The sequence below is a fragment of the Schistocerca cancellata genome, chromosome 1, assembly GCF_023864275.1.
Source record: "Schistocerca cancellata isolate TAMUIC-IGC-003103 chromosome 1, iqSchCanc2.1, whole genome shotgun sequence".
Classification (NCBI taxonomy): Eukaryota; Metazoa; Arthropoda; class Insecta; order Orthoptera; family Acrididae; genus Schistocerca; species Schistocerca cancellata.
Genome location: NC_064626.1, coordinates 238,798,914 through 238,943,092, shown reverse-complemented (window position 1 = coordinate 238,943,092; position 144,179 = coordinate 238,798,914).

Below are 144,179 nucleotides of genomic sequence, written 5' to 3'. Positions count from 1 at the left end.
GCTACCTCACTCCCGATTCAGTGTATTTTATTTACAGCGCATTTGCTCCCTGCACAGAGCGTTCCAACGTAATTACATGCATGAAATACATTTTTCTTCGTATTCCTCTGAAGCAGCGTCACAATAGCCGCAATTATATTTACGCATCAATGAGTTTGTGCCTGCTTTAAAAATATCCCCCGGTTCCTAGCGATACGAGGTCGATTTCGGAATCCAATTACTATCATTACATCTGCAGCGTAATGAACATTTAATTAAATAATTTATAGAAGAAGAATAACAAATTTGAAGCATGTGGAACAATTAGTTGCGAGCTCGTGTGATCAACGACGCGTGTACCGTTTTAATTATGTTGTGAAAATTAATAAATGTCCACTGAAATATTAATTATCCTGGTTTACGTTGTTTAATATATTTAAACATTTTGTTCAAGTCACGCTTGGTTACGTACACATCTAATTGCCGCCGCGCGAGGGCGCAGTCATCTGGCTCATACAACAGCGAGATTCAACTCTTATTTTATTTTATTTTTTTCATATGGCGGGGAAATCTATTTCAGGGTCCTCTGTCATTGCTGCACCACACAGACGGCGGATCTTCTGGGAACGTAGTGTGCCATGTCATGTCAAGCGCAAATTAAATACATAAACAAAATGCTCAGCTCAGTGTTACCTTAGCGTAAACGGCACTTCAAATGTTATTATGATGTCTACGCGAATTGGAAGGAAGGAGCGAAGTTTAGAGTTTAACTTCCCGTCGACAACGTGGTCGTTAGAGACGGAGCGCAAAATCGTATTAGGGAAAGATGGGGAAGAAAATTGGCCGTACACTAATCAGAGGAACCAGCCCAGTATTTTCCGTAAGAGATTTGGGAAAATCATGGATAGCCTGACTCTGAAGGACCGGACAGAGATTTGAGCTATCGTCCTTCTGAATGAGAGTCCCGTGTGCTAACCACCGTGTCACCTCGCACCATATGCGAATTGGAGGTTGCGAAGATCGAACGAAATACTTTCCGTTTCCCTTTCTTTATCGTGAAAAGAAAGCAGAAACTAGATTTGCTGCAAATCAGTAGGTATGCTATTGACAGTTGTTTGTCACCCAACTTGTAAGTACGACTTTTTGTGCGCAAAAGAAAAGCCTACCAGCCCAACATAGGGTCCCAATCATGCAGCAGATGAAAAAAAAATGACCCGTCAGCATGTGCACCTGAGGACTGAGCGAGATGAATAAGAACATGGCTATTTTCGATGCGGTGTATTAACTCATTAATTTTAGTGGAAACGATGCCCAGATTATAAAGAGTGATGGACCAGGTTGTCCGATATAACAATGCAAAAAAATAAACTTCAGTGCAGAGAACCTACAGCTCCCATTGCGCCTTCATCAGTCGGACTCTGGAACGCAGTAGCCTCTTCTCGATTATAAGACATTCTTGTCGTTGCTCCCGGTTATTGAAAACGCGTGTCTCAGCAACTTCGAAGGTGATATTGTTACAGATCAGCATGGTTCTGATGAGTACTGTAACATTATTATTAATCCATATCTAAGTGCAAATATACAGTATTCTTGTGGAAAGCATTACAACAACCATCTCCGTATATGTTATCAATTTTATTTTATTTACATATAGCAAACAGTAGGTCTATACAACACAAAAAAGTCTCAGAACACAGGAAATACCAGCAGATAAATTCAACACATTAGGCGTCTGTGATATTCAGAACTCCTCAGACGTTTAAAAGTAACAGCTCCCATGCTACAGTAGTTGATCATTTGACAGCCTATAACAATCACCCAGCTAAAACAGAAACAGATTTAAAAATACTAAAATCTAGCCAAAGGCTGTACTATAAACTAACAACAGATTAGTTTTGAGATTTCACAGTTCTTCTTTTTGGCTCAGATTAAGTGATTACAGCCTGGTAATAGGCGAAGAGAAACATAGCTGCATACCCAATGGAGATACCGAGTCCCATTTCTATATATGAAACGATAAGACTGGTGACAGGTAGCAGTCATGTCTAACAACTGTACTGGCTACTAGCCTTTACCCCATGGCTTCACGTGCATTTCAGTTCATTGCACATATTGCACACATCTCCTCCTTCTCGTCCTCCTCTGTTTGTCCATTTCCTCTAGCCCAGTCTCTATTTCCATCTCTTTCCTTCCTCATCTCGCAGACCATCACCCCTCTCCATCTTCCTCCCCCCACTGTCTCTGGCCATCACCTCCTCTCCTGCTGTCTCTGAGCTTCTTCTACCTCCTCCACCCACTGTATACATCTCTTCTTCCCCCTCTCCATATCTGTCCCCTTTCCCTCCCCCCCTCTGTATGACCATTTCATCCTCCTCCCTCTCTGCACATCTAATCATCTCTCCCTATCCCCTTCTCCTCCTGCACCTCTCAGCCTCTGTCTCTCCCTACCTCTATGCATCTCCCCTACCATCTTCTCACTCCACATTTCATCCTCTCACTCCCTATATCTATCCTCTCTCCTCTGTGTCATCCCTTCCTCACCATTTCTCTCCCCATTTATTTGCCCTCTCTCAACTGATTTCATTTTTGACACCCTCTCTCTGTTCATTACCTCCCCTGTCCCCCTGTATGCCCATCATATATGTCCACCTCTCTCTCTCTCTCTCTCTCTCTCTCTCTCTCGCTCGCTCGCTCGCTCCTTTGCTAGCCTCCTCTCCACATTTCAGTCCCCTCCTGCTCCCTCTCCCATCGCTATCTATCTCCTCCTGTATCCATGTTAACCTTCCCTCAGTTGTACACATGAAAGTGAGTAAGTGCAGCCCCTGCAGTAAAGGTCAATAAAGTAGACTGATACTAGCCAAAACAACATACCAGTTGTGCAGGGCAGCCTACACATCAGGGGCTTCAGACTCTTTCTTCCACCAGCTATGTAGGCTGCAAATCAGGTTGATAAAACATGCCAGTACTGTTCCTATAAAACATAACTCTCATGCTGTTCAGCTTATATGATAGGGATTGAAAAAACATGTTTTTCCCCTACCTCACAGCTGATGCATGTGTAGTTCATTGTGTGTGTGTGCCTCATTTGAATGAGATCGACCAAGAGGATATCCCAGACATACAAACACACATGCTACATTTCCCCACAGCACTGTTTGCAAATGTGTATGTATGTCACATATAATGCGCACTTCTCTTAGCCCATCTCCTCTCTTTTCTCCTCACCACCCTATTTATCAGTCTCAGCCTCCTACCTCCCTCTGTTCATCACCTCCCCTCTTTCTATCCATCTCATCCTCTACAGTGTCTTTCTGTTGTCTGCTCCTTCCCCTCTCTCTGTCACACCTCTCCTTCCCTCCTCTCCATTTGTGAATCCCCTCCTACTCCCTCCCCCCCCCTCTCTCTCTCTCTCTCTCTGTCCATCTGATCCTCAATCCATCTTAAGCTCCTCCCAGCCATGCCCATCTGCATTTGTAACTCCTGCAAAGCAGGTCGGTAAAGCAGGCCAATAGTACACCAAAACAACACACCAGTTGTGCAAGGGAGCCTACATGTCAAAAGCTTGCAAACCGCTTTTAGCTGATAATATATAGCCCAGCTTGCTAAGAAAGACAATAAGGCAGCAAAATACTATTCCAACACAACATGCCTGTTCTGCAAGGTGGTCATTTCTTCCCCATGACATGTAGGCTGCACTGCAAAGAAGATCAATGAGACAGGTCGATATTACTCCTACACAACACATCTATCATTCAGACAGCGTGTACAGCAGGGATTTAAAAAGACATATGTCTATATTTCTATAAATTTTAGAGCTATGGTGTTGTAAACATCACTATGTTGGTCATCTTGGGGCAAGCTGTTTGTGTGTGAGAGTTCAACCACTTCAGTCGGCAGGGATTCTTACACATACATATAAACATACATACACTCAGCCATGTGTGTGTAATGTAGATAAATATAGATTAAAGAATTTGTCGCTGTGTCATTCGTCTGCCTTGGAAAATGGCGGTATACTTGTAAAATCTTTTAATAATTTGCACAAGATTCTCTGGAAATCTCTTACTTTTGAATATTTATGTAACATTATTTTCTGAATTTTGCCGCAAATATTTTTATTAAATCACTTCGTCTGACGTATTTTGCATGATGGCCATGTGTGAACGACTGTTCAATAACATTAACAAAGTACGCGGGAACAAATATGTTGTAGCTGTTAACATGGTGGAAACAAGAAAACTGTGATACGAATGTGACAATAGTTGCTGCATCGTATTTTGCTTTTACGCACTATATATCAGGCATTTCTCGAAGCCTATTTCGTTTCACCTTGTAGAATGCCTTGTTATAGTTGATTAAGGCAACGTGTGACTCAAGATTTAATTAGCAGCTTTGTTCTGCTTGCTGCTGTTTGGCAAACACTGTATCAATGCATGAGCAACATTTATAGAAGCTCTATTGCTTTTGTTCTAAGAAATGCTCTGGCAATTTTGGATCTCTTGTAATTGTAATAGTTGCATATATTTAACATCAGCATTCAGCAAGCAAACACCTTTGTCGTTGTCTATAATGGATCGTCTCCTTTCTGGAAGAAGGGTGCAGATATCATGTCGCCACACTACTGAAAGATTGTCGTTGTGTGGCAGAGGATACTTTTTGGTAGCACTGTCCTGCCCCCTCTTCCCAGTTCTCTTCACTAATGTGCGTGCGAAAGACGACTGTCGAGAATATTCCATAAGGGCTTCAAATTTCTGATTTTCTTATCGGGGTTATTGGGTGAGACGTGTGTGGGAAGAATTAATACGTTCCTCCTGGAACGTACGCTCTAGATATTTCAATAGCAACCCTCTGTCTGGCGCACGACATCTCTCGGGACTTTGTGAGCATGTCTGTAACGCTCTCGCATCGGCTAAAAGATCCCATGATGAAACACGTCGCTCTTCTCCATCTCTTTTATTAATTCAACTTGGTTAGGGTTACAGGCAGATAAAAGCTTCTCAAAAATGCACCGAATAGTCCAGTGAAAACCCTTCTACGTTTCCTTGCAACGATACAGAAGGGATTCTTCTCTACAGACATCTATTTAGTCATCGAAGAATATGAGAGTGCGACTGACAACGTTATTTTGAGAACATTAACGGTATTCTTAAATTCCCTTCGAGCACATCCCAAGTTGCCTTGATTTCTGTGCGTACCCTAAACAGTCCAGAACAAAATTCACAGTGAAAGGCACTCGTTTCAGTATGTCCCAAAAAACACGAGGTGAATCCCGAGTCACATGCCTAATAGAGAGTACTAAGCTTCAGCACGAATTATTCGTGTTGCGTAGGTAAATGGCTCTCGTCTAGTCGATGGCAGAAATCTTCAACTACAAATATTGGTCTGCAAGGCGTGGAGAGGCGGCAGCGTAAGATAAGTCATCAGAAAAGTGAGCTTGTTTGACCTACGTTGAACTCAAAAGCTTTCCATCATATCTTGTATGGTGTTAACACGAACTTCTAAGGCAAAATTTCACACTCTTTTCACAATTATTTCTTGAGTATAATGCATAAGAAGTTCGTAATCTAGGGTGGTTCATCACAGTGTAATGATATAGTTAAAATTTATTCTATTTGTTACCCCAACTGTCACTATTTCAGTGAAATTACTTTCACATCAGTGAAAAAGCTTAGAGCAAAATGTACAAAACGAAGCACGGAGTAATGCAAGAACCCTCAGGTGCGAAACTACTGGGAAATGGTTCCTGTCGCTGCGAGAACAGCTTAGCATGACCTTGTTTTGAGCTCTTCCATTGCCTTCAGCGAACCTACGCATGGGGTAACATCGATCTACTCATCATCATTAAGCCTGTCCATACGGCTGTGCATCATTTTTAGAGCACAACCAACAACGGTAGATGTATGCTTGAGGGCGAGGAGTAAAATAGGCATTACTGTTGACAACAACAAGTACCGTGAGTGAACGGATAAGTTCGTTCCCAAAGAGGACACACAGCAGATATCGTTGACATCTGGGATGCTGTGTAGATATTTTCAGTGAAGTACAGATACAAAGATAAATGTGTGTAAAAATCAGACGAAGTGAAGTTATTCTGTGCTGAGCCACCGGAGAGCACGCGATTCCTGTACCAGAAAACTCTGAAAATATCCCTGACTAACTTTTAATGTAGTCATCCTTTATTGACATAGCGTCGTATATTGTTAGGATAAGCATGGCGTAAGGTCAAGCGTCTGTCATATGAGAATGTTTAACTTGACGGCATTTTAGTGCTTTTCAGGAAGATCAGGCCACGTAGGGGCAACAGATTCCATCGCCACTCTTCGTTTTCTTCCACAGATTCGTAGATAAAAACCAAGTGACGACACCGTTATTCACTATATTCTCGCCGCAAAGTAACAGTTCTGACAAGTCAACAAGGAGGAGTAATGAATAATAACGAAACCTCTTATTTGCGCTCATTTAACTAGAACAGTAGGAGTTAATGGTATCGAAGTCAGAATGTATTGTCGAAATATTCGCCCGCATCTCGTGGTCGCGCGGTAGCGTTCTCGCTTCCCACGCCCGGGTTCCCGGGTTCGATTCCCGGCGGGGTCAGGGATTTTCTCTGCCTCGTGATGGCTGGGTGTTGTGTGCTGTCCTTAGGTTAGTTAGGTTTAAGTAGTTCTAAGTTCTAGGGGACTGATGACCATAGCTGTTAAGTCCCACAGTGCTCAGAGCCATTTTGTCGAGATATTCAAAACTCTTCTTATAACTGCACGTATTGACAAAATATTCACTGTAGTAATAGATGCAACTCGTTAGTAGGAATGAGCTGAAACTACAGTTCAAAAACACTCTTACGACAGCATGTTTCATAACGAGAAGGGTTTTACTCTTGGGCTCTTCTTGAAGAGATGAACTAAGTTGAAAATTTTCTCTCATAACGACGTATTTTTAAATAAAAGCGTGCATATTCAATGCAATACGATATTTCGTTTTAATATAGATCGATCAATAAAGATTTAGCTGGGTAGGGGACGGAATCGTTTTTCCAAAGTGCCTTGACGTTCGCTTCAAAGGCCGGATCAGTTGAGAAAATAAGTGAAATGGCAAAAATTTTTGTCACAACTGTGTTAACTTGAAGATAACGTAAGGCAATAATGCTGTGAGTCGAATTCGTGTTAAACCCATTACCACACATAATATTTTCCTACTGGTGTTTACATTTAACTGTCAACGTACCAGGAATAAATAAAGGAAGAAAAAGGCAGAATGTTTGCCAGTAATATCCCTGTCTGCAGTTGTCATACCAGAAATAAGCCTCATTTGCTGAAGAATGTATTGCAGGCGGTGAAGTTCTTTTTCCAGCATTCGTAGAACAAGGACTGAAAAACAAATTCAGTGTAACGATAATTAGAGGCCTAAACAGCAGACGTGTTTTTGCCTCCCAATGGAAGAATACAGTGGCGGAGCTTACAGGGAGCCTCACGGAAAACAGTATGACGAAGTGTTCTGAGCAGTGCAAACAGCGAATGCAGCAGTCTCATTTCTTTTGTGTCACACCTCGTATGCGCCATTTTCTGATGGAGAGCAAGACAACACGTTTGTAGTAAAATGTGCATATGATGAGTCAGAGTTGAGTGATTTTGAAGAAACTTGTCACATCGCAGCAATAAAACTCAAGGTATCACATCAATTGCTCAGTCATACGCTAAGACAAGTAGCAACCGAGGAGTATTTATTTACTCCGTAAAAGACGGCACCATGTGGGCAGCGACTGATAATAATGGAATGTAATGTAGTGAATGGCAGCGTACATTCTAAGACAAATAACTTGGTAAGTGCCTCTAGCACTCACGCACTGAGAGTTCCTTTCATCCTGGGAATCGACAATCTCAAATATTTTCGCCTGTTTTCGATATAGAAACTGGCAAGATATCGATTGCGGGGATTCCCAGGCCATATTAAAGCTTCCAGAGTAGTTATGTGCTATCCCGGAAATAAGAAAATAAGCGTGCGAGGAATTTAGTTTATAGATGTACTGAGCTAGAAAATTCGATAAAATATTTTTATTTAGTTGCTAAAACATAACTAAACTTACGTTTTATGTTTCCAAAAACGATAATCCAAAATTAAAATGAAGCGGATGTTACAGAACCTATAGAAATAAAATAGACCAAGACCGTATGGAAGAATCAAAGCTGCAAACTAACAACGTACTTAGACAGTTTCAGTATGTCGACCTGATGAGGGAGAACTGCCTTACCGTGCCACAAGCGATGGCAGGCAGAGCAGTACTGACCGTTGCGCGACGCGGAAAATGTTTACAGGTGGCGTCAGAGATGGCATAAATAAAATCGTCACTGTAGAAAGCGTGAAGTGTGAGGCGCGACTGAACATGTCCTAAAAAACTTAAAAATATGTAACAGTGTAGAATAGACAGACTCCCATTTATAAAACTGAAAATGAACAGTTAAAATGCAAAATATTAGTGACGCCTGAATGATTATAATAATAATGGTGGAAAATTAGGAGATAGGGAGACTGCAGTTACGAGTAACTATAAGTCACCAGGGATATACAGTGTCACTTGTGGTGATTCAAATGCCAAATATATAGCTCAGAAGGGAAGAAACTTCGGAACGCGCTCTAGTGAGCGCATTAACGGTTATAACTCAAAGAGTCGGTACTAAGCACACATTTGTGCGAAACCTGATAACCAGCATCCGAAAGAACATGCAGGTACTACGTTTCGAAATCAAAAGGCGATATCACAAAGTTTTGCATAGGTTGAGCTTTATCGTATTCTAAAAATATTCCCTGATTTCACTCTGAATGCGCGAACAGATCTTCCACACAAGGATGTTCTAGCGAATTTTCACTGTTTAAGCAGAAAGGCATTAATCCTGTAGCCACTACTTTATTATCACACTCTTTAGCTTCCCATACTAGCCTGTTGCGCTTTTCCACGAATACAGTGTTACATTTATGAAAGAAGGAATTTCTATTACCACTCAGGGTTTATTAACATTTGACACTTTAACTGTCCACTTTCAGTTTTATAAATGGGACTCAGTCTGTTCTATTCTGCTCTATATTTTTAAGTAGTTTAAACATGTTCAGCTGCCCCCCATCTTTCACGCTTTCTACAGCGACGGTTTTATTTCCGATGCCTCTAGCGCCGCCGGTAAACATCATTCAGTCACAGAACCTTCAGTACTGTCTTGCCTGCTACCTCTCAACCTCGTTCCTGCTCGTGGAACGCTAAGGATTTTTTCGTTTACCGGGTTCACCACTGAATTTGTCTATGTGTGTTATAGCTCACAGCTTTGTTTGTTCCACACTCGATCGCAGTGTTATTCCTACAGGTTGTATGCCGTCCCCTTCATTTTGACTATGGACTAGTGCTTTTACCGAGCTTGTTTTTATAACTGTTTGTGAATGATGGGGAGTGGCTCTAAGGCAGTTACCATTCCGATATAACTTGTTAAGTAGAATTCCCGTGGGTACACTTCAAGTATTGCTATATGATACTATTTTTCAGTAACCCTTTATTTCTCAGATCATTGTTGAGGATTACTTGTAAAAAAAATCTGTATCTCTTTTGTACATATTACCTGAGGATGCATCTTCAGATTATGCGAAACAAGTCGTGACTTCCATCAAAAGTTTTTTTCATAGGCAGTGCGGATTGCATCATACAAAATCTTTCGGGAGACTTTGTATTGGGACTTTATTTCAGATCTTGGTAGTCAGGACTTGGTCTGCGCTGGCTCTTCGTACTGATTCGATTCTGTGATGACTTCAGTCTACTCCATGTTGTTCTCATTCCCATGTCAGTCTTTGCTGGATTTGATTCCAGTCCAGTGCTTATGGTAACGAGCATTCGACTTTGTTTTCTTTTCTGAAGCCAGTCTTCCGACTCTCGCCTGAAGCTGCATTTTCAGTCTAATTCCATTACTGATCCGAGTTCTGACTGTGCTACCAATGAGTTAATCTCACGATCACTATCTTCTGCTTGAAATTCGCTGTATGCAGCATTTCTGCCTGGTCCGTGAGCTGACCCGTCGTAACGCGACTGCCCGAACGGCGAACGTGTTGGCCGTTTGACCCTCTCCTTTGGACCATGACACTTATCCTCTCTGCCTACGCAAAGGAACCTGGCAATTCAACCGCCGACAGCTGTTAATCATTCGCCATGCACTGCCCTCTCACAGAGATGAAGGGCAAGACAAAAGCTCAAAGCAGAAACCGTCGCAGATAGATGACTGCTGGCAGGCTGCTTTGCACTGCTGACAGCCATTTCAAAACTTTGCTGAAGTCTAACTGATTAAGCCAGCCGCTCAGAGAACCCGTCCATACCACGTCTACCCTGTCCAAGCACGCTCAGACTCTGAATTTAACGATCGTTAGTTAAAAGTAAATTCTTTTCATATCTTTATTTAAGTCTGAGACATTCCCATCTTCTGCTCACACCGAGTGAAGGCAACACTTTTGGTGTGATTAATAATGATCAAGCCAAGGAGTTCAGCAAACAAGAAATGAATTGATTTAATCTTACATTCCCGCAAAAATATCACATCACCATATTGTAGTGCTTAACGTGGGCTAGATATTACATGAGTTACTGCAGTAAGTAAAACAGTTTCCTTTGTCAGTCACTTGTTTAACGTTCCACTACATTTTTTGATCGTTGCACTATCATGTTCATGTGGACAATAAAGTAGTCACGTTGTTATAGGAGTTGCGTCGTGCGAGAAAGAAAACGATTATATAGACATGTAAAATAAAATGGGTGAAACAGACTTGTCGTACCAGAAAATTAATGTCTACAATAAATTTAAGTGTCAGAAAATTCTTAACATTTAAATTAATAAAACTAAAGCTATTTAACTCTTACTAATTCTGAAGCCAGCAAAATAAAACACGTAGCGAAAGATTATGTACAGCCTGTACAGATGCCATACTGAAGTTGTAAATTAATATAAATTTAAGTGTCAGAAAATTGTTAACAGTTAAATTTGTATTATATGTTATTAAAATTTCCTTTTTCAGAAGTGCTTTATTTTCTGTTGACAGTCTGCATTTTGTATTTTCCACATTTTCGCAATTGCCCAAAAAGCAAAACTCATCTACTGCTTTTCTTCTATCATTTCCTAACCCAGTTGAGTCACTCAGCATTAGCTTTGTTTTATTGTGCTTGATATATATATATATATATATATATATATATATATATATATATATATATATATATATATATATATATATATAACTTTTTAGACAATGGAAACAAGAAGTTGCCATAGGAACAAAATTAATTCCTATTTGCTGAAAACCAAATAATTTTACGAAAACGGAAGATGATGTATAATTTGTTCTACATCGCTTGGACTTATTACAGAAACTGTGTAACTTGTAAATACGGGAAAATAAAACCAAAGCCACGAGTTTTAAACTAAAACACCCAGAACACCCAGTATGTCCTAAAATAATGTCAAATGGATAATCACTTTTGGCTATTGGGATGTGATACAAGTTATGAGTATGATAAGGAGACCCATCGATAACTTAAACTTTTTCGGGATGGTATGTGGAATCATACATAGGACATTAGCCACTAGATGGCTCTGAGCACTACGGGACTTAACTTCTGAGGTCATCAGTCCCCCAGAACTTAGAACTACTTAAACCTAACTAACCTAAGGACATCACACACATCGATGCCCGAGGCAGGATTCGAACCTGCGACCATAGCGGTCACGCGGTTCCAGACTGTAGCACCTAGAACCGCTCGGTCACCCCGGCCGGCATTAGCCGATAAAATCAGAAAGTGTAGTAGCAACTGAAATGCTCAGATATGAAGGGGAGCCCTGGACAATAACTAAGAAAAAGCTAAAGTAGGTTACAGTCAATTGAAACGAAATTTGTAACGAAAGCAAAAGTATGTACTTGCGAGAAGGAGGTGTAACGGGAGGTGTATAGGGGGAGTGAAAGGCTTGACTGTAGAAAGCAGGTTAAAATAAATATGGGTTGCAGTAGTTTTCGGAGATGAAAAGCCTTGCACATGACAGATTAGGGTGGAGGGCTGCATCAGTCCAGTTTTCGGACTGACGACCACAACAGCACCACCACATAAGCTTGTTTTATTTTCTTATCATTGTCATTACGCAACATTCTAGTAATTAGAGTGAGAGAATTGCTGTTGGTGAAGAAAGCGGCACCTCTGGTATGTCAGTAGACATTTCTTTTGCAGAGTTGAGTGACGAAATCCCACGTGTTCTGCCGTCCCTCAGCGCCTGTGGTGAAGTCTGCGCCGGGATGTAAGTTATGCGTAGGAAGTGAGGAAGCGGAAGGAGAACGGCTACACAGCGGTGTCGTTCCCAGGGGACGCTGGCCAGGTGACGTTCGGACAGCTGGCGCTCCGTCCTTTGTTCTCGACTATCCAGGGCCGCCTTGTACCGCTTCTCTGGCTGCCGCTCTCCCGGCAGAAGCTGCTGCCAAGTACCTGTTTGGTGAGCCCACACGGCTGTGATTAAAGAAACTCTCGAATGTTCTTGATTTAATTTTGCCTGGAAGAGTAACATCCTTCGACCATAGATACTAGTAGACTCGCCTTGCTGTGCAGAAGCTATACGGCTGGTGTGGCTCCAACATAAACCACGTGACTGTTGGCAAAACGTGGCGGGATTTCAAATCAGCGGTCTGCCATCCTATGTTTGTATCGGATTTTCCCCACATTTCTCAATTGACTGCCAAACGCTTCCAACAAAAACTACTTTCTTATTTGCGAAAAATTATGCCAGAACTACATTTGACCTGGATTTGTTCAAAGTACCATTTATAAAATCTAGCAAATACATCGCACGCCACTCTGGTGGGCAGTCGGACGAAATTACTATAAATTTTATCAATCATAGTAAAATGTCGTTAAAATTCTTTTAAACAGTAAGAGTGGGCTCGTGTCAAAACTTTAAACATTGTATTCGCCACGTTTCGAGCTTTAGTCACTTATAAAAGAAAATGGGCTATGGGAATTATGTCAATTATAGGTGTCAAAATTGTTTACTTTAGGAGCAGGTCCATTTTACAGTATCAATTTTAGGTGCACTTCAAAAGTTCAGTTCCCACTATTTTTACAAAAGTTTAAACTATTACTTTAAAAAAAATGATATTTTAGATGAAAGGTGAGACTTTGCAGTTTCAGAAAATAATTTTGGAGCCTAGGTTTAAAAATGACAGACACTGTAAATACAAATTATAGATATACATTGTAAATAATAACTAACCTATCAAAACACTTCTCCTCGAAGTGCTTCGAGCAAAGGCGCGTATCTGCAAACGGCTTAAGGTTTTTCCGTTTCAAGGCCTGTATCCAAAGCTGCCTTCGGTTTTCATCCTTACAGAACCTATGAGTAGGAACGAGAAACACTTATACTTACTTCTGTAACCGAATCATCACAGATACTTTCCAAAATGTAATATGAGTCTGAGTTTACAGGCATCACTTTCAACTCTTTAATTTACGTGATACTCTATTTCAAGTGTAAAAAACGTATAAAAGTCACTACAGCAGATTTCAATAAACGCGTCTGCACTATCTTAGACACACTTACACGTGAAATGTAATGCCATTTCCCCGACAAAACGCTGAGTACAGCCATAAGCGCAACACGAAACAACCATGTTTTGCCAACATTCACGTGACTTCAGCCCAGAGATGTTGGAGCCACGAAAATGACGTCAGGGCCAGTCTATTATATTTATGGTCGAAGGTAACATCTGACCTGTAAAATGCTTTGCCATTGTAAGTATTAAAAGACGAAGGCAAACGTAGGAAAAATATTTTCTTTTAAGAAAAGCCTAGCGCTACTTTCACTACTAATTACTAATTACTACAGTCAACACGAGCCGTCCGGTTTGGCCGTGCGGTTCTAGGCTATTCAGTCTGGAACCGCGCGACTGCTACGGTCGCAGGTTCGAATCCTGCCTCGGGCATGGATGTGTGCGATGTCCTTAGGTTAGTTAGGTTTAAGTAGTTCTGAGTTCTAGGGGACTGATGACCACAGATGTTAAATCCCATAGTGCTCAGAGCCATTTGAGCCATTTGAGCCAACACGATACGGCAATGCCTGTGTCATTCCGAATTACGATGCATTGTTCAAGCAGACATCGTAATTCGGAATAACACAGTCCCTGCAATATCCTATTTATCTGCCGACACCGGGCAAAATACTTTCAAATAAAATGTCTGCACTCTACGGGAATATACATAATGGATGTACGAGAACAGGCTGTAGACACATGGTTGATGATATATGGAAGTTTGGTTCCGACCGTTTAGTCGTGCTCGGATAGCCGTATTGTAAGACTACCGCTCGCGACATCCGGGAAATCCGGGCTCGATTTCCGGCCCGGCACAAATTTTCATTGTAGTCATTATATTATACGGCTGATGGTTGTCCACATTCGCAACTGCGAACACACATCATGTACGATAGCCAACACTCATATTAGATAGTTTTACATATTCTAGTTTCCATTGGCCCCTGCTACTTGTTCTTCCTGCCACACCGAGCGGCAAGTTAAGTAATTCTGGATGCCACAGAAGATTTCCTACTAACCTGCTCCTTCTTTTGGTTAGTGTTTTCCGCAGACTGTTTTCCCGGTCTTCTGAAAGGCATTCTATACAGTTCTGCACTGTCGTCCAATGAACAAAACACGAGCTAATCGAGTGTCGTACCAGATTTGCGACTGGGTTTTGTTAGCAGTTGAAAACTAACGCCTTATGTTTAGTGGGACGAAATTGATTAGTTTTAGAAAGTCCCTAATGGGACCGTTACAGTTCACAGAATAGGTAAACGATCTAGTGGGAAACCTCCGTGTGGCTGTTCGTAGAAGATGCTTTTGTCTACACGCAGGCTGCAACGCTTGAACATCGTAGTTTATGCAGTAAGACCTCCAAAGTATCGATGACTGATGCTGGAACTGACAATTGATCCTATCGTAAACACACGTAACGTATTGATGTAAATAGACGAAGAGACGCCGAACGGCCCAGTTACTCTAATGGCGATGTATCACTGGAAGCACTAACTACCGTAAAAAAATGTTCAAATGCGTGTGAGTTCTTAAGGGACCAAACTGCAAATGTTATAGGTCCCTAGATTTACACACTATTGAAGCTAACTTAAACTATCCTATGCTAAGAACAACACACACACCCGTGCCCGAAGAGGACCCCAACCTCCGGCGGGAGTGGCCGCGCAGTCAGTGACATGGCGCCTCTAACTACCATAAAATACCTGTAACAGAAAGTCCATTGCCCTGTAAACTACTCGTAGAATTGTCATACGAAACAAACTGAGGGGAAATCAGATGCCACACTGAGAGTCATTTGAAAAATGTTAAGGAAGTCTGAAAGACGTACACATCGCCGGCGATGGGCGAGGCATGACAGAATCTCTGACCAGAGAGTAGTTTATAGTTAGCTGTTGCTAGTCTGCGCTTGACCGCGCGAGTCGACAGTAGTAGTAGCGAATGAGTAGTAGTCGTCAGTCCGTGCTAGTCCGGGTTAGTCCGTGCTAGTCGGCGGGAGTCGGTATGCGTCGGTTGTGTGCTCTGGTCGCGACTCTGGTCAGGACTCTGGTGGATGAGTATTGTTGTAGAAGGTAAAGAAGCAGCCTTGCGCTTATTTAATAATATATGTTAATTTTAATTTAATTTGTTGAGAAGAAATGCCCCAATAATAATTTTATAATATAAAGCAACTCTTTTAAAGAAAAGCATTCATTTCAATTTAAAGAATTTCTAATGCATTATCATTACATCCAAAAATAAAAAATAAAATATATGCCAGCATTGCACGAAGCTGTGTCGAAAAATGAGTAATTAAGAGCGGATATAATTGCAGTTTTATTGAGGTAAGAATTTTTGCTTTTTTTATTCAGAACACAGGGCCGAAGGTCAGCGCTGCTGTCCTCATAAAATTTATCAGGTTACAGAACTTTTTTTTTTTATAATTTTTGGTGTTTAGCAATTTTTCTATTTCGAACTTGACATTAAATGAGAAAAGAATTTTGTGGGAATATTAAGTGTGAATGCATTCTTTGCATAGAGACTATAAGTCGGAGCCAATTTTGTTCAGAGGTTACATTAAGATCAGTTTTGTTCAGAGGTTACAATATATATAAAAATTCATTTAATTTAATAATTGTATTGGGAGGTTACACTTGGCTCATTGTTATGGCTCATTTTCATTAACTTTCTTTTTTTTGTGGGGAGGTTACAAGTCTTATTAATCAGCGAAAAAAGTTGTTTAAGAAAACTTTGTTCGACCGATTCTTGAGTAGAGCTCGTCAGTCTGGGAACCCAGTCTGGGAACGTTAGCAGGTAGAATTAATAGAAGGCAGAGCGTTACGAAAATGCTCAATCAACTCCGGTGGTAGAGGCGCTGCAATTCACGCACAGGTTTACTGTTAAAATCCCAACAACGTAAGTTTCAAAAACAGTAAGGCAACATTTTAGTTCCACATAGGTGCCGCGATATAACCATAACGGGCAATGTTTCTTCCCACGCATCATATTGGTATGAAAAAGTAAAAGACCACAGACTTCTGTGGCTATTTCGAGGAGTCTTTATGAGGAGGAAAGCACTTATGTGTATATCTAGGGTGGCGAGCGAGGTGTCTGCACTGAGGGGTTACTCTATCGTCGTCAGATGTAGGGGACATGTTACACTCCGCTACAGAATATGCCTTGACACTGTCCTTGACCGTCGCCACATAAGCCTCGGATGGCGTTAATGACGACTTACATGACTGTCGTTTCGACCGAATGAGATACCTCGTATATCTTGTGAAATAGCGTAAAAGTTAACTTCCTTGGTTCAGTGACTTAACTGTAAAGCCCATGTTCCGTTTCCTATTTTCTATTTAGAGACCTCACCTCACCCCTCCCCCACCCCCGTATTGCATAAAATAGTGTGTCAAGTGTCTGAGATTATTCTTCATTTTCAAAGCGATCAGTTAACGTAATAAGGAACAAAGAGAAGTCTCTGAACTGTGTCGAGTGCTGAGTAAGATGGGGCATCCTTTAATGATTTTCAGAACTAATACTTGTGGGTGTGGATTATTATTAGAATATACTGCTCAATTAAACGACAGTAGACGTTTATTCATCGTCGTGCTTTCTGACATCGCTGAGCTTTTCTTAGTGAGTTACAACATTTTATTTCAGTTTCGGCGGGCTGACTTGTGGGCCTGTAGACTGAAGACTAGAAACAATACGTTGTCGATAGCTTTCTGGCAGTTCACACAAATAGTTTTAAAGCTCTTGTGAGAAGCTGTGGTATCCAATAATCGCACAAGACTACAAAGCATTTCATATTATAAAACAAACTAAAACTAAGAATCTAAATTTTTTACCCACCGCCCCACGCGGCGAAAAACAAGACATGATACAAATTGGAAATTTTAGACATATATGTACAATGCGTTTCGAACTTTTGGATTAGGGATGGTAGATCACTTCATAGGCAACACATTTGTCAGCGATAAAATGTCCACCGACGCTTCCCGGCGAAGGTAGCCGTCTTTTATCATTGGCTGTGTCCTTAGAGAGGCAGCAGGTCGTGGGCATGATCCAGTCATTTCCTGCGCGTAAAAGGGAACAATGTCCCTAACTCTTTTCTAAACTACTGTTCTCTGTTTACAGACACTTTTTATTAAGGTTTTCTTGTCGAAAATCACCCTACCAATTTAAAACGATAAGTAGTATGCAACTGCAGAACACATCGTCAATAGGCTGCCAGTTCGGTGAAGACTCGTTGTCCCAGAGCCGGTGAATTCGATAAAAAGACGCTTAGCATTACCAGGAAGCGACAACGAACATTTTGTCTTTAACAAAAGTTGATCTCCACTGCACAATATACCACATTTAGACATTTGGAGGGTTCAAATGTTCAAATGTGTGTGAATTCCTAAGGGACCAAACGGCTGAGGTCATCCATCGGTCTCTACACTTACATACTATTTTAACCTATGCTAAGAACAACACACATACCCATGCCCGAGGGAGTATTCGAATGTCCGGTGGGAGTTCAAGCGATATAGATAGAAGATGTAATAACTCAGTGCCGATGACTGATTACTACGCAAGACAGTGCTAGTGTCCCGAACGTTAAGGTCGGGTTTAGAAACGAGAATAGCTACCTACGCTTCAAGGAAATTCTCGGCTGAGTCGACCCTTTCCATACATTCTCTTGCCGCTTCCACTACTGAACCCAGTTATGTTGCGCGTTGGTTACAGTTGTGTTGCTATGATGACGTAGTAAATGGTAAGGTTACCGGCAGAATTAGTCGGAAAGAAAAGTGAATATATGAGAGAGAAAATAGGACCTGACGAATTCGCTTTGTTTCTTGTTTGCTTGTTTGCTTGTTTTGCACATAATTAGCGCACCGCATCGTTCAGCGTTAGTCCGTTGTGTATTTCATATTGTTATAAAATTTGAATTGCATTTCATATGTAATAAAAATTAGATGATCGCGTAACTTCTGCGGTCTCATGTAACCAAAGCACTTTTGACACAAATACGATTTACATTCACAAACGCAAAAACTATGTAATTATTGTTACTGCTTAGTACTCAATAGAACGTTCTTCATCATGATCAAAAGCAGGAGTTTCTCGTTATTTGTTGATAAGTGCGGAAATTTGTCTATAAATAACAGAAACGCGATTTATATAAGCCCGATGAACTATGGAAGCGGTGTGTAATTTGTTTTTCTTTTGTTTTTTTATTTTATTTATCATTTCTAGCGTTATGTGATAAATCTGTATTTTTTAAATACTTCCTGCAGCGTCCCTCTGTTTCACGTTACAAATCATACAATTTTTTGGATAAAATCTGAATTAAAGACTGACAATTTCAGTTTTGCTACAAATACAATTTATTTTGAAGTAACAGACAAGGGGATAAACTACTTTGAGCAAAAATGTTCTGTATGTTACGCCTTTATACATCCTCACTGTAGACAGTTCATCACTTCCAGTTCGTAGGGATATCTAGTAAGACACTAATCGCATAGGTAAAAAGAGCAATCGAAAATCTTGTAACGCCCGATAGGTATGCAACACACCTTACGTACAAGTACCGCGGTTACACGCTTAATTGACCAAAGGTGCAAGGAAAAGTACCATAGTCTATGCTTACTTAGGATAATCTACCATAGCGTACATTGGTTTCACAACTGTTTCGGTCTACATCTACATCTACATTTATATTCCGAAAGCCACCCAACAGTGTGTGGCGGAGGGAACTTTCCGTGCCACTGTCATTACCTCCCTTTCCTGTTCCAGCCGCGTATGGTTCGCAGAAAGAACGACTGCCGGAAAGCCTCCGTGCGCGCTCTAATCTATCTAATTTTACATTCGTGATCTCCTCGGGAGGTATAAGTAGGGGGAATCAATATATTCGATACCTCATCCAGAAACGCACCCTCTCGAAACCTGGACAGCAAGCTACACCGCGATGCAGAGCGCCTCTCTTGCAGAGTCTGCCACTTGAGTTTGCTAAACATCTCCGTAACGCTATCACGCTTATCAAATAACCCTGCGACGAAACGCGTCGCTCTTCTTTGGATCTTCTCTATCTCCTCTGTCAACCCGACCTGGTACGGATCCCGCACTGATGAGCAATACTCAAGTATAGGTCGAACGAGTGTTTTGTAAGCCACCTCCTTTGTTGGTGGACTACGTTTTCTAAGGACTCTCCCAATGAATCTGTACAGCGGGCAGCCGCTGCGCTACCCTGCTCTCTCCTCTGAGGAGAGAGCCTTACCAGCAATTAATTTTATATGATCATTCCACTTCAAATCGTTCCGTACACATACTCCCAGATATTTTACAGAAGTAACTGCTACCAGTGTTTGTTCCGCGATGGTAGACAAGCCGACCACTCAGCCACGGAGGCTGACTGTGGTGGGAACACGGTGGCGGAAACCGAAAGAGGAACAAAGTGAATCACACTGGCAGAACCCCACAGCGCGGCAGCTGGACGGGTGCTGCGGATGGACGGTCACATCGGGACGTGGGCGGACACCTCGGGGGGCGACGAAGCGCTGTACAAAGATTGATGGCTGGCGCGGCGCGAGAACAAGAGGCGGCGGCATTAGTCATCGTTTAGCGCGGCCGCGGCCGGCCACCGCTGCTCCTCAGAGGAGAGAGCAGGGTAGCGCAGCGGCTGCCCGCTGTACAGCGCCGCGGCGGAGTCCCGTGCCTCGTCAGGCGCCAGCGAGCATCCATCAGCGGCAGCCGGCGCGTGAACGTCTGCCACCGGTCGCCGCTGCAGCAGCTCCCAGACACCTACACGCCACCTTGTTAGGTTCACTAACGTGTGCTGCTCTCAGTTCCCACTGGCAGGTAGGAGACGACGCGCCGGGAACACCTCTTCGTGGACGCTATATGTAATTTTCCCACAGTGAGGTTAGTCTGGCACTGGCCTATTTAACATCTGCATCTACACGGATACTCTGCAAATCACATTTAAGTGCCTAGCAGAGGGTTCATCGAACTACCTTCACAATTCACTATTATACCAATCTCGTATAGCGCGCGGAAAGAATGAACCCCTGTATCTTACCGTACGAGCTCTGATTTACCTTACTTGATTGTGGTGATCGTTCTTCCCTATGTGAGTCGGTGTCAACAAAGTATTTTCGTATTCGGAGGAGAAAGTTGGTGATTGGAATTTCGTGAGAAAACGTGCTGCCTTTTTCTGAACTTCGACCGGCCGGGGTGGCCGAGCGGTTCTAGGCGCTACAGTCTCGAACCGCGCGACCGCAACGGTCGCAGGTTCGAATCCTGCCTCGGGCATGGATGTGTGTGATGTCCTTACGTTAGTTAGGTTTAAGTAGTTCTAGGTTCTAGGGGACTGATGACCTCAGACGTTAAGTCTCATAGTGCTCAGAGACATTTGAACCATTTTTTTTTCTTTGAACTTCTTCGATGTACTCAGTCAGTCTTATCTCGTAAGAATCCCACACCGCGCAACAGTATTCTAAAAGAGGACGGACAAGCGTAGTGTAGTCAGTCTCCTTAGTAGGTCTGTTACATTTTCTAAGTTTCCTGCCAATGAAACGCAGTCTTTGGTTAGCCTTCCCCACAACATTTTCTATGTGTTCCTTCCAATTTAAATTGTTCGTAATTCTAATACCTAGATATTTAGTTGAATTTACGGCTTTTAGATTAGACTGATTTATCGCGTAACCGAAGTTTAACGCGTTCATTTTAGAACTCATGTGGATGACCTCACACTTTTCGTTATTTAAGGTCAACTGCCACTTTTCGCACCATTCCCATATTTCTTCTAAATCGTTTTGCAGTTTGTTTTGATCTTCTGACGACTTTATTAGTCGATAAACGACAGCGTCATCTGCAAACAACCGAAGACGGCTGCTAAATTGTCTCCCAAATCGTTTATATAGATAAGGAACAGCATAGGGCCTATAACACTACTTTGGGGAACGCCAGAAATCACTTCTGTTTTACTCGATGACAATGAACTGTGACCTCTTTGACAGGAAATCACAGAGCCAGTCACATAATAAGGGCATAATCTCCTTCGAGTATAAATCAGCAATAACTGGCTACCCTTGAAAATAATCACAGAACACCACACAGCTACATCGAGGCGACAAACACACTGGTACAGGCATGCATATTCAAATACGGAGATACGTAAAGAGGCAAATTACGGCTCTGCGGTCGGCAGCTCTTACACAAGACAACAAGCGTTGCAATTGCACGTTATCAAGATTTAAGTGAGTTTGAACGTGATATTACAGTCGGCGCACGAGCGATGAGACATAGCATCTCCGAGACAGCAATGAAGTGGAGATTTTCTCGTACGACCATGTCTCGAGTGTACCGTGAATATCAGGAATCCGGTAAAACATCAGAAATCCCACATCATTGCGGCCGGAAAAAGATCCTACAAGAACGGCTCCAACAACGACTGATGAGAATCGTTCAACGTGACAGCAGTGCAACCCTTCCGCAAACTGCTGATCATTTCTATGCTGGGCCATCAACGAGTGTCATCGTGAGAACCATTCAAATGTTCAAATTTGTGTGAATTCCTAAGGGTCCAAACTGTTTAGGTCATCGGTCCCTAGTCTTACACGCGACTTAAACTACCTTAAACTAACTTATGCTAACAACAACACACACACCCATGCCCGAGAGAGGACTCGAACGTCCGGCAGGAGATGCCGCGCAGTCTATGACGTGACGCCTCAAACCGCGCGGCCACTTCGCGCCGCGCGAACCATTCACGTAACATTATCGATATGAGTTTTCAGAGCCGAAAGCCCACTCGTGTGCCTTTGATGACTGCACGACACAAAACTTTACGCCTCGGCTGGCCCCGTGAACACCGACATTGGACCGTTGATAAATGAAAACATGTTGCATGGTCGGACGAGTGTAGTTTCAAATCGTATCTAGCGGATGGACACGTATGGGTATGGAGACAACCTCATGATTTCATGGACCCTGCATGTCAGCAGGGAACTGTTCAAGCTGGTGGAGGCGCGTGCACTTGATATGGGACCCCTGGTAAGTCCAGTCACGACTCTGACAGGCGGCACGTACGTAAGCATCCTGTCTGATCACCGGCGTCCATTCACGTCCATTGTGAATTCCGACGGACTTGGGCATTTCCAGCAGGACAGTGCGACATCACACACGCCAATAATTTCTACAGAGCGGCTCCAGAAACACTCTTCTGAGCTTAAACACTTCCGTTGGCCACCAAACTCCTCGGCCATGAACATAATTGAGCATATCTGGGATGCCTTGCAACGAGCTGTTCAGAAGAGATCTCCACCCCCTCCTACTCTTACGGAGTTATGGACAGTCTTGCAGGGTTCATGGTATCAGTTACCTCCAGCACTAGTTCAGACAATAGTTGAGTCCATGCCACGTCGTGTTGCGGCCCTTTTGCGTGCTATGGGGTCCTACACGATATTAGGCAACTGTGCCTGTTTCTTTGGCTCTTCAGTGTATATTAGAGTCCATTGATCCATTGTGGATTTGGTACAGCGACTGGCAAAATACAGTATTTAAAAAAGAAATTCGCCGAACAGTCGTCCTAACTGAGAAGTTATTTTACTTGATTATCGCTATCAGTTTCGGCATTTCAGTATGCCATCTTCAAGTCCCTGCATAATAAAAAGAGTATACATGTAGTTTATATCAAGGTGTACCGCAGTAAGCCTTACAGAAAGTGACGGGTAATAATAAAATTACTTAAAAACTACAGAATGCCAGTAGCAACATTGAGGTAAATCCCTGAGTCCAAACAGCACAATAAAATAGAATATGTGTACATACTGGTTAGCAGTGAAACTACGTATTTTAGCATCACAGAGTTATAAGAGAACACGCCAAAATTAAAAAGACCAATAATAAACAACATAAAATCAGAAACTCAACCGAACAAGGCTTATCAGATTTCTTTTAGTATTAAAAACCTACATAATTTTCATAGATGAGAAAAACCTTATTTCATATGAGAACTTAACCTCATTCAAAGTAAAATGTCACACTGTAATCTGTTAAGTATATAATAGTGTGCATATATACAGCCTAAATACTGGTGATATAATTAGGTGTCATAGCATTGTCAGGTTGCATTTTTGATGCTGTGACAACGAATTTGTTACATCACCTGTGGTGATATGTGCACTATTATGTACTTCATTGATTAAGTGTTACATTTTAGTCTGAATAAGGATAGGTCCTCATATGAACTAAAGTTTTTCTCATCTATAAGAATTATGTAGGTTTTTTTATATTTAAAAAAATTAAAAAAAACTGGGATGCTTTGTTCGGTTGAGCTTCTGATTTCATAGTGTCAATTTTTGGCCTTTTTAGTTTTTGCGTGTTCTCTTACAATCTTGTGGAAATGGAGATGAGCGTTTGGCGTCATTGTCCGGGAGGGCCATTACGGGCAGGTCCGGCTGCCTTGGTGCAGGTCGTATTACATTCGACGCCACATTGGGCCACCTGGGCGGAGAAAATCCCCGACACAGCCGGGGATCGAACCTGGGCCCGTAGGACGGCAATCCGTCACGCTGACCACTCAGCGGACTTATAATCCTGTGATATTAAAATAGTATCTATGCTAACCAGTTTGTACACATATTCTGTTCTGTTGTGCAGTATGTACAAGGGGTTTTGTCTTAACGTAGCTACTTGCATCGTGTAATTTTTAAGTACTTTTGTTATTACCATTCATTTTCTGTAAAGCTAGCTGCGATGCACGTTTTTCTTATGCAAGGCCCTGAAGATAGCACATTTAACTGCCGAAAGTGGTAACGATAATCAGGTAAAATAACTTCAAATGGTTCAAATGGCTCTGAGCACTATGGGACTTAACATCTATGGTCATCAGTCCCCTAGAACTTAGAACTACTTAATCCTAACTAACCTATGGACATCACACACATCCATGCCCGAGGGAGGATTCGAACCTGCGACCGTAGCGCCGAACGGAGTGGCCGTGTGGTTCTGGGCGCTGCAGACTGGAGCCGAGCGACTGCTACGGTCGCAGGTTCGAATCCTGCCTCGGGCATGGATGTGTGTGATGTCCTTAGGTTAGTTAGGTTTAAGTAGTTCTAAGTTCTAGGGGACTGATGACCTCAGCAGTTAAGTTCCATAGTGCTCAGAGCCTTTTGAATGTCGCTTTGTTAGTGATCTATAGATATGCCCACTGGACTTTTAAATTAGGAAAAGGGGAGCCTATACTGGTCAAAGAAGGCCAATAAAATGGAAGTACAAAGGATGCTTGGAACTGATTCCAACAGGAAAGAGTTTGTCCTGTTTGCTCTGTTTGTATTTATTTTCTATCTTTTAAATTGCATTGTCACCACAGTGTCAAAGACGCCATCTGCTGTGTGTTTGTGCCTCAATACAGATGTTTAAAACGTGTTGAGATTTCACAATGGTGAGTTAAGGTCTGATGACGAACCTGTAAACCGAAAACCGGTTAACGCAGTAATCCCGTGAAACATAAACATTATAGCGCTTTTCACTTATTGAAAATACTAAGTCTGCCTTTGATAATGCTACATAATATTCATTGAAGCAAAGACATCAAAGTTAACGTAACTACCACCGATGTAGCGCAACGTAATCAAATCCTGAAAGGGTGTATTCTCCCTTACAGTGGCGACTGTATGAATTATTCTCAGTCGTCGTCGGTCGTTCCTCTTTCGAGGAGTTCGATTACGTGAGAGGCGGATGTGTAAGAGGAAAAGTCGGGCGACCTCACCTTTTACCGAGCAACCCCATTCCCGCGTCGGGAGACAATCTACCCGACAAACAAACATATTATGCGAGCTCACGGAACTTCTCGAGCCGCGGCGCGGAAGCATTCAAACAAGGCCGGGAAGCGGACAGAGCGTCACCGCCCGGGATAGAGCCGGGAAATAGAGCTCTCGTAAAGTGGGCGCATAACGCCTCGCCGGGCAATCGGGCGCACCGTTAAGCAAAGTGTTATGGCGGCGGCGCCAAAGGGCCCGCGCGGCAATTAGGGCGAAAAACGGAGCAATAGCCGCCGCGCCGCGCCGCACCACGCTGCAAAACACTGCCACTGCCCGCCGCGCCCTCGCGACGCCACCCTTTGGCCTCAGAGGTCCCGCCGGGACGGCCGCCGCCGGTACTGACACTCTGCTCCGTCTCTGGCCTTGCCCCGAGACCCGAAACTCCTGCTATGGCTGTTGTAAAGTTGAGTACTTAGCGTCTTCCTCCGTGGGGAGACATCGTCCAAAGCGTCAAGTCATCCTCACACGGGACAGGTCCCTCATCGCGAAGCAACCCAGCCGGGTTGTCCGTCGTAGTCGCTGCACGCTCTGAAAAGACCTGTTATATCTCACGGGAGGTGCTCCTCAATGTAATTTGTCACCGCAGCGCTTTCCAATACACCTGGGGCGCAAATAACTGTTTCTTTGCGAAAATGGACTCACGCACAATACATTATGTGGACAATAGTATCCGGACACCTGGTTGAAAATGGTTTACAAGTTTGTGGCGCTCTCCATCCGTAATTCTGGGATTCGATATGGTGTTGGCCCGCCTTTAGCCTTGGTGACAGCTTCCACTCTCGCAGGCATACTTTCAATCAGGTGCTGGAGAGTTTCTTGGGGAATGCTGCACTGAGGAGAGGTGTCGATGTCGGTCGATGAGGCCTGGCACGAAGTCGGCGTTCCAAAACATCCCGAAGGTGCTCTATAAGATTCAGGTCAGGACTCAGTGCAGACTGGTCCATTACAGGGATGTTATTGTCGTGTAACCACTCCGCCACAGGCCGTGCATTATGAGCAGGTGCTCGATCGTGTTGAAAGGTGCAGTCGCCTTCCCCGAATTGCTCTCCAACGGTGAGAAGCAAAACATGAATGTAGGCCTCCGCTGTGGCAGTGCCACGCAAAAGAACAATGGGTGCAAGCCCCCTCCGTAAAAAACACGACCACACCATAACACCCCCGCCTCCGAATTTTACTGTTGGCACTATATACGCTGGCAGATGACGTTCACCTGGCATTCGCCACACCAACATCCTGCCACATTGTGTACCGTGATTCGTCACCCCACACAACGTTTTTCCATTATTCAATAGTCCAATAGTTACGCTCATTACACCAAGCGAGGCATCGTTTGACATTTACCGGCATGATTTGTGGGTTATATGCAGCCACTCGATCATGAAATAGAAGTTTCTCAACTCCCGCCTAACTGTCATAGTACTGACAGTGGATTCTGATGCAGGATGGAATTCCTGTGTGATGGTCTGGATAGATGTCTGTCTCTTGCACGTTACGACCCTCTTCAACTGTCGGCGGTCTCTGTCACGCAACAGACGAGGTAGGACTGTACGCTTTTGTGCTGTACGAGTCCCTTCCCGTTTCCACACGCGTACAGACATGTGACACGAGAGACACTCAAATCACCTGCCACCGTTCGAAGGCCGTAAGTTCCACGGAGCTCCCAGTTCTGCTCTCTCACGACGTCTAATGATTACTGAGGTCGCTGATACGGAGTACCTGGCAGTAGGTGGCAGCACAATGCACCTAATATGAAAAACGTATGTTTTGGGGGTGTTCGGATACTTTTGATCACATAGTGTACCTGCTTTAACTCTGTTAGCGATTGTCGAAGAAGAGCGGAGGAAATCGTGAAGAAGTTTTCTGGATTCGTCGGTGGCTTGAATAGTGAATTTCTGGTAGAGGAACAGTACATAACGCTGCACACGGTCTATTCACACTAATGTGATCACCGACCATGTTCTACGTCATCGTGCAATAACCACTCAGAGACGGAAGATGGTAACAACAGCAGTGCAGGGTATATGAAGTCAGTCAGGGGGACGTGCAAAACAAAGCAGTCGTTTTCGTAATGCGAAAACGGAGCTATTTATCTGACGTCCAAAAGCGCTTGGTCATTGGCTTGCGGGTCAGGTGTGGAAGCATTTCCAAAACGGCTAAGTTATTAAACTACTCGCCTGCTGCCGTTATCAACACACACCGTACACACCAAAATGGAGCTTTCAAAAATTGATGCCAAGCCGATTGTGGTTCACCACGAACCATAGATAACAGGGGTAGACGTCGGCTGCAGAGATGTGTATGGGTGAATAGACGTCTAAGTGCCTAGCGCCTGACGCCCAGATGAACCAAGGGGCTACCAGCAGGGTCTCCAACGACCTTTGAGCGAACTCTGCTGTGCATGAACCACCGCAGCTGGCGCCTGGTTCATGCACCCATGCTGACTGCTGTTCATCGGCTATGAAGTCTGAAATCTGCACGCCAGTACCGCAAGTGACGTCTACTGAGTGACTACAGGTGTCCTTTCAAAAATGGTTCAAATGGCTCTGAGCACTATGGGACTTAACTGCTGAGGTCATCAGTCCCCTAGACTTAGAACTACTTAAACCTAACTAACCTAAGGACATCACACACATCCATGCTCGATGCAGGTTTCGAACCTGCGACCGTAGCGGTCTCGCGGTTCCAGACTGTAGCGCCTAGAACCGCTCGGCCACTCCAGCCGGCCGGTGTCCTTTTAGCTGACAGATGGCCGTTACCGGGCACTGCGTGAAACGTTGTAAGTAGGCTGTTTAGGTTTTTTATATTGGTAACGCCACGTAGCGCTCTGTATGAAAATCACTGGCTGTGCTGTGTGAAGTCTGTGGCTGGTTTGCATTGTTGGAATTTGCTATTGTAGTGTTGGGCAGTTGGCTGTTAACAGCGCGTAGCATTGCGCAGTTGCAGGTGAGCCGCCAGCAGTGGTGGATGTGGGGAGAGAGACGGCAGAGTTTTGAGAGCGGATGATCTGGACGTGTGTCCATCAGAGACACTAAATTTGTAAGACTGGATGTCATGAATTGATATATATATTATGACTTTAGAACACTATTAAGGTAAACACATTGTTTGTTCTCTATCAAAATCTTTCATCTGCTAACTACGCCTATCAGTAGTTAGTGCCTTCAGTAGTTAGAATCTTTTATTGAACTGGCAGTATTGGCGCTCGCTGTATTGCAGTAGTTTGAGTAACGAAGATTTTTATGAGGTAAGTGATTCATGAAAGGTATAGGTTATTGTTAGTCAGGGCCATTCTTTTGTAGGGATTTTTGAAAGTCAGACTGCGTTGCGCTAAAAATATTGTGTGTCAGTTTAGTTCTGCTCGGCTGCTTAAAAATCAAATAATGTAAGAGGTTTATCAGTACAGTCATTCATAAATTTTTGTAAGGGAACGTACCAACGTCTGAAAGCAATGAGTAGGTAAGTTCCAGGCCAGAGGAAGGAGCGTTATAGTCTGGGGACTGTTTTCGTAGCATTGCGGGGATGATCTCGCCATTCTGGAAGACCCAATGGGTCAATACAAGTATGCATTTGTCGCCGAGGCTATGTCCACTCCTACCTGCCGGCTGTTTGTTCATCCTCCTCACCATCTACTAGCAGGACAATACAACGTGTCAGACAGCTCGCAGTGTATGTGCATGGGTGGAAGAGCACCGTACTCCACCACCAATCTTCCGGATTAAAACTCATTCGAGAATCTGTTGGACAGCCTCGATCGGGCTGTTCGCGCTAAACCGAGAAATTTAGTGTGTCTGTCCCTGGCACTGGAGTCTGGAAGACTCCACATAGCTATCGGTACCTTCTAGAGCCTCGCTAACTCTCTTCCTTCGCATCTTGAGCGGTCCGGTTTTAGACTTTTGACAGGTGGTAACATCGACGTGACTGGACAGTTAAGTAGAAGTTATTCGTTATCTCTGTTGAAAATCCGTCTCATTTTGGGTTTTACATTGAACACAGTTCAAGTATAGTCAAATGTTCAAATGAGTGTGAATTCCTAAGTGACCAAACTGCTGAGGTCATCGGTCCCTAGATTTGCACATTACGTAAACTAACTTATGCTAAGAACAACGAACACACCTGTGCCCGAGCGAGGACTCGAACCTCCGGCGGGAGGGGCCGCACAATCCGTGACATGGCGCCTCTAACCGCACGGCCACTCCTCGTGGCTTCAAGTACAAACATCAGTTTACTCACGCATAATATCCATATTGGCGATGTTTTATTGGCTACCATCACTTTGGAGTAACTTACTTCACACAGATTTCATGACTGGGACTCCTTTACTAATTACATTCGATGCTGCTCTCCGTAACTGAAAAAAGATATTTACGTGCAAGGTAAAAGAATGAAGAGACAGGTGTGTATAGTAAAATCTCGTTTCGCGGGACGGAGCGGATCAGGTTGTGGAAAGGGGCCAAGGTGAATTACTGTTAGTTACACAAGAACACACACAACTTTATTCCTTAAACCAATGCACAGTTTTCTCTTTAAAAAAAAAAAAAAAAAAAAAAAATCAATTCACGAATGAGGGCCCAAGTAACTTCTCCAGAATAAGTTTAGTTGATTGCTTTTAGAAGACCAGGATTTAGACTAACGGCTGAAGGCCTTACTTAAGTAAAATTACAATATCCTCCGGTTAAAGGCGATATTTAGGAAAATTCAAGTTAATTCTTCGGCTGAAAGCCCAATTAAAAATTTTCTTTACATAATAAAAGAGAGACTTACATAGTACAATAGAAAAACAGTTTTAAGAAAACTCTAAGTATCTTGTCGGCTGAAGGCCCAAGCAATAACTCAAGAATAATTGAAAACAACCTTAAGATAAACATTTTTAGAACACGGCTGAAGGCCGTTTCAAGAATTCAAAATAATTAAAGAGAAACCTTACAGACAAGGATTTACATATTGAAGCCACAGATTCTGAAACAAATTCGGCTGAAGGCCTAAATACAGAGCATCAAGAATTGTAAATGAATCACGGCTGAAGGCCTAATCCTAAAATTGTTATGAAGTTTGGCTGAAGGCCATATACTAAACATAAAACAGACAATGTTAATACGTGGCTGAAGGCCTGGCAAAGTACCTGCAACCAAATAAAATGACAATCACAAACAACAAACAGCGGTGCTCAGAAATGATCCAAGGGGTGGCCTGGGGGGAAACATTGCTGAACTTTCATATGGGGGTTCCTCGCACAACTTTTATCGAGCAACAGAAAGGCACAAGGCCAGTAACCAGCACTGTATGAACATTGATGCAGCTCTCCTGTCCAACACCCGTGCCCTGCCCCCACGATAACCGTCTCTTCACCTACTGCCCGTCGTTAATTGCATCTTATTTTACTAGCTGTCGAAGACAAGCAAGACCTATTAACGCTAGTTGAAAATACATTAGCTTCTAATAGACTCCAAAGAACACGTTGTAGCCGAGCGGTTTGAGGCGCCATTCACATATTACATGGCCCCTCCCATCAGACATTCGAGTCCTCCCTCGGGTATTGGTGTGTGTATTGTTCTTAGCATATGTTAGTTTAAGTTAGTTCACGTAGTGTGTGAGCCTAGCGACCGATGACCTCAGCAGTTTGGTCGCTTAGGAATTCATACAAATTTTAACATTTGAACACGTCGTAGTATAGAATTGTCCATCTACATTACATATATGAAGCCAAATACATCAGTCAGACAAAGGAACTATCATTTCCTAAGGTAAAAGAGAGAAGAAAAAAATGAAATTTAATGACTGAATACTTTTGTCCTCTCCAGGAGTCGGTATCTACTCGAACTACACTCCTGGAAATGGAAAAAAGAACACATTGACACCGGTGTGTCAGACCCACCATACTTGCTCCGGACACTGCGAGAGGGCTGTACAAGCAATGATCACACGCACGGCACAGCGGACACACCAGGAACCGCGGTGTTGGCCGTCGAATGGCGCTAGCTGCGCAGCATTTGTGCACCGCCGCCGTCAGTGTCAGCCAGTTTGCCGTGGCAGACGGAGCTCCATCGCAGTCTTTAACACTGGTAGCATGCCGCGACAGCGTGGACGTGAACCGTATGTGCAGTTGACGGACTTTGAGCGAGGGCGTATAGTGGGCATGCGGGAGGCCGGGTGGACGTACCGCCGAATTGCTCAACACGTGGGGCGTGAGGTCTCCACAGTACATCGATGTTGTCGCCAGTGGTCGGCGGAAGGTGCACGTGCCCGTCGACCTGGGACCGGACCGCAGCGACGCACGGATGCACGCCAAAACCGTAGGATCCTACGCAGTGCCGTAGGGTACCGCACCGCCACTTTCCAGCAAATTAGGGACACTGTTGCTCCTGGGGTATCGGCGAGGACCATTCGCAACCGTCTCCATGAAGCTGGGCTACGGTCCCGCACACCGTTAGGCCGTCTTCCACTCACGCCCCAACATCGTGCAGCCCGCCTCCAGTGGTGTCGCGACAGGCGTGAATGGAGGGACGAATGGAGACGTGTCGTCTCCAGCGATGAGAGTCGCTTCTGCCTTGGTGCCAATGATGGTCGTATGCGTGTTTGGCGCCGTGCAGGTGAGCGCCACAATCAGGACTGCATACGACCGAGGCACACAGGGCCAACACCCGGCATCATGGTGTGGGGAGCGATCTCCTACACTGGCCGTACACCACTGGTGATCGTCGAGGGGACACTGAATAGTGCACGGTACATCCAAACCGTCATCGAACCCATCGTTCTACCATTACTAGACCGGCAAGGGAACTTGCTGTTCCAACAGGACAATGCACGTCCGCATGTATCCCGTGCCACCCAACGTGCTCCAGAAGGTGTAAGTCAACTACCCTGGCCAGCAAGATCTCCGGACCTGTCCCCCATTGAGCATGTTTGGGACTGGATGAAGCGTCGTCTCACGCGGTCTGCACGTCCAGCACGAACGCTGGTCCAACTGAGGCGCCAGGTGGAAATGGCATGGCAAGCCGTTCCACAGGACTACATCCAGCATCTCTACGATCGTCTCCATGGGAGAATAGCAGCCTGCATTGCTGCGAAAGGTGGATATACACTGTACTAGTGCCGACATTGTGCATGCTCTGTTGCCTGTGTCTATGTGCCTGTGGTTCTGTCAGTGTGATCATGTGATGTATCTGACCCCAGGAATGTGTCAATAAAGTTTCCCCTTCCTGGGACAATGAATTCACGGTGTCCTTATTTCAATTTCCAGGAGTGTATATGGAACGCAACACAGTGCAACATCTAGTCATAGAGTTACAGATGAAGTTCTAAGTCCATAGCTTCCTTATAACTGGTCAAAATGGATGAATGAGAATCATCTTCAGTCATTCCTTCGATGATAAAAATCACTTTTGTGGACCAATTTGAGGGATGTTTTTGAGTTTTCTAAAATCGTCTTGTCGAAATGCCGTCCCTGAATTATAGTTTACCCACATAAATGTAGAATTCAGAGCACACGATATTCAATTTTTGTTATTTGCTTCACCGAATCAGTTTTCATTATACTGAAAACATTAAAAACTTGAAGCTATGAAACAACTATTAACACGATAGTTTGAGAAGTTCTTTTAGAAAAGGAGATGGTACAGATGCCATCAGTATTGAATTAGAGCTTTTAGCTTACTTCTTATTTCTAAACTTTGTGGAATATTGTTGGCGATGTTTTTTGCTATTTGTCGTTGTTTATATTCATTGGGATTTACTTATTTGAGCTAACTTTCTTTCACTATCTGATTTTGAGTGTAAACCTGATATTTTTTGTAAGTGAATGAAAGTATTTTTTGTGAATAAATGATTGGTTATCCAAAACTAAATGATACAACAATGAGATTGCATGTTGTTAAATCAAAAAGATGAAATCCATATTCATTGACACTAACATTTTAATGAAAAATACTCACGTTTTAGGTATCAAAATAATCAACTTCCGGTTTATTTAGAGGATAACTACTGAATGTGCGAGACACAGTAAATGTTCTATATTTCCTGATATCTTGCCAGAAACAGTAGTAATGGAATCTAGCTGTGTTTCCAAACAATCTGCAGACGGCTTACTCACCTTCAGCAATAAGAGCAGATTCTGCAAACAGCTTGAAACATGTACGGTTGCAGACCAAGCTTATCCATTATGACCATTAAAGCCCTGTGACTGTAACATGAAATATAGATATACATTGCTGGGGCAAATAATTTGTGAAATATTTCTCCATTTCAATTAACTACTTTCTGAAATTTTTCCGTCTCGTGTTCAGATGAAACGATGCTGCATATGTACATTAATATGTGACTTGAACATGGCTCAGTCTCCCAAAAAACTCTCCAATACGTATTAACATTACAATTGTTGGTGTGATCTGATTTACTTGACAATTGGTCTCGTCAGAAACCGAGTTAGAACTCTCGAGGACATTCAAAGTTCGAATTTAATAAATTTCCTTGAGACAGAAAAGCCTGTTAGTTTTAGTCGTTGTTTGTAATGTTTCGCCCGTCACTGTATTACTTTCATAATAATAAAGGACATCGTGATTTTATTAGAATGCACGGTGCATTTCCAGACCTGGGGGATCATCTTCAGGTGCTTTGACAGTCAACATCAACTTCACATTTCGTTTAATTCTCGGTCTGGTATGATCACATTGTTACATTAGAGAATGTCACATTATGTGATATAAGTTTATAAAACTATGATAAATCGGAAAGTAACTTAGTGTTTCTAGTGGTAGGAGTATGTTTCTGGAGAATATTTATGCACAAATACACATTTTCTATTAAACATCCCATATCCAGGAACTTTTTGACCAATTCGAATAAAATTAAAAACAAGTCAAAAAATGTCAACCAGGAAGATGCTCTATTTTACAAAATACACAGATATTATTTACAAGGTGTTGCATTGCTATTTTACATAGATGCCCTTAATAAGGCAAATATTTGTGAATGTGGTAAATGTGCCTATATGTTATGAGATGGTTGCAGATTAAATACTTGTTTCTGTAGGAAAAATTAAATTTTTAGAATTACTGAAAATATTGTGACTGCTAAACTCTGTTTGTTCATGAAAGCGTTTTCTTTATGTAATATTTTTTCTATTTGCTCTTGCAGATCAGGTTTTTAGTATCGTTGTCTATGTGGGATACAGTTATGCTGTTATAGATGTCATTTAGTCTGTGTCTATTAAGGTACATGTGGTTAGCTATTGCAGATTTGTCAAAGTGTTTAGATGTAAAGTCATCACTGCTTTCTTTGTAATGTGTATGGGAAGTTCTACTTCTTTTGTCTATGTAAATTACAGGGCAACTGTTACACTGTAATGGGTAAATTCTACTTTGTTCTGTTATTGGTATGCTTATGTTTACTGTGTGAGGTAAGTGATGTCCCAGTTTGTTGTTTGTGGAGAAAGAAATTTTAATTTTAGTGCTTGTAAATAAGTTAGCAATTTTTTGTCATGCTATGCCTAAATAGGGAACGCTTGTGAATACGTGCAGTGTCAGATGTTTTTCCTGTAGTGCTTCTACTACTAATGTTGGCCTTTATTTTTTTTTGACAGTTTGTCAATCATTTTTTCAGAATATCCATTATTTCTTGCAGTTATTTTGATATTAGCAATTTATTGTGTTATTCCTTTGGGTTTCGACGGTAATGTGAGTGCCCTGTTCAGCATAGCTCTAAATGCAGGATACTTATGTATGTTTGGAAGGTATGACGATTCATGTACTGTGACATCAGTGTAAGTTGGTTTTCTGTAAATGTAAAAATTGTTTTCTTGCTGTTCATTAACAGTTGTGAGGTCTTAGAAATTTATGGAATGGTCAATTTCACATTCAGTTGTAAACTTCATTTTATTGTGGAGAGATTTCAACAATTGAGAAGTTCATCAAGTTCATGTTTCGTTCCATAAAATTGGAGTATCACCCACATATTTTTTGTAATAAACAATTTTTTTCAGCATGATTAATTTTCTCTTCAGAGAATTTGTTTTCAAAGTGGTTGATGAATATGTCAGCCAGGAGACTTGTCACGTTGTTACCCAGACTTAAGCCTTCTTCCTGCTGATATATTTTATCAATTAAAAGAATTAACTGTGGGACAGTACTAAGTCAAGTAGATCCATCAATTCTGAAATTTCTGATATGATCAGTTTTTTTGTTTGGTAAGGTTTTTTCTTATAATTTCAGTTGTATCTTTGACAGGTATATTAGTAAACAGATTCACAATGTCAGATTAGGCATATTTAGTATCTCTGGGGATTTTTAGACCTGTGATAAGCATTGTTAACTAGTGAGTATTTTTTACTGAATAAGTGGTTTCAGAACTGTGAAATTCTCTGACAATATTAGTTAAGAGATGGAAAACTTTGTATGCTGGAGTATTCTTAAAGCTGACAATGGATCTCAGTGGAGAACCAGGCTTGTGGACCTTTGGCTGTGCTGTAAGTAGGGTAGTAGGGTTCATTACAGTACAACTTTTAATTTGTTTAGCAAGTAGTAGGAAGTTACCTTGGAAAAGCAATTTCTTTAATTTTTTCTGGAAATTGGTGATTGGATCATGGTGCAATGCAGCAGTGCTATTTTCTGAGAAAAAATTAAGAGTTTTAACAGTAATCATTTTTGTAAAGGACAACAGAGGAGTTGCCTTTATTGGCCTTAACAACAATAGCATCATGTTCACTGAGTTTATGTTTCAACTGTGTCGGCACTTTGACACTGCACATATGTTCATAATCATACCCTATTTAGGCACAGCATCACAAAAGTATTACTATCTGATTTAGAAGTACGAATATTAAAATTTCTTTCCTCACAAACAACAAACTGGAACACCACTTACCTCACATGGTAAAAAAGAACACTCCAATAACAGAAAAAAGTGGAGTTTATAAATTACAGTGAAACAGCTGCCCTGCATTTTACATAGGCAAAACAGGGAGAGCTATCCATACACGTTACAAAGAACACAATGATGCCATTAGACTTGACTACTTTGACAAATCTGCAATAGCTAACCACATGTACCTTAAAAGACACAGACTAAGCGACATCCGTAACAGCTTAGCTGTGCTCTACACAGACGTCAATTGTAAAAAACTTAATCTGCTGGAGCAAAGAGAAAAAATGTAACATAAAGAGAAATATTCTGAAAACGTGGCTAATGAACAAAGCGAATCAAGTAGTCACAATTTTTTCAGTAAATTTAAAAGTTTATTTTTTCCTACAGAAACAAGTACTTCATAATGTAACCATTCATAAAATGTAGGCACATTTGCCACAGTCTAAAATATTTGTATTATTAGGGAAATCTATGTAAATAACAATGTAATACCTTGTTAATAATAACGGTGAATTTGTAAGAATGCAGTATCTTTATGGACGAAATTCATTGACTTGTTTTAAATTGTGTTCAAAAATGCGCTGTGTCAAAATGGTTCTACAGATGCGCTGTTTAACAGAAAATGTGTATTTGTACATAAACTGTTCTCAAGAATCATATATCTACTATTAGAAACAGTAAGCTATTTTTCGCTTTATCATAGATTTATAAACTTACATTTCATAATGTGGCATCTTGTAATATAACAATGTGATCCGTCTAGGCCCAGAATCAAACGAAATGTGAAGTTGATGTAGAATATCAAAGCACCTGAAGATGAGCCGCCAGGGCTCGAAATACATAGTGTATTTTTTATTGTTAGGAAATCTTCTGTCCACAAATCAGCACGGATTAGAAAGCAATCGTCGTGTGGAAGTCAGCTTGCCCTTTTCTAACATGATTTCCTGCGAACTGTGGATGAATAGTAACGGGCAGATTATACATTTCTAAATTTCCGGAAAGTTTTGAAACAGTACCCCACTGCAGAAGGTCCGAGCACATGGATTAGGTTCTCAGAAATGTCAGTGGCTCGAAGACTTCTTAAGTAATAGAAGCGTGTTCTATGTTCTTGATGGCACATCTTCAGAGCGAAGAGTATCGACAGGAATTTCCCAATATGATAGCTCTTGTTTACCATATACATACGTGATCTCAATGATAGGATGGGCAACAATTTGCTACTGTTTGCTGATGTCGCTGTACTTCATCGGGAAGTATAGTCGTTGAGTGACTGCAGGTGGATACAGAAGGTTAGACAGAATTTCTATGTGGTGTCATAAATGACAGATTCCAAGACAGTGTAAGGTAATTCAGATGAGTAGTATAAACAAGCCCGTACTGTTCGAATACAGTATTTTTAGTGTGCTGCTTGATACAGTTGCGTCGATTAAATATCTAGGCCTCTGAAATGGAACAATTACGTAAGGACGGTAGTACGGAAGGCGACTAATCGATTGTGGTTTGTTGCTAGAATTTTAGGAAAGTGTTGATCACCTATGAAGGAGAGTGCGAATACAACATTAGTGCAACCCATTCTTGAGTACTGCTCGAGTGTTTCGCATCCACACCAGGTCGGAATAAAGGTGGCGTGCTGGTGAATTTGTTGACGGTATGTTCGGTTAACACTATAGTATTACGGAGATGCTTTCTGAACTCAATGTGAAACTCCGGGATGGACAACGACATTACTTTCGCGAAATACTTTTGAGAAAAATTAGAGAACAAGTATTTTAAGATTTATGCAGAACGATTTTTCTGCCATCGTGCAAGGACCGCGAAGACAAATTAACAGAAATCAGAGTTCGTACGGAAACATAATGATAGAGGTTTTCTGCCATTCCATTTACGCGTGGAACAGGAGATGGATAGTGATACAAGGAACCCTCTCCCATTCACCATACTGCGGCTTGAGAAGTGTGTATGTAGGTGTAGACGTAGAATGGACGAAGCATCGGATATTTCGCCGCATTGATTTGCACTTCAACGCACACAGCCATTCTATTCAGGTCCCCAATACACTAAAACATCTAGGATTAGCCTTCTATTACAGGCTAACACAGAAGTTAATTGTTAAATATTAAACAGAAAACTTACAAAATTACTAACGTGCCTGATTTGAGAATTACGTCTACTGATCGTCATTTACACATACAAAGATCTTATACTATCTACATTCTGCTACAAGCTATCTGAATTGAGTTCTCCTTCCTGATCGAGAAGTCCAGCTATAGCTTTAGGCTTCGTCCCTACCTTCACTGCCTCATTGTTGACCCATCAATTCTCGTATATGTGCACGCACATCTTAAACGCCGGCCGGAGTAGCCGAGCGGTTAAAGGCTCTACAGTCTGGAACCGCACGACCGCTACGGTCGCAGGTTCGAATCCTGCCTCGGACATGGATGTGTGTGATGTCCTTAGGTTAGTTAGGTTTAAGTAGTTCTAAGTTCTAGGGGACTTATGACCACAGCAGTTGAGTCCCATAGTGCTCAGAGCCATTTGAACCATTTGAACATCTTAAACTCTCATAGAAGACTCTCATCCGCTCTTGCTGCCGTCCTACTCAGTTGTCCTTCCTGCGTAATCATCTGTCCTTGTCTTGAGCTGCTCGGCTCTCATCAGCATTACGTAGGTCCATTTCATTGAAGGTCCCGGAGTACACTAAATAGTCATACTTTTTAATTGGTCAATCGAATATAGCTTCTTTCACTATCGTAAATAATAATTTTATACGGGGGTAGAACTAGGGGATGCTGATGACAGTTCACCGCCCTGTGGGGAAACTAAATTACCAATAAAGAATAATCTACTTTGGTTTCATAGTCATTACAGCGGTTACTTCCCTTTCTCAGTGTACCAAAAGTGTGCTTGGAGTGGCTATCACAGCACGGATAATATCCATTAAATTATTTGTGCGGAAAATCTTTCAGAATAGTTATCATAAATGATATTACGGTAAAAGTAGGAAACCAATTAATTAATATTCTCGTGATGTGTGAGCCAGCGTATTCTCTGCAGTCTGTGATCGTTAAACAGCGTCCGTGAAGTTTTTGCTCCGTTCCGCTCTCGGGAAACCAGTTAGGCAAGATGAATACCTGCCAATTTTATAGCATCGCCGTTTTACGCTGCCGTATATAATTAGGACATAACAGCATACGTACTTTTCCCGCGCAACTCTACCAGTTACTTATTTTGCATAATTGCAAAATCCACGTATTTGGCGTCACAAAGTGTGTCATTCGGCGCTGTGGTGGCGCTGTGCGCGTCTCGTGTTTTATTTAAATTCAATCATTGGCCACGATGTGATTTTTAATCAGGACGGACGTGGTCAAACAATTCTCCCTTCTACACGGACAGCCAATCGCCAATGGCGCGGCCCCGTTACGGGCTTAACTGTTCCGGAACAAATTACTGGTTTGTATAATTACTCTTCAATAAAGATGAGTAGGCACAGCCGGCCAGTTAATTCCGTTGTCCTCGTCCACTGTAACTGACACCTTTCGCAACAAAGGCTCGCCTCGTAAAACGCGCCAGCTCTGGGATGGGAATGTGGAGCGTCCACTGGCGTGATTTTCAGTTGCGCGCTTCTAATTATGATATGTAATTGTTAATTACCGGAGCGCACGGAAATAAAAGTGTACGTCATTTGGAGAAGCGCTTATCATAAGTTGGCACGGTTTCTGCAGCAGTTTGAAGCTGTACCACTGCAAAATTAATGTAAGCAAATGCCATCTCGAGTAAGTTGGTGGCCTATCCACTTGAACAGAGCAGTGTGACAATGAAGTTTACTGTTGGTTGTTTCAGTTCTAAGATAGCCTAACACCAGCTGTCAGTGGGAACGCCAAATTTTAACTCGCTCATTCAAGTTACTAATTTGTTTAGCTACCCCCTTCAGCTAAACTGATGATGAGGCAGCAATGGAGTTGGAATGGGAGCATATCCTTGTGAGATATTTTCTTATGACCGTAAGGTGAAACTGAATGTAGATGTTATCATCCGTATGAAATTCTCGTTGATCCAGTGATCCTTATACTAATTGATCGACTTTTGCCTGTCACTCAATTAGTGGCAATAGAGTGCAGCACCTATTTTCACATTGCTCCTATTATTCTTTTCACTTGCTCCTATAACTGCCCACGTCGTGTTGTGTGCCGAATCCACTGTAGCTTGAATGGATTTTTAAGTTTGTTTTATATGCCTGACTTCTAATTTCATCACACAAGTCTCCAGGGTTGAGCAGTTATTGCCCGATGACGACACGCAATACAATTTGTTAAAGCGGAGTTCGCCGTTATTAATTATGTTTTTAGATTTAATTTTACTACTCATACAGAGACTCAACGTTCCTTTGTTTAACAGCGCGTCGTCAAAATAAGTATTAAATGCTAATGTCTTTGCAATAAATAATGTCGACTATTGAGTTAAAGTTCGTACCTATTTTGCCATTTTATAGAAGAGAAACCTTAAGTGCTTCTGCTTCTATAGTCTCAGTATCAAATGTTCACTAATTTCAATTTACTTCCTATCTCAGTTCAGTATTTAACACAAATTATATATCAATGTCATTTCAGAGATATTACGTCGGTTCCACACTAACGGAATAACACGTAATTGTCATTTAACATCATTTTCATTAATAATCCTTTTTCTTATGACGTAAATGTTAATGAATGATCACTATCTAGGAGGAAAGAGGGATTGATCCTAATCATGAGATAATAGCTTTTAATGAGCTCGCAATCGTTAATTAAATAAAAAGTCACGTTCAAGGATGATATACGAATAACTTTTGTTACGTCCGTTTTCACGTATCTGTCAAAACTAATCCTGTCGCCCACAATTCAAATTAACACTGACGTTAACCCCTTTTGTCGAAACATCGAATTGTAACTATTATGTGAAAGTTTATTCTCGTCCCCGAATTAATTCCTTTCAGATACCCGCACGACCGAACAGCAGAACGAAATACAAACGACTTGTTTTAACAACCGAACAACGCAATGACGTTACATTACGACAATGTCCTCCCAATGAATATCTCTTTGACTTTATCTTTTCTACTCTGCTTAATTAAATTATTCCTAATTACAATTTATTCAGCTATTTAACGAAAACGTCTAACAAAAAATAAAATAAATTTATCCCAACGTAAAAGATCCGTTATACTCCTCATCCAGGTATTAACGTATCGTTTAGAGATAATCTACACTTAGAAACTCTTTCCATCAATTTTTATTAATTTTTCATTAGCATACAGGTAATCATATTCCATTATGCGTTTGTTTCACACAGTTGCTATTTCTAATTGTCCCGGGTTCGATTCCCGGCGGGGTCAGGGATTTTCACCTGCCTCGAGATGACTGGGTGTTTGTATTGTCCTCATCATTTCATCATCATCCAGGAAAGTGGCGAAATTGGACTGAGCAAAGATTGGGTAATTGTACGGGCGCTGATAACCACGCAGTTGAGCGCCCCACAAACCAAACATCATCATCATCATCATCTATTTCTAATTGTCTGTGTTCGGTATGTAATTTTAACCTTCATTTCCATATTCGTGGTCTCTTTGCAATTGTTCAGGCAGAATGGCAACGTAAGTGCTCTAATTTGATTTTTATACCTTTTTATGTTGACCTGTGATTTACTCGTTATGTATATTTGAGCATGTGCGTCTGATACTGGGGCCATAGCCTCGAAATTGGATTGGGTTGTTTTGGGGGAAGAGACCAAATTGCAAATTCATCGGTCTCATCGGAGTAGGGAAGGACGGGGAAGGAAGTCGGCCGTGCCCTTTCAAAGGAACCATCCCGGCATTTGCCTGAAGCGATTTAGGGAAATCACGGAAAACCTAAATCAGGATGGCCGGAAGCGGGATTGAACCGTTGTCCTCCCGAATGCGAGTCCAGTGTGGCCTCGAAATTGATTATGGCAAAATGGACAAAGACGTCAGTAGTAGATGTGTAAGATACGTTCCCTGAAACATTATCAGGTACGGATCCACAGTGGTTATCCTTGCAAGAATGGAAAAAACCTTGACGATAACCTTCGTTTCCTGTATTTTATCCTCGATTACTTCGTAATTTCAAAGAGTGTGTTCCAGCGGACATTACCAAAAGCTTTCTCTTAAATTTACAAATACTACAAATGTGCTTTATTATTTTTCGATACACTTCGTATGATAATTCGTACGGTCAGCACTATCTCGCAAGTTCCTGCATTCCTCCTAAAACCAAAATTGATCTTCCATTTCGGCTTCTACCACTCACTCAGTTCTCCTCGTGTAAACAAGGGGTACCTCTAATTAAACTTTTGCTATGTGAGGCAGTGTGAACAGAAAACTGTTTACCGCATGGCTACCTGACTTTACAGGGATTATGTACAAACTGTGCGCTGTAGGATTTGCGTTTTTGATAGTGTTAGTGTCATGACTTGCCACTGGGCGCCCGTACTGGTAGGCGACGTAAGGCTGAAACACAATCCTCAGTGTGCACCACAATTGCAGACAGTCAACATTAGGCTGGACAAGGAGAGCAAGGCCTTATTCGTATAGCTGTTTTATCAAACAATTTCAGTAGTGCTGTTGATCTTCGTGGGTATCGACGCATTAAAGGAACGCGGAGAGGTCCTTTTTCTGCAGTGGGTTTGAAGAACATGATTCGGAAGTTCGAATTAACTGGTGATTTGGGAACTGCTCCTGGGAGAGGTCTGTTATTCAACACCTTGTATAATAATGTAATAATTGAATACCACGTCATATAAAATTATAGCTATATCACTTGAAGTTAAATGGCAGTTTTCAAAGCTGCAAAACTCTTACTTGCAAATATAAGTTCACAAGTTTCTCTATCTTAATAAATATATATTATAAAACTGCTTCGTCTGATTCCTAAAATTGTGTATTTTATGGTAAATTTCTTTTGTAGAGGTGCTATAAACTGTAGGCATTTCAGCCAACAAACTTTGCTTCTTATGTCAGTTATTGTAGTCCTGCAACTATACATTCCAAACGCTGACCTTTCTTCCTAACAAATAATTAAACGCACAGCTTTGTCCTGAGTCCACTTCCTGGCAGCTTTCTTCATTACTTTTTATACCCCGACACATCGATGAGTGCGTATCCATCGCGACAGTAGTCTCAACTGCCCCACCAATACCAGTAGACATTTATAGAGAGACTTGCTGCAGTAATGAAGCGGTGCATCGGATATTGCGTTAGTCTCTCCTTCAGAGTATCATATCAATATGGGGTCGAGTTTCTCCAGTGACAATTTTATTTTCGTTTGTTAATTCTATATAATGTTCCTATGATTTTTATGTATGTTATTTGCTGCACGGCATTGTTTTAAGTCTAGAACTTTCGAAATTAGCTAACTGTTCGTGGTGTTTGTTTATCAGGTAAAGCGGATGATTTCTTCGCTAGGAAACATGCCAAGGCTGCCGGGGTTAAAGTGAGCTACTCACAGAGATCCAGTGTGTGCTGTATTCACTGTATGGCGGCGAAACTTGGTAGAGATTTTGATGCGTTGGTGCGGAACCAGTTCACGCTGAAAAAGCAAATTACTTCCAATTTTTGACACCAGATAGAAATCTGGTCCTGTGAATGCAACAAAGATGTACATAAATGTTTCCAAAAAATGGTTCAAATGGCTCTGAGCATTATGGGAGTTAACATCTGAGGTCATCAGTCCCCTAGAACATAGAACTACTCAAACCTAAGTAACCTAAGGACATCACACACACCCATGCCCGAGGCAGGCTTCGAACCTGCGACGGTAGCGTTCGCGCGGTTCCAGACTGAAGCGCCTAGAACCGCTCGGTCACAACGACCGGCTAAATGTTTCCATGTCTAATGTATCAGGAGTGGGACATGGGTATAAAAGGTCACTAGTAAGACAGACATTATGTTGAGTTCATTATTCTACACCAACATCGTACTCCGCAAGTTACATAATGGTGTGTGGCGGAGGGTGCTTTCGGTACCACTATCTGATCCTGCCAGCACCGTTCCACTCACGAGTAGTGCGTGGGAAGAATGATTGTCGGTAAGCGTCTGTATTGGTTCTAATTTATCGAATTTTCTCCTCGTGGTCACTACGCGAGATATATGTGGGGGGAAATTGTCTGACTCCTCCTGAGGAGTGCTATTCCGAAATTTCAATAGTAAAGCTCTCCGTGATGCACGAAGCCTCTCTTGTAACGTCTGACATGGAGTTTGTTTTGCTTCTCCGTAACCCTCTCTCGCCAGCTAAGCCATCCCGTGACGAAACGCGCCGCTCTTCGTTGGAACTTCTGTATCTCCTCTATCAGTCCTACATGATAGGGATCCCAGGTAGATGAACAATACTCAAGAATCAGGCGAACAAGCACCTTGTAAGTCACTTCTTTCGTGGATGAGTTACATATCCTTAAGATTCTTCCGATGGATCTGAGTCTGCTGTCTTCTTTTCCTACTATCTGTTCTATATGGTCATTCCACTTAAGGCCGCTCTGGATAGTTACCCCTAGATATTTTACGGCACACGCAGTCCCCAGCCGTTTGTCATCAATAGTGTAACTGTACAGTAGTCGATTTTTTTCCTATGTACTTGCAGTATGTTACATTTATTTACGTTATTAAACGTCGCTTGCACAATTTGTTCAATATGAGTACGGAAACGTCGACGATATGCTGTACAGCACCAGATTTGCAGCTATTGGTCAAAACTGGAGCTAATTTTCTTCAAGCGTAATCAGTTCCGAATGAACGGATTAATATATATACTAAGTTCTGCTGTCTTGCGATTATTGCAACCGACGCTGGACCTCCTTATTAGTTGCACTTTAATTAAATCCACCTAATATACGCCACTAGAGCAGGGACAGACTGGCTGTTTCCAAGTCTTTGCCTTGCAGCCACGCAATACCCCGTTGGTCAAATTCCTTATGTGACGTTGACCGGCCACATAAGGATGGTGCAGACTATCCTAGTTGCATACCCCACTGATTACTGTCTACTATTTCGCTATCACAGTATCTATCACCAGTACTATTGGCATTACCTTGGCTGTTGTGTTTTGGATGGTCTCAGGTTTTAAATGTCCACCCTCTGTTGGGATTTGCACGTTAGGACCCAGTCTAATTCAAGACTTTGTGTGTGTACTGCACTTTATAATAATTAGTAGCATCTGGCCTTCCTTCTACATTAACTGTAATTGAAATAGCTAATAGTAAAACATCTCCGTTTGTAATTACATAATTAACACAGTTGTATGATCAGAGTGTCTCAACTGAGCATTATACAGTATGTGATCAAAGAATCAGAACACCTGTTAGCGCATATTAATATATTATCGCATTGCTTCTGCCACTACCTTTTCTCCTATCTTCCAAACTTTACAGTTTTCCTGCGATCATTGCAGGACTAGCACGCCTGGTATAAAGGATCTTTTCTTCTCCTGTTTTACCTGTTGTTTTATCCCATATGCTCACGGTGTCGACATGGTAATTTAAGGATATGGCAATGTTAGCGGCAGAGGATGACCGGATGCCCTCACTATCGCCACCCCTCTCCCTCCTGTGCACCCAAAATGTCTGCGTCTAGTATTTGCATATTGTGTAACTGAAGAGGGGCATAGGTACCAGCCATATATTCACCTTTTCGGACGTAGGAAACAAACTAAAAATCATTTCCAGACTGGCTGACACAGCGGCCTTCACCATTAATTCCTTAGTCAGTTCGATCCGCAGTCGATGCGCCTTTCCGAATCCTAAATCGCACCGCTTATCGAGCGCCTCTCGTGCGGTAAAGGAAGAAATGGCTAGCCGCAGCCTATGGGATTATTTCTTCTTTTATACTCCTTTTGTCTGTACAATTTTTATCTGAAGCCACTTTTAAGTACACTCATTCAACCAGCTTTGAAAATACAATAGTTCGTCAGTTCATGTATCAGTTATTGATCGGAATTAGACTCTAAACAGACTCAATTAGATTTTTGTAACAGACGTACTTCAAAATGGCTTAAGAGCACAGTTACACAGTTACGCTAATAATAAACAAAACAGACAGTTGCAGGCCAAAACTGTACCTCAAATGGCTCTGAGCACTATGGGACTTAACATCTGAAGTCATCAATCCACTAGACTTAGAACTATTTAAACCTAACTAACCTAAGGGCATCACACACATCCATACCCGAGGCAGGATTCGAACCCGTGACCGTAGCAGCAGCGCGGTTTCGGATTGAAGCGCCTAGAACCGCTCGGCCACCTCGTTTTGAGTTATCTACTGTTGAGTATTCTGTATGGTACCTTCCAGATGTTTATCAGCTATTCGTTTCAGAGCTGGTGTCCACTATAGTGAAACTTCTGCACTACATTACGGAAGCATTTTAAACAGAAGCAACACACTGACAGGAGGCTCTGAAGTACTGATCGGAACTGTCAACTGAGCAGTGTTCTTGGCCTATACAGATGGAATCATTTCACAGAATGAAATTCATTGCTTTATTCACGCAGTATCAGTGCTCAAGACCGTACGGGCTAAAATCGTGAAGATCTGTAAATTTTAGAACACATTGTTGGGTAGGAGCAAAACGTTTTATCAAGGCACAAAGCAGAAGACGCATCAAGTCACAAAAAGAGCAGAAGTAAAGTATCATCAATGGAAACTGCAGGTAGGAATATCAACAATGTAGGAAAAGACAGATTGCTACTTACCACAAAGAAGACGCGTCAAGTTTCAAACAGGCACAATTAAATGACGCTCACGTAAAGCTTTCGGCCACAGCCTTCGTCAGTAAAAGAAACACACACACCTTTCACCATTCATCATTCATCATTCACACACACACACACACACACACACACACACACACACACACACACAAGCAAGCACAACTCACACACACACACACACAAACACACAACCGCCAACTCCAGCATCTCGGATTTTAAAAGGCACTCATATAAAGTATCTAACAGAAGTGGCTGTTACAGAAATTGCAGGTTATACCATTTCACTCGACTACAAATTCATTGTAGATCCCTCTACATCCCGTGTACGGCTAGTACAACAGTAATCTTTTTTCGCGCCAAGACTGGCACTCCCCAGCCCCTTGTTTAAGCTTCGGGAAGGAGGAGGTAAGAACAGTACGGAATGGGAACTAGCTGCAGTCTTGTTAAAGGAACCAATCTGAAATTCACTTGGGACAGCCTGGGGAAGCAACGAGGAGTCTGAAACAGTAATTCTCGTGCAGGCGTTGAACACTACCTGGGTGCCACTGGCAGAGGCAATACTGGAAATAAATTTTGCGTAGATGTCCTAAATTATGCCTTTTTCATGTGGCTATTAAAAGAATTTCTGGCAGAGTATCTTAGTGTGTTAATTGTTTCGTTCTGCAAAGATAAAATTGTATAATAGCACACAATATTTGTACAGTCATTGTTGCTTTTATTTCGATGTTCATCTTGAAAAATAAGAATGGCACGAATCGCCTTCTATCTGCTACCGTTATGCTTCTGCTTTCCAGAGTGAAAGCATCTCGTGTTATTTGTTCGTACTATATTTAAAATAATAATTGGAGATTCTGAGGTGGTTTATGTGATACTACTTCCTTTCACTAAAGACATTTGGTGTTTTGTTACATTTTGGTGTTAATTACGTTGAAAGGAGCTCACTTTGTTGACGTGTCTATTTGGGTGCCATCAGCTCGCAATTACTTGCAGATTTCGACTATATAGAAAAAGTCGAACCTTGCAGCCTAAATTTCTTTATCGAATTCTGATTGATGTTTCCTAGTGTGACGCAAATTATTTTGTTGCATTATACTTCACAAGATCACGTTCTGTTGTCAGAAGATCTGACCCTAGCGACTATTAACTCAGGTAATCAAATTAACTTAAATTGACAATCCGCATTAGAGATAATTCAGCACTAATATTATTACTTTCAGTTATGCTTTCCATATTCTATTCCTGCGTTGGTCATTGTGATGTGTCAATTAGACTACGCAAGAATACAATATCAGCATTTCAGTCATAATTTCAAAATCTTTCCTTGCTGATAGGGATACATTACACCATCTGTAGTAACAGATTCTAAGTTGCCACAACGGATAGCAATTGCTATTCTCCATAGATATGTTCGTAACATAGCGGTACGATAATGCACCAATCCGTATGATCTGATTTTCTATGCCTTAATTTCTCGAACATGAACTGAAACTGTACAAGTAAGACGTCGCTGGATGAAAATAACCAACAGGCGTAACAACAATGAATCAATGCTATCATACCTGGAAATTAAAAGATGAAGAAAATTTTCATTGCCTCGTTTCAGAGGAAGTACGAGACTAAGACCGGAAAACCAATAAGAAAATATAGCCTTATCGAGTATCCTATTAGTCTTCCCACTTTCCAAACCTGCATATCCATCACAGTGGGGAAGAAGAATAGTCTGATTGGTCATTTCCCACTGCGGTCCGTTAATTACGGAGAAACGCCACATCATTAAAGCAATAAATAAAAAGACAGAAATATATTTGAAATCCCTGTACTAACAGGACAGAGCGAGTAAGGTTATATTTGTGGAAAGGGGCCAAAATAAATTGCTGTCAGTTACACTCAACATATAAATTTTATTAGTTGAAACACAATAACAGAAGCAAGAATTAAAAACTCTCAAGGTTTTAACGAAAGAGCTCCTTTGATTTGATTTCAATCGGCTGAAAGTCACATGCGAAAATCCAGGGCCCAAGGCCTAAGAAAGGAATTGATGTACAGGAGTTATTCTGGAAGTGTCACTTCTTTCAAAAAAAAATTTCACTTCAATAAAAATAGGCTGAAGGCCACACATTAATCAAGAACAGTGTTGCGGCTTATGACCAAAACAAAGATTTTGAATGTTAATTCTAGATAGGCTGAAACCCGGTTGATGGCCGCATATTAACCAAACAATTTAACGGCCTAAATCCTAGAAAGAAGGGCTTTCAATTTAACAGGCTGAAGGCCTTAGCTTAAAACATTTCATGCAAACTCGGCTGAAGGTCACATACTAAAGAATAACAATCTTATGACTTAAGGGCTAGACTAAAATTTTGAATTTTTAATTTAAGAGAGATTAAGCTCGACTGAAGGCCACATACTAAAGAAGACAAATCTTATGACCTAGGGGCAAGACAAAAATTGTGAAATTTTAATTTAAGGGAGATTAAAATTTGACTGAGGGCCACACAGAGTGCTTAAGGCTAAAAGGAAACCACTATGAAAAACACAAGGAGCGCGCTGAGAAGTTTCCAAGAGTCGGCCTGCGAAGTAACACTAACGCACGTTTAGGTGAGACAGGCAGGCAGACAGACAACCTCTCAGTTGGAAGGTAACCCAACCGATGGCCAGTCGACAAACCAACTAACAAAATCAGTTCTGCTCCGCCCGACAAGCAAAACGACGACAACACGTCAATAGCCCAACGTTCTGGATATTGGTGCCCAATCCAGCGCCGGCCGCTGTGACCGAGCGGTTCTAGGCGCTTCAGTCCGGAACCGCGCTGTTTCGAAGGTTCTAATCCTGACTTGGGCATGGATGTGTGTGATGTCATTAGGTTAGTTAGGTTTAAGTAGCTCTAGGGGACGGATGATCTCAGTTGTTAAGTCCCATAATGCTTAGAGCCACTTGAGGTACAGTTTTGAAATGACTCCACGATGGCTTGCAACTGTCCGTTATGTTAATTATTAGCGTAACTGTATAATTGTGCTCTTACGCCTTTTTGAAGTGCGTCTGTTACAAAAATCTAATTGAATCTGCTTAGATTCTAATTCCGATTAATAACTCATACATGAACTGACGAACTATAGTATTTTCGAAGCTGGTTGAACGAGTGTACTTAAAAGTGGCTTCAGGCCAAATTTGTACAGACAGATTGAGAATAAAAGGAGAAATAATCCCCTAGGCTGTGGCTAGCCATTTCTTATTTTATTGCACGAGAGGTGCTCGACAAGCCGTGCCATGCTGGACACCAACAAAACAATGAGGAAAATACACTGCCAAAAACGACGTCGACACCCAGGGAAGGTAGCCGGAACGTTAAGGCCACAAAGCAGAAGATACCGCTGGTGCACTTCATTAATAGAGGAGTGAATTAAATTGAGTTAAACCCCATCCAAGAAAACGGCTGCAGTTCTAGTCGACTTCAATGCACACACTTTGTTGCTAGCGGGAATCTCGCAGAAATCAACAACCAGGATCAAACGAAGAGAAGCGATAGCAGTTGAGGCTTGATAGTAGGTTAAGTGAGCACTCAGCTTTAGAGTCCAAGACCGGAGAACGACCAACTGCGTAACCCTTGCAAGAAGCGCCTCACAACTCCAGCTGCAAGTGCACGCCACCAGCTGCTCCGGCCCGACTCCACGTGACGGGTACCTTCTAGCTGCTCTGGGCCAATCGACCGCCTGCCGCCACTCACAAGCGAACCTCCCCATCGCACCCCCCTCACATTTAGTTATAAGTTGGCACAGTGGATAGGCCTTGAAAAACTGAACACAGATCAATCGAGAAAACAGGAAGAAGTTGTGTGGAACTATGAAAAAACAAGCAAAATATACAAACTGAGTAGTCCATGAGCAAGATAGGCAACATCAAGGATAGACTGAAAGCAGGAACGTCGTGGTCCCGTGGTTAGCGTGAGCAGCTGCGGAACGAAAGGTCCTAGGTTCAAGTCTCCCTTCGAGCGAAAAGTTTAATTTTTTATTTTCATACAATTATCAAAGTTCAGGCACTCACACATAATCAACCTCGCTCTCCAAAATTCCATGACATGTTCAGATTTACTTGGACATAGGCAGGATTTGACGGTCTCCACAAGGAAAAATTTGAAAACGTTAAAAACATATGTTTGGACAGAGCACAGAGAAAAGTGAGCGACTGTGAAACTGTTGGATTCATTTGTTGCAGTTTAGGTGACAAACTATTATGTTTTCATCACTTTTTTGGGAGTAATTATCACATCCACAAGAAAACCTAAATCGGGCAACGTAGAAGAATGTTTTTACCTATTCGCCAAGTGTACAAGTTAGGTGGGTCGACAACATATTCCTGTCATGTGACGCACATGCCGTCACCAGTGTCGTATAGAATATATCAGACGTGTTTTCCTGTGGAGGAATCGGTTGAGCTATGACCTCGCGATCAAATGTTTTCGGTTCCCATTGGAGAGGCACGTCCTTTCGCCTGCTAATCGCACGGTTTTGCGGTGCGGTTGCAAAACACAGACACTAAACTTATTACAGTGAACAGAGACGTCAGTGGACGAATGGACAGATCATAGCTTTGCCAAAATAAAGAAAAACTTTTCTCTCGAGGGGAGACTTGAACCAAGCACCTCTCGTTCGGCAGCTGCTCACGCTAACCACGGGACGACGGCGCTCCTGACCTGAGATTATCCTTGATGTTGCCTATCTTCGCATGGACTACTCAGTTTGTATATTTTGCTTATTTCTTCATAGTTCCACACAACTTCTTCCTGTTTTCTCGATTTGCCTGTGTTCATTTTTTCAAGGCCTATCCACTGTGCAACTTATAACTAAATCTGAGGGGGGTGCGATGGGGAGGTTCCCTTGTCAGAAACGGACAAAGGACCAAACAGACGTCGGCTGATGGGACGACCGACAGAACGACCAACCAACTGTCGTTCCCGCTCCAGTATCCTTTAGTCGGAAAGTGCAAGTGTGTCGCCAGTGGTCGGCAAGCACTGGCTGTCCTCACCTCACTGGTGCTCTGTTTCCGACTGCACTACTGCTGCATCCCGACTCCACTGCAGGTCCAACTGACTTTTCAGACACTCGACTACCCGGAAATACTGTCAGTCGATCCAGAGATTGTACGACAGCGTGCTTATCGATATGCGCTGCGGCCGCTACTCACTGGCAAGTAAGGTAAGAAGTTAGTGACGCCAGAAATGGAATAAGAAAACGCGGCGGCAGTATCGTAATAAAAGATGACAAACAATAAATGGCATGAACACGAGCCGTGCACTTCTCAATACTCTAGTACGTCTCGTTTCCTGTTCATTAAACCTAGACTAATGGGTCACAATGTAACGATTTCTTCCGATAGCGGGACTGAATGCCGTTGCTAGCATGTTACGTGGAAAGGAAGGCTGAGCAAAGACGAATGGGGGCCCACTCTAGCGTCGAGACGGAACACAAATGAGGAAATCCATTGACATAAGCGGCTTGGACAAAGCGCAGTCTGTTACGGCCCGGCGCTTGGGAACGAGGATCTCGAAAAAGCTGGTGTCGTGACAGCATATGAAAAGTAGTTGAAGGCCGGCGAAACCACGAGTAGGCGACAAGGTGTTGAACGTACGTGCCTCAGTATGTGTTCTGAGGCCTGCCTGCTTGTCTGCTCTGTATGGCAGCGAAGGCAGCGACGTGTGGCAGCTCTGACGAGAGGGTACTACTCCTGTGAAGCCACAAGTGTTTCGGAGCACACATTTCAGTGCACATTGCTGAATATTGCGTCCCGAAGCAGACGATCCCTACGTGTTTCCATGTTGACCCTTATTGCTGCAGGGGGTTCATCAAGACTGGACCGTGGATCAACGGAAACGTGTTGCCTGGTTGGATGAATCGCGTTCCTAGTTCCATCAGGTCGATGGTCGCGTGCGGATACGCCGTCATCCAGATGAACGACTGCACGCGACATGCGTAGCGGTAACGGCAAGGACTCAGGCCGGTGGGTCAGTGTTATGCTGTGTATGCTGTGGGGTCAGTGTAATGCTATGCTGAACGGTTGTGCTACCTGTTGCGGTAATCGATGGCACCGTGACAGTAATGGACTTCGTGAACATTCACTGCGGATCACCAGCATCTTTCCAAGCTTTATTTCTTCCCTGACAGCGTTGGCATCATCCAGCAGGATAACAATCTTGTGCTGTGGTGATTTGGGGAGCATTACAGTCAACTCACGTTGCTGTATTGGCTTCCAGATTCGACTGATCTAAAACCGACGTAACACATCTGGGAGGCTATCGGGAGGCAGCTCCGAACCCACAAACCATTGGTCCGTAATTTATGGAACTGCATAGCCTATGCGTACTCAGCTGGTGCCACATACCTCCGCAAGACTACTAAGGACGTGTCGAATTTATGTCACACAGAACGACTGCTGTACTGAGCAGGTCGTCTTAACTACTGGCCCATCAGTGTATGTTTCCGAAAGAGTGCGAGAGAGAGAGAGAGAGAGAGAGAAAGAGAGAGAGAGAGGGAGGGAGATAGAGAGAGAGAGAGAGAGAGAGAGAGAGAGAGAGAGAGAGAGAGAGAGAGATTTTCTAGAACCTCTCGTTTCTCGTTTGTAATTTTTGGACCTACCTACATATGTAATCTGCAAGCCACTACACGGTTTGTACAGAGGATTCATAATCCACCAGTATCATTAGTTCTGTTTCCTATTCACTCGTGGATGGCACACGGGCAGAGAAATAGTCGGTATCCCTCTGCATGAACTGGGATTTCTTTCATTTTAATATAGTTGTCATTATGGGGGAATGTGCTGGATGAAGAATATGCTTTTTGATTCGCGTGGCCAACGTCTTCGGTGTAACGTTCCCCAGTACAGTTCGTTGAGCATTTCTGCAAAAAGTTTGGAAATTTGTGGTAAGGACTATGGTACCAAACTGGTGAGGTCACCGGTTCCTAGGCTTACACACTAATTAAACTAACTCACGCTAAGACTACATACACACACCCATACCCGAGGGAGGACTCGAACCTCCGACGGGGTGAGCAGCACGAACCGTGACAAGGCGCCTAAGACAGCACGGCCACCCCGCGTGGCAGCATTTCTGCGACGCTCTCATGTTGAATAAGATATCTTGTGAAATATCGTAGCGACCTTCTTTCAGTCTTCTCTATATCCATCTGAATGAGAGTGCTATGTCCACGGACAACGCTCTAGAATTCGTCGATCGAGACTTTCGTGAACGGCTTCTTTTGTGCCTGATTTACACGTTCCTAGGATGTATGTCTGGTACCTGCCTTTCCCAGGGGCTCCAGTTTGAGACGCTTCGGACAGAAGCTCCCAGATACTTAGAGGCTGTGACGATTCCAACGGCTGATCTTAATGTAGTAGTCAAACGATACCGCATTGTTCATGAACGTTACATAACGTTAATGCACGTTCACTGTTGAAAATCGGAGAGTGTATGTTCCAAGAAGAGTGCAGCAACATGATATTTCCACCCCCATAAGTCTCGCGAAATGATCATGACAAGAAAATCAGAGTAATTAGATTTCAAACTAACGTCTACTGACAATCACTCCTTGGCAACATCATTTCCGAATGGAACGGTAAGAAACTATAGAACGTAGTGGAATGGGAACTATCTTTTGCCATGCACTTAACAGTGGTATGCAGCGTGTAGATGTACAATATTAGTCGATGCTACACCATACGTTCCTACAGGAAAAAGAATGATGTATCAGAAGTGCCATACGCCTCATACCGTAAGATGGCATGTAAAGTGTACTGTAGATCTACAGTAGACTTTTCGTGTCAGCCGCAAGCCTTTGCACCAGGCATATGCGAGCATCTCTGCATTTCATGACAAGTTTCTAACAATGCCCCGCCTTCCTAAAAGTAACTTCCAATCTGCTGTTCTATCTTGACTATATACGACAATTCATGCAAAGCGATAAATACAGTTTATAACAAGAAATTTAGTCCCAGACATTGGATGTCAGCCATCTATAGCGCTATATGACCTTCTGACTAACGATACATGAACGCAGGGACATACAAAGTGCAACAAAATGGGGAAAAGTTATTTGGGCGAACATGAAACTACTAATAACATACTTTACCATCCTTAGGCGAGATGAATCACACCTTGGAAGTCCGACTGTGCAAAGACAAATATCATTGTGATCTGTGACGTACTTTACCTAATAATACGTAAACATTTAGAATGTGTGCTGCAGACAATGCTTTGCAATTGCGTAACCTCAGCAGCAGGAAGTCACGGAGTAACTGCATCAACGTCGACTTACATTATTGACGGAAAATCTTTCACAAAGCAGAAATTTCTATACGGAACTAATGTGCAATGCAACTCCAAATCAAGTGCAACACAAATATGGGAATTCACTACCACATGAAAATAAATAAGAATTCTAATACGGTGGCAGAACATACACGTGGCGCAAATTGGTAATTCCACGACAAAGGTGTGAATTAACGTATTCACGAAGTCGATGTGTAACAGATAAGCAGCATAATTTACCAATTGGTTAGTTATCCAATTTTATCGTGGTGGCGCTGAATTAACGTCGAATCGAAGTGTCTCACATTCCTCCCAAGTAACATCTCAGAATAACAAAACAAATAATATTACAGAGGTTCTGAAGCGTATTTCGTGAGTGGAAGAAGCTACTTGCGAGTCTCTTGCCTAGCACCGAGATTTATTCACACCGCCAAGTGTTCTGAATCGATTGAAAAAGTGAACAAAATCCAGTTGTTTTACGTGTGACATCTGCCGGTGAATGAGACACAAAAACGACAAAACATTACCTAACGCGACTGCTATCACTGATCACAGTCGTACGTAAGTTCTCTACGTTTGCCTGCGTCTCGTTACGGTCTCCACATCATACCGATGTATGCTGGTCGAATGCGCTCACATACGACAAATTTCTGCAAAACTGCCTGCTACAGAATACTACTCCTGGAGATGAACAAAAAAGGAGTGCAGCAGATTTCGTTTTGTGGGTATCCAACGCTGTAGAATTGTACCACGATGAAAAAGAGTGCTTCAGCTGTATGATAAAACTTTATTTATGATCCAGTTAGTTTCGTGGCGTTAAAGCCACATCTTCAGGGTTACATATTTATTTCATAGTTTATTTCAAACGATAACCGGTAGATGATCCAACATTCTTGGTCTAATTGTGCCAAAAATTTTCATCCATCGATAGTTTGGTAGTCCAATATAAAATAGGGCAGAATGCAGGGGACGTCATCCCGTTATAGGATGTCTTGACAACATGAAGTTCGCAGTGACCACGTACACGAAATCGTTAAAAGTTACCGTCGAAATAGAAAACACCGTAGCATGTAAAGCAAGACAAAATATTTATTGTGAAAAAATAAGTACCTACCCTTACGTAACTGTTGGATTACGTGTAGCGACTGACCAATACCCCACTGACGCTACTATACAGCTTGCTTTAAGTCTGTTACGTTATGTGGATTTATTAGATCCAAGCCCTCTAGCTGCATTTCTAATGGATGACCCGTTTTCTATTAACTTCCTCTAACGCTTATAGAAGACATCGGCTGGAGGACATTTTTCTCTCGCAGCTTCTGTAACATGAGGTTGAACTAGTTTTATTAACACTTTATCAGTCGATGTGAAATAGTGAACTATGAATTAAAATACATCAAAAATGTTACGTAAACCTACGCGTTCAGTGTTAAAACTGAAGAAAGAAAAGACAAATGTTTTGGAGGAAAGGTACGCATGCTCAGCTAGTTCGCAGGAGTCATGCACCCTGGTGCTGATTTCTGAATTTCTGGTATCGGCTGCTATATATGGCCACTCGTTGAGCTAACAATTCTGCTTAAAGCGTGAGTTGGGTCATGTATTTATACAGGAGGTATTGGTAAATCTTTGGGATTTTGTTATAGCAGACAGACAGCCATCAATTACATGGTAAATATTTAGATCGTAAGCTTTAAAAAACTAACTCGCCTCGTATCTCGAAAGCTTCAAAGCGCAAACCACTAACTCAGCACACCTGGTCCTTCCACCATACAAGTTCCCATCATAAGATGCAAGGCTACAACATTGCCACATTACACTCGCATATAGAAAGAACGCTAGATTCGGATCTCTGACCCGTTCGCACCTTTGTCGCCTCTTACACTATGCCATTTAGAGGCGGTGTAAGAACCTTCAGCGATGTACATATTCCAGTCCAGTGATCGCATCTCGGAATCTTCTCTGAAAGTAGTTATGTAGATACATCTACATCTACATTTATACTCTGCAAGCCACCCAACGGTGTGTAGCGGAGGGCACTTTACGTGCCACTGTCATCAACTCCCTTTACTGTTCCAGTCGCGTATGGTTCGCGGGAAGAGCGACTGTCTGAAAGCCTCCGTGTGCGCTCGAATCTCTCTAATTTTACATTCGTGATCTCCTCGGGAGGTATAAGTAGGGGAAAGCAATATATTCGAAATCTCATCCAGAAACGCACCCTCTCGAAACCTGGACAGCAAGCTACACCGCGATGCAGAGCGCCTCTCTTGCAGAGTCTGCCACTTGAGTTTGCTAAACATCTCCGTAACGCTATCACACTTACGAAATAACCCTGTGACGAAACGCGCCGCTCTTCTTTGAATCTTCTCTATGTCCTCCGTCAACCCGACCTGGTACGGATCCCACACTGATGAGCAATACTCAAGTATAGGTCGAACGAGTGTTTTGTAAGCCATCTCCTTTGTTGATGGACTGCATTTTCTAAGGACTCTCCCAATGAATCTCAACCTGGTACCCGTCTTACCAACAATTCATTTTATATGATCATTCCACTTCAAATCGTTCCGCACGCATACGCGCAGATTTTTTACAGAAGTAACTGCTACCAGTGTTTTTTCCGCTATCATATAATCATACAATAGAGGATCCTTCTTTCTATGTATTTGCAATACATTACATTTGTCTATGGTAAGGGTCAGTTGCCACTCCCTGCACTAAGTGCCTACCCACTGGAGATCTTCCTGTATTTCGCTGCAGTTTTCTAATCCTGCAACTTCTCTGTATACTACAGCATCATCCGCAAAATCCGCATGGAACTTACGCCAAGTAGCTACAGGGGTCTTTGAAGATTGACATCGGACTCGTGGGATGTTTAGCTTTGTCTCGCGAGCCAAAGCGAGGCTGGCAACATTTATTTAGGCTGTTGGCGCTTAGACTTCGTGCCACGCCTCGGAAACTTCGTAGAACAGACGGAAGGAACGATTCAACTCGCGACTCTACGGCCTTCAGACAGCAGTCAAAAGGCTATCAGTACAGCTTGTGTTGAGGAGTCCCAGAGTGGGCTTTCGGGAAGCGTGAGGGCTGGCGTCGTGTCGGTCGCTTCCCACGAGCTGATGCGGAGCGTCGTGTTAGGTCGCGCTGTTTGTGTGCGCATGTCGCATAACTCAAGCGGCAGGCGGCCCGGCTCCGGCGCATGGATACCTTCACTTCGCGCGGTGTTTGGACCAGCGTCCACGACGCCCAGATGTACTGGTTCATGCGCCGGAGGGGCGCTGTCGCCCTCCCTCCCCTCATCTTTCTCTTCTGTCTCCACAGCGTAGCGCGTAGTGACACAAATCTCGACGCGGTATGGGGTGCAGGGGGTGAAGGGAGAGGGCATTTTCTCCACTCGGGACTGCATGTGTTTGTGTGGGTGCTGTCTTCATCATTATTTCATAATCTCCACGTGAAAATAGCCGAAGTGGCGTCAGATAAAAAGACATTTACCTGACGGCCGAACTCCCCAGAAGGGTGTAAGCTACCTGTTGTGTACATATTTCTGCGTAGTCAGCGCGTACACAACTTTCGCACTAGAGCGCGCCCCGCCAAGCACAACAGCGCAGGAGCAGCGCTCGTCCGTCTCCGCACTACGAGATGGCGCTGCCATAGAGACGGACCAAATTCTGCTTCCGCCGATCCACGTGTTAATATGTAACGCAGCCAAAGAGATTGCTGCTAACTTAGAACCTTTTCTTCTTGGGGATCACACTCGCGCAGTGATACATGAACGCGCGAGGTATTATAACGAGTGTATACACACGTCCGATTAGTCAGTCTGTCTGCACCAGTCTGTACCAGTCTGCATTAGTCTGTACCAGTCTATAGTCAAGTTTCAGTCTGCACCTAATAAGATTACTATATTCCTGTACATAGCCATGAAGATAAACGTATAGACACTTTTGTCAAGTATCCGAGATATGTGTGAGAATGAGATTAACGTACCAATACCAAAGGAACTTCAGATTGTCAATTGTAAATAGCATCCATAAACAAGTTAAGTAATTTTTATGCTTGTTATTATTTAATAAATGTGTGTGAAAATTAATCAAGTTCTGTTTAAAGTTGGTCACCGTCAATCTGCTACTCTAAGCGTGCAAGTGACATTTCTATCGTCTGACCTAACGGCAGAAGATAAATACGCCACGATAAGACCACGAGACATATTGCTGACACTCGCTTACTTCGTTAGAGCGACAAGTCAAATAATCCGATGGTGTGTGTACTGAACGTCTTACAGTACGCACACTACACTACCCCTTCTGTTCGAGCCACATTTTATTTTCTTCCTTTTCCAGTTTTACAGCTTTGTATCGCCTCTGCAGATATGATGTTGCATTCAGCGAGTAAAGCGGTACTGCAGAATGCACACTGTCCGGAATACCGATTTAAGTTCCCAAGCTGGCTGAAGGAGCCGTTGGACCATATGACGTTGCCAGTGGAAGGAGGTGTGGGGCGCTGTGGCAGGACCTGAGGACACCCGTTACATCAGCACCGAGGCATGTAGGGGAAGCACAGACATTCTGGCGGGAAGCTAATAATCTTGCTTAATAAATATTTGCTATTAAACTAGCTCTTACCAATACAGATATTAGGAGAAGCCTGCGGCTCATAAGTACTTTTATACAACAATATTACGCCAGAAATCAGCCATCTTAATAAATGAATGATGTTTAAGCTAATGAAAGTACACAAACGGCTACTTAATATCACGAGTCTAAGTACGAGGTAATGGCTGGGCGACAAGTAGCCAGTCGCCAATAGGAAGGACCAGTGTCCACGACGCCCAGATGTACTGGTCGTCCAATGGGGCGTTTGGTGTTTGGTTTCCCCTCTAGAGACCACGCTCTCAGGAAATTTTTAGTTTCAGTTAGTCATTATTATGTCGATATTGCCAGTTTATGCTGTTTAGTGAACAAATACATCATAATCGCGACCCATCTGAACGTTTTTCCGGATAATATACACTGACTTATAAAAAATCGCAACACCAAGAAGGAGTTACGCGACATAAACGCTGTGTTTCTACATCTGGAAGATGTCGTCTGTTCAAATTTCTCGCCCGTCACGCTGGTAGCGACACTACGAGGACGCAGGTTAGGCCTGTTTCAAATACACGCTTTAACAATTGTGAGGCTTTTTTATCTTTGAGACAGGACGTGGTGAGTTGATGTTAATCAAGAATGCCATTTAGGGCGACAAAGACGCCTTTATCAACACCACAATGAGTTTGAACGAGGTCTTGTAATAGTGCTACGAGAGGTTGGATGTTCCTTCTGTGATACTGCAGGAATGTAGCCACTGTATATGATTGTTGGCAGCGGTGGTCACGAGAATGTACGGTCGCAAGGAGACCGGGCTCCGGGCCGTCATTTGGCACTATCGAGAGGGAAGACCATCGCTTTCGGTATGTGGCTCAGGCGCAGCATTTGCAGCAGCAATTTGAGCAGCAGTTGGCACCACAGTGAAACAACGAACTGTCACAAATCGGTTACTTCAAGGCCAGTTCCGAGCCAGACGCCCTGCAGTGTGCATTCCACTGACCCTAAACCACCGCAATGTGCGATTCAATAGTGTCAAGCGAAAGCTCATTGGAGGGCAGGGTGGAGGTCCGTTTTGTTTACTGACGGAAGCTCGTTCTGCTCCAGTGCCAGTGAAGGCCATGTACTGGTTAAGGAGAGCAGTTGAGGGCATGTAACCGACCAGTCTACATGCTAGGCACACTATACCTACACCTATAGTTATGTTACTGGGTGCGCTATCGTATGACAGGAGTACCACTGTCGTGATTATCCTACGCACTCTGATAGCAAATTTGTACGTTAGTCTTGTGATTCGATCTGCTCTGATGCCATTCTTGGACAGCATTCCAGGGCCTGATTTCCAAGAGGATAACGCTCGCCCACAGACTTGCTCTATAGAATTTCGTCATGTTGCCTCGACCTGCTCGATCACGAGATCTGTCGCCAATCGAGCACATCTGAGACATCATCGGACGACAACTCCAGTGACATCGACAACCTGTATAACCTATGTCCGTATTGACCGACCAACTGCAACAGGCATGGAACTCCATTCCACAAACTGACTTGTGGCACCTGTATAGCACACCACACCCACGTCGGTATGCTTGCATTCAACATTCTGGCGGTGACACCAGTTATTAATGCCGGCCGCGGTGGCCGTGCGGTTCTAGGCGTTCCAGTCCGGAGCCGCGCTGCTGCTACGGTCGCAGGTTCGAGTCCTGCCTCGGGCATGGGTGTGTGTGATTTCCTTAGGTTAGTTAGGTTTAAGTAGTTCTAAGTTCTAGGGGACTGATGACCACAGCAGTTAAGTCCCATAGTGCTCAGAGCCATTTTTGAACCAGTTATTAATGTACCAGCATTTCACATTTGCAATGGCTTATCTGACACTGACATTAACCTGTGATCTTGCAATGTCAGTCAGTTTCATGCATTTAAACACGTTACCTAGATAAATCTATTCCGGAAATTTCATTACTCCAAATTAAATATATTTTGGTGTTGCGATTTTTTTGCCAGTATGGCTTTCCGATTTATCACTTTGAATCACAGGAAGTAGACTTGGATTTTACAGATCCGACAGCGCTGATAGTTTTTCTTCACAACTTCTAGAGCTTCTCGACAAAACACATAGAAGGAACCTACACGACGATCACCCTCACTGGCTAAACTGAGTCATTCCTGGACGTTTTGTATAAGTGGACAGTTCTCGCAAGGGGACTCAAAAATGGTTCAAATGGCTCTGAGCACTATGGGACTTAACTTCTTAGGTCATCAGTCCCCTATAACTTAGAACTACTTACCTAACTAACCTAAGGACATCACAAACATCTATGCCCGAGGCAGGATTCGAACCTGCGACCGTAGCGGTGGCGTGGTTCTCGACTGTAGCGCCTAGAACCGCTCGGCCACCCCGGCCGGCTTGCAAGGGGACTGCTGGCTGACAACTTCATACACATATTTAATAGTGGCGCCACCCTCCTCGCTAGTGGCAACTTTCCATTACAATTTCGAACATGTCTGTTTCTCAGCAACCATATACAATTTTTAAAATCAGAAAAATTTTACACCGAACGGGTTGCAAATAACTGTTTGGTACAATTAACCTAAGTTTCGACACATGCTAAGGGTATCTTCATCAGACTGAAATTTTGAAGAATCGTAAAATTACATTGCGAAAGAGCAATGTTCACAATTTATAGCAAATATGCTAAAGTCAAAATTAAAATAAAATAACATCTGACTGACCAGTCGTACGTTATTCCTAGCTAGGCGTATGTGAAAAGGTTGGAAAGCATTTTAATTCTGACTTGAGCATAGCTGCTCTAAATTGTGACCATTGCTTTTACGCAGTGGAATTTACGATTCTTCAAAATTTCATTCTATGTAGACACCCTTAGTAGATGTCGAAACCTAGGTCAATATTACCGAACAGTTATTTGCAACCGGTTGGTTGTAAAATTCCTATGTTTCAAACTTTTCCATTACTTTGGTCTAACCAGGTGTGCTCGATCGCCATGGCTTTATGAGTCGATCTTCAAAAGCTTCATCCGAAATCGGTTTAAATGAGCCTTTTCTGGAAAATACCAGTTTTTTCACAATGAATGTTTCCTACGGTATTTTTAGGCCGTCAATATGACAACAATATCTCCACCTCTTTCGTCTCCATCTGCTTTTAATGAGTGCCAGTGGCGGATTTAAATATTTTGCGCCCCCTAGGCACACCATAACACACCATAACACAATAACTATTACCCGATCACTTCACAATTGCCGTTTTGGGTGGGAGTGCTGTGAGCTGTTTACATACTCTGCTATTCGTTTTCCTGAGGAACGCATCAGCGATATATTTGCGCTCAATCAAAATGTACACCACTGGCCATTAAAATTGCTACACCACGAAGATGACTTGCTACAGACGTGAAATTTAACCGACAGGAAGACGATACTGTATTATGCAAGTTATTAGCTTTGCAGAGCATTCACACAAGGTTGGCGCCGGTGGCGACACCTACAACGTGCTGACATGAGGAAAGTTTCCAACCGATTTCTCATACACTAGCAGCAGTTCACTGGCGTTGCCTGGTGAAACGTTGTTGTGATGCCTCGTGTAAGGAGGATAAATGCGTACCATCACATTTCCGACTTTGATAAAGGTCGTATTGTAGCCTGTCGTGATTGCGGTTTATCGTATCGCGACATTGCTGCTCGCGTTGGTCGAGATCCAATGACTGTTAGCAGAATAAGGAATCGATGGGTTCAGGAGGGTAATACGGAACGCCGTGCTGGATCCCAACGGCCTCGTATCACTAGCAGTCGAGATGACAGGCATCTTATCCACATGGCTGTAACGAATCGTGCAGCCACGTCTCGATCCCTGAGTCAACAGATGGGGACGTTTGAAAGACAACAACCATCTGCACGAACAGTTCGACGACGTTTACAGCAGCATGGACTATCAGCTCGGAGGCCATGGCTGTGGTTACCCTTGATGCTGCATCACAGACAGGAGCGCCTGCGATGGTGTACTTGACGACGAACCTGGGTGCAAGAATGGCAAAACGTCATTTTTTCGGATGAATCCAGGTTCTGTTTACAGCATCCTGACGGTTGCATCCGTGTTTGGCGACATCGCGGTGAACGCACATTGGAAGCGAGTATTCGTCATCGCCATACTGGCGTATCATCCAGCGTGATGGTATAGGGTGCCATTGGTTACACGTCTCGGTCACCTCTTGTTCGTATTGACGCCACTTTGAATAATGGACGTTACATTTCAGATGTTTTACGACCCGTTGCTCTACCCTTCATTCGATCCCTGCGAAACCCTACGTTTCAGCAGGATAATGCACGACCGCATGTTGCAGTTCCTGTACGGGCCTTTCTGGTTACAGAAAATGTTCGACTGCTGCCCTGGCCAACATATTCTCCAGATCTCTCACCAATTGAAAACTTCTAGTCAGTGACGGCCGAGCAACTGGCTCGTCACAATACGCCAGTCACTACTTTTGATGAACTGTGGTATCGTGTTGAAGCTGCATGGGTAGCTGTACCTGTGCACGCCATCCAATCTCTGTTTGACTCAATGCCTAGGCGTATCAAGGCCGTTACTACGGCCAGAGGTGGTTGTTCTGGGTACTGGTTTCTGAGGATCTATGCACGCAAATTGCGTGAAAATGTAATCACATGTCAGTTCTAGTATAATATATTTGTCTAATGAATACCCGTTTATCATCTGCATTTCTTCTTGGTGTAGCAATTTTAATGGCCAGTAGTGTAATATGGTTCCTGAACTGGTTCAAATGGCTCTGAGCACTATGGGACTTAACTGCTGAGTTCATCAGTCCCCTAGAACTTAGAACTAATTAAACCTAACTAACCTAAGGACATCACACACGTCCATGCCCGAGGCAGGATTCGAACCTGCGACCGTAGCGGTCGCGCGGTTCCAGACTGTAGCGCCTAGAACCGCTCGGCCCAGCGTTGTATGGCTCTCTTCATTACGCAAGCACCCACCATTCGAGCACCAACAGTTTTTCCAAGACAGACTTTATTTAGCTCCAACATAATGCACTCACAACTCCACAGTTGCAATCTATTGAGGATATTCTATTGGTGCAGCTTGTGGTTAAATAGAGAAGCGCTACTTGCTGAGTTCACTAGCATCTGCATTTATGTTCAAGCAGGCATTTTTCACAGTGTTCCCATATTTTTGTCCGACCCTTGTATGCTCTTTGTATTGGAAGTCGAATGTTCTGCCGGTTTGTCCTGCATACCGTCCGTCACATGTTGCATAGCATTTGATGTATTCCTGCCGCCTGGTAGATGTCTGTGGTTTTTTTTTTTTTTTTTTTTTTTAATTTTTCGGATGTACTGGAGAGCCGGGCAAAGTGGCCATGGCGGCAAAATGGCCATTGTAGTCCCGGGAGCTGTGATGTGCCAGCATCGCGCGGGAAATACCTAAACCCATTCTTCCTGGACGGCCTAATCACCCCGTGGAGCCTAACCTATCTGAAGTGAATTTTATCCATAGTGGATGCTGTTGAACTCCATGACTGTTCCATTATAGAGTGTAGGGGTTTTCTTACGCTCTAACCTATCTACTTTACCGCTCCGTCGGAGTTAAATATTTTTGTGGATTTTAGTTATCTTGTTCTAAGGTAAGTGGTGACTGTGTGTTTATTACTGAAAGAGAATGTCACTTATGTCTTTTGAATGAAACTGTCTTGAAAGTGTCATATCCTTCTACACAATCCAACTTTAGTCATCGGAAGTTAAGTCATGCTATTACTTAGTATTAAGCTTTTGTGTAAAGTCGTCAATGTAGGTAAAGCGGCCAACTCGGTGGTGGCTAGTCATGTTACACAATAAAATATATCTAGTTGTTTGTTAAAATAAATTTTATCACCAATTCCTGAGTTTACAGCTAAGAGGCCACTTTGCCCGCACATGTTGGGCAACGTGACCGTTTTGCCATTTCATGGAAACTGAATTGTCTAAAGTAATAAATTTGATCCTACTCTATATTATACTTTAATAACTTTAGATTATAATCGCTGATTTCTGTGCATTTCCGTCTACTGTTACAAAGCTTGAAAAATAGGAATGCTATAGCCTGGTCACTTTGTCCGGCAGTCCCCTACTTTTGAACTGAATCGTATGTTTCTAACGCTACCACTATGCGTTGTCTTTTCTAATTACTATTTTTCACTCTGTACTGAACACTCATGCTGTACACGACAGAAATGTGTGCTACATTAGCATTTTTAGCCTTTTAAATAATTTATATGACATAGCGGTAGTGCACACAAAAAGATATTAATGAGATAAAGTGTATTCCTTCTAGGGCGTGATCCTGCCACCACAGAAGTTTCTCCTTCTTGAACGATGTTTAACACAATCTTCTAACTAACTATCAACATTCAAATGAGATTTATAAATGAAAATCACACTGCATAAACTTTTATCACGTACGGAGCGTAAATGCGATTAGTCCTAACTACTTTGATTCCACTGAAATGCTGGTGATTTGCATGTACAAGCACGTAGTACGCTTCACTCAACCTTGACGTTTGTTACAAGCCGTCTTCATAGTGAGCGAGTTGCAACGAGGAGCGTTCAACAAGTAATGCAATACATTTTCTTTCGAAATCAGGTTGATTTTATTAAGGATTCTTCTACACCACATTATTTCCCGTTATTTTGGCTACAAAACCGTATTTTTCAACATAATCTCCTTCCAATGCGACGGAATTACTAGGAGAGCCTGTATTCCACATTGTACCACTCTAAGTCTTGCTCCACAAATAACCTCCCCATCAACTGCGTACTGCTTTGGGCGGTGTGTATTCTTCAGTGGGCCAAACATATGACAGTCGGAAGGTGCGAGGTATGGGTTGTAGGGTGGATGAGTCTGAACAGTCCAACGAAGTTTTGTTAGCGCCTCTCGGCTGCGCAGACTTGTGTGAGGTCTTAAATTGTCATAGAGAAGGAGTTCGTTTGCATTTTTGTGGCAATGAAAACGTTGAAGCCGTTTTTTCAGCTTCCTGAGAGTAGCATAATACACTTCCGAGTTGGTCGTTGCACCACGAGGGAGGACATCAAACAGAATAACCCCTTGAGAGACCCAGAAGACAGTCGCCATGACTTCATTTGGTGAGAGATCTGGAGAATGTGCTGGCCAGGGCAGCAGTCGAACATTCCAGAAAGGCCCGTACAGCTCCTGCAAAATGCGGTCGTGCATTATCCTGCTGAAATGTAGGGTTTCGCAGGGATGGAATGAAGTGTAGAGCCACGGGTCGTAACACATCTGAATTGTAAGGTCCACTGTTCAAAGTGCCGTCAATGCGAACAACAGGTGACCGAGACGTGTAACCAATGGCACCCTATACCATCACGCCGAATGATGCGCCAATATTGCGATAACGAATACACGCTTCCAATGTGCGTTCACCGCGATGTCGCAAAACATGGATGGCACCATCATGATGCTGTAAACCGAACCTGGATTCATCCGAAAAAATGACGATTTGCCATTCGTACACCCAGGTTCGTCGTTGAGTACACCATCGCAGGCGCTCCTGTCTGTGATGCAGCGTCAAGGGTAACCGCAGCCATGGTCTCCGAGCTGATAGTCCATGCTGCTGCAAACGTCATCGAACTGTTCGCTCGTGCAGATGGTTGTTGTCTTTCAAACGTCCCCATCTGTTGACCCAGGGATCAAGACGTGGCTGCACGATCCGTTACAGCTATGCGGATAAGATGCCTGTCATCTCGACTGCTAGTGATGCGAGGCCGTTGGGGTCCTGCTCGACGTTCCATGGATAGATTACCCTCCTGAACCCACCGGTTCCATAATCTGCTAACAGTCATTGGATCTCGACCAACGCGAGCAACAGTGTCACGATACGATAAAGCGCAATCGCGATAGGCTTCAGTTGGACCTTTGTCAAAATCGGAAACGTGATGGTACGCATTTCTCTTCCTTACATGAGGCATCACAACAACGTTTCACCAGGCAAAGCCGGTCAACTGCTGTTTGTGTATGAGAAATCGGTTGGAAACTTTCCTCATGTTAGCACGTAGGTGTCGCCACCGGCGCCAACCTTGTGTGAATGCTCTGAAAAGCTAATCATTTGCATATCACAGCATCTTCTACCAGTCGGTTAAATTGCGCGTCTGTAGCATGTCATCTGCGTGGGGTAGCAATTTTAATGGCCAGTTCAGTAAGTGATTCGAGGTGAGTCAGGGGAATACCTTGAAAAGCTCAAGTGCGATGAAGAGAAAGCGCCCGAAACAGTCGCTGTGAAGTTCGCCTGCCAAGAAAGCAACATGTCGTGCGTGCACTACCAGACAGGCGCTGTCTGCAGCGTGCCCGTGAAGTCTGAAACCTGCTGCGTTCCGGTGCGTAATGAAGAGCCTCATTAAAGGGCTTGTTCGTGTACCACCTGACTAGGCCTGCTCTGCGTCCAGGACCCGCCCCGGCTCACACAGCCAGGCCGAGTCGAGATTTAGCGCTGCGTCTCCAGGCGGCCGCCGGCTTTAATACAGAGTACACGTGCGCCAAATATTGCGCAAAGTAAATATATCTCCCCGGCGGTCAGCTTATTGGTACGATTAATTTTCTTTGTTTCATACGTAGCGCGTTATGTCAGTCTTAATGGCTTTCCCGAGGCGGGTTGCAATGTTGCTCGTATATCTGCCCCGAGAATTGCCTTTGTCTGCCAACACTCAACGGCGACCTCAGATCCGCTTGCAGAAAGGAGGACGGTATGCCGCATGACTTCATAAGAAAAGCGCCCTTCAGTGCTACACATTTTATCGGAGCGGGACGTAATGTCTTTTTTCCTTAGTTCAGAACATAAGTAAAATATGGGTCTTGTGGTACAGAACAGAAGGTAACGCTGCAAAGGTACTGGCGAAGACCAGTTTCAAGGAAAGCTACCAGAGAAGTATATCGAATCTTGCGATTTGTAACGACAGAAAAAAATAACGAAAACTCTATTTAGCATTCTGTGGTTTGCAGACATGGTAGCAGCCTTCGACAGCGTGAAGTGGAATAGAATGCTGGAAATCCTGAGACAGAAGAGCAATATGTAGTATTGCGTAGAAAGATCAACAACGGCAAGTATAAGATTTAAGGCAGGACTGGACCCTTCGTTTCCGCTTTACGTCGAAAGAAACTTCCAGGAGACGAGAAGATATCCCTGTTCTTATATTCGCAAGTGACATAGTCATTCAAACCAAATCAGAACTGGCTTAGACCTGTTGAATGGCGTGAAGTGTGTGAATACGGATTGAGGATAAACAAAAACTAAGATGAAGGTGATAAAGAGTGTTAGAAAAAACCTATAGCTCTCACCCTCCCAATTCTTTAAGGAATAGAGTTCTCAGATATAAAACAGTTCCAAACTATATTCAATATTTGTAGGAAGTCGCTAAGTGCTCTTGTAACGTGAGGCTTAAGCGCATTATTCGCTATGTTTCATTGTGAGTCGATTGGGGTTCGGAGGTAGTGAGTGCAAACTGCCAGCTCCACTTTAGAACTCAAAACACGATTAACTCTACAAGCTATTCTACGAGCTGTAGGTTTCAACGCCACAGAATGACAGTGGCAATGATGTGTACTGAAGCTGCTCATAACAGATGCAGTTTTTTATTTTTTTTTTTTGGTCATCAGTCTACTGACTGGTTTGATGCGGCCCGCCACGAATTCCTTTCCTGTGCTAACCTCTTCATCTCAGAGTAGCACTTGCAACCTACGTCCTCAATTATTTGCTACAGTTTTTGCCCTCTACAGCTCCCTCTAGTACCATGGAAGTCATTCCCTCATGTCTTAGCAGATGTCCTATCATCCTGTCCCTTCTCCTTATCAGTGTTTTCCACATAGTCCTTTCCTCTCCGATTCTGCGTAGAACCTCCTCATTCCTTACCTTATTAGTCCACCTAATTTTCAACATTCGTCTATAGCACCACATCTCAAATGCTTCGATTCTCTTCTTTTCCGGTTTTCCCACAGTCCATGTTTCACTACCATACAATGCTGTACTCCAGACGTACATCCTCAGAAATTTCTTCCTCAAATTAAGGCCGGTATTTGATATTAGTAGGCTTCTCTTGGCCAGAAATGCCTTTTTTGCCATAGCGAGCCTGCTTTTGATGTCCTCCTTGCTCCGTCCGTCATTGGTTATTTTACTGCCTAGGTAGCAGAATTCCTTAACTTCATTGACTTCGTGACCATCAATCCTGATGTTAAGTTTTTCGCTGTTCTCATTTCTACTACTTCTCATTACCTTCGTCTTTCTCCGATTTACTCTCAAATCATACTGTGCACTCATTAGACAGTTCATTCCGTTCAGCAGATCATTTAATTCTTCTTCACTTTCACTCAGGATAGCAATGTCATCAGCGAATCGTATCCTTGATATACTTTCACCTTGTATTTTAATTCCACTCCTGAACCTTTCTTTTATTTCCATCATTGCTTCCTCGATGAACAGATTGAAGAGTAGGGGCGAAAGGCTACAGCCTTGTCTTACACCCTTCTTAATACGAGCACTTCGTTCTTGATCGTCCACTCTTATTATTCCCTCTTGGTTGTTGTACATATTGTATATGACCCCGTCTCTCCCTATAGCTTACCCCTACTTTTTTCAGAATCTCGAACAGCTTGCACCATTTTATATTGTCGAACGCTTTTTCCAGGTCGACAAATCCTATGAAAGTGTCTTGATTTTTCTATAGCCTTGCTTCCATTATTAGCCGTAACGTCAGAATTGCCTCTCTCGTCCCTTTACTTTTCCTAAAGCCAAACTGATCGTCACCTAGCGCATTCTCAATTTTCTTTTCCATTCTTCTGTATATTATTCTTGTAAGCAGCTTCGATGCATGAGCTGTTAAGCTGATTGTGCGATAATTCTCGCACTTGTCAGCTCTTAGGTTTAATTATCGAAAATTAAGAAAAATTCATAAAAAAGAAATGAAATGATTACCTTTCCTGGTTAATCAAGAATGTTCCTAGCAATGACACCTGTTTTACACCGGAACGTCGACACAACGTATGATGTTACAAAATAAAAGTGATGTTGTTATTCAATGGAAAGTTGGAAATTGAGATTTAGCTTACTGTTTTATCAATCACAATTGGCGTAAGAATCATGGATTGACCATTGTCATAAAATATTGCATTATGAGATGTGAATAGTTTTTACTTGCAGTTTCGCGTGGCTTGAGGCAGTCACAACTAGCGTGCTATTGATTAAGAAATTGCGATATCGTCTTTCTAATTACTTCATGATCGTAGATACGATCGTACACGGTTGTGAAGTTATTGTTATGACAAAACAATTTCCTAAGGGACCAGAAAGTTCTTAAGGGCGCAAAAACAACTGTAACATCACACAAAAGGGAAATTCAATATTAAAGCTGATGCAAGAAGACGATAAAACAGTTTTCTTTTTATCAATGTAACACGCACATCGGACTGCTGACCTTGGTGTCTGTAATATTAGCAAAATGCATAATTAAAATGAAAATAATACTGAGGAGATAATAGGAATGAGCACTGCTAAATGATTCAGTATTCCCAGAACAAATATTTATTGTAACTAAAACCTATATCGTACCTTAAGCTTATTACTACAATGACGGTAGATTTTTATGTCCGTATCATGTCCATTGAGAGCTCTTTTATATAGCCATTGTCTTCTTTGAGTCGCTCGTGCATCGCCACGGTAAGTTATAACAGTTCTTTACACTTCACTCAGACATAACACGTTTTTATACATTTAGTAAAAATTAGATCAGACTGCCACAAATCTTGCGCTCAAGGCTTCATTTGTTCTCCAGCGAACAAAATAGTGAAGGATCGCATATCTATCTGTATTTTTCTGTTTATATTGCCGCCCATAGACGACGAATTACATTATTTAGAAAATTCCACCGTCGCCATGCAACGCCTCATTATACATTAATCATTATTTATAAACAAGTATTTGCCTTCTGGCTGAAAGTATTAACTACTCGTATTTGCTGTTTTAATGAAGTCAAAAATAGCGAATATCACAAACGAGAGCACTATTCAGTAACACAGAATCGGCTGATGACATTTATTAAGAGAAGAATGATAATATTCCTTCGAATTAACCATTAATTTATTGATCCTTAAAAATTATTCACATATCAATGTAAACTGCGTAACTACTCACTATGTCAAGCATAAAAATCACTGAGTATGGAATTACAAACAGGATTTCATTAATTAGTAGCGACACAAAATTCCTATGTTGAAAGCACAATATAAATGCTGAAGGCAGTTGAATGCTATATTGAAGACTACTACTCAGCAGTGAAATGATTTTTCAGAGTGTGAGGAGCTCGCAGATGTAATACTGGATAAATCAACTAACGATACCAAAACAATAATAATATTTTTAATAATAATAGTGAAAGCGAGCATGAGTTACAGAATAAACTCGCAAATTGTTAGCTTCACAGAGGAAAAGCAGCGCGACACTGACTGAAAAAATCAGCGAAAGTAACTCCAGGCTGGGCCGGACATCTCTCGATATCTCCGCGACGAAGCGTCACCCCTGCGCTCCCAAACGGTGCCACCAAGTGTTTCCTCATGTCTGTCTTCCAACCCCCTCCTAAACACCGCCAGTTGGACGGGAGGATTAGCTAATTTTGCCACCGTGATAACTGACAATTTCTCCGCACCTTCTGAAATGTAGGAGAAGCCCACTGAGTTTTCTCCATAACCGCTTGTTGTATTTTCCTAAACTGAATAGAAGCTGGCACCGAACTGGTTCTCACGAAGCTCATTTCCCATGTACAGTAAAATGGCGGCGGCTCATTATCTGTATATGCTTCTAGAAAAGTCTGTGGGTATTTTTGACTGCTCCCCTAGGATCACTCGCACTTGGCACAGCTCTGAAAACTCTAGGATCACCATTACCTGCCGTTACCAACTCACACTCACGTGGCTCTGCCGTCTATTACGTCCCTCTACTGTAATTTATTCTTTGATATATTGATTTATTAGTATTGACTGTTACGTAAAAAACAATATAGGCCGTAATAAGAAAATTGATTTGTAGGTGGCCAAAATAAATGTTAAGTTATGATTTACTTGAGCGCAAGGGTCGCTACAAATTATTTCAAATGCTCTTAGCGTAATGGAATTCCGGCCAAGTCTACTGACCTAGAAATAATTGCATCTTTGTAAATATTTAGTTTCTGCCAAAATAACATTATCGAACTTTTCCACTTTAAATAACTTAATGACTTGGAATGATTTTTATTACGCTGGCTATTGAAGTAATCTGCACAAAACAGCAATTTTAAATATGCCGCGTAATGGCAGCCAATTGTTACCAGTCAAAAATCACCGCTGCTCGCATCGCAGCAACCGAAAAATGCTAAATAACTTTTTTTAATTGTCTCCTTATGAAGAGGTGCTTGTATGGGTTTTTAAATGACACAGTGCAATATATATATTCGCCATGCACAGGATGCACTCTAATTAATCTCTATGCTAGAGAACAAACAGAACAAATGCTATCGCTGAACGTAGTCTCTCCAATACAATAGAATCGTACCTTACATACAGCAGACTAACAACAGAAGAAGGAAAAGCTCTGTCTTTTTTCAGTATAAGAACAAAAATCATAATGATTGCATCTATACGTTATACACTACGATCTCATCCATTGCATATAATTTTTTTTACATTACGATCGATATAATATCTCCTTGAAATTAATTTGATAAATTTTCGCAATAAATATGACATTTCTGTCCATTTAATATTATTCACAGTCAATTTTTTTAGTCATTTCATATGTATTGTCCTTAATATTTCAAAAGAGACACTACACATCCCTGGAGGAATACGGTGAACCCTCCCGAAAATCTGCTCCTCGACCACCCAACGCCTAAAACTTGCAACTGCTCTTTCTCGCCGCGTTCCAGCAACGGGATATTTGACAAGCTCATGGTTCATACTTTACAAAAACTGTTCCTCTATTCAGAAAATTTAGGATAATACAATAGCAATGACTTTATTTACTGCCACTTAGCAACATTTGACTATTCAGTTACGTCACTCTCTCATTATCAAACAATGGATAGGTATAGTCTGGATAATTTGTACTTCAGTTTCAGAAAAGCTAGGTTCTTACACACCTCCGTGATTACGACGTCATATCTCCTGAACACTGTGTCATACAATGATACAATTTTGTGTTACATTCAGTGCAGTAGATAATGGTTGCGAAAAATGTTGCGAATAATGTTAATGGTAAAGAAGTAATAAAGTAAAACGCCACGCCTGGATGAAAAGCATTTTTACTTTTATTGTTTTGTGAAGATGTCAGCGTGAATAAATTGCAAAAGTCTTTTTGGAAAAAATTTTTAAACACTGAATAAACATAGTCTGAATACTTTGGCGCCCTGGTTACACTATCTCAAGATATACACTCCTGGAAATGGAAAAAAGAACACATTGACACCGGTGTGTCAGACCCACCATACTTGCTCCGGACACTGCGAGAGGGCTGTACAAGCAATGATCACACGCACGGCACAGCTGACACACCAGGAACCGCGGTGTTGGCCGTCGAATGGCGCTAGCTGCGCAGCATTTGTGCACCGCCGCCGTCAGTGTCAGCCAGTTTGCCGTGGCATACGGAGCTCCATCGCAGTCTTTAACACTGGTAGCATGCCGCGACAGCGTGGACGTGAACCGTATGTGCAGTTGACGGACTTTGAGCGAGGGCGTATAGTGGGCATGCGGGAGGCCGGGTGGACGTACCGCCGAATTGCTCAACACGTGGGGCGTGAGGTCTCCACAGTACATCGATGTTGTCGCCAGTGGTCGGCGGAAGGTGCACGTGCCCGTCGACCTGGGACCGGACCACAGCGACGCACGGATGCACGCCAAGACCGTAGGATCCTACGCAGTGCCGTAGGGGACCGCACCGCCACTTCCCAGCAAATTAGGGACACTGTTGCTCCTGGGGTATCGGCGAGGACCATTCACAACCGTCTCCATGAAGCTGGGCTACGGTCACGCACACCGTTAGGCCGTCTTCCGCTCACGCCCCAACATCGTGCAGCCCGCCTCCAGTGGTGTCGCGACAGGCGTGAATGGAGGGACGAATGGAGACGTGTCGTCTTCAGCGATGAGAGTCGCTTCTGCCTTGGTGCCAATGATGGTCGTATGCGTGTTTGGCGCCGTGCAGGTGAGCGCCACAATCAGGACTGCATACGACCGAGGCACACAGGGCCAACACCCGGCATCATGGTGTGGGGAGCGATCTCCTACACTGGCCGTACACCACTGGTGATCGTCGAGGGGACACTGAATAGTGCACGGTACATCCAAACCGTCATCGAACCCATCGTTCTACCATTCCTAGACCGGCAAGGGAACTTGCTGTTCCAACAGGACAATGCACGTCCGCATGTATCCCGTGCCACCCAACGTGCTCTAGAAGGTGTAAGTCAACTACCCTGGCCAGCAAGATCTCCGGATCTGTCCCCCATTGAGCATGTTTGGGACTGGATGAAGCGTCGTCTCACGCGGTCTGCACGTCCAGCACGAACGCTGGTCCAACTGAGGCGCCAGGTGGAAATGGCATGGCAAGCCGTTCCACAGGACTACATCCAGCATCTCTACGATCGTCTCCATGGGAGAATAGGAGACTGCATTGCTGCGAAAGGTGGATATACACTGTACTAGTGCCGACATTGTGCATGCTCTGTTGCCTGTGTCTATGTGCCTGTGGTTCTGTCAGTGTGATCATGTGATAAGCGGTCGCTGTTGAGAGGAATGTCGTTACACGTATTGCCAAATGCATTGAGGTTGACGGACATCATTTTGAGCACTTATTGCATTGATGTGGTAGTTACAGGTAATCACGCTGTAACAGCATGCGTTCTCAGAAATGATAAGTTCACAAAGGTACATATATGACATTGGAACAACCGAAATAAAATGTTCAAACGTACCTACATTCTGTATTTTAATTTAGGAAACCTACCTGTTACCGACCGTTCGTCTAAAATTGTGAGCCATATGTTTGTGACTATTACAGCGCCATATATCACAAAGCGAAAAAAGTCGTCCAACTAATATTTCTTTACGTACTACACGAATATGTAATAAAAAATGAGGGTTCCTATTTTAAAAAACGATGTTGATACCCGTTTGACCTATGGCAGCGCCATCTAGCGGGCCAACCATAGAGCCATCTGGTTTCCCCTTTAAAGCTAGACAATTTTCGTTCATTGTAGTTTTTTCGTTTGACGCTTATTTCGTGAGATATTTGGCCCGGTCATGATCAGTGGACCACCAGATCATATATCGCTGATACAATAACACAAACAGACACCACTACCCTACCACCTTTCCTCCCACACAGATCCAGCCACAATTTATTCCTTTCACGAAACCTACCTCAGAGGGTACTATTATACTTGCACACAATATGGCATAGAACACAAGTTGCAGTTAGTAACACTGACCAGTGGTTATGCGCCCATACACTGGTAGGAGCGTTAATACACTGAAGCGCCATATAAACTGATATAGGCATGCATATTCAAATACAGAGATATGTAAACGGAAAGAATACTCTGTTGCGGTTGGCAATGCCTGTACAAGGCAACAAGTCTATCGCGCAGTTGTTAGATCGGTTGCTGCTGCTACAATGGCAGGTTATCAAGATTTAAGTGAGTTTGAACGTGGTGTTATAGTCGGCTCACGAGCGATGGGACACAGCATCTCCGAGGTGGCGATGAAGTGGGGCCTTTTCCGTACGACCATTTCAAGAGTGAATATCAGGAATCCGGTAAAACATCAAATCTCCGACATGCGGCGGCCGGTAAAAAATCCTACAAGAACGGGACCAACGACGACTGAAGAGAATCGTTCACCGTGACAGAAGTGCAACCCTTCCGCAAATTGCTGCAGATTTCTATGCTGTGCTATCAACTAGTGTCATCGTGCGAATAATTCAACGAAACATCATCATATGGGCTTTCGGAGCCGAAGCCCCACTAATGTACCCTTGATGATTGCACGACACAAAGCTTTACGCCTGGCCTGAGGCCGTCAACACCAACATGGGACTGTTGATGACTGGAAAAGTGTTGCCCGTCGGAAGAGTCTCGTTTCAAATTGTATCGAGCGGATGTACGTGTACGGGTATGGAGGCAACTTCATGAATCCATGGAACCTGCATTTCAGCAGGGGACTGTTCAGGTTGGTGGAGGCTCTGTAATAGTGTGGGGCGTGCTCAAATGGAGTGTTATGAGATCCCTGATAAGGCTAGATACGACTCTGAGAGGTGACACATAGGTAAGCGTCTTGGCTGATCACCATCCATTCATGTCCAATGTGCATCCGGACTGACTTTCGAAATTCCAGCAGGACAGTGCGATACCCCCATACGTCCATAATTGCTACAGAGTGCGTCCAGGGACACTTTTCTGAGTGTAAACACCTCCGCTAGCCACCAAACTTCCCAGACATCAACATTATTGGGCATGGCTGGGATGTCTTCCAACGTCCACCCTTCGTACTCTTACGGATTTTTGGACAGCCCTGAGAGATTCATGGTGCTCATTCCCTCCAGCACTACTTGAGACATTAGTCTAGTCCTTGCCACGCCATGTTGCGGTACTTCTGCGTGCTCGCGGAGGTCCTACACGACATTAGGCGTGTGTAACAGTTTCTTTGGCTCTTCGGTGTATAACAGGTCCAATTCCATATAACACAATATAACAACTGGATATAATATCAAGTACTCAAAATTAGAAAACAATAATTAACTCCTCTCAGGTGCGAAGAAGGCGCGACTTGCAGGATTCTAGCCTGGGCGTCATTGCCTCCAGCCCACTCAGGCGATCGTCGAGGTGTCATAAACTTCAGGTGTGCAGAGTAAGCCGTGAACTTCCCTACCAGGTTGCACGCGACGTGCGTCTGTGTACGCACCATCCGACGCTAGGAATTCTTAAGCTTTGATTTATCTCCTTTTTTGGGTTTTACATCAGTTATGGGACACTTGGGGGAAAACGGTCGCATAAAATGTGATGTGTACTAGTACCTCCATTCCTATGCCTCCTGTGAATTTGTTAGCCATTGTTCACAAAAATCTTAAGGTAAGATGAAAACACGATATCACGTACATCTCAACAGTGCGGAAAAACCAGATGGCAGTCAAAACAAAGCTTGTTTCGAGTTAACTGTTCTTATGCAGGTTCTGATGTTGCGGTCACTTGCATTGTCTTCTGCACCTCTTTCTGTCGCATCGCAGATGTGGGCCGACGAAATATATTACAAATTCAGCGACAATTTTATTTTAAAATTTACAGTATAAAACTTTTATTTTATAAAATTACAAATAGATTTCTACAACCTATACAATCTTAAATTTTGAAGTATATTCTGTATTAAGAGTGTTGTGTTCAAGTTGCTGAAGAAACGTAAATTCTGAAACTCCATCACTGTTCTTTCGGAAATGTCCAAAGAACATTTTGAGGGTTCTGTGCTGAAGTTGGTGAAGAAACGTAATTAATAAACCTCTATCAGTTCATTTAGGATCTCGTTTTTTACTTTGGACTCGAATGAATATTTAAATTTCCTCCAAGTTGTCTATTTCCAGCTATTCGCTGAATTATGCAATACTTACGATCGTTGTCTGCTGCATCACTGTGTCCTCATTCATTTATATGTTTCGCTAAAGCATTGTTTGTTAGCTTCATCAAGTCTGAAAATGCTAATGTGTTCTTTAAATCGGGTTTTAAAGCTTCTGCTCACTTGATTAATACGGCATTTGTTGCAATCAGTGGATATCATTTTGTAAATTCTTGATTGCTCAGATTCCCTGTAGGTTGCGAGATGTGACGAATGAGTTTCTTCCCTAAATAATTGTTGGCAGAAAAAAGTTATCCTGATGTACGTGTTTTTAACCAACTTGACTGTTGGGTTGACTCCTAAATGTGGTACAGATAAACTTTTGTTTTTGTATATTGTGGGTGACGAGTATTTCAGTTTCTTTGCTTATGTGTTCATGATAGCCACTGTGTTATCTATTTGACTGTGTTTTTTTCTGCCTCGTAGTTGGCAGCATTAAGTGAGAATTTCAGACACACAAAAAGATAAAGTGAAAATTCTGAAAACCAGCCACAGTATGAAGCTTAACAAAATATTTCTAACAGAGAAGCTGAGTCCCAAATATGTAAAACTAAAAACAAATAATAGTTCTTACTCTGCCACGGTTTCACAAAACAAAGGTGAGGAAATCTGGTTGACAAATGAAGTGAAACAATAGTACAAGATGAAAATCACTTAAATATGTTAACATATAAACTGAACTTAGAGTTACTGCTCCTCTCCCATCCATCTCAATTATCTTTCATCTAACATGTCATAAATGACGGACTAACACACAGATGCAACAAGACTAGAGCAGCACATGTGAAAAATTACATCGTCACATCCAGCAAAATCGTGAATTTTCCTCTGGTATCAAGAGTCAGAGCACTCAAAAATTTTGCACACGAGTCGTCAATTCCATAAAAGTGAAAATGCTCTGCTAAGCATACGCTTAAAATTTAACTTAAGGAACATAATAAATATAACATAAAAAACGTAATTTGCTTAGTAAAGCTACAGCTGATATAGCCAACCTAAACAAAAACTAAGAAACAGTTATAGATCACAAAGTTAAGGAATTAATAGAAAACTATTTAAACAAAAATTGTATAAAAGCAGTTAAAGGAGAAACAAAGTTACTTAAAAACTCGATAGAGCACTCAGTGAAGGCAACACACTGGCAGTGTGTGGTTCTACAGTACTGATTATGGGAAAGCGTGAATATGTGAATAAGTCACTTGATTTTTTTTCTGAATAACCACATACAAGATCCACTAATCTAAAGAAGCATTTGAATAAGACTCTTTTCTTATTACCAAGGGAGGGGAGTTAGTGATTAACAATAATGAACTCAGCAGCTTTAAGACTATGGGCCAAAAAAAAAAAAAGATCCATAAAGCCAAAATCCTTGTCACACCCATCATTAATGCTTTTAACCATCCAAGCTACGAAGTTATGATGAAGCTACATTCAGTCACCCAAAAGAAAAACGAATTTAGAACTTCTGTTTTTGAGGGGAAAATAGTTACGAACAAGCCAAAATATCAAAGAAGTTCAGACCCCAGTCACTGTAAGGCTTATTCTCCTATTCCCCTAAATATGATAAACTCACAAAACAGCGTACCCCTCATAGAACACTTAGATATAGTTAAATCTAGTTTATTTAAATATCAGACTAGACCCAGAGCTGAAACACTTGAGCTAATAAAATTGCTGAATCTTGTCCTTTCCCACAACTAATGAATGGCAAAATATGTAAATTGGATGTAGGCCCAGCAATGGGTAGTCGACACAGTGCAAAATCTTCGTCAATCATTTAGAAAATAAACTTCTCAACAACAAGGACACCATTATCCAAAAACAGTGTACTACTGCAGACATGTAGATGGCACAATCATGGTTTATAATAGAACTGAAGAGGAAATAAAATTTACAGACCCTGGTTATCAGTGTACACAGAAAACCAACAAACACAGACACTACGACTGATTAAACCGCCACACGCATCAACTAATGTAACCAAGTTGCTTTCAGGTCCTTTTTTAAGAGAGCACAGGAATTCCTACTTAATGCAGCGGATCATGAGACACAAATAAAGACAATAAAATGTACTGCACATAAAGATGTCTGTCACAGACATGAAACAGATGCACTCCCACAACGCATGACAAAAGCAATCAAACTGACATGGCCGTTACCCACAATATACAAAAATCAAAATATACAACTATACCATATTTTGGAGTCATTCCAGGCAAATCCGTCAAGCTGTTTAAAAGTGCAGGAGTCAGAACCATTTTTTCTACCAAGGAAGAAATTCGTTCATGACATTTCCCAACCAATAACGAAACTGAGCATTCAGGAACATGCATAATTACTTTCACTCATTGCGACAAATGCTCCATTGGTCACATGGGAGGAAATTTTAAAATCGTTTTTAAACAGAAACTTAGTAAAGCTAATGAAGCATACTATAGCGAAACATATAAACGAAACAAGCAACAGTGTTGCAATAGACAACGCTCGTAAGTATCGCATATTTCAGAGAATAGCTGGAAAATAGACATCTTGGAGGAAATGTAAATATTAGTTCGTGATCAAAGTGGAAAAACTAGATCCTAAATGAATTGTTATGTTATTTTGACATTTCCGAAAGGACAGACACCACTTACAGTGTGCATCTGTGATACATTAGACGTAAATTGAAGGTGGATGGGAGGGGTGGGGGGCGGGTATAGAAAGGAAAAGAATGGGATTACTGGGATATTTAGCGCATTCGGCCTGAATAAGTGAAAATGCGTGCCGGACCGCGATTCGAACAGGACATGTCTTTGTTACTAGGCAGGTACGTTAACCACTGCTCCATCTGGGACACAGCGTTATCGTAACTGCGCGGACTATCTCGGCACGCCTGATGTCCGGTACACACACCGGCCGAGCGTCACCTATCCACAGCCGCTGTCCATTCCCTCTTCGCTGGCTACTCTGAAATTCCCGCAGGAGGTCGGACGTACGTGTGCATCCGCACTAAAGAAGGTGGATGCACTGCCCATCTAGGCGAATCAACTATATGAATGCGTGGTTTCTGTTCACTCAGACGTATCCGAAATAACAGACACCACGCATTAATATACTAGTAAATATTTTGAAGCGCAATTTGTATTTGTAAAATGGATATTTCACGTACCACGTTGTGTCTAGCGACTACTAAGTCCTCGTCTTGCCAGATGTGATTAATGAGACCTGAATCCGTGTGGGTTTTACGAACGTGGAACCATCTCTCATGTTGTGCTGAATCTGCAAGTTTGTGAGTCAATCTCAAGATTTTTTTTAAAAAACAACAGTTGGCAAGTGAAACCTTGTTGTCACACATATGTCTATTTGTAGAATACGATTCATCGTTTGGAGGGATGTTTTAGAAATGTCTATACGTTCTACATCATTTAATGTTTTTGTTATTTACCCCATGTATACATGAGAACAGAATTCATGAATTTGTTTCAGTCATGACATTCCCCCATGTTCCAAATGCTTTTGTCCTGACGTACGCTGTATGCCTGATGTGGTGAATGTAATTCGAGTATAAATCTGGAGCGTGAGGGTAATGCATTCGTACTTCTCCCTTCTTTGAACTTGTTGATTTGTATCGAAATCAATCGATCTTGCAGTTGTCCATCACCCGCAGCTTCGATTCTTCTTGTTAAAACGAATTTCCTGTGTTAAGAGTAATACATTATTTCAGTCGCAGAATGAGAAAGAGAATATTTAGCGTAATACATGCAAAATTTTAAGAACCGCGTTTTCAATACCACGACAGTCTTCTGCTTGACCGTTTGACACATGTCACTACATCACTTTCCATTCAGCATTTTATTACACTGTGAAGCGGTTTACGAGAAAGGTTAAAGGTTGTTGGCACGTTAACCTCTAACTCCACAGGGTTACTAACATGCTGCAGGTGTGGTTAGGGACAGAAGAATAGAACAGATAGTGTGGTCGGAATCATTGTCTATTTTTTTGCTTTTGGTTAAAATAATTCCTTTACCAGCTATCATTTTGCCTTTTGTGCCTCTTTAGTGGGGTTTACTGATTAACTTTTTGGAGTAAAAAATTATTTTTTGCGCTTAAAGACCCAATGTTAGTCAAATACAGTATCGAATCTTAGTTAGCTATAGTGTAAATTATTAATCAGATGTGCTTGAACACAAGTGTTATTCCGTTACACTTAAATATTCGTAACAACTCAGATGTGCTTGTACATGCAGTATCAGTCAATTACGCTTGTATGTTTCATGTCAGTGAGAGCGACTTTCAAGACAAAATACACCACTATAAATCAATACAAGAAGTGTGGCACCCATACTTTTATGCCTTATTGGGCTACTCCTAGTAATTTTCTTTTAACAAGATGTTATCCTATGTGCTATATTATTTTTCTTAAATCTGAATGATATTATGGGGAAAACTACAGAACACTACAGAAAAGCGCAATGTCACATTATAAAATTTTGTGAAGATTGCTGAACGGGCGACGCATTGGTGAACAAGGAAATTCAAATCTCACTAAGCTTGGATTCGAACGGGAGCCATTGTCAGCCGCGTCCGATACGGCAGACGGCGATCTGACGGTCGCCGTTGAATAAGTATACAGGGGAAGGTACGGGAGCGCTGCAACGGCTGGCCTATCCGCTTGGGCAGCAGGCGCCTGCAGTATGCGAGCGAGAGCGTGCGCTTCGCGAACGTTGGTAGAAATTGCCTAAGAGTACCGATGCTAATGACAGCCGGCTAAGCGCACCTGCACTGGTCATGCGGCTGGCTGTGTGGTAACACTTGGTGAAACTCAGGTACACAGCGCATACATTCTCCGTTGAAAACATGCAAAATCGACAGCTAAAAGGAAATTCTAATTTTAAATGCATCTCAACGCTTGCCGCGCCCATTAGTGCCGCTGCGTTGTGTGGAAGCTGTGCTTCTTTACCCACGTGGCAAGGGCACTCTGCGTGTGAGCGCTTCCACGTGCGCGTGCATAACAAGTGATGTAGACGAGAGCTAATCAACGCGGATTCTTACAAGGGAACCTCCCCATCGCACCCCCCTCAGATTTAGTTATAAGTTGGCACAATGGATAGGCCTTGAAAAACTGAACACAGATCAATCGAGAAAACAGGAAGAAATTGCGTGGAACTATGAAAAAAAAGCAAAATATACAAACTGAGTAGTACATGCGCAAGATAGGCAACATCAAGGATAGTGTGAGCTCAGGAGCGCCGTGGTCCCCTGATTAGCGTGAGCAGCTGCGGAACGAGAGGTCCTTGGATCAAGTCTTCCCTCGAGGTAAAAGTTTAATTTTTTTTCAGTTTATGTGACCAACTCTTATTTTTTCATCACTTTTTTGGGAGTGATTATCACATTCACAAGAAAACCTAAATCGGGCAAGGTAGAAGAATCTTTTTACCCATTCGCCAAGCGTACAAGTTAGGTGGGTCGACAACATATTCCTGTCATGTGACGCACATGCCGTCACCAGTGTCGTATAGAATATATCACACATGTTTTCCTGTGGAGGAATCGGTTGACCTATGACCTTGCGATCAAATGTTTTAGGTTCCCATTGGAGAGGCACGTCCTTTCGTCTACTAATCGCACGGTTTTGCCGCGCGGTCGCAAAACACAGACACTAAACTTATTACAGTGAACAGAGACGACAGTGAACGAACGGACAGATCATAACTTTGCGAAAATAAAGAAAGTAAACTTTTCACGCGAGGGAGGACTTGAACCAAGGACCTCTCGTTCCGCAGCTGCTCACGCTAACCACGGGACCACGGCGCTCCTGAGTGCACGCTATCCTTGATGTTGCCTATCTTGCGCATGGACTGCTCTATATTTTGCTTATTTTTTTCATAGTTCCACACAACTTCTTCCTGTTTTCTCGATTTATCTGTGTTCAGTTTTTCAAGGCCTACCCATTGTGTCAACTTATAACTAAATCTGAGGGGGGTGCGATGGGGAGGTTCCCTTGTTAGAAACTGCCAGCATAGGCTTCCGCAGAACTGGGGGCGGAGGGGGGGGGGAGAGGGGTGCTTGCCCCCTCCTACAATCTGGGGCATCGGCTCTCTATTCATTACGAAATTCTCACGAATTTCTGAGAGCAATTGTCTGCGATCCCTGTAAACCGCAAACTGAACATTGCCTAGCGCGTGCCGCCGGTCATTTGGCTGTCTTTTCCTTGCACAGCCCTTTTGAGTACAAAAAAGGACCTTCCAACACTCGGGAAAGCGTATACTAATACAACAACTTTCTTAACAACGCACCCTCCCATTGCGCACAACAGAATCCTAAAGTAGTTACCGTTTGTGGACAAAGAAGACCCGTGATGGTTTGCTAATTCTACGCTCTCATTTACACGGCAGAAATTGCAGCAGACTTTGAAGAACAGAGCCGTCTGTACATAATACGAGGGCTATCCACAAAGTACATTACGTTTTCAATTGTGTCCGTTAGGGGCGTGGCTAGCGCGGCCATCTTGGTGTCATGGCATTCCGCCGCTCAGTCGGCATCCTGCCGTGCTAGTGACAGGTTCGTGCTGTACTCCGTTGAGTTACTGTAACAGTTTGAAATGTCAGCGTTAATTGAAAATGCCGCGAAGTGTGAAGTGCGTGCTGTAATATGGTTTCTGACTGCAAAAAACTGTACACCAATAGAAATCTATCGGCAGCTTTGTGAAGTGTATGGGGACAACATAATCACTGAAGGTGGAGTGCGTCAATGGGTCATAAAATTTAAAAATGGCCGAACTAACGTTCACGACGAAGAGCGAAGTGGAAGACCCAGCATAGTGACTGCCGAACTTGTCGAAAAACTCGATGCCGCGGTCCGTGAAAACCGTAATTTCACAATAACGGAACTCTCTATGAGTTTTCCACAAATTTCACGAAGTTTGTTGCACGAAATCATTACCGAAAAACTTGGTTACCACAAGTTTTGCGCAAGATGGATACCAAAAATCTTGACAGAGATTCACAAAAATCGGCGAATGGCTGCAGCGTTAACGTTTTTGGACGCTTACGAGAAAGATGGAGACTCATTACTCGATCGCATCGTTACTGGTGACGAAACATGGGTTAAGCATGTGAACTGCGAGACAAAATTGCAGTCAATGCAGTGGGGGCACACAAATTCCCCCCAAAACCCAAGAAATGCATGCAGACAATGTCGGCAAGGAGGGTGATGGCGACTGTCTTTTGGGACAGAAAGGGTGTGATTTTTGTGGATTTCCTGGAAAGAGGCACTGCAATAAACTCTCAAAGGTACTGCCAAACTCTGCACAACCTCAGAAGAGCAATACAAAACAAGCGCAGGGGAAAGTTGGGCTCAAAGATCTTGCTGATTCACGACAACGCCCGGGCCCACACGGCAAATGCCACTCGTGAAGTTCTCGAATCTTTTAAGTGGGAGTTGTTTCCTCATCCGCCGTACAGTCCCGACCTGGCACTGAGTGACTTCCACTTATTCCCAGCAATGAAGAAGTGGTTGGCTATGGAGCGTTTTGATGACGAAGCACAGCTTCAAGAAGAGGTAACCACGCGGTTGAAGGCGCAGGCGGCCAAATTTTACGACGAAGGAATTTCCAAGCTCGTCCATCGCTACGATAACTGCCTTAATTTAAATGGCAACTATGTAGAAAAGTAGTATTTAAGTCTGGCTTTCATCTGTATATAATAAAAAAATTTTCCAATACTTTATTTATTTTTAATTCGAAAACGTAATGTACTTTGTGGATAGCCCTGGTACATGAATCCAAATTCATCACTCCTAACAAACAAGCCACTTTATGTGCTAGAAGGGAGAGAAAAAGGTATGGAATTCCAAAGTCGAAAAGACTGGAATCTTCTCAATGGTGTGCGATATGACATAGAGCCACATGCAGTCATAAAGGGTAGGAAATGGAAATCCCGCGATCGGGCCCTGAATAACCGCCGTGTCTTATTGAGTCAGTCGTCGTCGGATGCGGTATGGAGGGGCGAGGGGTCAGCACATCGCTCTCCCGGTTGTTGTCGACCTTGGATCCGTTACCTCTCAGTCGAGTATCTTCTCAATGATCTTCACGAGGCTGAGTGCACCCCTGTTCAGTCCTCCAACAAACAAGAAACTACTGGCGGTCAAAGAGCTACGAATTCAGGAGCTCAGTTGGTATAGTTGCATAATAATGTAAGAAATTGAAGAGAAGATGACTGACTTAGTTTAGACCCAGGCTGCTTGATTTCGTTTCTACTGGCCAATTAATGGGTGAGTTCGGAAAATTTCTCACGTTCATCTAGTCGTTCACATATCCTAGACGACATTCCACGTAACCAAGCCAAAAATGTCGTTTACAAAAGACTGAAAGAACGGACGTTACTGACAATCGACAGTCGTGCGAAATTACTTCCAAATAAATAGCTCGTGCAAATATCTTTGCAATGGCTGTGTTACGTACTGATAGATTATTTATTAGTAACATATGAAAATTTGTTCCGGATCTGGAATCGAAGCCAGGTTTCCCACTTTACGCGAGTAGTCGCCAGTATTTTGTTAATGAATAATGTCTTATAGAAGACGTCAAACGTAAAAATATTTTTTCCCAAAAGTTTGGAGCCTGTTCCAACACTTCAAGTAGTATTATATCGGTCTTTTCTTTTCATATCCAACAAAATTTACACATTCGTTCTGATTTCTTTTCGTTTCAGATTTTTAATTTGCTTTTCTGTCAACAGCTTGTAGCTATAAAAAATGGAACTGTAAATATTTTCTAGCTTTATTTTGTAACTCGTCGCTTACACTGGTTTTCATCGCATGGGGACGGAATTTTAGATCTACTGCAGTCAATCACATTCCGGACATAATGTGTCCAACACCACTGCAAACGGGCTTTCCGGTTTACAGAAATCAATGGGAGTCGGTGCAAGGGGCGCTGCGAGGTCAGTCCCCTTTCGGTGAGCCGCCTGTTGATGCCTTTGTGGTCACTGAAGCACCAGTTGCACGTCGGATAGATGATAATGATGAATCTGGGGCTCGGAGTGTCTGTCTGACTATTGCTCGACCCTCACATTCTGTCTTCTTTCAAGTCGACCGTTTTCTTCTCGACGCTGTGTTGGGACATGGTTCAACAATTCCCGCCGACTTCGTCGAATGTTGGCATCGCTCCTATTCAAATTTCGAACGATTTCGCCGATTATTGCAACCGACGTCTTTGAGCTCAACTAACGTCCTCTCTTAAATGCTGATATCGCCGTATAGCGTTCACGCACCTGTCTGCGAAGCATAGTTACTGTGCAGCAGAGTACACGGAATGAAACTGCAAAGATTTTATGCACTGCTATCGACATGTCTCGTGTTCCCTATTCTTGCCAGCTGTGCAGTGGAATTGAGATGCTGCGTCATACATTCACCCATCGGACGCTAGCGTTTACGATTTTGACTTTTTCCATCGATACGAGAATGAATATGAGATTGTGATCAAATTGCATAAATCCTTCAGGGTGCGTTGTTTTTTCTGTCTTAGAGTGTTCAAATGGTTCAAATGGCTCTGAGCACTATGGGACTCAACTGCTGTGGTCATAAGTCCCCTAGAACTTAGAACTACTTAAACCTAACTAACCTAAGGACAGCACACAACACCTAGCCATCACGAGGCAGAGAAAATCCCTGACCCCGCCGGGAATCGAACCCGGGAACCCGGGCGTGGGAAGCGAGAACGCTACCGCACGACCACGAGATGCGGGCTTGTCTTAGAGTGTACTAATTGTATAACTACTGTCAATCGTTTGAGGTCCACTAAGTTTTGTGTGCTTCTTGTCAAATTTATTTCCCGGGGTACCATCCGTTTTCAAACCCACCGAATCAGATATATCAAAAATTGCAATTTCCGACCGGCCGCGGTAGCCGAGCGGTTCTAGGCGCTTCAGTCGGGAACCGCGCGACTGCTACGGTCGCATTCGAATCCTGCCGTGGGAATGGATGTGTGTGATGTCCTTAGGTTAGTTAGGTTTAAGTAGTTCTAAGTTTTAGGGGAATAAATGTCTGAGGAATCCCGCGGCTGCCAGCAAAGCGTCGTAAACCAATAAAGCTAGATAAATAGCCAGATCAATGAACCCTAGTAAAAACATCAGAATGCGCGCTACTCGTACCTTACCTCCCTGTTTCTCGAACGTAAACAAGGCGGTGCTGTATCTTTGGCTAGGTTTTTGTTCTCTTTGCGGGTTAATAAAATCGTATCTCAGTTGTTCGAGCACGTCTTATGGGTGAACCAAACTGAATAGTTCGATGAAAATGACTAACTGTACCCAAGAGACACTTCGTGACAGTTGCCTGAATATTTTATCCACTTCGAAGTTTATTGTGATTTTTTTTTCGGGCTAAGTAGCTGGTAATCTGGCTCATGAAACAAAGCGATTTTCAGATGGACAGCACATGTTTCCAGATGAATAGCCTGTGTATCCATTAAATTGCTCTACGCGGAATATCGTTACAGGGAAACGCCCGGACCTGCGTAGGATGTGATATAGTTCAGCCATACCAATCAACTGGAACGATCATTGCGGTGGACTTTCATCCTCTCCGACGCATTTTGCGTAGTACTTCTCAGCGTGTGACTAGAGAGACAGGACTGCTCGGCGAATCTCTGCCCGTATCGAGTTCGCCGTTTTATAGCTCTTTTGTATTTTTGTTTTTTTACGCTCGAGGCACATGTTAATTATTGATGAAAGTATATCACTTGTAAAACGGCAGGAGTGGAAGTCTGCAGCATACATCCACATTTTTGTGTGACCGCCGCAGCACAATAGCTACTACCCGATGGCGGAATTTACGTTCTCCGCTCCAAACTGCTCAATAGACATCATTTTCCCCGGCGGTGGCGTTCGGGCGGGCGAGACTTGACGCATGGCCCGCTATCGCAGCGCGGCCATCGGCGAGATCCGAGCCGGCAGGAAAGCGCTTTATACCCGCCGTTTATGACGAGAAGTGTTTCATTTAAAGTGGCGGTGCGAGCGCGCGCACACACACACGCACACGCACACACTCAGGTGCGTGTACGTACAGAGGAGCAGACGGGGGTAAACATACACACACACACAGAAGCGCACACATTACACAGGAGCTGACGGGAGCGCGCACACAGAGGCGGCTGCGGCGCCCCGTTATCCACCCTCTCTGACGTCGCGAGGCTTTCGGGACCTCTAAATAAAAACCTATCGTTCGCGGGCAATTACTCTGCACCGCGGCGCGGGCGTTTTTTTCACCATTAGCCAGTCTGCCACCCTCGCCCCACCCACGCAGCCGGCGCCCGGCGCCGCGCGGAAGCAGAGCGCGCGCGCGCGTCCGACTCTTGTTTTATTCATCACCGAGTGACACGACAGGCATTGTAGGGGGCTTAGCGCTCGCATTGATAATAAACAAGAGTTACACCTACGCGGGGGATCTGCGGAGCGGCACACCGCGGCCGCCGGCAAAAGGGCTTAGCCATCACCGCGCCATTACTGCAAATGGAATCCGGGCTCAGGGTGCGCGCGCACACGCGCGTTCGCCGCGCACGGGCGCAAACGAATGTGCGGCCGCGGATACACGGGCCGCGGCGACTGACGGCTAGGCCAAAGATCCGATCTTTCCAGGCCAGGGGATCGGGCCGTGGCTGCAGTGGCCGGCGAACTCTGGCAGCTCCGACTTGTCGAATCCGAGTGATATTCTCCACTCTGATTTATCTCTTGCACTCATTAGACCTGGGCAGTCATGTCAGTCTGTGATTAACAGTAGCGTAGTAGCGAGACAGTTTCACAGCGAATACGAAAAAGCTCCCAGTTACCAGAATGATTTGCACGGCGCAGATGAGTGTTGCAGAGTGAGAGATTCAATATGGAAACACTGCCTTAGCCTACTGCTTAAGCCATTTCTGAATAATATAATTGCTTTCACGAGTGCCAGTGCTACGACGTACGCAGGGAATAGAGTTCTGTGTCTATGCTGGGGGTGGAGCAGGGGGAGGTTCGAAGTGACTTGTGACTGAATAGTTCATTCGTTAAGAACATTGCCCGCGAATGGTAAGGTTTGGCCTTCGAGTCCCAGGCAGGAACACAAACTGCTAGGAAATTTTGCTTCCAATTTTAATGAAAAGCCACAAGTTGAATGTACCTGTTCATTGGTTTATAGAAGGTGAACAAGTGTTTACCGTATGAATGAAATTGGACCATTGTCCATACACACAGAACACTGGTCCAACATGATTCAAAGAAGGCGAAAGTTATTTATTTATTTGTCTGGGAACTGTGGTAGCGAAAACGAATGGCCGACTTCGGTTTATTGGGACAATTTTAGGAAAGAGTGGTTCATCTGTAAAGCAGACCGCATGTAGGAAATTGGTGCTGATTGCCTGGCAATGGCAAGGTTAGGCATTCGATTCCCGGTCCGGTACATAGTTTCAGACTGCCGGAAAACTTCGCTTCCCGTTTTAATTAAAATTTACAAGTTCAGTGTACCCATTCACTAGTTCATAGAAATTGGTGCTGATTGCCTGGCAATGACAAGGTTAGGCATTCGATTCCCGGTCCGGTACATAGTTTCAGACTGCCGGAAAACTTCGCTTCCCGTTTTAATTAAAATTTACAAGTTCAGTGTACCCATTCACTAGTTCATAGAAGAAGGATAAGTGCTTAACGGCCCAATGAAATCGTGCCGCTACCCCCACAAACAGGATACTGTTCTACTCGGAACAGGACACAATGAGAGGAAAATTACTTATTTGTTGCTTTTAAGTTATAGCCTACCTCGTAATTCTCCAGCATTGTCCGGTTACTGATTTTTCCAAACTATTCATAATGTAGAAAGAGTTATGAAACTTTACTGTACCACCAGAAAAGTTGCTGAGGGCATTATTATGCTGCTAATAGTTTTGACAACGCATGTCGACATCTGGAAGACATTAATTTCAAATGATGTACACCACATACTCATTGCCACAAAATTTGTTATATATCTTGGTTAGTGGCGTGGCAGATATGTATGAGAACTTCTGTGGTTTATGGAAGGTAGAATAGAGGTGGAAGTAAAATTGTGTGGTTTGATAGGGACCCATTCGCTAAGAGTATACCTCTTCCGTACTTCGTAGAAGGAGAACTTGTGTTTAACGTCTGAATGAAATCGGGCCATTGTCCACACACACAGCACACTGATCGAAGTGCTATAGGACACAAGGAAGAGGACATTTATTTATTTCTTTGTTTTACGTCACAGTCTGCTATGTAATTACCCAGCACTGATAAGTAACTGGTTCCTCAAAACTAATCAAAATACACGAAAATTAGGGAAACTATTTTCTGTATCACCAAAAAAAGTTGCTTAAGCCATTATTATCCTGAAAATAGTTTTGACAATGCATGTCAACGTGTGGCAGACTTAATTGTTTCAATTGGTGCACAAACGATGATTCCTAAAAAATTTGTTATACACTCCTGGAAATTGAAATAAGAACACCGTGAATTCATTGTCCCAGGAAGGGGAAACTTTATTGACACATTCCTGGGGTCAGATACATCACATGATCACACTGACAGAACCACAGGCACATAGACACAGGCAACAGAGCATGCACAATGTCGGCACTAGTACAGTGTATATCCATCTTTCGCAGCAATGCAGGCTGCTATTCTCCCATGGAGACGATCGTAGAGATGCTGGATGTAGTCCTGTGGAACGGCTTGCCATGCCATTTCCACCTGGCGCCTCAGTTGGACCAGCGTTCGTGCTGGACGTGCAGACCGCGTGAGACGACGCTTCATCCAGTCCCAAACATGCTCAGTTGGGGACAGATCCGGAGATCTTGCTGGCCAGGGTAGTTGACTTACACCTTCTAGAGCACGTTGGGTGGCACGGGATACATGCGGACGTGCATTGTCCTGTTGGAACAGCAAGTTCCCTTGCCGGTCTAGGAATGGTAGAATGATGGGTTCGATGACGGTTTGGATGTACCGTGCACTATTCAGTGTCCCCTCGACGATCACCAGTGGTGTACGGCCAGTGTAAGAGATCGCTCCCCACACCATGATGCCGGGTGTTGGCCCTGTGTGCCTCGGTCGTATGCAGTCCTGATTGTGGCGCTCACCTGCACGGCGCCAAACACGCATACGACCATCATTGGCACCAAGGCAGAAGCGACTCTCATCGCTGAAGACGACACGTCTCCATTCGTTCCTCCATTCACGCCTGTCGCGACACCACTGGAGGCGGGCTGCACGATGTTGGGGCGTGAGCGGAAGACGGCCTAACGGTGTGCGGGACCGTAGCCCAGCTTCATGGAGACGGTTGCGAATGGTCCTCGCCGATACCCCAGGAGCAACAGTGTCCCTAATTTGCTGGGAAGTGGCGGTGCGGTCCCCTACGGCACTGCGTAGGATCCTACGGTCTTGGCGTGCATCCGTGCGTCGCTGCGGTCCGGTCCCAGGTCGACGGGCACGTGCACCTTCCGCCGACCACTGGCGACAACATCGATGTACTGTGGAGACCTCACGCCCCACGTGTTGAGCAATTCGGCGGTACGTCCACCCGGCCTCCCGCATGCCCACTATACGCCCTCGCTCAAAGTCCGTCAACTGCACATACGGTTCACGTCCACGCTGTCGCGGCATGCTACCAGTGTTGAAGACTGCGATGGAGCTCCGTATGCCACGGCAAACTGGCTGACACTGACGGCGGCGGTGCACAAATGCTGCGCAGCTAGCGCCATTCGACGGCCAACACCGCGGTTCCTGGTGTGTCCGCTGTGCCGTGCGTGTGATCATTGCTTGTACAGCCCTCTCGCAGTGTCCGGAGCAAGTATGGTGGGTCTGACACACCGGTGTCAATGTGTTCTTTTTTCCATTTCCAGGAGTGTATGTCTGGTTATTGCAGTGGCAGTATAATGGTTATCAGACAGATTCTGATAATAGATGCGATCGAAACAACATTAATGTGTAAATAAAAGAAATGAATATACAAATAGCGATCAAGACGGAATGTTATATTGACTAGTATAGTAAACATGTAGCCGCTATTTTGCTGTTAAATTTAAAAATACCTGTGGAGCCCACGCTCAGTAAGACTTAATGAAACGAAATATATCTATTGTAATACTTCGCAGCCCAACAAGTTGAATAAAAGGTTTCCAGTTAAGCCATGGCTTGTTACCATGGTACTTTCCCGAAAGCCACACAAGGTGGACAAGCAGTTTTCAACTGTCGTGCTTCGCTGCAGAGTTTAAAGTCTGGCTGACATGTGAGGGACGTTGTTATGTAGTTCTGAAGACCTCAGACACTTGGGCGACATGGTTAAAGTCTTTTCGTCATGAACAAATGGACTTCTTGTTAGGCTGCAGCCTACTAAGCAGCTCCGGAATACCGAAGAGGAGGAAATCCACAGGGCCCTTACACAGGAAACGGCACAGGAATACAGAATGGAAGGAACTCTGCTGTGCCCTCACAAAGGAACCATCCCGGCATTTGCCTGGAGCTACTTGGAGAAATCACGGAAAATCCTAAATCTGGATTGCCAGGAGTAGATATGAACCGCCGACCTTCAGAATGCGAATTAAGTGTGCTAACTAGTGCGTTATTGTCTCGATAACCTTCATCCAGGAACTTTTCAAAGCACGATCGGAAAGTCTGCTATCCCCCAATGAAGATTGTAAGGGGCGCTTGCTAAGCATTGATTATATAAATTGATGACGTTGCAAATTGATCCCATCAATGACGAAAAAATGAAATGAGTGTATGGCATCGTTGGCCGGGAGGCCCCATCCGGGAAAGTTCGGCCGCCAAGTGCGAGTCTTATTTCAGTCGACGCCACATGGGGCGATTTATGCGCCGGTACCATTGACAAAATGATACGATGGGAATTTCAGCTCTCTGAGAAACAGAGTTGGGGAATACAATGAAAACTACTGAACCGGAAACTCTGGGATAGCTTCGGTTCATTCAAAAACATTTTTGGACGACATTCGGAGATAATTCAGGTCTCACACTGTGGGATTCTCATTCGGAGATGATTTCAAGTACATTCCGAGACTTTCAGCAGTTCATTCTACGGCGACTGGAGAGTCGTAATTGTCGATCTTACAGGAGATGAGCAAGTCATTCTATTTCCCACTTAGTGTTCAAACTTTTAGTCTGATACATGAATTCATTCCGATGTCTCTTGTCTCTTTGTGACATCATTTTCCATTCTGTGTCGGGTGGTCCGATGCTTGAAGCTTTGAGCATCCAAGTGTGTTCCTATCATCTGACCTCAGCTTCGAATATAGCGTTTACACCACCTCGGCAGTCTAATACCTGCAGGAAATAAACACCACGCGCACGCTGATAGCTGGCGATTGGCTGCTCTAGTGATAACAATAGATTCGCTGATTGGTGGTTTTACCCTGCCTGAGAGCGAGTAGTCAGGAAGCAGATAATAACGAGCAGGTTAAGCTGCTCTGAGGGTTGTCGCAAGGCCGCGGTACATGAAGACAGAGGCTGCCAGTTCTCAACCAGAGCCCGCACGACATCACGAGAGACTCTACAAAGCATTGTCCGATTACACCTCGTTCATGTCACCCACCCGGGTCTGTAAATATCATTGATTTTATCATGTCGTGAGATATAATGGTTGATCCTCCCCTACATGCCCAATTAACTAGAGTCATATCAGTCCTGAGATTTTTGTTTTGATAATTTGAGAATAATTATACGACATACATATTTTTCCTATCTTATTAATTTCGTTTCACTAAATTTTTGTACCGTATTATTCGTATTTCAATTTTCCTTTCATTACAGTAGAGTGTAAAACATAGCTTATTTACATATCTTTGAAAGTATAAATGTAGTATATATACAAGGATTAATGGATATAACTGCTGATACTAAGTGCAGATACTTCTGTTTGTGGTACATTAAAATGTACTCACATCAATCTGTTGATTGTTTTTTTCTCTGTGTTGAACAGTCTGCCCACAAATACGTCACAAATTTAATGACCTGATGTTTTCTACATGGTCGTTCTGCACCTCTAAGTGGACTACGGCTGTCAGCATGGACTAACTGCTTCGCATCTACGTGTCCACAATTCAGCACTTGAACTGCTTCCCAGGGGAAAATCAGCTCTACGTTTTCCTCTTGCCACATTTACTTGCAGGTACTAACCAACTTAAAACCATATGTCTTGTCCAGCAGCCTGCAGTCTACACTTACACCTGTTACCCCCGTATACTATACGAATTTGCTGCATACGTTCCAAAGCTATGCTTACACTTCATCCCGTTTCCACCTCTACCCACCTCCTAGTCCTATGGTATATTTTCATTATGTGCACCCAGTTTGGCTCAAATTACGCTAAACCCTGATGGGCTCTGCTTTACATGTCACTCTTTCCATAAGCCACCCCTAACAAATAGAAACGAAATATCACCTGGTTTGTTTCCAGTCAACCTACTGATATCGAATATTATGAATTAGACATTATCATTCGTTTTCGTTTATTTTTGTGTGCCTCACCTTTCAGACCCACACCATATTGGTGAGAGTGATAGGGTGCCTTGCACCAACGCTGTATCTACACTCCTGGAAATGGAAAAAAGAACACATTGACACCGGTGTGTCAGACCCACCATACTTGCTCCGGACACTGCGAGAGGGCTGTACAAGCAATGATCACACGCACGGCACAGCGGACACTCCAGGAACCGCGGTGTTGGCCGTCGAATGGCGCTAGCTGCGCAGCATTTGTGCACCGCCGCCGTCAGTGTCAGCCAGTTTGCCGTGGCATACGGAGCTCCATCGCAGTCTTTAACACTGGTAGCATGCCGCGACAGCGTGGACGTGAACCGTATGTGCAGTTGACGGACTTTGAGCGAGGGCGTATAGTGGGCATGCGGGAGGCCGGGTGGACGTACCGCCGAATTGCTCAACACGTGGGGCGTGAGGTCTCCACAGTACATCGATGTTGTCGCCAGTGGTCGGCGGAAGGTGCACGTGCCCGTCGACCTGGGACCGGACCGCAGCGACGCACGGATGCACGCCAAGACCGTAGGATCCTACGCAGTGCCGTAGGGGACCGCACCGCCACTTCCCAGCAAATTAGGGACACTGTTGCTCCTGGGGTATCGGCGAGGACCATTCGCAACCGTCTCCATGAAGCTGGGCTACGGTCCCGCACACCGTTAGGCCGTCTTCCGCTCACGCCCCAACATCGTGCAGCCCGCCTCCAGTGGTGTCGCGACAGGCGTGAATGGAGGGACGAATGGAGACGAGTCGTCTTCAGCGATGAGAGTCGCTTCTGCCTTGGTGCCAATGATGGTCGTATGCGTGTTTGGCGCCGTGCAGATGTGCGCCACAATCAGGACTGCATACGACCGAGGCACACAGGGCCAACACCCGGCATCATGGTGTGGGGAGCGATCTCCTACACTGGCCGTACACCACTGGTGATCGTCGAGGGGACACTGAATAGTGCACGGTACATCCAAACCGTCATCGAACCCATCGTTCTACCATTCCTAGACCGGCAAGGGAACTTGCTGTTCCAACAGGACAATGCACGTCCGCATGTATCCCGTGCCACCCAACGTGCTCTAGAAGGTGTAAGTCAACTACCCTGGCCAGCAAGATCTCCGGATCTGTCCCCCATTGAGCATGTTTGGGACTGGATGAAGCGTCGTCTCACGCGGTCTGCACGTCCAGCACGAACGCTGGTCCAACTGAGGCGCCAGGTGGAAATGGCATGGCAAGCCGTTCCACAGGACTACATCCAGCATCTCTACGATCGTCTCCATGGGAGAATAGCAGCCTGCATTGCTGCGAAAGGTGGATATACACTGTACTAGTGCCGACATTGTGCATGCTCTGTTGCCTGTGTCTATGTGCCTGTGGTTCTGTCAGTGTGATCATGTGATGTATCTGACCCCAGGAATGTGTCAATAAAGTTTCCCCTTCCTGGGACAATGAATTCACGGTGTTCTTATTTCAATTTCCAGGAGTGTATCATGTTTCGTTGAATTCGCTTCACGTATTTCAGAATTATCCTTACATGTTATCACTTTTTTGCCCCAACATGCAAAAGAAGAGTATTAGCAGCGTCCTACACTTACAGCACTTTTTCTAGGTAGTAAGCCATATACATACTAAATTAGATGAAATTTCTCCGTGGCTTCTACATTATCATTGCAGCTATTTCCTGTGCAGAAACGCTAGCTGACTGCGATACATATTCTGAAATGAACTGATTTCTTGTCTTGATTGTTGTGGCGCCGCCAATGCCTGTTGATGCCTATAAATATACTTCCGTTCCTCTGTTTTATAGCGCTCGGTTAAGAAAATGTATGAATGTAGAATTTGAGCATATTATTCAATCTGTACATGTAGAGGTAAGGACAGAAATTTAAAAAAAGGTTCAGGAGTGGAATGCAGTTCAAGGTGACAGGATACGAGTGATAAATTTCACTGATGACATTGCCATGCTCACTGAAAGTGCAGAAGAGTTACAGGACCTGTTGAACGGAATTAACAGTCTTATGAGTGTACACCATGGATTGAGATTAAGCCGAAGAAAGTCGGTTGCAGTGAGGAGGAGCAAAACTGAGATTAACGGTAAATTTAACATCGGAGTTGAGACCACGAAGTAGATGAAGTGTAAGAAGTCTGATATCTTGCAAGCAAAATAATACATGACGGACGAAGCAAGGACGACTAACACAGGCAAAGAAGGGGTTCCTGCCCGAAATAAGTCTACTGGTCTCAAACACCTGCATTAATTTGGGGAAGGTATTTCTGGTAATGTACGTTTGAGCACTGCATTGTATTATAGTGAATCAAGGACCGTGGGAAATCCGGAATAGAAGAGAACCGAGGCGTTTGACAAGTGGTGATGCAGAAGAATGTTGAAAATTATGTGGAATTTGATGGATCATCTTCATTTGTTATGTTTATACCTTCTGGAGAAAATTTCAGCTAAGGGTGAGGGTAAAGCTGTGAGCAGGGTGGGGGGATGGATATTAATGTCATCAAACAAGTAGCTGACGACTGCGCTTCTATTTCTTATTCAGTACGTAAGCTTGTGAAGAGTAGATTTGTTTTTCGTCGAAATCGTTTTAAAAATAAACACGTTTTTCAGTGAACGTTAAGATGATAGCGCGTGAAAGACTCTAAGGAGCAGGAGGTGATAGCGGTTTTCGCCCTGTTAATAACTCAGTTACATGTAAAAGTCACGTTTCTTGACATTATCAACGATGGAGTCGGACGACCTGTCGCAATTTTTTTATACATTACGTATTAAAAATTCTCGATGCCAAGACTGCATACAAATTTTATTGTCATTACTGTTTTCAGCTACACACGGGCCATTTTTCTTACATGCTTTGGGACATTGCTGTAATTTTATGTGCAATTTTGTATCCTACATCTACAGTATAGGTTCCTATACGATGTTGGACACTGCTATATTGTTAAATCCTTTTAGATGTGAGATGGGTCGTATGTAGCCGAAAATTCTAATCACAACAAAATTTGTTTGTGATCTCGACTGGGAGGCTTTTTAATCCGTAATATATAAAAAACCATGTGAAAATCATGGCTAAACTACTCTTATTTGCAAATTTCCTTTTATCACCATGAACCAAAAAAAAAAAAATTCCGACACGTTAACATCCCAGCGCACCGCTACAGACCCTAAGATGTGAGGTATGTCAAATGTTCTTCTGGCATCGGAGGCTGCTAAAAATTCTTTCAGGCTAAAGCAGAAATTAAATTGTCTCTGAATACATACAGCTGCGTCGGTTATATATGTCACCAAAATTATTTTATTCGTCTAAGTACAGAAATGGGGCATTTCCAGTCCTCTTTGCTTCCACGCAGTATCACAGTCAGAGTAGTGGTGATCCGTTTCCTATTTCTTTAATACATTGTATTTGTGGGGATCAACAACCTCCAGATGTCTAATAAACGTGAACACGGTCCGTAATAGGCTGTAATGCGATGTTTAATTAATCCTACGGTTAGCTAATTTCTACTAAGGGACATTGACAAGCACCAAAATGAGGTTTTCACTCTGCAGCGGAGTGTGCGCTGATATGAAACTTCCTGGCAGATTAAAACTGTGTGCCGGACCGAGACTCAAACTCGGGAGCTTTGCAACCGCCAGTGCTGTAAAAATGATGGTGTCCATGTTCTGGGACAGCGAGGGCGTAATACTTACCTATTGCGTTCCAAAGGGCACTACGGTAACAGGCGCAACCTACGAAAAGGTTTTGAAGAACAAATTCCTTCCTGCACTGCAACAAAAACGTCCGGGAAGGGCTGCGCGTGTGCTGTTTCACCAAGACAACACACCCGCACATCGAGCTAACGTTACGCAACAGTGATAACAACTTGGAAGTGATTCCTCATGCTCCCTACTCACCTGACCTGGCTCCTAGTGACTTTTGGCTTTTTCTAACAATGAAAGACACTCTCCGTGGCCGCACATTCACCAGCCGTGCTGCTATTGCCTCAGCGATTTTCCAGTGGTTGGAACAGACTCCTAAAGAAGCCTTCGCCGCTGCCATGGAATCATGGCGTCAGCGTTGTGAAAAATGTGTACGTCTGCAGGGCGATTACGCCGAGAAGTAACGCCAGTTTCATCGATTTCGGGTGAGTCGTTAATTAGAAAAAAAATCGGAGGCCTTAGAACTTGAATGTACCTCGTATAATTAAGGCAGGCCGTCCCTGAACTGACTTAGTGAGCCGCCGCGAAGGAATTATTCATACATATCATGTGGAGCTTTGCAAAGCTCCAGAGTTCGAGTCTCGGTCCTGCACACAGTTTTAATCTGCCAGGAAGTTTCATATCAGCGCACACTCCACTGCAGAGTGAAAATCTCATTCTGGAAACATCCCCCAGGCTGTGGCTAAGCCATGTCTCCGCAATATCCTTTCTTTCAGGAGTGCTAGTTCTGCAAGGTTCGCAGGAGAGCTTCTGTAAAGTTTGGAAGGTAGGAGAGTGGTAATGGCAGAAGTAAAGCTGTGAGGACGGGGCGTGAGTCGTGCTTGGGTAGCTCAGTTGGCAGAGCACTTGCCTGCGAAAGGCAAAGTTCCCGAGTTCGAGTCTCGGTCCAGCACACAGTTTTAATCTGTCAGGAAGTTTCATTGACAAAGCACATTTGTAAAATACGTATTTCACGTGATTTTGGTATATGGATACTTCTTACTTGTAATTAAAAGCGATTTGAAAATCACATGAAATACGTATGTTATAAAGGTGCTTGACAATGACGCTTAGCGAAATTAGCTAATCGCACGATTAAATAAATATCGCATTACAGCATACTACTTTAGTTTTTTAAGATCGAAAATGTGTTATGACTATTGAAGTGAGTCTATCACGCAGATAATCGATCGAAAGAGCAAAAAAAAGTAGAAAGACGTAGCTGACAGGAAACTAGGCTGACTTCGAACCCTCCCCCTTTTTTCCACTTTCCCCCACGCTTCCGCCCAGAGGGTGGTTACATCACAGAACGTATTTGTGCCAGACTTGCCATTCCAACCTTTTAACAAACAGGCTTCGCGGTATTTCAGTAAGCCAGGAAATTAGCTCCCTGTCATTACTGTACCAGCCCAGCGTTGTCTATTTCTCCTTTGGTTCTCCTCTTTCCTTCGTCACACAAAGAGAGCTGTTGTATGATTATGGGACTCGTTCAATTAGCTATGTGTGCTGGCACCGCCCTGCGAGGCGGCAGTAAGCTGCCAACCGCATTATGATACTCTTGTGTAGAGTATGATGTCCAGGTCTTCATTAGTGCATTAAAAATAAGCCGCGGCTTAACTGCCAATACAACGTTATTTGTGGAGGGAGAGCGGCTCGGGCCGCGCCACGCCGCCTGCGACTGGCAGAGTGCCACCCTGGTAACGTAAGAGACAGCCTGACGGAGTTAACTTTCAGCGAACAACCCGATTCCTTCACTATTTTACACCTAGTACTAACACACGAGGCTGAGAGCTGCTGAAGCAGGAAAATGAGAAGTAAAACTGTCCGCGCGGGGACGTGCCGGAATTTACCGATCAATAAACTCTTCTATAAACTAGATTCCTCAGAGCTGTACCAGGGTAAGTCAGGAATGCGACCGCGTATCTTATTCTTTCACGCATATTGAATGTCACGCTCGTAAAATAAGTCAGACTGTCTCGGAAACGAGCGAATGCTGCTAAGACTCTTTGAATGTTCATCAGTTACGACAACGGAATGGAGGTAAGAGACCACTTGTAGCGTTGCAGTATAACACTGAGGAAACAGTGACTTGTAGACCGTTTTATGTACGAGACGTGGCTTTATTCGTCGTTGCCATTTTTCACACATTTTTCGGAAAAGGCTCTCTCCAGACACATCGTGTGCTACAACTTGTAGCTTAACGCACCCAAACATGGCCTGACTGCTTTCTACTGTCTTGTCGGCAGTTTCCATTAGGTCAAACGCGAGGAAGCTTTTGTACCAGCTCAGGCTAGTTGTTCTACATACGAAGGTCATTCAAAAAGAAGAGATCCGGAAGCTGTAAAACGAAACCTACCATTACCTACGGAAGTAGATGTGGTCCCTGTAACACCGCTGGGACCCCAATTTCGCAGCTAGAAGGACACTGAAGTACACCCACGTGACGAGAGAGTGAGCACGTGCACTTGTCGACCGTCCGCTGCACTCAGTCGTACAGAGGAGTGGCGGTTTCAAAACAGAGGTGTAGTTCATTTCCTGACGGCGGAACCACTGCGGGAAACGGAAATTCAGCAAGGAATGGTACAAGTGTTCAGAGATGTAGATTGAAGGATCCTTAAGAATTTATTTTATTTACTGGCTATTCATCAAGAACATTAACACATTTAATTACACTACGTAAACATGGTAGTAGTTGCCAGGGAGTAACTGATAAAATCATAACCAAATTCCTTTTAACAAATGGGAATTTTATTCACTTTAATAGTGCCTAAAAGTTTTTTTTAAAAAAGAAACAGATTTAAAATTATGATCAGAAAGCGCCCTCTAAATATCAGAGTTACAATTTATTCAGAGGCAGAAGGAAACAAGTTTGGAGAGTATGAGTTTTCTTGCAGAGAACCTTGCCGCTCCCTTTTGACACGGCCGTAGTTACGACCGCTCACAACAGCCTCTGAAAGACTACACTGGTGCAAATCTGCAACACACCAGTTAACTTTAAACTAAGAGTTTTAACAATTTACACAAGCACACAAGCTATGCACCCCCCCCGTACGAGGGATGGAAATGGTACAAAACAGTAACAATTAAAATATTTATCTTACCACCGAAGGTGCAACTTGATTTTAACTTCTAAGAAAAGTCTTACGGTGAAAGGGTGGCAACTTTACATACTAAAACGATCATTTAAATAAAAGCCCATGAAATGCAATCTTATATAAAATTCTACAAGGTTGACCAAACAATAGTTAAGATGCTCTACAGTACACAGATACTGCCTCTCAAGATCATAGGCAATAATATCAAAGATTCCAAAGATCAAAACATATTTCACGTATTAGGCCGTTACACTCCAGGCAATAAATTCGTTTACACACCTAATCCGACAAACATGACAGGGGCAGCTACTAACATACGGTAGATTGATAGGGAGATTACCAAACGACCCGAACCGCAGATTGCTATAACTCGCCCCTACTCAACAAGAGAAAGACGGACCACCCAGTTTATAAACAACCACCTTCCCGCGGGTGGGCAAACGGAGAAGAATGGTGGGACGACCCCAAAGCAAAACGGCTGGTGTCCTCATCACGAAAACAAGTAGAGTTTAACAAGAATAAATCAAACAACATATCACCAATCACTTAACTTCTAATAAACTGCGACTTCTCGAGAAGACCTGGCCCAGCACCCCCAAACCGCTCTCCCGAACCGTCCGCTGCTATCCGCCTCAACGGACGCAGGAAGGCGCGCCGATCTCCCCTCTCACGGCGTGGCAGCTCGCACCGGCCAGACTGATGTCGTGGGTTGACTCTTGTTGCTCTCGTGTCGACCGCGAAGTCACTACCCCTCGCTATACACCGTGGCCCACTGGACTCACGTGGCGACCTCACATGCGCCGACGCTCAAGGCGGACAAGTCATCTTGTGTCTCAGTGCGCGACCGACCAACCGATCGATCCAACCGCCAGTGACCATTGCCTGAGCGAAGTCGGGCAGACTGGCGGCCTAACGCGCAGACTCAGATGCAGGAACTAAGCCCCGACCGGGCGACCACTCGCTGAGTTCTCTTACTGGCGGAGTGGAAAGACTCTCATTTTGCCGGCTTTAAAGGTTGATCCGAACGACAGACAAACTAGCACTCCGAACGACAGACAGACACTAACTGCCTTGCTGGGGACGAGAGACTGACCCAGACTGACCGACTGGCGAGCTCACAGCGCCCCTTAAATGCACGTGAACAGGCAACCTTTCACCTTTCCCACCAGAGGGAGACACCAAAGCTGCGATTGCCACAGCGGTGCCACCGCCAGAAACGGAGGGCGACTGCTTCATACTACGCGCTGCGGCGCGCTCTTCAAAACAGTAGTTTTTACCACGGCTCAGATCCCACCATTCGTACTAACCCTCCAGAAAGGCCTCTGTTTAGCCAGTAAGTCCATAGATGGTGGTATAAAGGGCCTACAGTATAACTAGCCACGCTTTCACACCCTGGTTTTGCTATAATTAAGCCAGGCCGTCCCTGAACTGACTTAGTGAGCCGCCGCGAAGGATTTATTCATACATATTATGTGGAGAGGCTCTCGTAGCAGCCTTGCGGAGCAGTAGCAGCGCCGCCGGGTTCTAAAACTGAAATACTGTTGTCTATGCTTAAGATAGTGAAGCGGGAAGAAGTTTTTCGTGCAGACAGTTTTTACACGGGATGCTATTATGGTAAGTTTGGTTATGAAACACCGTAATCAACTTTTTCACACTGATGATAAGCTAACTATTAACGGTGCGAGAACATGGCTACCGCATTACTAGATAGAAAGGCATCCTGCTGACGGCTGCCTACTACGGCGCACAGTATGTAACTTGAGTGTACAATCGGTATAGTTCGCGCGAGATCGTACATCGTAGCTTATGCCAAAGTTATTCATTTATTTATTAAAATCAACATTTCCTGGCATTACTGAAAGAGAGTATTTATGACCTATAGATTCCTCCTAATGTCTGAGTAGCAAAAGAAAACTTTTGTTAGATAATATTTATTAATAACTGTTACTTGATTCACGCCAGAATAAATGCACTTTCCCTAGGTATGTCTTTGGTGACGTCATGAGCGATTTCTGCATCGGCACCTTATCCCACTGGCTCTGAATGCGCTAGATGGCCAACCGCCTCTGCTAGCCTGTATGAGATTCTACCTCTAGCTGCTTACTCCTTACATACTGCAGCACTGATACATTCACTTCATGTATGTGAAATAGCAAAACTGGAAATAAAGTAAAATCCGTTCTTACCTGCAAATAAGGGTTTCCTTATTAGAAGCCTAAGGAGCGATCAAAAAGTTTCCATTTGAGAAAGTCGCTGCAGCATATATGGAACGCATATACAGGGAGTTACAAAAAGGTACGGCCAAACTTTCGGGAAACATTCCTCACACACAAATAAAGAGAAGATGTTATGTGGACATGTGTCCGGAAACGCTTAATTTCCATGTTAGAGCTCATTTTAGTTTCGTCAGTATGTTCTTCCACCTACGCCCAATGGAGCACGTTATCATGATTTCATACGGGATACTTTACCTGTGCTGCTACAACATGTGCCTTTACAAGTACGACACAACATGTGGTTCATGCACGATGGAGCTCCTGCACATTTCAGTCGAAGTGTTCGTACGCTTCTCAACAACAGATTCGGTGACCGATGGATTGATACAGGCGGACTAATTCCATGGCCTCCACGCTCTCCTGACCTCAACCCTCTTGACTTTCATTTATGGGGGCATTTGAAAGCTCTTGTCTACGCAACCCCGGTACCAAATGTGAAGATTCTTCGTGCTCGTATTGTGGACGGCTGTGATACAATACGCCATTCTCCAGAGCTGCATCAGCGCATCAGGGTTTCCATGCGACGGAGGGTCGATGCCTGTATCCACGCTAACGGAGGACATTTTGAACATTTCCTGTAACAAAGTGTTTGAACTCACGCTGGTACGTTCTGTTTCTGTGTGTTTCCATTCCATGATTAATGTGATTTGAAGAGAAGTAATAAAATGAGCTTTAACAAGGAAAGTAAGCGCTTCCGGACACATGTCCACATAACATATTTTCTTTCTTTGTGTGTGAGGAATATTTCCTGAAAGTTTGGCCGTACCTTTTTGTAACACCCTGTATAAGCACCAACATGTAGGCAAGCGATTAGTGTGGCGTTCGTGTCTTTCCGACGTGCTTGCGGTAAATGCGGAAACGTGAACTATTGTTATGTTATCACCAAATGCGTCCAAACAGGACCAACGTCCTGTTATACTTTTCTTGGCTGCCGACGGACAAACATCAGCAGACGTCCATCGGGGAATGAACAATGTGACTAGGGCAGCACGACAGAGGCTGCTTCTCCTTTATGAACTCGCGCGTCCCCGTATCGCAAATATCGTAACGCAAAAGTTACGTCAAATCAAGTCGGCGACACAGGAGATATGTTTCAAGGTTTCCGGAAAGCATCTGACACGGTCCCTCAGTGTAGACTTTTAACGAAGGCACAAGCGTGTGAAATAAGTTCCCAGTTATGTGAACGGCTGAAGACTTCATAAGTAATAGAACCCAGTATGTCTTCGACGGCGACTATTTATCAGCGACAAGAATATCGTCAAGAGTGAACCTGGGAAGTGTGATAGGACCCCTAGTACTCTCTGTACACATAAATGACATGGCGGGCAGGATGGACTGCAATCTGCGGTTATTTTCTTATGATGCTGTTGCGTACAGGAATGTTTCGAAGATGAGTGGCTGCAGAAACAAAAAGATGACTTACACAAAATTTCTGGTTGGTTTGATGAATGGCAGGTATCTCTAAATGTAGAAAAATGTAAGTAAATACGGATAATTAGGAAAACCAAACGTACGTTCGGATGCATCGTCACTAGCGACCTGTCTGACACAGTAACGTCGTTTAATATCTGGGAGTAACGTTGCAAAGCGATATTGAGATGGAACGAGCACGTGATGGACTTCGGTTTATTGGGGGAATTTCAGGAATGTGTGGTTCATCTTTAAAGGAGACGGCATAGAGAACGCTAGTACGATCTATTGTTGAGTACTTCTCCAGTACTTGCGATCCGTACCAGGTAGCATTAAAGAAAGACATCGAAGCAAGGCGAGCTGCTCAATTTACGGCCGTACATGCACCTCTGTTATTTCCTCTGTAAGAATAACAAAGCTACGACGATGTTGCAGAATTATTTTATAAGCGATGGGATTAAATCTACAACTTGTAAACAATCTTTGTATCAATGTGTCTGTAAAATGTTTCAAGTAAATCACGGGGCACCATTTAATACTTCAACAAGTCATGAAACTGAATACCTGGTCGTAAGCGACGTGAATGCTGTTGGTGTCTTCAAAATGGTTCAACCAGTCTAAGTGATAAGGTTTTTATGTTGGTAACGGCACTTAGCGCTCTGTATGAAAATCACTGACTGTGCTGTGTGCAGTCTGTGGCTGGTTTGCATTGCTGGAATATTTGCTATTGTAATGTTGGGCAGTTGGATGTGAACAGCGTGTAGTGTTGCGCAGTTGGAGGTGAGCCGCCAGCAGTGGTGAATGTGGGAAGAGAGATGGCAGAATTTTGAGAGCGGATGATCTGGACGTGTGTCCATCAGAAAGAGTAAATTTGTAATACTGTATATCATGAACTGATGACTTTCGAATATTATTAAGGTAAATACATTGTTTGTTCTCTATCAAAATCTATTATTTGCTAACTATGCCTATCAGTAGTTAGTGCCTTCAGTAGTTGGAATCTTTTATTTAGCTGGCGCTCGCTGTATTGCATTAGTTCGAGTAACGAAGATTTTTGTGAGGTAAGTGATTCATGAAAGGTATAGGTTATTATCGGTCAGTCAGTAGGGTTTTATTGGAAGTCAGATTGCGTTGCGTTAAAAATAATGTGTGTCAGTTTAGTGTTGATCAGAATAAGTAAAGAGAGAAATGTCTGAATACGTTCAGTTCTGCTCAGCTGTTTGAAAATCAAATAACGTAAGAGGCTGTCCAGCATTGTCATTCTTAATTTTTGTAAGAGGTGGTTTCACAAGCAAGAAGTGTCCCGGATAAACTGTTACGCCTCAGTCATTATATTGTTCTGCTGTGAGACTGACGTAACGTTATTGGTTATTCCAGGCTATATTTAAAATTTAGACAGAGATCACGAATGTAGGAGTGACATTGTGGACTTCCAGATTGTTCCATGCAGAGCAGCTTGCTTTTTATTTGTTTATTTATTTATTTAAACAATATTATGTGGTGAAGATTATTATTTTCTGTGTGAAACTGTTGTATATTTTTTGACGTTCGATATTGAGCGTTGGTAGGAATTACGAGTTCTAGGAAGCCAGATGAACAATTAGCGTCAAAGAAAACTTTTAAACAGTTATCTGTAGTACGTTGTCGGAGATTTTGCGTGTCAGGTCCCTTTCTGATGGACGATTCATTTAAGCCAGAACTTTGTTGTCTGTCAAGTGTTCAGGAGATAGAGAGTGGGACAGATGTTAGTTAAATCCAATATTTGCAGCCCCGTTAAATATGAGGTACAGCGGTCAGGGTGCAAGGTCACGCACGCGTGCAGATCTTCACACAAGCAATTGAGTAGTGTCCTGTGTTAAAAATGCAGCTGTTAAAAATTATTACATGAGCTATTCGGAAAGTAAGGTCAAATCGGTTGCGAAATGGAAATCGCAGGGAAAATCAAAAATGTTTGATTTGCAACAGTTTGATACATCTTCCAGATACTTCTCTTCATAGTAGCCGCTACGAGTTAGACATTTCTCGTTGCGTTGTACCAAATTTCCAATACCTTCGTCATAAAAGAGAGCCGCCTGTGCTTTCCGTCATTTCTCTACCCTGGTCAGCAGTCATTTGTCTTTGCCAAAATGTTGTCTTCATAGCCAGCGATTCACGTGAGCAGGGATGAACATCAAAGCGAACCACGTCCAGGCTATATGCCGGCTGACCAAACACTTCCCATCGAAAGGGCTGCAGGGGTATCATCATTGCCCTTGTGGCGTGCGGCCGAGAACTGTCATCCAGAAGGAAATGAATGACAGGTACGTTGTGTGGGGTTGCATGAAATCAGGCGACACATCGCAGCAGGCACATCTGTGCGAAGCTTCATCGGATTTTCACTGTCGTTTCCATTTCGCCATCTATCGGACCTTACTTTCTGGACAGCCTGCATAAAACACCTCGCCATTTTCAAGGCACTTACATCGACATCTACATGGATACCCTGGAAATCACATTTAAGTGACTGACAGAGGGTTCATCGAACCGCCTTCGAAATAATTATCTAGTATTCCACTCTAGTACAGCGCGCGGAAAAAACGAACACCCATATCATTCCATTCGAGCTTTGATTTCCCTTATTTTATTATGGTGATGGTTTCTCCCGATGTAGGTCGGTGTCAATAAAATATTTTCGCATTTGGAGGAGAAAGTTGGTGTTATGAAATTACGTGAGAACGTTCTGCCACAGCGAAAAACGCCATTGTTTTAATGATGTCCACCCCAAATCCTGTATCATTTCAGTGACACTGTCTCCCATATTTCACAATAATTCAAAACGTGCCGCCCTTCTTTGAACTTTCTCGATGTACTCCGTCAGTCTTTCTGATAAAGATCTCTCACCGTGCAGCAATATTCTAAAAGAGGACGGACAAGCGTAGTGTAGGCAATCCCTTTAGTAGATCTATTACATTTTCTAAGTGTGCTGCCAACAAAACGCAGGCTTTGGTTAGCCTTTCCGCCAACGTATTTTATTTGTTCCTTCCAATTTAAGTTGTCCTAAATTTAATTCCCATGTAATTGATTCCCCGAACATTAGCTCAGAAATTTGGAACAAACACATTAAAAAATGTAAATGCTTTTACTAATGTTTTTTTGGACAGGTGTGGGGCCCTCATGACCCACCTTGACTCCTGCCACTTCGTGCTCCTTGTGTCTGCAGCTGCCTCCTCACCCATCTCATTTCAATGGCCTTAATTAATTTTTCTTCTTCGTATATTCCTCCTTCTTCCCCCTATTTGCCTCCTCCCACTATTGCACTCCTTATTTCTTCCCCAGCGACCAAAATATGCCCCCATGGTGACGCCGCCCAGAGCACACATTCTAGCTACCACACCATAGTTGCACCACCGTCCTTTGATTCGGGAGGATTACTGTGATTCCGTTCAAGAAAGCCAGCTTAAAAATGGAACAGCTGTGTCTCTGAAACGAGGCTTTTGTCAAAGGCCGAAAGGCAGGGCGAGTGTCGCAGAAGCGCGGACCATCAAGCGCCGCCCCTTGAGGCCGGTGTCAGCTGTAAACAAGCGAGCTCGCGTCGGCGACAGGGCGCCCCGCGCCGCGATAACTCAGCGCCGCCGCTCAAACATATTGCGATCGCGACGCCGCCTCCCGCCGCCCCCCGCCCGCCCCCGGTGACTAACGCCGGGCCAAGCCTTCTCCCCGTTTTTTATTGCCGCCAGAAATAAAACCCGGCTGTTTTCTGCCATCTGAAATAAGTGTTCTCTTTTCTGGACTAGGAAAATCCTACATCACGCCGGGTTGCGCTTTGAAATAACAAACCGTGACGCGATATATCAGTCAGTTTCGTTTATCAGTGTCACTTGGTCCCCATTCAGGCCGGACTATTCTCGGAGAAGGGAGATTTTGACGTACAGACCTACCAGAACGACCACAGGCGCCTCGGAGGAATTTCTAGCTTTTCAGCCAGTGGTCGGCTTGCGCGTCGTCTTCGACACCCAAACCTGCGAAAACACTAACCCTGCCACGTACAGTGTCAAGAAATGTCACGACAGGATGAGTTTGGCTTACAGTAACAAAAATGGCCACTTAAAAGGTATCACGACCTAACGAGGTGGCACACTGATTATGGAGAGAGATTAGTGTCGATAGAAATTAAACATACATCCAGACTCGGACGGAAATCATTTTTCTGAGGTGCTGTCTACTTGACGTAAAAAAAGATACATTTAAATAAAGCTTCATTTATCATTCCTTCTGTTGTTCTCAAAGAACATCCACTTTATCAGTGACAGGCATAAGGACATACGTAACTATAAGCAGCGTTAGTATCGAACCTTATAATGCTACGATATTGACTTGTATTCGGAAGAAATACAATTCTTTGTGCATATTATCGAACTTCATCAATATTGGTTCCTATTAATTAGGTATCATTGAAAACAGTTACTATTTACCTCTAAATAACGGAGATGAAGAATTGCTAATGAAACCCACCACTGTAGATATTAATCGAGAATGAGAGAATATATTTAATAGTGTTCAGAAGGCAGCTTTCGATGTACTGGGGATAAGATTTAAATGATTTAAGAAGAAGGGATTAAGTATAAGGAAGTAAGAAATAAAAAAAGTGATAAGAGGGACAATGGAAATATATCTAATATATCAACAGCATGCGCTAGAACTAAGAATATAATATAATAGAAAAAGAGAGGTTGAGAGTGTAAAACTGCACACAGAGCAAGTTGGACAGATATGTAACTAATCTAGAAAATGGCATTCTTAGACAATAGGCAACTGGCTATAAAGCAATCTTTATAAAGTAACACTATCACAATAAGTAGAAACTTTAGCACAATTATAAGCAGAAGACAACAAGATTTTTACATTTCCTAACTTTATGTTGGGTAAAAGCCAGAACACCAGAAATCTGGTCAACAGCTGCTGTGTACTCCGTTTTTAAGGAAGGAGATCGAGGACTTTAATAATCATAGGGGAGTGTGCGCTTCAACAGTTGGATGTAAAATATATTTACAACCAGTTTAAATCTGTGGTTAAGATGAACAGCCGAAACAATTTTATTTGAAAATCAGAATGGATTTAAATTCGGACGAACAAAAACGAATAATATATTCGCTTTTGAAGCTATTGATAAACAAAAGAATTTAAGAACGAGACACACGTAGCATTTATCGACTCTACCAAGGCGTTTGACTCATTAAAAAGGACAAAAATCTGGTCAGCATCACAAGCAATTGGAATCCGCCACATTTGACATGGGTAATAACAAGCATACACTAAAACTAAATTTGTAATAAAAACAGGGAACAAACAAGAATGACATTGTAACTAACCAAGTAGTGTTCTGTGTTTCCTCAGTTTCATTAAATTGATGCATAAATGACGTGAATATTTTGAACGTGGCTGCACTTAAGCAACGATTACAGAATAGCAGATGAATAAGACAGACAAACAGTTGCAATAAATAATGGTAGTCAATTAAACTTGACCATGGTTTTAATGGATTTAAACCCGTCTATTTCAGAAGGACAAGAAACAAATTTCACACTATTAGTTAGTAAAGCAATCTAACATCTCCACTTGAAATGTATCGGCAACGATCTGTACATCCAAAACGACGCTATCTTCAATATTTTATTTGTTAATTTGGTTATTAAAGGTTCCGCTCTATACAGTTCCAACATAATGCGGACTATGTTTTAAAAGATATCACCTGTAAAATCAAATTTTCTTTCCTGTCGTTCACTGTTCTTTCGACATACGAGTTAAGCAACTACTTGATTACGGATTTGTCTCTTCATGAGTTCCTGCTCGATTACAGAAAAAGAGAATTTTCTGGAAAACTCACCAGTTCCACGCAAAGTGGAATATCTAGGAATTACTGTTACGGATATCTTAAATAGGAAGGAAAACATATAAAATGTTGTGGGGAAGGCTAATCAAAGACTGCGTCTCATTGGCAGGACATTTAGGGGAAAAAAATGTTCAAATGTGTGTGAATTCCTAAGGGACCAAACTGCTGAGTTCATTGGTCCCTAGACTTACACACTACTTAAACTAACTTATGCTAAGAACAACACACACACCCATGCGCGAGGGAGGACTCGAACCTCCGGCGAGAGGGGCCGCATAATCCGTGACATGGGGCCTCAAACAACGCGGCCACTCCGCGCCGCGAGGACACTTAGAAAATGTATCAGATCTACTAAGGAGACTGCCTCCGAATGCGAAAATATTTTGTTGACGCCGACCTACTTAGGGAGAAAGTATCACCATGATAAAATAAGGGAAACTGAGCTTGCACGGAAAGATATAGGAGTTCGTTGTTTCCGCGCGCTATTAGAGATTGGAATAAGAGAGAATTGTGAAGGTGGTTCGATGAACCCTCTGCCAGGCACTGAAATGTGATTTGCAGAGTATCCATGTAGATGAAAGTGACGCGATTGGGAGCCCGTGAAGCTTTAAGAGCAGTTATAAATAACTCCTCCAGGGGCAGTACAAGTGATTGAGTGGGAAGATTTTAATAAACTAAAGAAATTGTCCTTGCAGTGTCCGCTTCATACTAATATTTTTCGTCACATTCACTGGGTAAGTTGATACACGTTTGGCAACGATTCACAAATTTCTTGAAGCCGCCACAGAAGAATTCCATTATCTGTGTCCGAAACCGCGTCTTCGCCATTATCTGTAGTCCTTTACTGGAGATTTCTGGATGTACACAAAGGCCTGCCTTCGTTTCATCAAAATCACAGGGTGCCAAATGTGGACTGTACAACGGATGCGGTATACACGCGAATTTCAGCCTCCTAAGCTCTTCCATTGAACAGCGTTAAGTGTGTGACCAACCGTTGTCTTCTTGAAAATAAAACATCCCCTTCCTGTCTTCTATTTTGCCTGAGACTTTGTTTATTTATTTATTTTACAGCTCGGAGAGTATGTAACAAGTTGTGATAGTGGTCGTGATTGGTTCCAAGAAATCTACATGGATATCTCAAACGGAATTCCTGAACAAAGATGTCATCATTTTACCTATTGCCGACATCGTTTCTGTTTCCTGTGACGATTTTTATATCGATATTCCATAAACTGACGTTTGTAGTGAGTTATGAACCTAAGAACAGGTAGATACGTAATCTCATTTCAGATACCAGTTGTTAAACCTGCAAATCATTATTACGAGGATTCCACAGAAAATAATGCACCGCATTTTTTCGCCAACAATTCATTATTGAACATAATGAGAATTACACACACAAAAATGATGTTTTATCTACACCCTCCCCTATTTTTCTACGTATTCTCCATCCCGTTCTATGGCCTTCCTCCAGCGCGAAAAAAGGGCTTGTATGCCCTGTCGCTACCAATCCTTGTACTGGTGGCGGAGTCAGTGCTTCACTGTGTCAACTTCCTTTGCTGACCGCAGATGGAGCGTCAGCTGCCGAGATGTAATTCGTCTTTCCTCGCGAATGATACCATCAGCTGGCTGCAAAATGTCAGGTGTGACAGCCGTGGATGGTCTCCCCGACCGCTGCAAATCGTAGAGCTCCGCCGAACCGCCTTCTGATGGCCTCACATTCCGTGCCCAGCGACTAACTCTACTTCTGGATACAACAGATGCTCCAAAGACTTTGCACAAGCGTTTGCGAATATTCCCCACAGTTTCTTTCTCTGCAGTGAGAAGTTCAATGACGGCACGTTGCTTGTAACGCACATCACGTGCAGATGCTATTTTGAAACCTGAAGATGGCGTAGTAGAACGCTGAAACTGTTGGCCAAATAAGATAAGGTTGGAAATTTGACGACTGAAAGGTGTTTAATTTGAAATCCTCTGTCGAATAACAGCGTCCTGCAACCATCTCTAAAAACATGGACAAAGAGAGACCATTCTGAAACTGCCCTACAGCTACACTATCTGTCGGAAGTGACGAAAACTTGGCACTCTCACTCAAACGACTTAAAATAATGCATACGTAACGTTTAGCATTCGTAGCATTGTTTTCGGCTGAGAAAAAAAAAAGGCGGTGCTTTACCTTCTGGGCGACCCTCGTACATTAAATTTGAGAATTTCTCAAATCTGGTCGTCTTTTGGGGCTCCAGAACCTATTAGTTGAAAATAATAAGAGAATCACTGTCAAGTAAACGAAGAGCTAAGAGAACCTTCTTGCAAAGGGCCCTAGCTCGTGTGGTATTGGTCTACAAAGGCCAGGTCGACCAGTTGGCGAAGGTGGCTAGTGTTTCTGGCCCTGCAATAAAGGTCAGTCTACGATCAACCTCAAGGTATGGATGCGGCAACTGACCGTAGAAGAAAGGGCAATACAATGGCTATTTGCCATCTACTGTAAAAGTCAATACTGCGCTGCGACCCAACCAGTAACGACAAGCACCCCATGATTTCGAAAGTTTCAGGTGAGCAGGATGTTGCGGACCAATCACGGTTCATCTCGTTCCCACTTAAATCGCACAGGCATCAGTGACAATCCCTTCTGAAACTGACAGAAGGAAGGAGGAGAAGATGTCAATCACTTGCTGTTTTCCTGCAGTTTCTTCGAGAAACCTTTTCTTCTTGTTTGCTACTATATTTCTATGTATGTTTACGAAATTTGGTGTTCTCTGGTTGCATAAAAACTCAAAACCTTAAGAGCGTGTCACCAAATCTCTACTGAGTTACTTTTATTTTTTTGTCTCTAAAGTCAAGTTTCCTTACCTGTGCGCACTGTACTTGTATGAACATTTCATCATAACTTGAAATGGTTGTTCAAACGTTTTATACTCTGATTTCTCTGTAAAAAGCTGTTGACAGTATTGTTCAATAAACAAAATCCAAATAAGAAAAAAAAAATGCACCAATGCCGCCGTTCGCTGAGAACAGCCCACGTACGTGATAGGAACCTGCGGAAACTGACACCTGGCGTGACGTCATGAGGAGAGTGCCATGTAGGAGCGAGTGTTGACTGAATCCTGCCAAAATGTTTAGTGAAAGGTGGCTACACTGAGTCACAGCGCCAGAGATTGCGCCAAAGAGTATTATTGAGCCGCCTCCACTGGCAGTGCTTGTTGAGAAGTTGTCGTGGAGAGTGCTTGTTGAGAAGTTGCCGTGGGCAATTGTAGTTCTGAGGTAGCCGTAGTTGCTTTACTAGTTGTGAGCATGTCGTGTGCAGTTGTTCTGATGGGCTAGACAGCCGATGCTGTTCGATTGCGGATGTTGTAATGATCAGAGTGTATTTTTCGTCAATATATATGAAGGTAAAGAAATTTTTTTATTTTTTATGTCAAATTTCCTAACTAACAATGTCTCTTGGTCACAGGTTCAGTCAACAAAGCATCTGGCTTGTGTTCATGTATTAGAGTGTAATTCTGGTTTCTATATGCAATTATAGTATTTCTGTTTTTTTTAATTACTTCAGTGTAAATGTTGCTTAAAATACCTTGTCTTATTGAGGAAGAACCGTGCCAGATTGTAACGTTGTTACTTTAATTTGCTATGTAAGCGGAACTGATAGACAATAAAAGCGGGTTAAAAGCTGTGAGCTGTCTGGGGAAGTTAATCTTGCATTACTGAGCAACTGTTTCACCAGGTATCCAGTTTAGCTCACAAAATTCCCAACCAGACTAACATGAATTATAATCTCTTAATAGGCATACGATAACCGGTGATATATATATATATATATATATATATATATATATATATATATATATATATATATATATATATATATATATAAAAGAGAATTTAAATAAAAAGAAATAAATCGGTTTATATTTGGAAATTTATTTTAACATTGATCATTAAAATTTCAGTATATTAAACGTGAGTCATAACTAAGCTGGTGCCTTATTTAGGACTGTGAAAATGTGGGTTTGTAATCTTACGGAACACATCAAATATGGAGCCAAGATTGGGAGACTGCATACAACACTGCATTCATAAAATAACACACGAAGAACGTTGAAACATATGCGGCTGAATAATACTCTTTGGCGCAATCTCTGGCGCTGTGACTCAGTGTAGCCACCTTTCATTAGTTAGTAGTGAACCTTTTTATATCTGCACACGATTTTCAAAGAGTAACATTTAGTAAGCTGCGCGTAATTTGCTCAAGTTTTTATTGGCTGGTGGAGGATTTCCAACGTTCGTTTTCCTATGGCTGGTTTTCGTCTCCGAGACTCGATGCAAGGACCAATACGCAGTGTTGATGAAGCCAGAATTCAGTACCTGCGAAACTTCTTCGAGCTGCTAATGCCCTATAAAAGGTTAATATTGTCTGTAACATCCCTCTAAGCATACTGGGAAACTTACAACTGATACATCTCTTTCTTTTGCTGCAGCAGCAACGACGATCACTTAATTGAATATCTTTTCGCGCTTTTGTAGGTTGAAAGTATTTGTAACTGGCTAAGTACGGGCAAATTCCCCAGAGGGTAGGTTTTGTTACTACAAACAAATGAGTATTGCGTGTTACAATACGTTGGTTTAACAGGTCTTCAAATCTAAAAAGAAACCTCAAAAAGCGAGTGTATTAAAAATACCTGCTTTGTTTCAGAAATTCTGTGCAAGGGACCTGACACTGAGCTATGTAGAAATGCCTGATGGAGAAATATATATCAGCATTTAGAGCATATTCGTGAACATCCAAGTCAAACAGAAACCAATCATAATGAGGTAACTGGACTGTTCTAGAAGGAGCGTATGTATCACATTGTTTATTAGAATTCTTAAATGGTTGGGGTAAGTGTAAAGGACTTGTTGCTAGTTTTGATAAGTTCAGTGCAAGTGGGATATGCAACGATGTTAACTCATACCTACTCAGTTGACTGAGGTATAGATGTCATACCTCAAACTGTTATTGAAGAATACCAGTTGCATCAATACATTTAAAGTCCGTTCCTAATCAGCGAAAAAAGTAGAGAAGTATACAAACAGTCTCTGGAAATAACATTCGATAACACTTATCAGCAGTTTCCTGTTCTCATATCCCACAAACTTCCAACCTGACAGTCTTTTTCCGATGGACCCCTCCTCTCCATGGCTTTGTCTCTAGTTCTCCTCCACATTGCCCTTGGCATCCCTCGGAGTCTTTTTCTTGGTGGAGCCCAGTTAAGCGAACACTACGCCCAACGTTGTTCCTCCATCTATTGGGCGTGTCCATGCCTTCTTAGTGTTCCAACATCAGTCCCATCTGTGAATGCTTCCACCGCATCCATCTCCATTCTTACATACTCATTCACAAGTCAATACTAAGTGGGTCACTCTCAACTTAGCAACTTTGCTAATTTGACCTAGCATATTGGTCAGTTTTGGTAAGGAGAAACAGTTCATAGTATACTGTAGGAATAGGATAAAACTTTTATGTATTAGACTTTAATTATTTTACAGTCACAATGAACGGAATCGTTCTAAACTAGTCACAATTTATATATATAAAAGTTTGGCGTCAACCCGAATCCCAGAACTCCTGAAGAGATAGGCTTTGACTGTGGATATTATTTCACAGACACAGCCCTTTTGACTGTTCAGTCTCAAAAATGAAAATGACGAAAATGACAGGAAGTGTAAAATGGCTAGAGGACAAATGTGAAGATGTAGAAGCATTGATTACTAGCATGTGATGACTAGGGGTAAGATAGACACTAGCTGCTGGTAAACCTTGTGAGGTCTAGCACTAGAAACTCTACTTTTCCTGTCGTTTCGTCCAGGACTGCGCTGGACATCCTCAGAGGCGCTCCTTCGCTGAGTCTTGCCGACTGACCGGTCGGGCGTCCGAGAGCGAATGAATAGCAGGAAAGGACACGTGCTCAAGGTAACATATGATGAGCAGAGATAATCCTTGTCATAGGTAAAACTTAACTATCGATTCTCCACATGTCAAAGATAAAAATGTCTGGCATTCTGTAGAGCTACTGTCCATATGTCGCTAAGTTTCATTGCCTCCTCTTTCCTATTAAAATTATCCTGATCCTTATTAAATTTCAATGGCTGCTCTACATAGTCGTGGCTAATAAGATGACGTTGTAGATAAAATTTCTGTTTCAGAAAACTTAACTTTGTGGTTTCCTCACTGAAGAGCCTGCTCTGCTACAGCTGATTTCTCTATTTTTCCTAGTCGGAAGAGACTTTTGTGCTCTTTTAGCCGTGTAGTTACGCTCCTCTTGGTAGTTCCAATATAAACTTCACCACACATACATGGAATTTTGTGTATACAACATGTCGACAGATGATGGCATTTATCCTTCACAGATCGGAGTACTTGGGTTATTTTCATTTTTCGTCTAAAGACCGGTCTGATGTCATGTTTCTGTAAAATCTTACCGATCTGATCCGTTACTCTTTTAATAAAAGGGAGAGAAACTGTATTTTCCGACGTTGTGGTTCATCCTTGTCCTTCGGTCTTCTGTTCGTTGCTCACAAAATTCTCTTTACCTCTTTCCCTGAGTAGCCATTTTTGACGAAAGCTTGCTTCAGATGTTTTATTTCAGTGTCTAGGTGTTCCGGTGTGCATATCCGGTCAGCTCTATCGGCAATACTTTTAATGCTACGTCTCTTTTGTTGTGGGTGGTGATTGGAGTTTTTATGCAAATATCTGTCCGTATGTGTTACTTTCCGAAAACTTCTTGGACCACGACCTCACATCCCAAAAGGTTTACCAACAGCTCTGTCATCCGGACGTGAAAGCATTCATTCTATGAGAAGATAGACACTGCCTACCGGAAAATTAAAGAGACCTTTGGTGAAAAGAGAACCACCTGTATGAATATCAAGAGCTCAGACGGAAAACCTGTCCTAAGCAAAGAAGGGAAAGCAGAAAGGTGGAGCGAGTATATAGAGGATCTATACCTTGGCAACGTATCCTTGAGGGCAATGTTATGGAGATGGAAGAGGGCGTAGATGAAGATGAAATGGGAGATATATTGCGTGAAGAATTTGACAGAGCACTGACAGACCTAAGTGGAAACAAGGCCACGGGAATAGACAACATTCCATTAGAACTACTGACAGCCTTGGGAGAGTCAGCCATGACAAAACTCTTCCATCTGGTGAGCAAGATGAACGAGACAGGCGAAATACCCTTGGAATTGAAGAAGAATATGATAATTCAAATCCCAAAAAAAAAGCTGGTGTTGACATGCGTGAAAATTACCGAACTATCAGTTTAATAAGTCATGGCTGCAAAACACTAAGACGAATTCCTTACAGACGAATGGAAAAACTGGTAGAAGCCGACGTCGGGGAAGATCAGTTTGGATTCCGTAGAAATGTTGAAGCACACGAGACAGTAGTGACCCTCCGGCATATCTTAGAAGATAGGTTAAGGAAGGGCAAACCGACGTTTCTAGCATTTGTAGACTTAGAGGGAGCTTTTGACAATGTTGACTAGAATACTCTCTTTCAAATTCTGAAGGTGGCAGGGGTAAAATACAGAGAGCGAAAGGTTATTTAAGGAGCGAAAGGCTATTTACAATTTGTACAGAAACCAGATGGCAGTTATAAGAGTGGAGAGGCACACATGGGAAGCAGTTATTGAGAAGGGTGTGAGAGTAGTAGCCTATCCCCTACGATATTCAATCTGTATATTGAGCAAGCAGTACAGGAAAGAAAACAAAAATTTGGAGTAGGGGTTAAAACCCATAGGGAAGACGTATAAAATTTGAGGTTTACCGACGACATTGTAATTATATCTGATACAGCAAAGGACCTGGAAGAGCAGTTGAACCGCATGGGCGTGCCTTGAAAGGAGGATACAAGATGAAAATCAACAAAAGCAAAACGAGGATAATGGAACGCAGTCCAATGAAATCAGGTGAGGCTGAAGGAATTAGATTAGGAAATGAGACACTTAAAGTAGTAGATGAGTTTTGCTATTTATGAAGCAAAATAACTGATGATGTTCGAAGTAGAGAGGATATAAAATGTAGACTGGCAATGGCAAGGAAAACGTTTATGAAGAAGAGAAATTTGTCAACATCGAGTATAGATTTAAGTGTCCGGCAGTTGTTTCTGAAAGTATTTGTATGGAGTGTAGCAATGTATGGAAGTGAAACATGGACGATAAATAGTTTAGACAAGAAGAGAATAGAAGCTTTCGACATGTGGTGCTACAGAAGAATGCTGAAGGTTAGGTGGGTAGATCACGTAACTAGTGAGGAGCTACTGAATAGAATTGGGGAAGAAAGGAATTTGTGGCACAACTTGACTAGAAGAAGTGATCGGTTGGTAGAACACGCTCTGAGACATCAATGGATAACCAAGTTAGTATCGGAGGGAAGTGTAAAGGGTAAAAATCGTAGAGGGAGACCAAGAGATGAATATACTAAGCAACCGCGCAGAGTGGCCTCTCGCTTTGAGGCGCTATGTCACGGATTGCGCGGCCCCACCCGCCGGAGGTTCGAGTCCTCCCTTGTGCATTGGTGTGTTTGTTGTTCTTAGCATGAGTTAGTTTAAGTACTGTGTAAGTCTAGGTACCGATGACCTCAGCAGTTTGCCGGCCGGAGTGGCCGTGCGGTTCTAGGCGCTACAGTTTGGAGCCGAGCGACCGCTACGGTCGCAGGTTCGAATCCTGCCTCGGGCATGGATGTGTGTGATGTCCTTAGTTAGGTTTAATTAGTTCTAAGTTCTAGGCGACTGATGACCTCAGAAGTTAAGTCGCATAGTACTCAGAGCCATTTGAACCATTTTGTACCTGAGCAGTTTGGTCCTTTAGGAATCGACATGATCACAATATACTAAGCAGATTCAGAAGGATGTAGGAGGCAGTAGTTACTCGGAGATGAAGAGGCTTGCACAGGGTAAAGTAGCATAGAAAACTGCATCAAACCTGTCTCTGGAATGAAGGCCACAACAACAACTACCAGTACTTTATGCCAAAGCAATGGTCGAATTACACGGATGTCCCCGTTCTCAAAGTCACTAATGGCTGTGGAATTCTTCACTTGTGTTCCACATCATCGATGGAATACTCCCCATTCGTCTCCGCTCCACTTACATACATTCCTTATCAGGTCACTAGCCTACGACGTCTCTACGTGGCCTTCAGTATCATGGTGGGCAGTGATCATAAAGCTCAGAAGTGTACATTTCGTCTTCTCAGTTTCTCTACAGCGTAATGTAATCTGTGTGAAGTGCACCTTGTATGGCGGTTTATGGGTTTGCACCTGAATTCCATGACGTCTTTGTGCGTAGACACAGGATGTGACGGCATCAGAGAGAGTTGCACGCCTCCAATACGAAACCATAACTACAGCTAATGGAGGCGTTGCTTCCGTTCAACCATCGTAAATATCCCCTGATTTCTCCCCCCTACCCCTTCCCCTTGAAAGGTGTGTGTATATAGTTTATTAGGTAATTTTCTGGTTTTTGAATCTCTTAGGATGCGAAAGTAATATCTGTACCGTTTAACTATGCGCGCGAAGCCTTGTCAGAGATGATGCACTGTTCCTGGAGCAGTTTGGTCATTTTTTTCTCTGTGAAGTTGCGCGGGTGTTAAGTGTTGATTACGAGCCAAGGAGATGGGGAGTTGTAGCAGGCTGTAATGGCAGTGAGCTTGTACATTAAAGACGCAGAACATGGTGCTCATTGGAATTACTTTATTGATCTTATGGAAGATATATTACAAAAGGAATATTATCATTATTTACTGAATGAGATGGTTTACAAAGATCGATCCTATTTTGAGAAGACTACGATTTAAGGAAACGAATGACCATATTTTACTTTATTGCGCCAGCATTCATTTAGTCATTCTTGGTACTATACAGACATCCAAATCATGAATTTCTTGCTAGTTTTATTTAGTGTTGTCACAGCCAATGTTAATTGACCTGAAGATACGAGAAGAATTTAATCTTAATACAAGGACTTTTGTGTTGGAATAAATTTTCATGTTTATATTTTTTGTATTTCTCCAGTGCTGATCTTACGTAATTGTAATCTGAAATGAAATATTATACTATTGCTTGCTAACCTCCCAATGGTGAAATTTTGTAAATGGGATAGCGTCAAAATTTTTTTGAGATGAATTTTTTTAATATAGTTTCTTGAAAAAAAATTTTGTCTACGTTATTATCAAGCTCCGATTATCTGAAGAACGTTCTTTTCTTTTTGAGATAAATTTGATGAGAACCAAGTTTGCATTGCATATATTTAAGAGATGACATTGCACTACCGTGTTTCTCTACAGTTACTAAGCAGCTCAGAAATACAGACGCGCCTTTTTTTTTTTTTTTTTTTTTTTTCTACGAGAGCACTTGCACGGCACTTTGCGACTCAGATAAGCCACATACAGGAGATAAAGAGTTTTCAGTTTCATGTGTGATCAGTTAACAAATATGAGTTTAATTAATCTCGTGGTATTCAACACCTTACATCCGTAAAGAGGGTATACATTTAGAGAGAAACAGTCCAGAAGTAAGAGAAACAGGTGCACATTCACACAATCTTCTTTAGCCATTTTACGTATTAAGATCATCCTCATCCCCTGTTCGTTCTCAGCGGTTTAGTTGGTGAGGAGCAGGGGCACCTGGTCCGGAGCCGCCTGGTGCTGTTGCTGACACGCTGGACCCTCCCAAGCTGCGATGAACCGGCGTCAGCGACTATTTCTGGCGGCTCGGCAAGCTTCTTGACGGCGACGAGCGAATTATGTTTCCGGGGAGGCGTCGCGCGAGCCCCGCTGAGCGATGCCGGCGGTCCCGACGCGATCCGTCGCGACGCCGACGCCGGACGCCGACGCCGACGCCGACGACTCCCGAATTATAATCGTCAGCGGCGCCGCTTTGATGTCGGCACAGTAGCCGGCCGGCGCTGTCGCCAACAAATTGGTAGCGGCGGCTCTGGACTGCCGCTCTGTAAACACTGGGACGGCGTCTCGACGCGCTGACGCTCCCCTAGGTGGGACCGGCCGGTTTTCAGCGCGAGAAACACATTATCTGTTTGTGGAACAAGGGTGTTACGAAAGCGCTACCTGTATTTCGGGAGCGCCTCGGACTTCACTTTCAGTTAGCGATGTAAATGACAGACGGAATGGCCGCTTGCGTGCGTCGCTGCGGCAGTTTCACCTGTCGTCGCGCTCGTTTCCTGGAACCACCGTGTACAAGCTGTCCGGCGGCCGGTATTTTCGGCGAGGCCTACGAGTCATCGAGGGCAGTATCGGCTCCAGCTCAAAGGAGGGATCACAGCACCTGCCGGTGACCCTCAGTTTACCAGGCGTTGATCAGTTAACTTCGAAGATTCCGAGTTGGAGAACAAATGTTTACCGTTATATCGTGCGACCAAAGGCCTATTTCCGCCTCAGCTGTAACGGAGAAATCCTTCCAGAACAATCGCGATCATGTTGTAATAAATCAAGAATGGAAATTACTCTTACGTTCTCGGTGCTCCTTTGCGTGTCCATAGACGTGAACTAGGTGCCAGACAATGAAAAATATCTTTCAAATATGCGTTAATAGATGGTGCACGTCATTTGTGCCAAGCTGTGCTCTCTTTTGCAGTTCCAGAATATAAAAGATACGAGAAGTGGTTTTTGTTGACCACAGTTCCACTAGTTAAAACTCTAATGTTGTACTTTTGTACTTGTATTATCACAAATAAAATTAGCATCTTAGTAGCGCTTCAGTGAATGGGGAGAAATCACAAAGGGAGCCCCGCAGCGTTCAACTTTTGGTCCACTTCCATTCCTTCTGTACTCGTATCTCAATAACGTTTCACTTAACATTCAGCGTACGGAACTGGCACTTTTTGCAGACGATATTAGTGCTATAATAAGTCCCAGTACTGAGAAAGCAACAGAAGAGAGGCTAATTTTTTTTTTCAAAGAAATGTAACGCGCTTTTCATATAACGGACTCGCCCTAAACTATGAAAAAGCACCCTATATTCATTCCTGCACAGCAACCAGTGTCGTACCAACGACTGATGTAGCACATTAGGAGAAGTCAGTAAACAGAGTGAATTTCTCCAGAATTCTAGGTGTACCTATTGATGAAAATTTGAACTGGAGCACATTATTGAAGTTCATCTATTTGTATTCTTCGTATAATTGATAATCTTGGAAATAAACGAATCAAACTACTGACGTATTTGCATATTTCCACTGAATAACGTCGAAAGGAATAATTTTCTGGGGTAACTCATCACTTACAAAGAAAGTACTGGTTGCACAAAAGCGAGCAGTAAGAATGATGTGTTGGGTTTACCAACGGATGTCATGTAGTTACCTCTCGAAGAAGCTAGGCATTTAAACTGCTTCGTCACAATACATTTGTCATAAATAATCCATCACAATTTCACAAGAGCGGTGATGTCCACACTTACAACACTACCGGGAAAAAACCATTATTAATGCTGTCAGTGGCTCATTAAGGAGATCAATGTGCAGCGACAGAAATTTTTGATTTGCCCAGTAGCATAAAATGTCTGACAGGTAGCGAAGCAAATTTTAAATCTAACTTAAAATCTTTTCTCATGACAGCACCTACCATCTCATTGACGAAATTCTTCTCAGAAACTTGTAGCCAGTAAAAAAAGTGTAGTTGAATGAGTAGGACTAAAACAATAATGTGCTCATTAATGTTAACATTAATCATACATACATATCCTGTAAACTAACACGTTCCACAACATTTCGATAAAAGAATCGTTTAAATGGTCTATGAAATATGTAGACAAACTAGTATCAATGTCACTTAGAACAAAAGCATTCTCTTTGCTGTTTTGTCGAAAACTGATATTTTTTTGACCGTTTTTAGACCGAGGCTGTGTACGAAATGCAATATGATTCTTACAAAGAAGAAAGGAGTCTCCAGCCTGTGTTAACTATTTATTTACACTAATAACCCCATTACCTATTTCGAACAGACAGGTTCATCTTCAGTGGGCTGCTCTCGTTCTTATTACATTTGTCAGTGTTTACAGTAGTAGTTAGAAAAAAATAGAGTAACCCGCTAATGTAAACAACAACAAATACAACGTAAACATGAACAGCCGTCTTTTGGTTCGAAACCGGTAATTGCCCTAGTTGTAGAGACAAACAGTATTGTTAACAATGACTGTTTATTATTTTCTTCTTTGCCACAATCAGCTTGTAAAAACATTCTTATTGGAATTTAGAATCAGTCAGTTTCCTTGTGTGGCACCTAGAACGTTCTTAATAAAACATTTATTTTATAATTTGTCTCCTTATTTTTTTCAGTGATGGAGTGAGCAGCAAAATTCTATGGTATCAGAATATATTATCAGTTCTTTGGATGCAAATCAGTTATGTACAAACAAAGATCTATTGTTTACTCATTGTCCTATAAGTACCACTTTGGCTCTTAGAACGTTTTCCATTTCCATTCTTCATATATTTGGCGCGAGACTTATGTGAATTCCGGAAGATGTTCCCAGCCAACTAGGACCTGGGATACTCCTTTTGTCGACAGTGTTAGAGGAGGAAATATAGACAATGAGAGGGCTCGAGAACTCTAAGAGTCAATTGATGGAAAAAGGTGTGTGACAACTGCGAAAAGGACAGTAGGATATATGCGTCATTCTTCAACATTAGGGAGCGGCCATGGGTTCTTCCCCAACATAAGGGAGGTGTTGAGTATGAAACATGTATACCCCAGACGGGGCAGTATTCATTTCTTGACCGACATGGGCCATACCCCACGCATTTCCAGATGTAAATCTCCCTCGGGTGGCTGAGAGTACATGTGAACAGAGAGTGACCCATAATACATAAACTGTTAATTTTAAACATTTCCGTTCCCTAATTAGTTTTAGTTTTCAATTAAATTAAGCTGCAACTTTGATAAAAAAAATCAAGAAACCGATTTAGTTTCACTTTAAGTACACACAGAATTTAATATTGTGAAAATACGACTTTATTCAGTCGGTGGCAGTAAAATACAAATGGCAGCAAATAAACATTAAAATTAAAAAGACACGGAAAAAACACGTGAAAGGGATGCAGACCATTTTCTCCAACTCCAAACATAATGTGACACTCAGATAAGATTTCACTAACACTCACAGAGGGTTTCCATTGACGTCACTATCGTAGTCACAAGATTCCAGGATTGTGAGAACAAGCGAGGCATTGCTATTTGCTGTAGTGGGGGCTGTAGTGCAAGCCAAACATCCTATAGTTACAGCGCTGACTGGTTAAGCAACCTAATAGTTTATAGCGAATTTCGGAACCTGCCAGGAGTTCCTAAAATCAAGCCATGCGCAGAGAGACGAGAAAGAGTTTTTCATCAGCAACTTAGAGTTTTGAAGACGACAATTATACTGCCAGCGCAGTGCGATGGCAGTTTCGATATGGTTATACCGATCGGTACTTAACGGCTTACAAAGTCGTATATACAAGAAGTTGTTCCAAGGTGATATTGTTGTTCGGCGACAGTTTGATATTAGATGCTGGGGCTAATAGTTAATTGAGGAGAAACCGGTCAGAGAAACGGACATGTCGAGTATCATTCAAATGGGAATAAGCGATGTTGTTTGTGTGGAAAATGAAGCGTTTGATTTTGGTACTATCTCTGACCTTCATAACAATATATCACCGTCCCAAATTATTTTCTATGCTGGGATTGTAGAGACGTTTCAGTGAGTTAGTCGGAGAGTAAACGGCACTGTTAGTGGTATTCTTTTTACTCCACTGATAGAATCTTGGAATCATCTGAGTGAAATGGTATTGCTACAGGGTAGTGCTCACTTTTGAAAGAGTTGTAACGTCTTCAACATTTATAAGTGTTTCAGTACGAGTAAGACGACCGTACCAGAAATTGTTTCATGACTACAACAGGAAAGAGAGTTGGTCCGGATCCGCCAATCAAGAGTTCCTTCGCCGAATGCGTGCAGTTACGTCGCTAAGAGAAATCACATGCGTCGCAAATGTTTTGGCGCATGGACCGCGGTGCGGCCGACATTTCCGGACATTGCGTCACGGAGAAGAGGAGGAGCAGACTGTTAATAGTATTAGTACATCCATCTGTAAGAGACTGACCTCTTCTGGCTGAAAATAACAGACTCGCTAAATTTAAAGAACATCAAGTGCCACCAGGCTGTTATTTTCAATAAGTACTTTATTTAACGCTACTACTTAGCTTCCAGCTTGTGCTTACTTTTATGTGCACAATAGATGCGTATATATCAACTTTGTAAGCAGGACAAAACATACATCACATGCAATGCACAATTAACCAATTTTGCAAATTCATTTTCTGTAACTTTTCGTCCAACTTTATTCACGTCCTTCGAAACTCTATCATGTTTCGGCTCTATTCCTTCCTTCATACAAAAAAATTACATAAATCAGTGGAATTGAGAATAGCTGACGATCAAAACTTGCGATGATAGTAAAAAATGAGTGAAGGACTTTTTCTACCCAGGAAGTAACATATCACACGATGGCCGAAGCGAGAGAGAAGTTAGAGACACATTGGTTCAAGCTTTCATCAAAAAAAGATCTCTTCTTTTTTATATATGGAAGTGCAATTCATGAAGAAATCTTTAAGGGCTACTTCTTCAGCACTGAAAAGTATCTGAGTAAAATCTTCTTGAACGTTCGGCTGTATGATTCTGTTAAAATATAAGTAAGCTACGTTATATTTACAGGTGGATTGCTGCCCAAAATGATTTTTATTTAAATCGACACCGACTGTGAAAGAATATTCACTTTTAACAGCAAGAAATTTATGTGAGTCGCACATTATGTGAAAGTAGCAACTTAAAAAATTTTAATGTGGTGCTAACAAAGGATGTTTAAAATTAATTGAAAGGACAAAGTACGGATTGAAGACGTGCGAAACAAATGCTGCGTCACCTCCCTATTCTGGACGTTGTAAAAATATGAATTTTTTCTGTGCAATTTATTCTACAGAAACGAATTTGTATACTAACTACAATCCGAGCAAGAATTCGGAAGTACAACTATTTAAAACTTACGTGTTTTGACTACAATCGAATAGTTTTTGTTATACGCTAGATGTTCAATATACGATTCCTCCTTCACCACATGTTCAACTGTGCTACAAATTTGTCCTGAATTTTCGTGACCAAGGAACTCAGTTACTGAAACCATTTCTGCAACTTTAATGTTTCTGTTTTCAAAATGAAGTGTACAACTCCGTATACTCGATGTACAATACCAGCCTCCTACTATTATAGCAAGCTGAGTTAGAGAGATCACGAACTTCCAGCCTTGACAACCTTGGAATTAAAAGAAATGTGCCACACTTACGTCGATCATATGTTGTACTCAACTTAAAAGTTTGTTGTTTTGCAATATTTTCATTCCTACAAATAATTTTTTAATTTAACTATAATTTTGATAGTTAGTAGCCTATATAAGCCCCTCTTCTATTTCTCGTATAAGATTAATCTGATTAAGCGTCACAGCATGGCACATTATTTTATCATAATTTTCGAATGTCACATAAACGGGGCACCTAAGATTCAGACAAACGATTTTCCCATTTGAAGAAGTCCAATGTATGAGCGCGAATGTTGGAGCTATATACGGTGAATGCAGTTACTGCAGACATGATATCAGGGCAATGTGATAGACACAGGAGAGAAATGAAAATTGTAGCATACAGTGCACCTGTGATTACATAAGAATTTGGATTTCCAAGGTCAACAGTGTCTAGACTGACCCTTCAGTATCGCAGAGACAATCCACATCTACGTCTACAACATAATCCGCAAACCACCATGCGGTGCAAGGCTTAGGCATCTTGTTTCACTAATAGTCATTTCCTTCCCTGTTCCATTAGTAAATAGGTCGAGGAAGCAGAGATAGTCTATATGCCTCCATTCGATCCACTATTTCTTTTATCTTATCTTTGTGGTTCTTTTGCGATAAATACGTTAGCGGTGGTAGAATCGTTCCGCAGTCAATTTCAAATATTGGTACTCTAAACTGTGCCAGTTGTATTTCACGAAACGCACGTCGTCTCCCCTCAGGCGATTCCCGTTTGAGATCACAAAGTATTCCCGCAATACTCGCGTGCTGATCGAACCTAGCAGCCAGCCTCTGGCCTGCTTCGAGAGCTTCCTTCAATCTGACCTGATGGTGGTGCCAAACACTCGAGTAGTACTCAAGAATGGGTCGCTTTAGCGTTCTATAAGCGGTCTCATTTACAGATGACGCACACTTCTTTAAAATCCTCCCAACAAACCAAAGTCGACCATTCACCTTCCCTACTACCGTCCTGTCGCGCTTATAACACTTGATACAGCTTTACAATATTATGTTTAGATACTTAATCTGTGTCGTGCAGCACATTACCAATGCTGTAAGCCAACAATACAAGACCTTTTTTTCCTACTCATCTGCACTAACTTACATTTCTCTACATTTAGAGCAAGCTGCCACTCACCACACCAACTAAAAATTTTGTCTTAGTTATCTTGTATCACTTTTACAGTCGCATAACGATGACATCTTCCCGTACACTACAGCGTCATCAGAAAACATCGGCAGATTGCTGCTCACACTGTCAGTCACATCGTCTAGGTATGTAGACAGTAAGAGTGCTCTATCACAATTCCCTGGAGCACTCCCGATAATACCTTTCTCTCCACTTGTTTCCACACGCGCAAACAGCTGCACAGTGTTTGAGAAACGGCGTCACATCGCTTCGCAGTCATATGGACGGTATGCTGTGAGTCAGTTCGCAGTCAGTTTTAATGGGTGAGGGGGGGGGGGGGAGTAACGAGGTATTAATTTCTTCCAGGACTCGGCGGAGACAAATGCACAACATAGGCTTTAGCAGCCGACTACAGACAGTGGAGCCAATGCCTTCCGACGACTTTTCCCTTACACAACCGCAATTTTTATAATGTTCATTATATAAATTAGTCTACTTCAGAGATTGTCAATCGATTTATGAATACAAAAATTAACAATTTTTCTTGCTATCGTACGAATGAATGTAATTTTACCTTGAATATTGCTGTAACAAAGCTGACGTTTCTCTGACAATGTGCGATTCGAAAGTTTTTTAATTATCTTGTTAGGGCTGTTGATCTCTACAAAACCTTTTAGCACATTACTATATTGTTTTCTTCTAGTTACAGAATATACGTTAGTAAATCTGACACAAACTTTCTTTTCAAGAAACTGCATTAAATAACTGGACATTATTACACAAACGAACACGTAATAACGATTCATTAGAAGAAAAGTATTTTCAGTCACCAGCTGTACTTAGTCACCATTATTCTCAATCGGTTTCAGTTTTAGCAACTATTATCACGGAGGACAAACTGTACATCGATGGATCAAATACATGTTAAATTCAAACAGGATACAGCTGCATGTCCAGTACAAACATGATCCATGATACATGGATAAGGACGATAACCTTCAAAACGCTACGTATCATAAAAATGCAAACTGTGTACTAGGTGACTCATAGATGGTAACAGCTAAGAGTCATCTAGTATAAAAGGTGTATATGAACAGCTGGAGGTTCAAAATGCTCTTCTTCAAATACATGACAGCTGCAAGTAGGTAGGTCCAGACGCTGTAATAACGATTCACTATATGCAGTCAGGGTAATTAATATCACAACGGGGGTAGCATAATGTTTACCCATGTCACATGAAGGTACAGGTCAGTGAGAGAGGGGTAAAAATAACCAGAATTACTCAACTTGATGCTAGACGAAACATGTTGTTCGAAGACGTGTTTGACCCAACTCTCTGCGCTGCTCTAGCTGTGCAAACCCTTTCATCTCTGAGTAACTGCTGCAGACCACATCCATTTGAGCCTGCATACTCCCTCTTTACTCTTTTGGTTTCTCTCTACAATTTTTATCTTCCAATCTTCCCTCCAATACTAAAGTGATGATTCATTGATGTCTCAGACTTTGTCCTACGAACCGATCCCTTATTTTAGTCAAGTTTTGTCCTAATTTTTTTCTGCGCAATTCTATTTAGTACCTCTCTCATTAGTTACGTGGTCTACCCATCTCATCACCAGCATTCTTCTGTAACACCACATTTCCAAAGCTTCTGTTTTCTTCTTGCCGCCCACGTTTCACTTCCGTACAAGGCTTCAGAGAAGAGTTCCTAAAACTTAAACTTATATTAGATTCTAATAAATTCCACTTTTTGCAGAAATGCTTTCCTTGCTATAGCCTCTCTGTATTTCAGATATTCTCTGCTTCGGCCATTATCACTTATTTTGCTACCCAAATAGCAAAACTCATCTACAACTTTTAGGCCATCATTTCCTAATCTAATTCCCTCAGCATCGCCTCATTTAATTCGACTATGTTCTGTTACCTTTCTTTTACTTTTGTTGGTCTTTATCTTATGTTTACCTTTCAAGACTCTATCCATTTCTTTCAATTGCCCTTCCAAGTCCTTTGCTGTCTCTGACAGAGGTACCATGTCATCCGTAAATCTCATAAGTTTAATTCTTTCACTAAATTTTTCTTTAGTTTCCTTCACTGATTGCTCAGCGTACAGATTGAATAACATCCGGAATAGGCTGCAGCCATGTCTCATTCTCGTATCAACTAACATAGGCAGCAAAAACTGTAGAATTAGGAAAGATTAGAATTTGTAAAACATGTAACTGATTATTGCAGATGCAGTAAGTGTACAGAAACTGAAATATTAGCGCAAGATTGCAAAAGATGGAGTAAGGTATGAATCAAGCTTAGAAGTTGATAACTTATAAAGAAAGACAGAAGGAAAACGTGTAGATACGTTATGTTGACACTGATATCCCCATAACATTGCCCAGAGCATATGTGCGGATGAACGTTTAAGAACCACCCGTAAACTTGCCGTTGTAATGGAACCAACTTTGTTAATTGTGCGTGTCGCTCCGAAACGCAGCAAGCTCAGCTCGCAGTTTCGCGGGATTACTGTCTACGCATTGGACTATAGAGCAGTGAAATCTGATATAGCTCCGTGACACCCTGTAACAAGAGCAAATTACAAGGGAACAAAGCTCCACGAAAGGAAGCGCGGGGCCAATAATAACATTCTATTCTCATACTGGCGACGTGGCTAAGTGTTATTAAAATTTCGTCGCCGAGATGTTCGGCTGCCGTCATTGTTCGAGACGCGTTTCCGCGCCAGCCGTTAAAATGGAATAACCACATTGACGCGCTCGGCCGCCATCGGAGACAAAGGGTCGTATCGTAAAGAGAATGACGCCCCACTAACGATTGGGAAATTGAAAGCGAAGCTCGAACGGCGTCATTTCGATACGTGGCACGTACGAGTGATGGGCCGCGTCTGAACGACGTGGCTCCTTCTCTCACACGTCTGTCGGCCGCGTCGCATGGCGCCCTCTGATGGACTCGCCCGAGTTACGACTAACAAAAGCTAACGAGCAACCAGCACGCGCCGGACTCCTTCCGCCACACACCTGCCCTCTCCATCTCGCAAGACGCCGGACGGACTCATCACTGTTCTCGTCTCGTTCCCCCCCCCCCCCCCCCCCCCCCCCACTCCACTCTTCCCCAGTCGGCTTGCCGCCTCTCTCCCGACAGTAATAATAATTCCTCATCCGTAGCAGAGGATAACGCGGCCGTTGCAACACAAAAGGCAGTAAATAAGACCAACGGCCGGAGCGCACGGATCTCGGAGCAAACAGACGCGAGGCGGGCCTCTGCTAGCTGTCCCCCCCCCCCTCCCCCCGCCCCTCTCCAGAATATATTAATGCCCGACTTCGCGAGTAGCCGGCATCCGGGTTGGTGGTAGCCCGTTTTATCACCCGGGCCTTGGCGGAGCAATAACAGTTTTATAATTAATGCCGCCGAATCGAGCCCCCAGTAAATTACGCTAAAGCCAATTACTGTTGTTAGGTTCTTGCGTCGGCCATGGATCACCTGTACGAAATATGAACGTGTGCGCCGTCAGGCATCGCCATCCGCGGCACTTCTATGGCGCTGTGATACTGCCGCTCGTATGTGTGTGTGTGTGTGTGTGTGTGTGTGGACGGAGCCGTCCTTCTCCCCTAACGCTGCAAAGCTGCTCTCAATACCCCCGCGGCGGCCGACCTTGTCTGTCCGCAATAATTTATGTCGGCAAGGTTCTAACTGAAAAGCCGACACGCCGAGCCAAGGTGCTAGCGGTCCCGCTCGCTTTTCCAAAGTCCCCCCTATTCCGCAGTCGTAAATCGTCGCCAGGGAGTGCTTCTTAAAAGAGAATGACAGAAGTCCGTTCCTATGAACGGTTGCAACCGTTCATAAAGTTGCGAGACGTACGTCCATTGTCTGAATCTGCTTCATTATCTGTAGTGAAATATGTAACGTCTAAAAGAAAAGCATAATAACATTTGGTTACACTCAAGGTATGGGCTACGTCAGAAATGAAAAAGGTCCGTGTTGATATTAACAGCTGAAAAATTAAGTGGCTGCAAAAAAATCTTTCCCCGATCACAAAATTTATACTACTGCATAAAATGGCTCACCTAAACTACAAACCAACAAATCTCCGGAACCACTAACAACATGATAACAATTCCAACTAATGATCACATTTTGCGTTTTTAGAAATGGCTTCCATATGACGCTACTGGTATGCGACGTTACTATGGTTTGAAACTGGTCATTTGCTGTTACTAACGGCAGCTCAGAAGTGGTTTGCAGTAACCGTTTACATAAACAATATTGCAAAAAAATGTGAATTTAAAGTGTTAGTGTTAGAACCCCCTAATTATGTAGTATTCTGCCTAGTGGCAGGTCCATGTCTTCGTACGGAGAATTTCTAATTACACTGTTACCTGTCATCAGCTTCTTCCTCCAGTCTCTTGTATCTCCTTCCATCTTTCATGTCGTCCAGATGTTGAATTCTTATTCTTCCTCGCCCTGCGTTTCCTCTGAGTTTCCCTTCGATGACATGATGTATGAGACCCTCGTGTCTAAGTACATGTCCAATCCAGTTGGCCTTTCTCTGAAGAATTGTACGCAGAATACTTCTCTCCTAGTCTTCGCAGTACATCGTCATTTTTTTGTGCGAACTGTCCACTTGATGTTTTCCATCCTCCTCCATCACCACATTTCAAAGCTCTCTAAGTATTTTTTCTCCTCCTTTCTCATGGCCCATGTCTCTGCTCCATACAGTGCAATGCTCCAAATGTAGCATTTTATCAGTTTTTTCCTCAATGCCAAACTCAACTTGTTGGTCAGCAGTGTCCTACATTAAAAACCTCGGACGAGCAACCCACTTATAACGTGTGACTTTAAAAATAACTACATATACTGTATTGCCTTCCTTTTTTGTAACTTCCATACACATATCATGTGCTTAATAACGCTTTCATACCTATGTCTTCGTGTACACCTCTTTGCGCTGCTTTATCGTTAATTACTTTTTGTGGAAAGTGAGAGCTATAAACAATATAGAATTCTAATATTGCTGTTTGGTGTTTGCTGCTCGAAATTAATTTGCACAAATATTACATTCTTAGTGTCCATGGTTCTCAGTTTGGCGAAAGAGCTAACTAAAATACTGATTTACAATCAATCTATTCTGTATTTTGCTTCTAGTCTCATTTTCTAAGAAATACTCCACAGAAAATAAATGTAAGACGACTATCATAGGACAAATTCTTCACAGAATGAATGGGGCAAATATACAAGTATTTTAAAGCATCTTGAAACTATATAACAAAAAAAAAAGACTCGTGATAATGGCGCATTCTGCCTGTTTATAACCCTATTTATACCTTCTGATGAAGTCACCCTTAGAGGTGACGAAACCTGGTCTAGGTATATAGAAAAAATATGCAACCGGTTGGCTGATTTTTTACATATTTTTCAAATTTGAGTGTACGGTTGCTGGAAACGTCAGCCATGTTCAAAGTTCTATTTATAACCCATTGTTACGCGCCTAAGTGATCTGGAACAACATTCTTTTCCAGTTCCAAATTATTTAAATTAATTTTTCTGTTATAATAAAATCATACATTTCGGGGACTCAGAATTGCAATGCTTAAACACAAACGTTACTGTTGTGTAAATGCATTTCAAACTATCAAAAATTCTAGGTTTCACAATTTTGCCTATTTCACAAGTTTATGAGTTTTCTTTTAACAGCATGCTTTCCACAGGAACTAACTGTCTTATTTCAGTCATGTGACGAATATTTGCGTGATTTCCCTAAAATCACTCCAGGCAAATGCCGGGATGGTTCCTCTGAAAGGGCACGGCCGACTTCCTTCCCAATCCTTCCCTAATCCGATGAGACCGATGACCACGCTGTCTGGTCTCCTTCCCCAAACCAACCAACAAACCAACGAATATTTGCCGGCCACTGTGGCCGAGCGGTTCCAAGTGCTTCAGTCTGGAACCGCGTGACCGCTACGGTCGCAGGTTCGATTCCTGCCTCGGGCATGGATGTGTGTGCTGTCCTTAGGTTAGTTAGGTTTAAGTAGTTCTAAGTTCTAGGGGACTGATGACGTCAGATGTTAAGTCCCATAGTGCTCAGAGCCATTTGACGAATATGTAGTTTTTGACAATTACTTTCTGTCTGGAATACTTTCCTTATTAAATGTCCACAACTTCGAAATTTGCACATTACTCATTCCATATTTAAAAGATTGTGTGAGGTAAAACTACAGTGCAAAACAAATAAATCTCACTCTTTGCTGCTAGTAAACTCTTCTGTTTTGAAACAGACGATGAGATGATACACTCTGCTTGACAAATAATATGTTTACATAATGTGCAAAGACTGTGGCTAAAAGGATCGCTCACTGAGAAGTTAAAGTAATATGCTTCTGCATTAGCCAAAATGCAACATCTGCAAACGCACATAGTGAAATACTAATCCGACATTATACCGTATGGTGCAGTGTGAGGTTGGTATAGGTCTCTTCATATTATAAATTAAGACTGTCCGTGTCCGTTGGATGATTTTTTTAAGGTTTAAGCAAAAATATAACACAATAGCTTCTCGAATCGTTTTATTCAACTTTTGGCACTGAATCACTTTCAGAAAAGACTGTTTGCAATTTGTTTTGAGGAATTTCGACGTGGTCGTCTTCCGACAGTGAGGAATTTCGTGAAGGTAGACCACAATACATTGTTGTTTCTAAAAATACCGATCTGTGCGCAGAATGAATGATGAGGATCGACATGTGACTTACCATGATATGCAAGCATTTTTAGGCAGTACATTTGATTTTGCGTGAACATTTAGCTGTGAAAATGATCTATTCTTGACTAATTCCTCAGTTTTCAGAAAAGGCTCTCATGAGTTGGTGCAAAGATACACTAAAAAATTTCTATTGGGGGAACTGAAACTCGGTATACGTTATCGCGACAGGAGACAAATGTTGGATGTATTCGTACAAACTGGAAACTGAGAAGAATCAACTGTTTGCGTGTTCCAGCATGAACCGAAACCAACAAAGGTGGATCGTTTGCGAAGCACTTCCAAGAAAGTGATGGCTTGCTTTGCTTGGTTACACTGGGTGTTTATACTGGGCAGACCGCGACCATTGCTTTGGAGCAAACCTGGTCATAGACTTGCGAGGTGCCGGGGCTAGCAGTGTATTTAACACTCAATTCTTCTAGAATCTACATATGTACATGATGCTCTAAGCCCCCTCTATTCTAACTCCAACTTTTGCTGTTGCACAAGGATAAAAAAAAAATACGCGAACTGACTCTAATCAACCCTGCCAGTGGAGTAGAAGAGAGTTTGGCACCTGCAATAATTTAATTTGATAAATAAGTTAAATAAACGAAGGTTTCATTAACATAGTGAGGAATGATGGGTTTGCTCTACCGATTAACAGAATGAAAGTTCTGTCCAAAATAACAATATGATTTATTAAGACTAAACACAAAATAATAAACAAAAACACATGAAACATTTATAATACATCAAATTGGCTCAAACTGGAGACTCAAACAAACGCTGTGAATGTGAAGTTGTCCCTAAACTAGATTGTGAGGATTATGATGAAGTGGTATGTGCAGCCAATTCTTTGCAACTCAAACCTTAGAGAAAACACATAGCCAACCCAACATTAATTCCTGCTACCCAAGACAGAACAAAGTTAGAAAAAGACGAACAGGCGCGCTCTGCTGAGCTCTGATTATCACCTAGGAAAATCCCTGTCTGCCGGTGCTGCAGATATACCTTACCAAACTGTCTTCTTAACTGCCAGAAAACGATCTGGCGTACCGGAGCCGATGGCTGGTTGCTTCGACGTCCTCGACCAAAAGGTGAGAGCCGACCGCTCACAAGAGCACCCGTACAAAACCGTACACAGAACATTCCCGCCCCCACGACAGTGGCTGTGGTTAAACGTTCCAATCAGCAACTCGAAAACTGGCGGAAAATTCCACTCCATTGCCAGAACGCTACCATTCCACCAATGGAGATTCTTGGCGCCAATTTCTGCGCCGATCTTGCTACGTCACGGAGCTATGCCCTGAGCAAGCCAATCACAGTTACTATTTTGCAGAAAGCGCGGGAATTTTCCCGCCACAGCTGCCTGGGTACACAAGTCATTCCCACACCTCGCTGGTAGCCCGCCAGAAAGTGTCTTCGCTAAGTTTCTGCGAAGTAACGGAACCTCTAGCCCAACCGCTACTTCAGGCCCTGCGGGCGTGCCTCTTGACAATGTCGGCGTCTGGAAAGCATTCACTCGACTCCCTCACACCTGTCGGCTTACCCTTTCAAAGTCAACAGAGCCCGCCTGTCACTGGACCACCCGGGTGACGAGAGACGCTGCGTGGGAAGTCCGCGTGTGAAGGAATAGCAACTTTCCACCGCATGCAATTAGAGAGGAGAATCGTAAGATAGAAATATGAGAGGGGGCTCATGCCACCTCTCAGACTTCCTCGTGCGAGCAGGAGGAATAGCAGAAAGGCAGGTCGGCACCAGAAATGTTGTCAACGAGTCCATTCCACGGCCGCTGACAGTTCTATGGAGATGTATAGCTTCACGGTAGCTAATTAACGCTTTTAGTGGCAAATTTATTCCCTAAAACTGTAGTATTAACGAAAAACGACAGTGAAATGAAATGTTCACTTCTTCTAATTGCTGAAGCAAAGAACATGGGGCAGCTAAGAGCGAAACATGACATTTTTTTACGATTGATACAGCCTTATGATGTTTACTTGGGAAGAAGTTTAAATTGGCATCAACAAGTACTTCGTGGCTAGTTTATTCACTCGTTAAACATAGAGACACTGCATGTCAATGAATACTACTTATGTTCCTTTTCAATAAAACATAAGTGTCTGATACCACTTTCCCAAAATGTTCAAATGTGCGTGAATTCCTAAGGGACCAAACTGCTTAGGTCGTCGGTCCCTGGACTTACACACCACTTAAACTAATTTAAACTTACTTATGCTAAGAAAAACACACACACCCATGCCCGAGGGAGGACTCGAACCTCCGGCGGGAGGATCCGCGCAGTCCGTGACATGACGCCTCAAACCACGTGGCCACTCTGCGCGGCACCACATTCTGAGCACTGGCAATTGGAAGATAAGCTTTATAAACTGGAGTACGTCACTGAGCTTCCGTATCTATATTTCGTTCTCTTTATTGCGGAAAAATGTTGCTCGCACTGATCTGTAGTTGCAATCATTGGCATAATCGTGGCTGAAATTTTGTAAAGTTGTGGAAATTTTCGTTATAGGTGATTTTTGTGTACGACTCTGCAAGACTTATTTTATTATGAAACTTACCACTCAACAGGTCCATAAGTTCTAACTATAGCTTCCTAAACCTGCAATAATGCTGGTTTTCATGGGTTTTAAATGAGCTGCTCTCCACTTAAGCACTGCGGCATTAAGTATATAGGCTTGCGCTTAAAACTACAGTGAACTTAACATACTGTCGTTCCTATGAAGACAGCGCACAGTTTGCAATTCCCCTCCGCTACACAACGACGTCTGACAACCACGGTTTATTGCGAGCGCTCCTTACGCAGGCGGCCAGGGAACGTGAACGCTCGTGGTCGCCCAGCCGCCTCCAGAACAGGCGGAGGATCGGAGAACAGCTAATGATGAATTGTGTACAACAATTTGTTCCCCACGAGTCATCAATGAAATCGGATAAAGCAATCGAAAACACCGAAACATTCTTCAATATAGCAATGCCAGCTGTCGCACAGAATGTGAAACAACTGATTATTTGACGGAAGAGAACGTGGAATTAGTCTCATAAGCCGTATTCACCTAGTTTATCACCAAACGACTTCTTTCCCTTCACTAATGTCAAACAAAACACGCGTGGACAGTGATTTTCATCACATCAAGAAGCTGTTGAATCCTTCCGAAACCATGTTCTCGACGTAGCCAACATCAAAAAGGAGAAAAATGTTTCCAGTATTCGACGAACGCATGCAAAATTGTGTATCTTTTTATAGGTGAAAAATCTGAGAAACAATGAAACGATTTGTACCAAAATAAAATATTCTTTCACAGTTTCTTATAAAATCATAAAAGGTTACCCCAGAATGCAAATGGCACAATGTTATGCTGATTGTCACAGCCCATTATCTCACTATCATAGAAGTTAAAAACCTACTACTTGGAAGTCTTGGACAAGGAAATTTGTAAGTTTGTGGTAAGTTCCTGTGGGACCAAATGGCTGAAGTTATCAGTCCCTGTGCTTACACACTACTTGATCCAACTTACACTATTTTACGCTAGGGACCGCACGGCTACCCGACGTGACTTAGGCAAGGCATTAAGAACATTCTCTACTATCTGTTGCGAGATATTTAACTGAACAAATACGAAGAGCGTTATATGAGCACACATCGAGACTTCTGAACAGTTGTAAAAAATGATGAAGCAATATTTCGAGAAAACTGCAACAGTGAGAAGAATCATATGACTGAAATGAACTTAATGCCACACATTAGGTACATTAAAATGATAAGAATCAGTGAACTGTACAGAATAACTGACAATTCTGTACGAAGTTAAGTATCTCAAGTGCACTATCACAGTTTCTTAACTTGGGTGGCATTTAGTGAAAGACGCCTGGGGTATCTGCGTGGTGTAACAGGTATAAGTGTAGATATTTCTATTGGTGACTGGGGACAGAGTACTGAACAACACTACATCGGTATTTACGACATCTGCACATTGATAATGACAGCTGTTTGGTGTCGTATGTTTTAGGTTGGTTAGTACCTCCAAGAACATATGGTAAGAGCTATCCATTATTGCTTATTTGGCTGTGGGCAGCAGGTCAGGCGTTGAAGTGTAGCCCCGTCGATAAAAAATGGCTAGTCTATACTGTCAGCGGTAGTCTACTTTGCGGTGCAGCACCTCCAAGAACATATGGCAAGAGCTATCCTTATTGCTTATTTGGCTGTGGGCAGCAGTTCAGGCGTTGAAGTGTGGCCCCGTCGATAAAAAACGGCTAGTCTATACTGTCAGAGGTAGTCCACTTCGCGGTGCAGTAACGACCGGACAGAAAACATCCGGTAGTAGATTATGTTTTTGACTATCAGTGGTACTGGGTACCCTCCACCACGCGCCGTATCTTGGCTTGCGGAAAATTTGTGTAGATGTATATGTACGTGCGATGTGTTAGTGGGAAGACTGTTCACTACAAAGAAAACACAACCAACACACCGACGTGTGTACATGATACCACATATAGATTCGTCTGTACTTGTACCCGTTACACTCTGTAAAAGTTTTATTTTAGCACCTCAGGGAAAACTTAAGCCACCGTCAGGAGACATAACGCTAATACCGTGTAACACTGCCTCTGGCCTGGTAATGCCTGACTGAGTTCAGCGGGGAAGACAGTACGCAAGTTTCTTCAGGTATGCCGTAACCAGCTGAAGTCACTCACTGATGTTCACATGACGCAGAGCTAAGCAATGTGCAGAGTACTTACCACTATGTTTCATCACTTTTCCCTATGGTCCCAGCCATTTTCTATGGGATTAGGTTCGTATGATTTAGCGGGTAAGGCACAATAGGCTGCCTGCAAGTTCGTCAGACTAGAAACTGAAGCGTACAGAACGAGGCTTCGTGATGTTAGATGGCCAGAGTGCCATAGCATTACGCATCACGAAAACTTGAAAAATAGGCTACACTTGGTGAACGAGAATTTTGAACTAAACATCCAGGTTCATATTGAGCTAAGCTGAATCAAATGCCGCCCGGGGAAGCCGCGCGGTCTTAAGCGCCTTGCCACGATTCGCGCAGCTCCCCCCGTCGGAGGTTCGAGTCCTCCCTCGGGCATGAGTGTGTGTGTTGTCCCTAGCGTAAGTTAGTTTAAGTTAGATTAAGTAGTGTGTAAGCCTAGGAACCGATGACCTCTGCAGTTTGGTCCCATAGGAAATTACCACAAATTTCCAGATTTTCTGAATCAATAGTCCCAAGTCATGATACGAATATTACCCGAAAACATCACAGAGCCACATGTGACCTGATCTACAAAGTCCACACACAGTGGGTTACACACCTCAGTAAGCCGTTGGTGCCCTCGACGCCCTACATCATCTGAAAAGAAATAAAATCGTGACTCGTCGGACCACACTACAAACATCCAGTCAGCTACTCTCAAGTTTATGAGTTTTTTGGTCCGTTGAAGAGTTGTGGCTCTGTGTGTCGTTGTGAGCGGTGGCCTTTCGCAATGTATCCTAGACCAAATATCCATTACGAGCAGTTCCCTACCAAAAGTTCATTGAAAGCTTGTTTGAGATGGTAGTACATTCAGTAGCAGCGACAACTGCTATCGGGTTTGAAACCGACTGTCTTTGACAAGACGTGACACAACCGATCCCAGTTGATAAGGATCTTTTTACAACTGCTGTTCTTAGTGTATGTCGCATGACAGCAAGTGGATCACAATTTCTTGAAGACACGTTGGGAGATTGCGCCTTGGTACAGCAATCTACTTCAATCACGATGTACCCATGGCACGTTGAAACACGATAGCTTTTTCTGTCAGTCACGTGTTTACATCGACCCTCTTACTACACTGACTAGACAAAACCACCAGGCACATACGATGCACTTCACTGCCATGATCCACTTCACCAGTAGAGGGTCACATGACTACCCTGTATCAGTTCGTGAAGCACCGACTGCGCTTTTGCAAGACGTCACAAATATTTTATCCAGGTGAACTTACTTATTAATCGTTCGCTTTGTTAGCTGAGCGGTAAGTACGGCTCACTGTCATGTCATGGACGTGGGTTCGACTCCCGGTACTGCCAGGTATTCTTCCTTGGTGGAAGGACTGTACCGTAGTGTAGTGAGCCTCTTGAGGCCAACTGAAGAGCTATTCGACCGATTAGTAGTGGTTCCAAGGTCAAGAAACCCAGCAACGAAAGGGAGGGTGGTGTGCTGTCCACATGCCCCTGCAACCGTATCGGATGCGCCGCTGGTGCAGGATGACACGTTGGTCGGTCGGGTCCATTGGCCCTCCTAGCACATGAACGCGGAACTTTTACTTACTAATGGCCACAGACCGTCGCCCAGTGGTTCCAAGGTCAAGAAACCCAAAAACGAAAGGGAGGGCGGTGTGCTGTCCACATGCCTCTGCAACCGCATCGGATGCGCCGCTGGTGCAGGATGACACGTTGGTCGGTCGGGTCCATTGGCCCTGCTAGCACACGAACGCGGAACTTTTACTTACTAATGGCCACAGACCGTCGCCCACCCAAACAAGTACAAAATTAAGTAATCAAGTAGCAAAATTAAAAATCCTTTCGTATACAAAATGTACAACGCATCCACAGGTTTACGCTACATAGCTTCGCACTATGACAAAAACCGAGCGTGTCACATATTTTATCGAACTTAAGTATGTCGTTTGTCATCTAATTCTCGCAGTGGTATCATTTGAAAGTCTTCAAGCCATCCTGGCGAATCTGTTCATTCCCCATAGTAGCAGTGCTATCCAACCAGTAACCCACCAGTCACGCGAATGCTTGGAAACGAAATTTTCGGTTCCACTTGAAAGTGACCAAACGCAGAAACTGCGATTGTGGATTTCAGAATAAATATCCTTAGCAATGAAAGGTGACGACGATGATATCTTTCAAAAAGTCTTCGGGATGCATTTCTTTAGTTTTCTGATAATCTAGCGATGGACAACCTTTCGTATAGTAGGAACAACTAATACTTCTGCTCCTCTGCTGCCTTCTTCCTCCACCTGTTCATCTAGGTAGCACGTTTCGTCTGCAACTAAATTTTCACTCTTATGGAAGGCTCGCACTCTCTCCTCATAGTTCCCTGGTTGCCCCTTGCTATTCAGGTTCATCTTGTTGCAGATAGATAGAATACTGTATACAAAGTTAGAAATCCACAGTATTGAGTTTCGACAGCTGTCGGCAACTTCCCGCGTTTAATAACGCCTCCCCTCGTGTCTTTCTTCCTGTAGGATGACTGTTCCAGCCCAACATCCGATACAAAAAGTTAAGGGACACAGAAGTATCAATATTGTTCCACCTTCCACTATGTTTTTTGCTGGTCATTTGTCCATATCATTAGTCCAGGGCAGTGGGACTCTCACCTGGAGACTATGTTAATGTACACTGATAGGACCGTCTACAAAAATCGCTTGCTATCAACTCTAACGAACATCTATGGAATATCATCGTCCCAACGTACTGTCAGTATTATTCTGAACTAGAATACCTAGGCACAGTAGGTGTGAATTTTACTCTAGTTCAGTAGTGGTTCAAATGGTTCAAATGGTTCTGAGCACTATGCGACTCAACGTCTGAGGTCATCAGTCGCCTAGA